The sequence below is a fragment of the Aegilops tauschii genome, chromosome 1 (assembly GCF_002575655.3).
Source record: "Aegilops tauschii subsp. strangulata cultivar AL8/78 chromosome 1, Aet v6.0, whole genome shotgun sequence".
Taxonomy (NCBI): Eukaryota; Viridiplantae; Streptophyta; class Magnoliopsida; order Poales; family Poaceae; genus Aegilops; species Aegilops tauschii.
In genome coordinates, this window is record NC_053035.3 from 369753733 (window position 1) to 369897911 (window position 144179).

A 144179-nucleotide genomic window follows, 5' to 3' on the forward strand; every position below is an offset into this window, starting at 1 on the left:
GAATGCGCCCTTCTTGGTCAGGCCTCAGTGGTATGCCAATAGCGATCCGAGGATTTAAATCAGCGAGGCTCTGGAGATAACCCATTACCCGCTGAGTTAAACGCTCTTGGGCGATGACGTACTGGGCAAGGTTGGCCAGTACTGGATCTCTCTCAATGCGCCCACCGGGGAAAGATGCAACTTCTCCGGGTGCTGCATGGCTCGGAAAATAATAGTACCCTCGCTCACTGGCGTAGGGCACTGCGAATCGAAGGCGGGTGAGCGCCTCGTACGCAGCAGCTTCTATGGCCATCTGTGGAGTCGGCATGGATTTCCCCACGAAGGAGACTTCCGTGGGATCTTGGTTTGGGTAGGCGGGAGGGATGTGCACCACTGCCCAATATTTCGAGGTGGATGGAGTGATCCTCGATTTGAGCAACTCGTACTGGGGTGGACGGGTGGCACTCATAGTACTGCAGGTAAAGTCCCACAGTAATTTGACAAAGCTGCCGGGGGTTGCGTCTGGGGTTCTCAGATAAATGCTGGGGGTCGACATGGCAAGGAATGGCTGTGGGTGCTGCGCACAAAGGTGAGGGGTGCTCGGCAAGGTCATAGAGTGGCCTTTATATAGCACCGGGGCTGGGATATCTACCAGGGTAAAAGGCGACTGGCTGACGATCCTGTACTCGGGTCAAACCCACAGATATACATATCACATAAAGGTGACGCATTACTGTGGGCGTTGACGGGGTTGGTCTAGGTGGCTGCGCCCGAGAAAATAAATAAAAAAATGCAATTGTACGCCAACGTACACATGCATAGCTACTACTCCAAAAATAAGAGCGCTCAAACAGACAGCATGCAACAAAAGCGATACAAGGCCACACATTACAAAGCGTAGGGAAACTAAGGCTCGATATAACTTTGAGCGACTTAGTCTACTTCGTTAATGTCCAAGTGGGCTGGCCTTGCGGACGCCGATGCTTCTCCACGGTTCTCACCGTCGGGATTTGCTGGTTGAGGCTGAGGTGCTGCAGGGTCGGGGAGATGGTGATGACCATCCCGGGGGTTGTTGGCCCAAATCCCGTTGGAATGAGTTTCCAAAAGGCGACGAAGCGCTTCTGGGGTCACCAAAGTGCTCTGGTTGATGGCTGGCGCAGACCTCAAGGGATCGATCGGGTGTCCGAACAGCACGACTAGGTTGTCGGTGTTGGGCTCCGCTTCTCTCCTCGCCGGGGCTCGGCGAACCAGCTCTCCACGAGCTGCGATCAGATCTAGAGTGACCTGGTCGAACAGTTGCTCTAGTGCGCTTACATAGCGCACCAGATGCAACAGCGCAGGATCCGTCTCGTGGTCTCCGTCAGCAACTTGGGGCGGCCTACCATACCCGTCACGACTGGGGTAGTAGTAGAACGAGCGACAGTTAACTCTGGGCGACAAGTGCCGGAGTTGAACTATAGCTTCTCGGGCTGCCAGTTGGATGGCTTGTGGCTCAAAGGAAGTTGTCCTTCCAGTGAACCTGTAGGGGCGTTCTGGCGACAGACCCCTACCGTAGATGTGCACAGTGGCCCAGTACTGACGGCTTTCACCGTACATGGGTCCTTGGTACACAACATACTCAGGAGGTTCTTCTAACGCGTAGGCACGGCGGGTGAGGTTTGCGAGCACGGTCACAAAACCTCCAAGGTTGGTCGCTGTGGTCTCATTGTGAACAATGGGGCCAGGCATCGTGGCTGGGTTTGGGGGAAAGAGGCTGTGCTGTGCCGTGGCTAGCGTGCCCTTTTTATAGGAAAAGGGGACGGAGTCTTCCTCCGCACGCTTGCGATAGAGACGGGTTGGACGTCGGTCACTGGCGCGTGATCGACGGGCTAGGTTGATAGGTTGGGCACCGTCCGCCGAAAAGGCGTCGGGTCACTGTGGAGCTACCTTACGCGGGAAGCTTGACCGGGGTCAGGCTAAGGTATGATGGTTTGGGATAACCTGGGTTTATTGACCTGGCTAAGATAGGATTAGCCAATGGTCAGCCTGGCTCTGATACCAAGTCTGTCACGACCGGATTTTGGGATATAAATTCCCAGAAAAACGGCCTGTGTGCTCACCAGCCCCAGGATTACTGTTAGCTGATGAGGTACCAACTTGATACAAGAATTCCAAGCAAGGAACAAAAATATGTAGTACAAGACCATTTAGGCCTGGGAGTACAACACTTGGTTTCTAATAGTTGAGGGCGGAAGCGGTTGGAAACATCTGTGCCTATGGGACTCCATTTCCCACAAGAACAGCTGACCAGGATAACTCCTATCTTCGCGAGGCTGCAAATGTCAACACGTAGGCTCCGAGGTTGTCACCGCGATGCATACCTCCACGCAAGGCAATCTGGCCAAGACAATAGCCAGGGACAAGCCAGTGAGTACGTTTGAATGTACTCGCAAACATTAAGAACACGAGTATAATATATCCAACATACTCCAGATTTAATAGACGATCATACATCCGTCACGAAAATATACGAGAAACCATGATGCACACATATGGATAAAAATATACCAAAATAAAATACTGGGTGCCAAACGAGTGTCTGAATGACTCCTCGAGCGGAAAATGCAGAATAGTAATGCTGGTGCCAAACGAGTGTCTGAATGACTCCTCGAGCGGAAAATGCAGAATAGTAAACGAGTGTCTGAATGACTCCTCGAGCGGACAATGCAGAAATAATAATACTGGTGCCAAACGAGTGTCTGAATGACTCCTCGAGCGGAAAATGCAGAAATAATAATACTGGTGCCAAACGAGTGTCTGAATGACTCCTCGAGCGGAAAATGCAGAAATAATAATGCCGCAGTCGGGTGTCGGGGCGACACCACCTAAAGGGCTTATAAGAGAATAATCACAGTGAATATCCAGGAGGTGGAACCGTCCCAGGGATACTCAATAATATACATAAAATAAATGGTTAGTCCATAGTAATAAAGATCATAATCCAAAGGTGCCATAGTCATAAACAATATTTAGTACAGTCGTTTCTCCATCCGAAAACCGATAATTCAGTCAAGTCGTATCTCCATCTGAATACCGTTACTGAGCTCTAGTTAAACCGTTCTCCATCCGAATACCGTTACAGAGTTCTAGTTAAATCGTTCTCCATCCGAATACCGTTATCAAGATTTAACCCAGACTGTGGTCCTATACTCAAGAACATGACTATCCAACAGGATGTATCCTATGCAGAGGGAGTACCATTTTCCACGAGTAACGGGATTACTCAGTCCCTCGGGACTAATTCCGTCTACGGTCTTTTGATTGAAAACACGCCTGACCTGCACACACCAGCTTAACTCACCAGTGCCTGGAATCACCCACGACACCTGCCAAGCAAAACTCTAAGTGGGGAGGCTACAACCTCGACGTAGCATGGGATCACAAAATTTATACCGCGCGCAAACTGGGGAAGCTATCCCCTTCGGCTACAACCGAAAACACCCATGCCCCCGGACCGAATGACAGGCTTTAATCCGTGGCCACGGGACCTTCATCACGGCCTCTCTGTACGGTGTGTGCTTTGGAAAGGGGTTGACAACCTACTGAACCATACCCTGTCCCCTGCAGGGACAAGTGGTGGTACCGACAAAAGGAAGCTACTGAACAAGACTCGGTCTACAACCGACTCAAGTGATCCAAGTATCCACGAACAATATTACCACTAGTGAAATAAATCACCACTCCTCGAGCCTCACCATGCTATGCCGGGCATACTCATCACAACGAGGGATTAGGGACAAGCTCGTGTCTACCCAAGACCACGACTTTCCCGCTTCCTACCGGTGTGCAAGAGAAGCTCACGAGGGCGATCCAAATCCTCAGGGTATCCATTGCTGGCCACAAACAACTCCAAAGTGCACTCATGCACGAGACTACATCGATACATAAACTGTCACTTATACTCCAAGACAAAAGGTGCTGTGATCGTATCCAAACACCACAACAAATATTATGCCAGAGTTCAGAAATGCTTGCCTTCAAGAGTATGCAAAGGATGCACTTATTGGAAGCTTTCCTTTTCCTCCAAATATCCTATTTTGCAAAATACACAAATACAAATATTTCAAACACAGTCCCAAAACCTGTCTCAAATATTTTTGAAATAAATCTTAAAATAAACTAGATGAAATTTGAGAGAGGTAGGAAAAAGAATCAAATCATTTGGAGTTTTATTTTAAAAGTTATAGCCAGTCAAAGTTTGGTCAAATCTGTTTTTAAATAAAACCAGAAAAAAGGAAAACGCTTCAGCACTAATACGCTTACGCAGCAGGGAAAACGCACTCGGGGTTTTGCGCCTCCACTTAAACAGAGAGAGGGCGCTGCGCGGGTCGCTGACAGTGGGTCCAGAGGGCCCACTGGTCAGGTTTGACCGTTCCTTCCCTCCTTCTCTTCTCTTCTGCCCGACGGGAGCGGGGCTCCGGCGATCGCCGGCGACGGACGGTGGCTCCTCGAGGGCATCTGCGGGCGGGGATGTAACGGCTAGACCGAGGCGGTCCTTTGGGTGGTTGAAGGGTCGTCGGAGGTGGAAGGAATCGCCGGCGGCGAGCTCCTCGGCGGGTGAAGGCTACGGTGGTGAAGTGACTATTGTGCTCCGGTGGTCTCCGATCGAGTTTGGGCAGCTGGGCAGCTCCGCAAGACTACGGGGAAGCTTCTGGTGGTGCTGGCTGGGCGAGAGGGTGGCCGGTTGCGACGAATCGCACCGGGGCTTGGCGGCGGCCGAGCTGGCCGGAGTTGAGGGAGACGGCCACCACAGGTCGATTCACTACGCGGGAAGCTCTACGAGGAGTGCCTGAAGTTGTGTGAGTGCTCGGAGGGGCTCAGGGACCCTTTATATAGCGCTCGAGGCAGGTTCCCGCGGTGGCAGAGGATAGGATCGCCGGCGACAGCCGTTGCTGTAGGTGCAGGGCATCTTGGTGGCGACGAACGCGTTCCGACAGGCAGGAGGATAGGCACGAGCGATTCCTAGGGGCAGCTGGCGTGCTAGCGCGGTCTGGGCGGTGCCGAACATGGCAGAGGCTGCTGCGGACGCCAGCGTGCCGCCAAGGGCGCGGCCAGCGGCGCAGCCGGGCGCCAGAGGAATCGTGGAGCAGGGGGCGGCTAGTGCGCGGCTCGGCGATGCAGAGGGAGCCAGGGTTGGGTCGCGTCGCGTGCGGCAGTGCGGCGTGTCGGCGTAGTGCGCGCGCGTGCAAAACGTGCGCTCTGGGCGTGCCCAGAGCACGCACGGCAGGTGCTCGACGGAATGCCAGTGTGGTCTAGAGCGCGAGGGTGGAGCTGGCAAAGCACAGATCAAGGGTAGGGGTGGCTAGGAGCTCAGTGGACAAGGTTGTTGGGGCTGGGGTACAAGTCCACAATGCAAACCAGGGAGCTTGCCAAAAATGACTGTGCACACCAGGTGTTCGACAGAATGCCAGATGCACATAGGCAATTCTTGGAGTGGCCAAACTCTCCAGATCAGTGTCTCTTTAGACACAGAAGATGGTGGTGAGATTAGTTTGGCAAACACAGAGGGTTGATAATGCAAGCTTTGCAAAACTCCAGTTTTGGGCAGAAAGAAAAGGGGTTTAGAACATGCACTTCAAAGCCTCCAATGAACCCAATCTCCTGGACTTAAGAGTTTGGTAGGGAGGGCTACAAGTAGGAGAAAGCTCAGGGTCACTAGAGCAAGGAAAAATATGGTTGTAGTACAAATCACCAAATTGGACCAGAATGCAAAAGAGGTTGATCCACTCAAATCTTCCAAAGAACATCATTGGGTTTTTGCTTGAAGATGAATTGTATGCATCCACTGTCATCTCCAAACACTTGGAAGAATTTTTGAAGAAATATTTAAATGGGTTGCAGTGCAAAAGTGCCTACTGGACCAGATTGGAAAAATTGGTGTAGAGCTCAAAGTCTCCAATGGCCAGAAGGTATCTTTGCATAAAAGTGATGTGGAAACATCACATGACATCCCCAAATTTTGGTGGAATTTTTAGGAGCATTTATCAAATGGTTGTAGTGCAAATAGGCCCCAAATGCAAAAGGAAATCATTTTAAAGAAAGAAAGCTTTTTGAATAAATAAATCTTGCAACATTTAAATCCACTGATAAATAATGGTTTTATTATAGAGAGAAATCAAGTCCAACAATACCTTTGAAGGTTTCTCCCACTAGAGGCAAAAATCCAAATCACAAAAGGTAAAACTTGACAATTGGAAAAGTTTTATTTCCTCGCAATATTTTAATAAATAAAACAAGGCCAAAATTTTGGGGTGTCACACGTCTCCAATGTATCCATAATTTTTTATGTATTCATTCCATGTTTATAATATTTTTACATTATTTTGGTATGATTTGGTTAGAACTAACCCGGACTGACGCTGTTTTCAGCAGAACTACCGTGGTGTTGTTTTTGTGCAGAAATAAAAGTTCTCGGAATGCGCTGAAAATCAACGGAGATTTTTTCTGGAAAATATAAAAAATACTGGAACGAAGAGTTACCAGAGGGGAGTCCCGTGGGCCCCACGAGGGTGGAGGGCGCCCCCACCCTCCTGGGGCATGCCCCTGTGCCTTGTGGACTCTCCGTGGAGCCCCCTGACTTGTTCTCGACGCCAACCTCTCCTATGAATCCCCAAACCGCTAGAAAATAACCTAGATCGGGAGTTCCGCTGCCGCAAGCCTCTATAGCCACCAAAAACCAATCAGGACCCTGTTCCGGCACCCTGTCGGAGGGGGGAATCATCACCGGTGGCCATCTTCATCATCCCGGCGCTCTCCATGACAAGGAGGGAGTAGTTCACCCTCGGGGCTGAGGGTTTGTACCAGTAGCTATGTGTTTGATCTCTCTCGCTCTCTCGTGTTCTTGATATGGCACGATCTTGATGTATCGCGAGCTTTGCTATTATAGTTGGATCTTATGATGCTTCTCCCCCTCTATCTTCTTGTAATGGATTGAGTTTTCCCTTTGAAGTTATCTTATCGGATTGAGTCTTTAAGGATTTGAGAACACTTGATGTATGTCTTGCATGGGATACTCGTGGTGACAATGGGGTATTCTATTGATTCACTTGATGTATTTTTTGGTGATCAACTTGCGGGTTCCATGACCTTGGGAATCTATGGATTGGGGTTGGCACACGTTTTCGTCTTGACTCTCCGGTAGAAAACTTGGGGCACTCTTTGAAGTTCTTTGTGTTGGTTGAATAGATGAATTTGAGATTGTGTGATGCATATCGTATAATCATACCCACGGATACTTGAGGTGACATTGGAGTATCTAGGTGACATTAGGGTTTTGGTTGATTTGTGTCTTAAGGTGTTATTTTACTACGAACTCTAGGGCTGTTTGTGACACTTATAGGAATAGCCCATTGGATTGATCGGAAAGAATAACTTTGAGGTGGTTTCGTACCCTACAATAATCTCTTCGTTTGTTCTCCACTATTAGTGACTTTTGAGTGACTCTTTGTTGCACGTTGAGGGATTGTTATATGATCCAATTATGTTATTATTATTGAGAGAACTTGCACTAGTGAAAGTATGAACCCTAGGCCTTGTTTCGAAGCATTGCAATACTGTTTGTGCTCACTTTTATCATTAGTTACCTTGCTGTTTTATATTTTCAGATTACAAAAACCTATATCTACCATCCATATTGCACTTGTATCACCATCTCTTCGCCGAACTAGTGCACCTATACAATTTACCATTGTATTGGGTGTGTTGGGGACACAAGATACTCTTTGTTTTCTGGTTGCAGGGTTGTTTGAGAGAGACCATCTTCATCCTACGCCTCCCACGGATTGATAAACCTTAGGTCATCCACTTGAGGGAAATTTGCTACTGTCCTACAAACCTCTGCACTTGGAGGCCCAACAACGTCTACAAGAAGAAGGTTGTGTAGTAGACATCAAGCTCTTTTCTGGCGCCGTTGCCGGGGAGGTTAGTGCTTGAAGGTATATCTTTAGATCTTGCAATCGAATCTTTTTGTTTCTTGTTTTATCACTAGTTTAGTCTATAAAAGAAAACTACAAAAAAATGGAATTGATGTTACCTCATATGCTTCATCTTTTTAACGTCTTCCATGAAAATAAGGATTCCGATAATTGTGCCAAAGTGTTAGAAGAAGAATGCAATAAAATGTTTGGCATACAATCTTTGAATGATGAGCATGATTGCAATGTTGTTAGTATGAACTCTTTGAATATCCATAGTACTAATGATGATTGCACTTGTAATGATAAAAATGTCTCTTATAAGCATGTCAATTTTTGTGGAGTGCATATAGCTTTCAAGCACACACCAAATAGGGAAGATAGATTTTGCAAGAGGCATAAGTATTTAGAAACGAAATGGTTGCAAGAGATGCTAGATGCTTGTGCTGAAAATTTAAAATTTCTTTGCCATCCTTGTGAACTTTGTGTCGGATTACGGGTTCTGGCAAAACCCTTGAGGTTCGAACACTGGGGTGCGCACGAAGATCTCTCTCCCCCTTGCTCACACTCTCGCCACGATCTCAACACCTAGCTCGCCGAACCCAAGGAACAAGGGACACAAGAGTTTATACTGGTTCGGGCCACCGATGTTGTGAATACCCTACTCAAGTGTGGTGTGGTGGATTGCCTTGTAGGCTGGGGATGAACAAGTACAAGGGAAGAACAACCTCCTGAGGAGAGGCGCTCTCGAGCTCGATGAGCTTGTGTGGTTGGGACTGATCTCTCTCCCTCTCTTCTATGGTGGTGGCTAGTCCTATTTATAGAGGCCCTGGTCGTCTTCCCAAATGTTTAGGTGAGAAGGGATCCCACAACGGTCAATTTGAAGGGGGACAACTAGTACAAGCTATCCTGACAAAAGGTGGTCTTCGCCTGCCAAAAGTTCTGGTGGTGAAGACGTCCTGGGCTCCGCAATGACCTCCGTCCTGCCGTCCTGCTGGTCTTGGTCTCATTGCACCGATATGGAAACCTTTGCCTGATGCCTCGGGACTCCTCGCCTGCACCTGCCCCTTTAGCACCAAAGAGGCTACTGGTACTCTGCGCCAACTGGAGCCCGCCTGGCGCCTGCCTGGCCTTGGTCGTCATGGCATACGCCACGGAAACCTCACAAGGTGCCCCTCGCCTTGATCTCTTCGCTCCTCGCGAGCCAGCCTAGTGAGGCTGCCCCTGAGGAGGTCTTGTGTCGTCCGCCTCGCGAGGCTTGGCCCCTCGCAAGGGTCTTGAGTGTTTGGTGATGAAGATGGGCCATACCAAGCCGCTAGTGGAGCCACGCCGTGGGACGTAGGCAGGCAAGTCTGGGGACCCCCGTTCCCAGAACGCCGATAGTAGCCCCCGGGCCCAAGGCGCGCTGGGACTTGGCTTCGAGGCAAAGCCAAGGGGCAAGTGCGGAGCGCCGCGGGCCCCAACCGCCTGCGGCCTTGATTGACGCGTGGTGATTGACAGGACGTGGGCGTCTCCACTTCCCCACGCAGCCTCGATTTCCACCTGGCTAAGCAGCCACCGTTGCCTACACAACACCACCCCCATTGCAGGCGAGCGCTCCATAGTTCCCTCGTCTTCCAGCAACTAGCGGATCCTTTCCCCCGTTCAATCTGACGCCAACTCCTCCCGCCGCCATGGCGCCAAGCCGGAAGGAGGGTAAGAAGGATTCCCGTACCTTGTTTCCTATGCCGTCGGCCTTCGAACCTGCTGTCGAGCGAACGGTGGTGCTCAACCAGGAGGCGATGGGCAAGGTGCGCCCAGCGCTCGCCGCCGATTCCAATGAATGGGGGGCAACGGTGGCCCCCGCTTCCCATGCTGAAATTGACATGACGGCCACCGAGATCCCCCTCCATCTTCAGGCCCTCTGGGCCGGTCTGATCCCTCCTTTCTCCGATTTCTTCAATGCGGTGCTTTCGCATTATCAGATCAATGCGCTGCACCTTGATCCCCAATCCATCATCCTCCTTGTCGTCTTCGCCTTTATCTGCGAGGCCATGGTGGGCATTGCCCCTTCCGTGGCCTTGCTCCGCCACTTCTTCTCTCTGCATCTGACATACGCTCACCAACGCTCGGGGTGGGTATCTTTCCAGGCTGTGGCCGGTACGGCCGGCTCAGGGATCGACTTCGAGCTTTCGCCAGTAATCGGAGGCTTCCGGAAGCGATGGGTGTACGTGGAGTCGGCGTGCGTAACCCCTTGCTGCTGCTTCCGCGGATTCCGGCCGCCCCAAGCTCCGGCTGGGAGCACGCAAGGCTCGCCGACCAGTGGCTCCCTCATGTCTGGCACCGGCTAGCCAAGCTGGAGGGCCTTGGGGTGACAGCTCCCATGGTGGTGAAGGAGTTCATCTGGTGCCACATTGCTCTGCTTCAGTGTCACTCTCGGCTGATGTGGACCTTCTCCGGTTACGAGGATCGCATGAGGCTTCAAGTGCCGGCTCTTGCGCCTGAGGCGCGGCGCACGGTGCTCGAGCTCCTGACTGCCGACCCAACACCAACCAGCCTGCCAGAAGAAGGTTGACTTCTATACTACTGCTCGAAGAAGGTGGAGTTCATGAAGCAGATGCCCTCCTTTGATGAATGGGGGCCACGCCCGTGTCACAGCCCTAGAAATCTTCTTGTAATTAGTGGCATTGCATCCATGCATCTTTATCAATTTCAATTTAATTTCGAAATGGGGATTAACAAAACCCTAGCACCCCCTCTGGTAATAATAGTTTCAACTGAAAATTGTCTGAATGAACCCAAAATGGCCTTCACAAAATGTTCATCATTTTTGGATTGGTCTTGAACCTCTGCCAAAAATATTGCGCATTTTTCTAGGACAACTTGGATCACTGAATTAAATCATATGGTATTTTCATTTGGGCATTTAAAATGCTATAAAATATTTTAAATGTCCAAATATTCATGAACTGAAATGTTTGCTGTTGGAAATAATCCAAACAGTGGCCTCAAGCAGTTTCGTGATTTTTGAGGTTGTTCTGGTATTATTATTAAAGCCACAAAGTTACAGAATAATAGAAAGATATAAACAGAAGAGAGAGAGAGAGAGAGAGAGAGAGAGAGAGAGAGGGTTTTACCTGGCACTCACCTGGCCTGGCCTAGCACGGCCCAGCCCACTGGCCTGTGCCAGTCGTCGTCGTCCTCCCGCCAGTCGGACAGGGCGCGTGCCCGACGCGCGCGTGCGCTCCGCGCGCCACACGAGCTCCCTGCCTGCCTGCGTCCCCGCCACCCAGGATGCCTCCGCGCACGCCACGCAGCCTCCCCGACCGCCCCTCACTCTCTGTCGAGCTCTTCCCTCTCCTCTGCTCTCTCTCCCTCTCATGCCCGAGCGAAGCCGTCGCCACCGCTTGTCGTTGTCGCGGCCACCGCCTCCCCCTCGCCCCTCTGACGTGGCCGAGAGCTTCGCCTTGACGTCCCCGTCTTCTGCACCGAGCCAGGCGATGCCGGAAGCTCTGGAACGCCGCCATCACCGTCTCCTTCAACCTAGGTCCGCCGAGATCGCCGGCGACCGTGCACCCGCTCTATTGCCTCCCCGAGCTCGCCAAGGCCACCACTGCACCCATTGTGAGCTCCGTCATCTTTTCCCCCTTCTCCCCGAGCTCGTTCTGTCCCCTAGCCGCCTTCTCCTTCGGAGCCTAGATGCTCCGCCGCAGGAGCTCGTCGCCGACGCAATTCCGGCGACCATTCGCTCGCGCCAGTGCGTCCAAACGCTTCGCAGCCACACGTAGAGCCTCGCGGTCGCTTCGGTTCATCCTTCTGCATGCCGTAGCGCCGAACCCAACCCCACCCGAACTCCGACCGCCGCGGATGACCTCGCCGCGGTCGTCTCCAGCCACCCCAGCTCCCACAGTCTGCTCCATCAGCTGCGCGCGAGCAGCAGCTCTTCGTAGAGCATCCCCACGCCCAAAACCATCGCCTGTGGGCGATTTCCGAAGCCCTCCGCCGTCTCTGTCCTCGCCGGTGACGAGCCATGGATCGGGTCCGGCGGGTTTGACCCCACTTGACTGGGGTTTGACTTCCCCCCTGACCCACTGACGTGTGGGCCGCCCATGTTAATTATTAGTTAGGTTTAGTTTAGTCCTAATTAACCTAGATTAGTGCCTAACCTAACACTAACTAACTCTGTTAGTTAGTTGTGTCACTGACGTGCGGGCCCCACTGGTCAGGTTTGACCTGGACCTGCCCCTGTTGACTTGCTGACATCACCCTGATGCAATGCTGACGCAATAAATCATTTACTGGATTTATTCTTATACAGGAAATTCTAGAAAATGTTATAAACTTGAAAAATTCATAGAAATTAATCTGTAACTCCTAATGCAAAGATTTATCTATGAAAATTGATCAGAAAAATCTAATCTTTCCATCTGTAATGGTTTCATGCATGTCAAAACACATTAACCTTGCTGTTTAAGTGAAACAAGCTAATGCATTCATATGACCTCATATCATGGGCTTTCATTTGAATCTTTGATTCAAATGGACTCAAACCAACCTGTTTTAGAATGCATTAGCCAAAACACACCCATATTGCCATGTCATAGCATGCGTCATATTGTTGCATATTGCTATGTGATGATTGTGTTCCGATGTGTCTTTCGTGGTAGGTTCTGCCTCCGAGGATACCCACGAATATCCGACTGAAGGGTAGTATCCTGAAGGAAATATGCCCTAGAGGCAATAATAAAGTATTATATATTTCCTTATATCATGATAAATGTTTATTATTCATGCTAGAATTGTATTAACCGGAAACATAATACATGTGTGAATACATAGACAAACAGAGTGTCACTAGTATGCCCTTACTTGACTAGCTCGTTAATCAAAGATGGTTATGTTTCCTAGCCATAGACATGAGTTGTCATTTGATTAACGGGATCACCTCATTAGGAGAATGACGTGATTGACATGACCCATTATGTTAGCTTAGCACCCGATCGTTTAGTATGCTGTTATTGCTTTCTTCATGACTTATACATGTTCCTATGACTATGAGATTATGCAACTCCCGTTTACCGGAGGAACACTTTGTGTGCTACCAAACGTCACAACGTAACTGGGTGATTATAAAGGTGCTCTACAGGTGTCTCCAAAGGTACTTGTTGGGTTGGCGTATTTCGAGATTAGGATTTGTCACTCTGATTGTCGGAGAGGTATCTATGGGCCCACTCGGTAATGCACATCACTATAAGCCTTGCAAGCATTGTGACTATTAAGTTAGTTGCGGGATGATGTATTACGGAACGATTAAAGAGACTTGCCGGTAACGAGATTGAACTAGGTATCGAGATACCGACGATCGAATCTCGGGCAAGTAACATACCGATGACGAAGGGAACAACGTATGTTGTTATGCGGTCTGACCGATAAAGATCTTCGTAGAATATGTGGGAGCCAATATGGGCATCTAGTTCCCGCTATTGGTTATTGACCGGAGAGGTGTCTCGGTCATGTCTACATAGTTCTCGAACCCAAAGGGTCCGCACGCTTAACGTTACGATGACAGTTTTATTGAGTTTTGATGTACCGAAGGAGTTCGGAGTCCCGGATGGGATCGGGGATATGACGAGGAGTCTCGAAATGGTCGAGACGTAAAAATCGATATATTGGACGACTATATTCGGACTTCGGAAAGGTTCCGAGTGATTCGGGTATTTTTCGAAGTACCGGAGAGTTACGGGAATTCGTATTGGGCCTTAATGGGCCATACGGGAAAGGAGAGAAAGGAGTCAAAAGGTGGCCGCACCCCTCCCCATGGTCTGGTCCGAATTGGACTAGGGAAAGGGGGCGCACCCTTCCTTCTTTCTCCTTCCCCCTTCCCTTCTCCTACTCCCACAAGGAAAGGAGGAGTCCTACTCCCGGTGGGAGTAGGACTCCCCCCTATGGCGCGCCTCTCCCCTTGGCCGGCTGCCTCCCCCTTGCTCCTTTATATACGGGGGCAGGGGGCACCCCAGAGACACAACAATTGATCCTTGAGATCTCTTAGCCGTGTGCGGTGCCCCCCTCCACCATATTACACCTCGATAATACCGTTGCGGAGCTTAGGCGAAGCCCTGTGTCGGTGGAACATCATCATCGTCACCACGCCGTCGTGCTGACAAAACTCTCCCTCAACACTCAGCTGGATCGGAGTTCGAGGGACGTCATCGAGCTGAACGTGTGTAGAACTCGGAGGTGTCGTGCGTTCGGTACTTGATCGGTCAGATCGTGAAGACGTACGACTACATCAACCGCGTTGTGATAATGCTTCCGCTGTCGGTCTACGAGGGTACGTGGACAACACTCTCCCCTCTCGTTGCTATGCATCACCATGATCTTGCGTGTGCGTAGGAATTTTTTGAAATTACTACGTTCCCCAACATATCCTACTACCACTCCACCAGGCAAGCAAACCCCCCCCCCCCCCGCCTTGTTCATTCCGATACAATCCCACTCTCTCGCTCCTGCTCTCTTTTACTGCATTAGGACAACAACGATTCAACTGTTACATGTTGTGGTAGTTGAACCCCTTTCCTCTGCATGACCTGTCATTGCCACAGTAAATAGATGAAACCCACTAGCATGAGTAGGAGTTGTTTGAGCCCTGATGTGCCTACTCATTCATGCTTGTCTGTCATGCCTGCTATTGCTTAGAGTTGAGTCAGGTCTGATTCATCGGGAATGAATTGGAATGGTGATGAACATGTCCTACTATGTGTGAGCTAAGTGTGTGAACACGATTTGGCAAAGGTAGCGGTGAGAGGCCATGTAGGAGTACATGGTGGGTTGTCTCATTGAAACCGTCCTCAGGAACTGAGTTCTGTGTTTGTGATCCATGAACAACTACTACCACACATTGGGATCCTTAATTGACTCTCTCGGCTTCTTAACCACCCTTGTCCTCTGTCCAAGAGTTGCAAGTAGTTTCTGGTGTTTGTAGTATTTTGGAGGCCGTGCGCAGCGCTGACCCGCGGGGTGGGCTGTGATGCGGTAGGCACGTGGCACGGTGTACCGGGCGCCCGTTTGGTGTCTCGGGAACCCTGCTCACATCGTTTGGGGCCGTATGTGGAAACTTCGGCCGGACTCCCTGTGGATGGAACCTGAATAGGTGATAAACCTGGACTAGAGACTTGAGTGTTTAGGTAGGCCATGGCCGACTCCCTCGCCAGGCTTCTGCTTGAAGGTTGCCGAGATACACGACGTGTACATGGTGGTAAGTGGCGAGAGCGTGTGTGAAGAAGTACACCCCTGCAGGGTTATAACTGATATATTCGAATAGCCGCGTCCGCGGTAAAGGACTTCTGGGTTGCCTATAACAGTTCATAGATAACTTGAAGTGGATACCCTAAAATGCGCAAGATAACCGTGAGTGCTATGGATGGCCTTCTCGTAGGGAGACGGGAGCGGATCCATAGTGGTGTATTGATATGGTGAATATGTGGACTCGTGTGCGCCACCTCAAATGACTTACTTGCAGTCGTAGTTCAGGTTAGCCACTGAGTCAAAGCTGTCTTGCTGCAGTTAATGTCCACCACCACCCCTTGTTGATACCGATGCATATGTAGTTAGTTCTGATGTAAGTCTTGCTGGGTACATTTGTACTCACGTTTGCCTATTTTATGTTTTGCAGAGAGACTTCAGTCTCACTTGTAGTTCCGCGTGGACTTCGACGTTTAGCTTGATACCTCAGCTACGATCTTGTGCCCTTGGCAGGATCTGGTAGATAGTCAGGCTTCTCAGCCTTTTTCATTTGTAGATGTCTGTACTCAGACATGTTAAGCTTCCGTATGTGCTTGTTGCTTGTATGCTCTGTATGCTGGGTCATGAGACCCATGTTTGTAATACTTGGCTCCTCGGAGCCTAATGAATAAATACTCTGAGTCGTAGAGTCTTGTTGTGATGCCATGTTGTATTTGCACATATCGAGCATATTGTGTGTATGATTGAAATGCTTGGTATGTGTGGGATCCGACAATCTAGTTGTTTATCCTTGGTAGCCTCTCTTATGGGGAAATGTAGTCTGGTGCTTCCACTGAGCCTTGGTAGTCCGCTACAGCCCGGTTTACCAGAGTCCTGCTAGCCCAGCACTACTGCTCCGGAACACCTAGACTGGCCGGCATGTGATACACTTCGTTCCTGTGTCTGTCCCTTCGGAGAAATGTCACGCGGTGACATCCGGAGTCCTGCTAGCCTGCTACAGCCCGGGTTCCCGGAGTCCTGTTGGCCCAGTTGCTACAGCCCGGATTCACACGCTGCTGACCGACATGCTCGATGTTGTTTCATGTATGCCTGTCCCCGTAAGTTAGTGCAACTTTGGGTTCATGACTAGTCATGTCGGTCTGGGTTATCTGTCATATGGATGCTAGCGGCACTATCATGTACGTGAGCCAAAAGGCGCAAACGGTCCCGGGCCAGGTAAGGCGACACCAGTGCGAATACCATGCGTGAGGCCGCAAAGTGATATGAGGTGTTACATGCTAGATCGGTGTGACTTAGAATTTGGGTCCTGACAGCTTTGGTATCAGAGCCTGACTGCCTGTAGGATTACCAAGCCAAACTGGTCGAAGTTGAGTCTAGAAATTCTTTAGTTATATGTAGGGGAATTGATTGTGGGATGGAACGTAAGGCTCTTTTTACTCCTTATACCTCATACCCTCTGATCCGAGTCATCTTACACTACCAAAAAATACACTTCCGTGATGATACGTGTTTGTCACAGTAGGTCGCGTTTTTTGTCATGCATGTACATCCATGACAAATTTATGACAGAATCAAGATAGTCATACCTATGCTATTGTAGAAGTGTTCCATGACATTACCAAAATTATCATCACGGAAGTGTCCATTTCCATGACGATAAATCGCGCGTCATAGAAGTGCTTTCGTCAAGGGTGACCGACACGTGGCATCCACCGTAACGGAACGCCGTTAAGCTATCGGGTCGGGTTTTGGATCCGATAACCCGTTAACAGCCCCGACCAATGGGGATTTTCCACGTGTAAAATCATCATTGGCTAAAGGAAACACGGGTCGGCTCATCGTTGGGACAGATGTCATCCACTCACCGGACAGAAGGCGCCTAAGATACGTCGACACGTGGCACGGCCCAATAGTGGCCCATTCCTGTGAAAAGGCCGGCCCGTTTGACTTGGTCAAAAACTGGCGGGCCGGCCCATGGAAAGGCGGTTAACGGCCTGTTCGCATATAGCCCATTTACAGCCCGCTAACCCAAGGCCCGTTACGCCCTATCTGAATTAGGCCCAGTAGCGTCATCTGGGCCATCCAATATGATTCCAGCCCATTTTCACTTCTGGCCCATGTATAGCCCATGACGTCTTTCGGCCCATATGAGGCCCTTTGTAACTCTTCGCCCATTAGCGGCCCGTGCTGAAACTGGCCCGTAATGAATAGTGTATTACTGTACACCCATTAACGGCCCGTGGTGAAACTGGCCCATAATGAACAGTGTATCACTTTATACCAATTAACGGCCCGTGGTGAAACTGGCCCATAATGAACAGTGTATCACTTTATACCAATTAACGGCCCGTTATTCCGTTGGGCCGTTTCCAGCCCAAGTTAACTTTCGGCCTTCTGAGGGCCCATTTATTCTTGGGCTCATTTGCAGCATTCGGTTACTTATGGCCCGTTACTGTCATTTTCTGCTTGTGGGCCAAATTCAGCCCGTCGTTACAGTCGGCCCGTTTGTGGACCGTTAGTCTGTTGGGCCATTTTCGTAGCATCACCAAATACGTCCTATTAACGATGGCCCGTTATGGTCGGCCCATGAACAGACGATTCCAACTCTAGCCCATTTACGGCCATAATGCGGTCTGTTTGGCCCATGTTTGGCCAATCGATCATACGGCCCGTATAAGGCCCATTGATGATACGGCCCGCAGAAGGCCCATTGTTTCTACGGCCCGTAGAAGGTCCATTGTTTCTATGGCCCGTAGAAGGCCCACTGTTTCTACGGCCAGTAGGAGGCCCAGTGTCACTACAGTAAATATTAGCCCATGGTTATTGTGGCCTAGTTTTAAAAAATAGGTTATTGCAGCCACTAGCTAACCGCGGAAAAAGAACTGCAATGACTACAAGCAAACAAATAAACAAGACAACAAGGAAATAAATAAGCAAGCAACTAACGCTAGGCTATCATGGCTATTACACATATTACATCCACTGGGCATCAAAGTTCGCCACCAGTGCAAATATAGGGAACAAAGCAGCACATCATATACACTGGTTGTCAAAGTTGGCGAACAGCGCAAATAAACGCCGCAACAAAACAAATCCAGAACTAAAACCACTTCAGAAGATCTCAAGAGACAATATCCTGGGTACCCATAATGCTGGCAAGATGCTTAGCAAGCTTATTAACTTTCTCTTGTTTGGCGCTTAAATCCTCCAGCGCTTGCTGTTGCACCAGAAAATATGCATCTGAATTTTGCAGGGACTTCCTCAGTCCTTCAGCTTCCTGTCGCAGCACATCTGATCGATGTCTTTCAACTTGAAGTTGAGACTCAAGAAGACGAACTAATTCAGGCAGCGAGTTCGAAGAGCTTGTGCCAGCAGTAGTGGCCAGTAACTCGAACACTACATCAAGACAAGACTTTTGGGTTCCCTCACTGTCGTCAAGATAGTTTTTATCAGCTTTCTTGGAGACCAACAGGGATGTCTCACTATCTTGAACCTTATCTGCATTACTTCCTTTACCATTGGATAACGCGGTACTGTTCTCCAATATTTTGTCCGCATTCTAAAAGAGAAACAAGCAGACACATCACATGTTTACCATGTTGTATATGAAACTCATTTTGGTAAATGAGTTCAGTAGTAAACTCGACAGGATAACAGCATGAAACAAACATATATCTATGTACCATGGTCACTTTATGGTCTATATCATTCTAGTTTTTGTTGCCAAATCAAGATAGAGACACAGTTCAAATAATATTTGTTCAAGAGAAAGCAGAATAGACAGAATATAAGTGTGGGTAACTATAGAGCAATAACAACACTTGTAATGTGCATGACATGAGAACATAACTGTTTATTCAATTGAAACTAAAATCAACATAGAGCAGGTTACAACAGCAAACCAGTTAAAGAAACAGGTTTAAAACATACCTATTGCGCCATTGGAGTTTCAATTCCATCCTTCAAATTTGAAAATAGTTGGTATGAGTAAATACAGTAATGCAAGAGCAAAGGAGTATGAACCATAGCTACAGAACCTGACCTGAGAACAAATCTTCTTCTCCTGTAAGCGTTGAGTTGGGATTCGGAGTGGTGGTCCTCGTGCTTTGGGCACTGCAGTTCCCTTACTAACTGCTCGTGTTTGGGTGCTCTGTGGTGGAGACGGTGCTGTGTCAACTGGAACTGGGTTACTATCTGCCGGGGTTTGGGTTAGAAGGGGTGTAGCTGGTTCTCTGTCCAACTGGGTAGGGGTACAATCTGCGAGAGTCTGGGTTATGTGTGGTGGATCTGGTCCTTGGGCAAGTACAACCGTGGTTCTATCTGCATCAACTGGTAGCACTATCTTTTCTGAAGACCATGTTGTTACTCCCTTAGATACTGCCATCACGCTCCCCAATTCAAATGGCCGATAAACAAGAAAAGTAATTGAAAGTATAGACATTGTATGATAGACAGGTGCAATGGATAGTGGGGAATAAAAGAGGTCATGAAATAATTCATATGTATGTTGTCTAACCAAACAGGATAGCATGACACAATTTCACATATATGATGGCTAACTAAACAGGATAGCATGACACAATTTACAAATTATGATGGCTAACTAAAAAAGATGGAATGACATAGTTCAAAATATGAGACTATGTAAACAGGATGACATGACATAACTATATAATGTGTTTATTAAATAGGTTGGCATGCCATAATTCACATACATTCACGGATAGAATGCCATAATTCAAAATATGATGACTGTAAACACTAAACAGGATGAGATGATATAACTATATGATGTCTTTATTAAATGGGTTGCCATGCCATAATTCAGATAGATGATGTGTATGTACTATGTAAACATGATGGCATGATATAATTCAAATATATGATTTATATAGTAAGCAAGTAAGCAGATGGCAATCCATACATGATGTAAAAACTAAGCAATGCAAGACAACATGCATGACATGGGTAATATAACCCTGCCAAGTTTGAGCATAGACCTCGGGGGGGAAATAGGACTGGTCATGAGTCTCTGAATCCTCCTCTGAAGAGCTCTCTGTAACCAGCAAGATGTCTGCTTCAGCAGGTAGCATTGTCTGCTCTGAATACCTTGTTTTCACTCCAGATACTTCCAACACCGCTTCAAATGGCTGATGCACAGGAAGAGTAGTTGAATATACAAACGTTGTCGACAAATGGAACACGTAATACAAAAAATGATAGCATGATATAATTCACATACATGATGATTGGCTAAACAGCATGGCATTGCATAATTCATATATATATATAATGCCTTTGCAACAATATAGCATGGTATAATTCACATATATAATGTCTTGCAACAAGATGGCAATGCATAATTCACATATATGGTAATTAGACACTGAACAGGTGGCATTCACACAAAGCATGTCTAAACTAATCAAATGACATAGCAATGCGAGACACCATACGCACGATATGAGCTACATAACCCTACCAAGTTAGAGCATACACCTCGGGGGGGATAGGACTAGTCATCTGTCTCTGAATCCTCCTCTGAGGAGCTATCCGTAACCAGTGAGATATGCGCTTCGTCAGATAGCATAGTCTGCTCTGAAGACATTGTTTTCACTCCAGAATTTGCCATCACCGTGTCAAATGGTTGATGCACACGAAGAGCAGTTGATGTACTAACATTGTTGACAAATGTAATATGTAACAAAAAAAAGGATGGCCTGATATAATTTACATATAAGATGACTGGCTAAGCAGGATGGCATTGCAAAATTCACATATATGATGCCTGGCTAAACAAGATGGCGTTGCACAATTCACATAAACGATGAATAAACTAAACAGATGGCATTCGGACAAAGGATGTCTAAACTAAGCAGATGACATATTTGATGTATAAAGTAAGCAATGCAAGACACCATATGCATGATATAACCAACATCAGCATGCCAAGTTAGAGCGAAGACCTCAGGGGGTAAATAGGAGTTGTCTTCTCCTTCTGAATCCCCCTCAGAACAGATATCTTCCTCTCGATTACAATCCAAAATGCGTGGAGGGGGGGCTGCCTTTGCGCCTACCATGGAGCGACGTCTGCATGAAATTTTATTGCCACGCAAGGCTCGTCTCTTTTGCTCTACATGTTCAGTTCCATTGTTTACAATAACTGTCATGCATAGGAATAAAACATAGTGAGATTATGTAAGGAGTGCATGCAGAAATCCAGAGTGATGGTAGCAACCTGTGGATAGACCCAAAACCAATAATAGCAGGCAGATAATGGCTTTAGTTAAAAAATACAGATAATGGCTTCTTTACTGTTTGTTTCCCACCCAACATGAAACTCATAGTAGACACCGGAGATTAACCAGATAGTAGATAGATACTATTGATAGCGGCCCCGATATGTACCCCACAACCATTTAAAAACTCAAGTTTGACCATTAGTTTGCAGCTGACTCAGAGTCTAATCGGTGAACAGGACGATAAAGTAGCATGTAATATTAAGCGATGCATAACGTAAGCAAACACGAAAGAGTGCGAACTCTCTTGCGGACCCGTGTAGTCCTCGAGGTCATCTGCTCGATTGATGATGGTAATGCAGTTTTCATGGCTGCCAGCGGCGGGGAAGAACATATGAGGCGGCGAAAGACAGTCTGGAGGCCGGATCCCTGCTGTGCTGGACCCTTCTATCGTTGGAGCAGCTGAGCTGGGGTGGACGACGGCGCAGCAGGAGCGGGACAAACCACGCAAGGTTTTCTTTGACAACTATGTGTAAGAGAAGTAATTCTGTAAGGGCTCATTTGAATTGGAGTATTCCAACAATGCAGGGATAGGAAATAGACAGGAATAGGATAGGAATGCACATGCAAAATAGAGAATTTAAAAACACAGGATTTCTGCCAATCTGGGTGTTTGATTCACAACAATTGGAAGATCACAAGATGCAAAGAAGCATGGTGAGATTAAGTCAAACCACAAGAAAATGTACGGTTATAATGCTATTATGCTACTATCTCTTAGTCTTGTGCTTCATGAATAGGAATTTGAAAAGGAGGACAAGTGAAAATTAAATTCCTACGTTTTTTCTTTCAAGGAGACACTAAAGGAACAAATCCGTGTGCTCAGTGGACAATATATATATAACATGTAGAGTAAAAAAGAGATGCAACAAGTGTACAACCTCTTTGGCGAAGCCATGCCGATCTCAGCGTGATTGGGTTGGCCGGTGAGGATGCTCCGGCTAACTTTGCTGTCGGAGGAGGGGAAGAAGATCTTAGGCGTCTAGAGATGGAGCCCGAGGTACTGCTCCGTTGTGATGGAGGTTTTCGTCGTTGGAGCAGCTCCGGTGAGTTGTACGACGCCGAGGCTGAAGCAGGACAAGAGAGACAACAAACAACGTTAACCTCAGTGGAATTCTAATAGCATCTCCAATACATGACGTAAAATACATAACCACAAAGTGCTAGATGTAAAATACATCAGCCGCTCATCTCTGAACTTAACTGTCGAAACTGAACTTAACTGTCGAAACTGAATTTTGCTGTCGAAACTGAATTTTGCTATTGAAACTAAACGCACTAGCAAGGTGAGGCTACACGTCGGTCGACTGACTTTTTCATCTCTGGTCAGTCAATTTTGCAGCCATTGGATACGAAATCAAGGGCCTGCGGTTCATCTTCAACCTCCACCCCCTGAGCCGCCAGCCACCACTGGCCAAACAGCAGCCCCCGCCGCCCGCGGCCGGCGGTGCGCCGCCCCGCCCGCCCCGAAAACACTCCCCATCGCCGGTCCACCGCCGCCCCGGCCATCCCTCTAGGCCTCCCCCCGTGCCGAGCTTTTTCTCCGGCGATCCCCACGCCACCGCGCCGCCAACGCCCCGCCACCGCCGGCGACCACCGCCCCCATCCTGAACCCTAAGATAGATAGTGGGGTACCTCTCCGGTGAGCCCCCCTCCCCGCTGCGCTGGTTCTTCCTTCATCCCGGCGAGCCCCCCACCCCCTGAAAATCGACTGACCCAAAAGTCGATTCAGTCGACTGAAGTGTAGCTAAATCGGAGCAGCATCGCAAGCAAGAGCAAGAGCGAGAGCAGCAGCGCGAGCAAGAGCAATAGCAAGAGCAGACCATGCAGGGGACCGAGAGCAAGAGCAGAGCAGCAGCGCGAGCGAGAGCTAAAGCAGCAGCAGCTCCTACTGATGTGGAAGTCGCCGCCGAGGGAGCGATGCCGTGGAGGAAGTGGCCGGCGACTCCGCCGTGGATGGAGCCGCGCCGTGTCGGCTCGGGACCGAGCGCCGGCAGCACCGTGAGATCGAATCAAGAAGGAAATGCGGCGATTAGTGTACAACCTCTTTGGTGGCGCCGATTAGGCCGCAGCTTCATCCGAGGAAACGGTGATGATAATGCTCTTCCGGTGGTGCAGGTGAAGATGGCGGTGTGGGTATGGAGGTGGCGCGAAAGACGAGGGGAACGTCGGGGCAGCTCCTTGGAGGTGGAGGACGGGGTGGCTGAATCGGCGGGACGATGAGATCGACGACGGATCCTCATCCGGTACGGTGGATGAGGGACGTCGAGGTGTTGCTGTGGACGACGTCGTCAGGGAAGAGGCTCCGGCTGGGTGGCGGACGGAGCAGGGTGTGGGGTTTCGTCGCGGGTTTTCGCGGCCTTGGTGTACGAATGGGTGGGCGGATGGGATGGCAGTGGGGAACCATGGCTTAGAGACGCGCTTGTCCGAAATGTGGGGTAAGTTACGAAAGTACCCCCACCGATTTGAGGCGGTTCTTTTGGTTCAGGGGTACCACGGGCATTTCGCATGTCGGGATTTCACAGGAGGTGGGAGTTTTCGCGCGCGTTGTAATTTCGGAATAGCAAGGCGCGGGTTGAGATGGAGGGAGTTGTCGGAGCACAACGAGACAAAGATATATCTTAAATATTTCGGGCTAACAAGGCGCGGGTTGAAATTTCCGGACAAGCCTAACGTGTACTGTACCAAATCAATGTGCACTACAAATGTCATTCAAAACTTTGAATTCATGTTATGTTCAATTAAAATATTTCGCTACGTGTATAATGCATGCAACCTACTACTCAAATGAACGTTTTAGTGCATTCCAAACGTATATACTACCGCTTCAATAAGAACTAAATTTGAATTCATTTCTCTATTTGAATAAGATCTACAGTAATGATTGTTCTGAAGTCAAAGCATTTGAATTCGTTTCTCTGTTTTAATAAGATCTACAATCATCATTATTGTCAAGTTATACCATCGTTTGTGTATTATCTTCACAGCACACCACATGATTAGTCTCGAGTTACATATGAACTATGTGTACTATATGAACTCGAACTAGATTTTTTGAATCCACTTTATTTTGATTTCAAATCACATTACATTTCTAGCTCTAGCTAGATCTTTATAATCTAAACCATGTCTCATATGTATAATGTGTTTATCACATTATGTATGGTGCCCCGCCCCCTACGCCTACAAGTATTTAGATGTGAGTTGCAAACACCACACATTACCACAAATTCAAATAAAATGTGAGAATGTTCGATATATAGTATTGTTTAGATTGTTCGATATTTAGTTGTAAGCTGCAAATGCCACACATTATCACAAATTCAAATAAAATGTGACATTGTTTGATGTATAGTATGGTTTAGATTGTTCGGCATTTAGCTGTGACTTGCAAACGCCATGCGTTATCACATTATGGTATAACATGTGCACAACACGTGTATCACCGCTATATTCATGCATGCAATGTTTAAAACACTATGATCTCCTATTCAAATATATGAATCCGCTTTCATATCAAATTATGATCTATGTTAGTCTCTTACACCCACACAATCCTCTAACCTTTGTAGCTACCACTAACTTTCTCTCGTGCATGCAAATGCCCTCCTCGCCCTCCCCCTCCCTCGGCATTCTATCCACCGGGCACATTCATTTTTTTCTTTAGGTCGTTCTCCCAGAGTCTCCACAACTCCTTTCCGACACACACCGATCGATAAACCTCTCCAGCGATGCATGCCTACAACATACACACACACCTTCAATCTCCTCCTTTATGTGTCCTTGCCTCGTGTCTCTCATACGGTCAGACACACGTGTAAACTCTCGCCCCTCTTTTCATCGATCTCACAACCGCACACTCCTCCCCCTATCTAGCTAGTAGTTGGGCCTCTCGCACCACCTCCTAGCTCCATTCTCTCTGTCTATCCGTCTCGATGGGCCTTATTTGCCTCTAACATATGGACCTACACCGACCGATCTCTCGCTATACATATAGCTAGCTAGGTTCTTATAAATCGTTTTAACCCACACGTCAATCGATCTACCTCATTAGTTGTGTCTCTCCCTTCCTCCGACAAACAACAATTGATCTACCGATCTAGTTAGGTTTGCTTACCAAACACATGGTTCCCCTTCATCATCCATGGATGCGTCTCGGCAGATCTATCACGGACAGGCACACACAAAAACACATACCCACTCTTATTGATAACATTGCAGTTCCACCCTCAGTTTGTCTAGTAGGCCTCTCCCATCATCTTCGAGAAGCAACTCCATCACCCATCCAGCACTCTACCCATCTCCCTCCCTCTCCCTCCCTCTCTCTCTCCTCTCTCTCTCTCTCTCTCTATCCCATCATATTTCCCGTCCTTCAGTTATGTATGGATGTCGACCGATCTCCCTCAAGACATAGCTGGGTCTCTCCTTCTCAACACATATACGAGTCGTTCTACCTCTATAGTTAGGCCTCTACCTACCCCTCCCCCCACCCCTCCCCCCACACACACCGATACATCGAGCGATCTAGTCATGTCTCCCTGCCACACACAAACTTGACATGTGCCCTCTAACGTTCCGGTAGGCCAGTCGCCCTATATCTTTGACTTGCACACACACACAATTTCAATGGCTCTCTTCATCGATCTCGCACCCACCCACTTGATCCTCTCTTCGACTCTATCAATAGCTATGACCGCTCCCTCTCTTCTCGTGGATTGCTCGACCCTCTATGTATGATATGGATAGGCCTCCATTTCACACACATTGCATGCAAAATTTTGTTTGAGATGTCATCGACACATATTCCCACAAATAATTCATGAAATCAACCCCCCACCCCACCCCCACCCCAAAACAAAAAACACTCACGAATGCGGTTTGTATCTCTCACACACACCCACGTAGGTGGGGGACGTGCACGAAGAGAAGAGGTGCATGCACGGCGCACGTACTCCCGTCTCTTTCCCAACCACACCCGCGCGGGTACACGGTGGAGCTCATTTCTGTACGAAAAAGGCAGCCCACGTGGTAATTTGGCACGTGTACTGGTTGTCCACTTGGTGGAGGGAGGATCGTCTACCACGGGTGAACAAACAAAATGCGACTTGACGTGTTATGTTAAAAAAAGAGGCAAACCATGTGGGGCCTACCATAGAGGCAAGGCTCTATACACTGGAGTACTTTTGATGTGTCCCGTCAACTCGCAGAACGAGGAGAAGCTTGCTTAGTACGCCGTCTCCCCCGCCCACGGGCGCGGTGGCTCGCAGGATGAGGTGAAGCTTGCTCCGCCTTACGCCCGCTCCCTCACCCATGCGCGCGGTGGCTTGCAGGACTAGGAGAAAAATTTACTACTCCCTCCGTTTACTCCTCGTCCCTACTACCTTGGTTATAGAGATTATATCATATTGTTTGGAATATATATATGTCCTTTAGTAGATTTCAATATGAACTACTAGTACATACTCCAAACACTGATGTATATAGACGTATTTTAGAGTGTAGATTCACTCATTTTGCTCCGTATGTAGCACTCTCCCTCGCCCCTCGACCCTCGCCCACGTGGTGGACGTGCAGCAATTCATTCGGTCTCATATATCCAGAACGATATATACTGCACTACCATTATTGCTTGACTTCCCGAAGAGGCGAAGAGCCAATCGCAAGGTTAATATTTTGGAGATGCCAAGCGCAAGGTTATAGGAGAACGAGTAGTAGGTGCCGCGTCATTTATAAATAAAGTTTTTTTTCTTCAGTGGCACGTACGCAATATGATAGGTTCATATAGAGAGAAAAGGAAACCGCTCCACTATATATATAGTCAGGACGGGCCAGCCTACACGGTTGCTTGCTGGGGTTGCTCTCTTCACACTCTCTCGCACAAAACGACTGTGGCCACATCTGTAACATCCCGGTGGATCATGTCCGCTTGGGGAAGGGGCAGATGCTTAGTGTAGATGCGGTGGCCATCGCCGGCGACGAAAACCCACTGTCGACACGTCCCGATCAGGGGTCCCCGCTGTTCTCTCTCACAAAGCCGGTGAGGTTGCCTTCGTCCCTTGCTCACTGCCGCGACGTGGGCAGTTGCCGCCTCCCGCCTCCCTCCTCAAGGTTGAGCTACGTCCCTCAGGTACAACTCCCTTTACAGCCGGCTTGCACCACTGCTCCAGCTGCCCACATCACTCCCTGTGGATATTTCTCTACTTCTTTACCCCGCATATACCTCTACTGGCTTCTACGTACTGTATTTGTGCTGAGTTTATGTCTCATCAACTAGTCCCAGTAATCTTATTCTAATCACGCTGCTTCAATTTCTTTGCCACAGGGATGCTCATCTCGATTTTGGCGAAACTGCACAAAATGATCCGATGGTCAAAAGGTTGCAAACTTCATTTATTAGGAAGCTCGAACGTTGCCAGCAAATTGAAGCCTAGTCAGGGTTCACGGTTCAAGGGCTAGGGACTGCATGGATCGTTTTTTTCTTTAGCTGCCTCTATTCCAAAAAAAGTGTCAACTTTAGTAGTAGTACAACTTTGTACTAAAGTTTGCACAAAGTTGAGACACTTATTTTGGAACGGAGGGAGTACATATTTGCTATGATCTGTCAATCATTGAGATGCAATAGCATGCATGTTAGTCTCCTTTGTATTTGATGAAATGTTGCAACGGGCAACCTTGGACACAAGATACATGTAACAGAAGCTGGAAGCTTCATAGCATTGTACAAATTTATCTCGCTGATAAATTACAGTACGTACTATACTAGTACTTCCTCCGTTCCTAAATATAAGTCTTTGTAGATATTTCACCATGAACCACATGCGGATGTATATAGATGCATTTTAAGTGTATAATTCATTCATTTTGTTCCGTATGTAGTGGAATCTCTACAAAGACTTATCTACTAGTAATAGCTAGCCCCCACTACTAGGAATTCTCTATCCTCTCCTTGAGCCACATCATCAAAATTGATGTAGCCGTTAGATGAAGTAAATCAGTCCATTATAGCCGTCTGATCTAGACGTTGAGAGGCTCCGCACTAAGCCACATGCAAGCATGCAGAAATACCGTGGCACATGCATGTGAGTGGGTTTTAAATCACATCAACATGTCTGCATGCAAGCATGCACCGGTAGCATGCATGTAAGTGAGCTTTTAAGTCCCATTAACATGTCAAAAAGAAAAATATAATCCCATTATGCAGTAGGATTTGGCTGATGTTTTTTCCTTACGTGGGATGATCTAAATGATGATGGGAGTTTATTTAGTTTGGCTACCACATTTGTCATGCGGTTATAGAGTTTTTTTAGTTCTATGAAATCGATAATTTTGCGGAGAGAGATATACCGCTGTTCCGCGGCAACGCGCGGGGACTCATCTAGTAATATTTAGGAACGGAGGGAGTACTATGTAAAGAGTTAGGTGTCGCACGGTGATAGTGTGAGGTGGGCCATGTAATCACTGAGCCTGCGTGTCTTCACTGCTCTTGCATGCCTCCGCTGTAAGAATGGAGAAAATTGTAATCTAGTAGTAGTACCTCCTTTCGCCGAAAGCGTGGGACATCCAGCAGTCCTACCACCTTAGTAATAAAGACCAATGAGACGTGAAATCACATAGACCAAGCAGTAAGTTGGACGGACGAAGCAACCATCACTCTTGCGCCAGTGAGAGGTCGCGTCCGCTCTGCTCGGGCATGAATGCGGCACCGATTCTTTGGAGCGGCGCTGACCGTTTTGGGCAGGAAGCGCGCGCGGGCTATGGAGGGGCTTTGGGTGGGCCAGGCTGGTCAGGAGCGGGCGTGGCAGCTGTCCGCATGTCCCTACCGGACACGCCCGGAAACGAGAGGATGCACCGACTCTCGCGGCTTAAATCGTACACTACACAACATCTCTATGTAGGAGCAGGTCGATATGTCGCTCTGTTTAACAGACACATGCTGTTAAACACACACACACGCACGCACACGCACACGCACGCACCTTGGTCCCGTTGCACCTTCTAACGTGACTTATTACACCTAGACGGAGGGAGTAGTAAGTATACGAGATACGGTGGCACACTGACTTAAGTCGAATACAAGTGCCCAAAATTTGTGTGCATGTTATAATAAGGATTCACTTAAAATAGTACGTGAGCGAACAGAGGGATCAATTGGACAGTGTTCCCGAGCAGTAGCGAGATGTGTGAGGTAAGATACACTGCTGGCGCTTTTAATTTTTCTTATCAATTTGTTTGTTTCACCCTCTGACTGGTGGGACCCAACGTACTACGTGGAGAGAGGTAAGGTGACTAAGGCTGCATTATTTCTGCACCACTGTGGATAGTCTTACCACCAAAGCCACATGACACGATTATGATTGAAATCCCAATGACTCCCACACACACAAAAAACACGGCATGCTTGTCACACGAATGCAGGAATGTATCAAAGCTTATTTCCCTCTCGTTGAACATAACGGGAGGGTTGTGTAGCTGGTTAGCCTGTTCGCTCATCAAACTTGAGGTCTCGGGTTCGATAACTATACTTGAGCATAATTTGTGCCAGGAGGATTCTTTGACTGGTCAAAATGTTTTCTAGGGTTTGCACGCTTCACACTCTCTCCAGTATATATATACACGCTGGAGCCTCGGCGCTTGTAGTTACTCTCTTCACACTCTCTCGCCCTCTCCCCCTGGAGCCTCAGCGCTTGTAGTTGCTCTCTTCACACTCTCTCGCCCTCTCCAGATCTAAACAAGACTTCGTTGGCCTCTCTCTCCTCTCACTGCTGCTCAAAGATCTGGCAGGATCCGTCCGCCGGGAAGGGAAGGAGGCTTAACGTTGTCGCCGTCGGCGAGGGACTACCAGCGCAGCTGTTCACTTTCCACCCAGCGGCGGCTCGGGAGGGCCTCCGACCCCTTCTTCTTCGCCGACGTCCTGTCGCCCACCAAACCACGCCCCAAGAACCTTAAGGTATAATTTACTTACTCCACATGCATTGCTCTAGCTGCATGTATACCATGAATCTAGGACGTGGTTCAAAGAGGAAAGGAGTGGGGGAAAGTAGTGGGAAAAGTTGTATATAGCATGAATCTAGGATGTGATTCAAAGAGGAAATGAAGGGGGAAAGTTGTATAGCATGAATCTAGGATGTGGTTCAAAGAGGAAAGGAATGGGGGAAAGTTTTCGGGAAAGTTGTATCGCACAAATCTAGGACGTGGTTCAAAGAGGAAAGGAAGGGGCGAAAGTACTAGTTCAAAAAGGAAAGGAAGGGACAAGGCTGTAGAGTTTGAGCAGGACTAGATTTGCTGCGCTCACATAGGGAAAGGTGTCTAAAGATAACAAAACTGAGACCAACACAAATATGCTCCTTGGTTGTTTGTTCTTTGTTGCAACAGACTGTGCATGACCACAGTACATCGGTAGATGCACATGGTGCTGGTGCGTCCACTGTCCCGTGCAACTCATTAGCTGTTGTTAATCTAAGGCCCTGTTTGGTTAAAAACTCCCTAGTCCCTACCTGCTTGGTTCCAGGGACTAAACATGGACTAGAGGTTATTAAATGACATGCTAAAAGACCATGTTACCCCTAGTAATGAACTAATAGAGACAAGGTGCGATGCGTGGCAGGGGCAACTGTTGGAATAAGTCCCAAAAAGACTCCCTCGGGGTCTTCTTTCTTTAGTCCCAAATGCCCACTTTTAGTCCCTAAAAGTCCGTCCTGTTTGGTTTAGATGGGACTAACATGCAGTGTTTTTAGTCCCTACACCAAAATGTCCCTGTAAACAAACACCCTCTAATAATGCCGCTGGAAAATTGATGCAATGCCATAGTTAAAAGCAAATTACATGTTTAACGAATTTTATTGTTAATATAATCTCTATGTTAATATTAATCAATGCCACCGTTTGAGAAATGCTACTGCCTTGCTTTCTTTCCCATTTAGATAAGGTAGATGCTTCTTTTTGTTGGCTTCTGTGTCATCCACCGTTATTGACCACTAATTGTTTCCTTTGCACCTCTGTGTAAACAGTGTTATCTGCTTCACCTTGTTGCCATTGTGACCTTTTGTTGCACTGCACAAAACACTTTTGTTTTAAGAGTGTTTTGTGCAGTTCAACCAAAATGTCACACCGACAACATTGCTTGATTGCTTGATCTTAGTGGAACTGCACAAGAGGAGATCTTACTTCCTATCCGTTAAGGCGAATTTGGTTCAGATCTTCTTCTTGTGAGTTGTTTGAATTCCACATAATGAGAGGTCAGTACTAGCCTTCTTTCACATGATTCTGCAGTGTGCTTTCATATGTTGTGCTACTTGTACGATAATGTTGCTTGATTTTAGTGAACTGCACAAATGGAGACAAGACTTCCAATCTGTATGTCCACCGTAATATCCCATTGAGGTAAGATAAGGATATTTCACAACTGTTGGCCTGTATTTTGCCACTTTCATCAGAAAATTAAGTTTAGTACTATACTTGTGCTCCCTAATTTACATGCCAAATCTTACATTGAAGGCGAAGCTTGTCTGTTATTGAACCAAGTGATGAAGGGGAAGAACAAGCAGAAGAAAAACAAAAATCAACTCCCGGTGCTATAATGAAGCACTGGAACTGTGATGACACAAGTAATGATATAGTTTTGCATCTTAATTTATTGCTATGGCTGGAACGAGCAATTGTTTTGCCACCGATTTGATGCCACTCTTAATGTAATATGTAATTATCTCTACTTGTGCAAACAGGGATCTTCTTTGAAGATACCATATAATTTAGTGGAACTGCACAAGAAGATGTTGGAAACATTAAACTAATCGAGGAGTATATAGTAAGCATGGCCACCACCGTAGATAGCAATAGATGGTTCCGTAGAAATGCTTCATCTGTATGCTCTACACAATAAGCCTCCTAACAAAGGTTGGTACTCGCCCACTGATTTCATCCATATGATTCAGCTTTGTCATCTCTATTGGTGTTGTGCTACTATTTAGATACTGTCATGAAAAAGTGGTATTGTCCTTGAGAAGTGCTTCATCTGTGCTGTTTTAAATATTTCCTTTCCATTTTTTCGAGCAAACAGGGATGCTAGCATTTAGTAGTCCTCTTGTCTTTGCACAATAGGATCATCTTCCTCTGAAGAAGAATATGGAGTACGTGAAGTGACTAGTTCCGATTATGCCAGGATGAAGAAGCCCTGTCTATCTTCTCATCAGAAGGAGCAGTTGAAGGATGGTTACATTACTCCCCACAAGACCAAACTAACTTCAGCTCAGAAGGACTGACAAATCTCCATTTTTTGCTGTGATGTGCGAGTACAATGTTGTTCTAGGATTCTTTCTGGTGAGTTCCATTTTTCTAAAAGTGTGCTCTACATGGACCATGTATGTGCCTGTTGAAACTGTCAATTCATAGTACAGTTTGCTTTATACTAATCACTTTTTTGTATTTGTGCAAACAGGGGTGCTCAGCTTGATTTCAATGGGAACTGCACAAAATGTTCATGAATACATCGAATCATTCATTTCCACCACAAGAAAGGAGGTGCCAATAAGTTCAAGGCGTTGCAACATATAAGGGCGAAATCATACAAGCTACGCGCGAATTTGGTTGATTTTGGTGGAACTGCACAAAAAGAACAACTGGTTTATTTAGCACGAGGTGCCATGTCAATGTCCGAACTGATGGCAAACCCTGCCCATTCCACAATCGTAGGAATTTGATATTTTGAAATGGGACAACCTTGTCAAATTTTGCTCATTGATTTTAGCAAGACATGCATTTGATATTTTCGAATGGGATGCCCTTTGCTGTCAGCAGCGTCGATCAATTTTTTCTTTATTCTTTAGTTGTGAAGTAAATATTGCCTCTGACATGTGAGTCGCTGAGATGCATAATCATCGATTGTTTTGAATGTTCTCTATGAATTGCCAGGCCTGTGTGTTTGATTGCAATGTACAGAAACGCTAAAAAGCTACTCAAACTCTTTGTACTCCTTCTGTTCCTTTTTACTTCGCACATTGTGAAAGTGCATACTTTTTTGTAGAAGATTGGTCAAAGTAGAGATACTTTGACTGCAGACAAAACTTGTATGCACGACTAGAAAGGACCGGAGGGAGTACTTGTGAAACTGCTGCAAACGAGGTGATCACCCTAGGAATAATGCTAGTACGTATTGTTTTGCATGTTCATCCAATGCCAGTGATACAGGAATTCGAACTAATCGAAATAAATTCATTCATACACGGTCGGATTTCATATAAACATGCAGGATTTCATTACATTTCATACATTCTTCAACTAAAAAGGGGTGCGCTGGAGGTATAATTAATTAACCGAAGCTACCCACCTGTGTCCCGCTGAGCCGAACAGAAGCTTCAGTGACTTAACTGCAGGTGCAGTTGCGTAACTGACATGTGGCCTGTTGGGCCCACGTGTCAGTCAGCCAACAGCACTAGCAGTTAAGTAGAAGCAGCGTTCTTCTCCAGCGCAGCTCTCTGACTCCACGTCGCCGCCAAGAAGCTAACCGTCCGTCAATGGTCAACCCGCCTAGCTTGGCTTCAACAGGAGGATAGCAGCGGTGGCCTTACTTGGACCCGAGCGGCGGCGACCTACCGTGTTCTACTCTTCCTCGTTTTCTGTGTGGCGCGACCTCGTTGGCAGCGGGGCGGGGCCTCGGCGGAGCCGGCGATGTCCTCTGTCTCGTTGTCGGCGGGCGGCGCCTCAGCGGAGCGGTGGAAATCCTCCCCCGCGTTGCTGGCAGGGTGGGGCCTCGGCTGAGCCGGCGATGTCCTCTGCCTCATTGCTGGCGGGGCGGGGCCTCGACAGAGCCGGCGGTGTCCTTTGCCTCGTTGTTGGCGCCACGGGGCCTCGGCGGAGCAAGGCCTCGTCGACGCCAGCGGAGCGGGGACTCGTCGGAGCCGGCATTGTCCTCTGCCTCGTCCTCGGTCTCGCCAAACAATGCCTCGCCCGCTTCATCGCCTCTTTGCTAGCCTCTTTGTAGGTGGCCGCAGCCTCTGCCACCCGCTTGCGGTACCGCCAGCGCTCGAGGCGGCCCTTGCGGGCGGAGCGGTACGAGTCGAGCAGCGCCTCCTGCTCCACCCGCTCTGCGGCGATCTGCTCCTCCGCCTGCAGGTGCTCCTGGAGGAGATGGTGGTTGTAGGCGGCGTCGGCCTGCGCCTCCCGGAACTGCTCCTCACGCATCTGCCTCACCCTGTCCATATATTGGGCACGGGCCTCGCTGATGGTCATGGTGCAATGCACCGGCGAGGATGGCGCGGAGGAGGGGGTTGGCGCCGGATCGTTGACTACCATGTTCTCCGTTGGGACGTCGTCGTCCTCCGGCTGCCTGCCGGCCAGCCGGTCGGCAGCAATTGCTGCCATCTCCTTGTGGTCCGTCGTCCGCCCGTCCCGAAGAGTGCTGGAGCACGAGGAAGCCATGGTGGGCATTAGTGTTGTGGACAGGAGAAAGGGAACGGATGCGGATGACTACGGCTATGGCCGGCGCAGCAGTTTATATAGCAATGGTGGGCGGGCGGAGGGACGGACGTGTGGCGCCGGAGTAGCTGCCTCGGCAACCGCGTATCACTAATGTGGGCGGCAATTGGACGGACGGACGACACTTGTGTCGTTTGAAGGCGGAGCAATCGCCTGCACCGGGAAGCGGGGCGGGCGGCGCTGACTGTTTCGGGCGGAAAGCGCGCGCGGGCGAGGAGATGACTTTACTCGGAGAGGATGACAATGGGGACCCACCAGGTCCATAGCCTCACGTACGCAAGTGCCTCCTTATTTTATATATATATATAACTATAATTTATTTTGCTTCCTCCTGGTTTCCTGACATCACGGTCCCACACCATTGTCAACCTATGTAGTAGTCCCGGGCCAGGTAAGGCGACACCCGTGGGAATACCGTGCGTGAGGCCGCAAAGTGATATGAGGTGTTACATGCTAGATCGGTGTGACCTAGAATTGGGGTCCTGATAGCCCGGCTAGCCTTGAAGGGCCTCGCGAGATCCCTGTCTTCGTGGCTCCCTTGCCTGCCGCCGGCGCAGTGATCTCCCCGGAAGTGGGCGCAGGGGGCGACCACCGTGGGCCGCTGGCGACGCGGCTGCTGAGGAACCGGCGCCGCTCGGGGCTCCTGAAGGGTCGTCCCACGGGCCCCTGGAGAGCTGTCCTGAGGAAGCAACGGAGGGGCGATGCAGCCTGACACTCTTGAGGCTGAAACCCCCGAGGCCCCGGCGGGTCGCTACGAGGCGGAGGCTGAGGTCTCCACGCATTCATGCACCCCTGAGGTCTCCTCCTCAAGAGCCACTCCAGCCGCGCTCGGCGCTGGTGACCGCGCCCAGGGCTTCGGCCGGCTCCGACCAAACTTCGACGCGCTCTGGAAGATGAAGGGATCTCCAAGCTGCAGCGATTGTCGGAGTAATTGGCCACGGGTATCCCGAAGACGGCAAGACAATATTTCAAGACATCGGGGCTAGCAAAGCCCCTCAGTCCGACTGCCCGGCTGCTCCTGCCGGCTCCCCGTCCGACTGCTCTGCCTGGCTGGCTGCCGGCTGCCGACTGCACCAACAAGCCGGCTGCCGACTGCAGCCCGACCCGACATCGACAAGACCCCGACGTGGCGGCCATACTGCGGACGAGACGGCTGTACCTCGACGCCATCATGTATAGTGTCACTTCTCCCCTGGCACTATTTATGAAGTGACCCAGGGGACAAGCATGACATGCACCATGCCTTGCTCCCATACCACCACATAGCTTAGATAGTAAGCTAGCTCCACACTATATATAGCCATCCATCCATCCATCCAAGAGGATGGACTCACTCTCACTCACTCTCACACGTGAGCACCCACATGCTACGGCCATGAGCTTGGCCGGCCACTAGCCTGCCACATACGAGGCACATATGAGGCCAGATGCCAGATGCCTATGGCACTGACCTCAGATACAGCTCCAGGAGCATCCTGTACCAGATATACTACAGATACTCAGACATGCAGGAGTAGGGGTGTTATCTCTCCGGAGAGCCCCGAACCTGGGTAAACTAGCGCGTGCTACCCGCATACCCGCTCCCGGGCCTATCAGCAGCAGTCTTACCCTCACACTAAGCCCTTGTGGCATCTGTCGCCTCACACCCCCCCATGAGAATACCACGACAGTTGGCGCCCACCGTGGGGCGGTACTACTACTATGCTACCACGCTGCTGCTGGTTTCGCAGTCCGGGCGGGACCATTTTCGTCTTTGCCGCCGCGGCGTCGCGCCGTCTCTCTAGTAGTGGTCGGGGGCTCGACATCGACACACCCCCGGAATGGCCGCGAGGGGCGGCGCGTCCTCGCCGTCGGTCTCGCCATCTTTATCATCTCTATCGTGACGACCGTCGTCTGTCCGGTCGTGCTCGGGGGTTCGACACCAACTCACCCCCGGGGCAACCGTGCGGAGCGACGCATCCTCGTCGTCGGCGTCGGCCTCTTCGTCACCACCGTTGCGACGCCGGCCATCCAACAGCACGCGCGCCGCGCGCGGGGCGTCGCTTCGGTCGGCCGTGTCCATCCACGCGCCGCTCGCGCCTGCTCCCTTCCGTGTTGCGCCTTGCTCCGGCCGAAACACGCATTCGCTCCTCCATACACCATCTAGGCAAGCTAGCTAGATGCAAGTCAATAGCCAAACCATTCCACGTACGCATCCCAGACACAAGCCAGACAATTGCGAGATATTACTCAGATAGTGGTCAGATATTGGTCGTACATTAGTCAGACCATGGCAATGTAGCATACGTACAATTCCCAGATAATGGAGATAAACTAGCTCGCCTGTGCCCTACTCCACCGGCGCGGTCGTGCTGCCGCCCCGCTTGCCTCCACTCTGCTCCGCCCACGCGTGCGCGCAGCCGTCTCGGCTCGCCTCCGCTCACTAGCAGTCCGCCGCCGCCATCCACAACCAGCGGATGCCCCTGCCACCTGCTCCTCCGTGCTGGGCCTTCTCCGCCCCGAGCGCCTACACCATCGCTCAGCTCCTTCGCGGCCGCACCCGGCGCCCGGCGCCCGCGGCTCTCGCGCACCCGCAGCTGGCCGTCCCGCTCAGGCGGCTCCGTCCGCGCCGCTCCGCCACACCACCGCATGCCCGTGGTTTCGGCCCAGCTCCTCCGCGCCTGCCGGGTCACCGCAGCCGCCTCGCCCCCGGCTCCGACCTTCTCCCACGAGGCCGACTCCCTCATTCCGCCTCCTCGCAGTCTCGCAGCAGGCGACCTCGATAGCCGTGGCAAATCAGCGCCACGCGCGTCCTCTGCCGGGTCCCTGTGGCCCTCGTCCACGCCCGCCTCCTGCGCGCCGACTACGACCACCCGGCCGGCCTGGCCGGCTGGTCTCCTGTGTCGCCCCGCGGCCGCCTCCGACCGCGCCAGCTGCGCCCCGGCATCCGCACCGCCGCCTGTTCCGTCCGCTCCCGGCCCGCGCACGCACCAGGCTCCGGCTTTTCCCCCATGCCGGCTTCGCTCCACCTCGCGGGCGCCCCCCGCGCCGACTCCAAGCCCGGCCTGCCGGCTGCGCGGCCCGGCCGCCTGCTGGCTCCACGCCAGCTCCGAGCCCGGCCTGCCGGCTGCGCGACCCGGCCGCCTGCTAGCTCCACGGCGGCTTGTGCCTGCCACCCGGCCGGCCCTGTCGCCGGCTCCCGCGCCTTGCCGCTTGCTGCTCCGCTCCCGGCACCCCCGCAGCCGGGTCCGCATGCCCGCACGACGGTCCTGCCGGCTCTCTGTTCCATTTGTTCGTGAAGAAAAGAGGTCGGCTGCTCGGGCTAGAAAAGTCAAGGGCTGTGCCCAGCTGGCTGCTAAAAAAGAAAAAATAAAAAGAGAAAAAAAGCGGGGGCCGGCTGCCCGCGCGGAGCCTGTGAGAAAAGTCAGTGGCCGGGTGTTTAAACAGAAAGAAGAAGAAAAATAGTCCGGCTGCTCGCGTGATCCATCCGGCTGTTAAAAACAAAATCGTCTGGCTGCAGATGAGAAATGAAGCAGAAGAAGAAGTGTCCGTCCGGCTGCTCACAGCCGGGCAAAGAGAAGAAGAAAAATGTCCGTCTGCCCGTCCGTCTGCTTCGCCACTCAGACGACAAGACGCAACCCGGCCTGCCTGCGCGCTTCAACGCCTCGCCGGCAGGAGCGCCGGCCCGGGTGCCTGCCCGCCTTGCCGCCCGTTCGGTCGAAGCCGACCGGCCGGGACCCCCTTTCGAGCACCCGGAGGCTCGAAGACCATACCCAGCGGGTGCGCCGGCGCGCTCCGCTAACGCTGCGCAGCGCCGGCTGTCTTCGTCAACATCCGCCTCATCTGCGTCAAAGCAATGTGAGCTCCTCACCCGCATATTTTTGCACCGTGCAAACACGGATAACCCCGAGCGATGATCGGGGGCTATCTCCGCATTTTATTAAGTTGCACTACTGTTCGCCACGGCGCCAGCCAGAGTTGGCCCGGAGGCTGGCCGCTTGGCTTGAGAGGTTTGTTCCCGTAGACGGCTTAATAGCGTGCGCGGTACAAAAGGCTCACTCTTAGTCACAGACCGCAGAGCGGCTGTCCGTCTAGCAAGGGTGAACGCTGGAGGCCACCCACACGAAAAACATCTAGGCAGAAAAATGGTTCAGGCGACCCGGCTGTTTCCTTTATGAGTATCTGCTCAGTTAAATCCACTCCCAGAGTCTGAGTACTGTACACTCCACTCCGCGGCCCACTCTCAGCCACAGACCGCAGAGCGGCTATCCGGCAAGTGAGAGCACAAGCCAAAGAGTGGAGGGAACATGAAAAAGATTGAAGGGGGCTCGGACCAAACCGAGTCGGCACCCTCCGCATAAAACTTGCAATGCTAAAAGCAAACATTTGATATATCTGCGCGGACTGACTTTGTCTTTTGCATGATCATTTTCGTGGGGAACCCCTCTCCTCGCTCGGAGGCTCGGAGGTACACCCAGTGGGCGAGCTGGCGCGCCCCCACTGGAAGCAAGCCGCACCGGCTACAGCCCGCAGCCGGCTATCAGCAACAGCATCAGTCGGCGGACCCCCGCGTCCGCGCCCGACACCATCAGTCGGCGGGTCCCGCGTCCATGCCCGACAGCCTCAGCCGGCGGGTGTCGCGTCCACGCCCGACAGCCTCAGTCGGCGGACCCCGCGTCCGTGCCCGACAGCACCAGCCGGCGGATTTCGTGTCCGCGCCCGGCACCCTCGACGCCATCGTCTGCACCAACAAACGCGAAAAGCCTCCGCCCAACTTTTCCAAGTTGCCCAGAGGCTCAGAGGCTACACCCAGCGGGTGCGCTGACGCGCCCCCGCGAGGAAGAAGACAAAGTAGTCGCCGGGAGATCCGGCCCGACTGCTCAGCAGTCGGCCCGAATCTCGGGGGCTACACCCAGCGGGTGCGCTGACGCGCCCCCGCGAGGAAGAAGACAAAGTAGTCGCCGGGAGATCCGGCCCGACTGCTCAGCAGTCGGCCCGAATCTCGGGGCTACACCCAGCGGGTTCGCTGACGCGCCCCCACGAGGAAGAAGACAAAGTAGTCGCCGGAGATCCGGCCCGACTGCTCAGCAGTCGGCCCGAATCTCGGGGGCTCCACCCAGCGGGTGCGCTGACGCGCCCCCGCGAGGAAAGAAGACAAAGTAGCTGCCGGAAGATCCGGCCCGACTGCTCAGCAGTCGGCCCGAATCTCGGGGGCTACACCTAGTGGGTGCGCTGGCGCGCCCCCACGAAAGATTGCAGACAAGAGAAGAGTTTTGTCCGGCTGCCAGCAGCCGGCAGAAGAAGAAAAAGGGCGCTGCAAGACGCCTGGCCGCCTGGCCGGTCGAGCCTGACCGGCCGGGACCCTCCTTCGAGCGCCCGGGGGCTCGAAGGCTACACCCAGCGGGTGCGCCGGCTCTCTTCGGCAAACTCCGCCTCGGTTACACGAAAATCAATGTGAGCTCCTCACCCGCATATTTTTTCACCGCGAGAGCATAGATAACCCCGAGCGATGCTCGGGAGCTATCTCCGCATTTTATTATAGTTGCAGCACTGTTCGCCCCGGCGCCAGCCAGAGTTGGCCCGGGGGCTGGCCGCTTGGCCTGAGACGTTTGTTCCCGTAGATGGCTTACTAGCGTGCGCGGTACCAAAGGCCCACTCTTAGTCACAGACCGCGGAGCGGCTGTCCGGCTAGCAAGAGTGAATGCTGGAGGCCACCCACGCGAAAAACGTCCGGGAAGAAAAGCGGTTCGGGCGACCCGGCCGTTTTCTTTATGAGTGTCTGCTCGGTTAAATTCGCTCCCAGAATCTGAGTATTGTACACTCCACTCCGCATCCCACTCTCAGCCACAGACCGCAAAGCGTCTGTCCGGCAAGCGAGAGCAAACCAAAGAGTGGAGGGAACATGAAAAAGATTCAAGGGGGCTCGGACAAAACCGAGTCGGCACCCTCTGCATAAAACTTGCAACGCTAAAAGCAATCATTTGATATATCTACGTGTGCTAACTTTGTCTTTTGCATGATCATTTCCATGAACACCCGCCAAAAAACCTCCGCCCAACTTTGCCAAGTTGCCCGGAGGCTTGGGGGCTACTGTCGGAGTAATTGGCCACGGGTATCCCGAAGACGGCAAGACAATATTTCAAGACATCGGGGCTAGCAAAGCCCCTCAGTCCGACTGCCCGGCTGCTCCTGGCGGCTCCCCGTCCGACTGCTCTGCCTGGCCGGCTGGCGGCTGCCGACTGCACCAACTAGCTGGCTGCCGACTGCAGCCCGACCCGACATCGACAAGACCCCGACGTGGCGGCCATACCGCGGACGAGACGGCTGTACCTCGACGCCATCATGTATAGTGTCACTTGTCCACTGGCACTATTTATGAAGTGACCCAAGGGACAAGCATGACATGCACCATGCCTTGCTCCCATACCACCACATAGCTTAGATAGTAAGCTAGCTCCACACTATATATAGCCATCCATCCATCCATCCATCAAAGAGGATGGACTCACTCTCACTCACTCTCACACGTGAGCACCCACATGCTACGGCCATGAGCTTGGCCGGCCACTAGCCTGCCACATACGAGGCACATATGAGGCCAGATGCCAGATGCCTATGGCACTGACCTCAGATACAGCTCCAGGAGCATCCTGTACCAGATATACTACAGATACTCAGACATGCAGGAGTAGGGGTGTTATATCTCCGGAGAGCCCCGAACCTGGGTAAACTAGCGCGTGCTACCCGCATACCCGCTCCCGGGCCTATCAGCAGCAGTCTTACCCTCACACTAAGCCCTTGTGGCATCTGTCGCCTCACACCCCCCCCGTGAGAATACCACGACAGCGATGGTGCCTTCCGGCCATTGAAACAGAGGAAGTATATCGCCATAGATGAGTGAGTACCTTATCTTTGTAATTCCTCGAGTGTTGCTTCCCCTCCTGACTGTGATTCCTCAGGGGCCCTTCTACTAAGGTGGAGAAATCTCCCGAGAAGCAACCTTCTCCTGCCTCGAGTCCTCCGCTGATCCTGAGCACCTCTAGACGGCCTGCCGTACTTGGTGCGAGGTCGGTCGGGGAGGCGCACGCGCCGGCCTGGCGTCTTGACCCGCGTTCTTGTCGTTCCTCCTTCACAGTCCTACCTGGGGTGCTGAAGGTGTGCCAAGGGCTCCTCCTCTGGTTATGGACCGCGGCTGGGTGACCTCAGCCCTGGCATCTTCTTCGCGCAACGAGCCTCCGCCCCTCCGGGCCCCTGCCGAAACCCGAAGGACGACTGGAATGGGGCCGGCCTCCGGCCACCTGCTGGGAGGAGGCATGCCTCTTCGGACTTCTTCAGAGACTTCCGGCGCGGAGGACGGACCTGGTCGTTCATTTGAGCGGGCGCGCAAGAGGGGCGCTGTCCGTCATGAGCTTTTCCGGGAGGCGATGGGTGCACTCGGCCGGCTTGGGGAGGAGCTTGTGGATGTAGACGCCCGCCTCGAAACCGAGGGGCTTCGGCTGGTGGACGAGTGGCATCAACTGAAGGTGGCCATCAACCTCGGGCTCCTCCAGTGCGAGAATGCCAACGCGAAGGCCGAGGCATCCCTCGCAACGTCGCACGAGGCCAGTGCCCGAGCCTTGGAGGAGGCCAGGGAGGCAGACCACCACTGCGAGGTCACCGAGAAGCGCAGGCATGAGCTCCAGGCCCTAAATGCCTCCCTGGAGCAGCAAGTGGAGGCGCATAGGGCTGCCTTGGCATCGATGAAGGGGGCACCGTTCGACGAGGAGGAGATCTTGAGGTGCGAGGAAGCGCTGATGCTGTAGGCCACAGAGCGCAGTCTCGAGCTTGAGCGGTTGGAGACGAGGGAGCGTCAGGTTGCCCAAGCGGAAGATGCTGCCAGCGCGCGCGAGGCCAGGACCCAGGAGGAAGTTGATCGCAGGGTAGCCGAGGCTTGCGCTGGTCTTGCCAATAGGTACGACCTGAAGCTGAAGTTCGTGGAAGCCAAAGCTGAATGCCGGACCGCCGCCCTTAGGTCAAGGTTGGCTGAGGCGGAGCGGCGCCAGAAGGCCGCCGCAGCTGCCTTCATCTCCGTGCAGGCCGAGTTGCCCTCCGCCCGTGCTGAGCTGCTCCCGCTTCAGCAGCGGGTTACCACTGCTGAGTCCATCGCGCAGCAGAGCAGGGAGGAGGTAATCGCCGATAGACGTTGCAGCGCGAGCACACCCCCATGCTTTGGGACCTCAGGACGAGGGCCAACCAGGCGCTGGGCGCCATTTGTGATGAACACGCCCCTCATCCCCACGCAGAAGACTATGCCAGCCACCTCCGCTTCTTTACTGATGTCGTGACGCGCCTGGAGAACTGGGCTGAGAGGGCTCGCGAGCTTGTCGAGGAGAAGAGCCGAGGCCTCCTCGGGCGCGCGTTTTCCTGCGTTTTCAGCCATCTCCAGAACATCAATCCTGACTTTGACTTTGACGCCGCCATTGCCCCGGTGCCCGAGGTCATCCGGGACAACCTAGCATGCTGGGTGGACGACAATGTGTATGCTCTGGTCAGGGCCTTCGCTTCTGATGATGACGTGGTGGTGGTCGTGGCAGATGAGGGCGGCGCGGTTGATGACGGTGAAGATAGAGCAAGCGACAGCGCCAGCAGCATGTCTGGGAGTGATTCGGAAGGCGCAGCGAGCGACCTGTCCAACTGAGCCCGCGCTCCTTTATTTTGAACCTGCATGCAAAAGCTTGGGGACGGCCCCTCATGATGTAAGAGAATTTTGGGGAGGGGGAGCCCCTCATGTAAACGTACTACCATTTTACTTCTTAGGCTAGGCTTGAAACATGCTTTTGTGAGCTCATGAGCCCCTTGCGGGCTTGCTGCCGTAACTTACCTTAGTCCAGGCGGGCTTCAAACTGATTTGGCAGCTGCGGATGTGCATTTCTCCCGAGGGGAGTCCTTTGCGGGCTCTCGAGGTTTTTGTCTCCTGAGGGGCCTGCTAGTCCGCCCGAGAGGGCCTCGCGAGAAGCGAGTGCCAGTCATGGCGGGGTGCGCGCGTAGTGCGTGCATGCCATGCCCAGCCTCCGCTTGCGAGGTGCTCGTAAGGGGGGAGGTAGCAGACGCAAACCTCAAAACAAGGCACGAATCCAAAAACTCACGAAATCAACATGAACGAGAAAAGGCACCCCCCTGCGATTGCCAATGAAAATACGACATCAAATTCAAAATCAAAGGTTGCAAATTTGGGCTACAAAAAAGAGGTCAAAGCAAATGGCAATGTCCGGCACCTAGCTAGTCTTCTTGTCTTCCACCAGCGCGGAGCTAAGTGCTATCACTGGTTGTGAGCATAGTCATTGGGGGACAGCGTCGACGGCCAGCGCGGAGCATGGTGCTTCCACTAGGACGTGGGCGGGATCCCCCGAGGCCCGAGGGCGGCACTCCGGAGACTCCAAGGCGTGTACAGCCCCACTCATTATTACGTGAGAGTGTCACGAGCGGAGACCTTCACAGGCGTGAGCCTTACTTCATATCGCCAGACGAGGGCCCCGCCGTGCGCTACCCCTGGCCACCATTGGGGCGTCCGGAAACCAGGACGAGGCCAAGGGGCAAGGGGGACGCTAGTGGCGCCCCCGGTGACCACGGGCCCTCTGCCGGGAGGGAAGGGCTCACCAGCGCTTCCCTCGGCAGAGGACCTACCTTCGCATGATGCCTTGCTCCCTGCGGCGCGGGGGAGGCCGTGGCTCCGAGCCCCCCGCGCGCAGCCCCCAGCGTTTTGCTCCGGCCAGGGGCAGAACCACCACCCTTGGGTCTCCGACTACCATCGCGGTCTGGTCCACCTGTAGCCCATGGTTAGTGCACGCCTGCTCCCACGATACCTGCTGTACCCCTTCGGGCGACTCGTGGAAAGCTCCTGCTTCAAGTGTTCTGCCATCCCATCCTAGCCCGAGGAACGTGTCGGGGCCCTCCCCGAGCACGTACTCAAGGTGCACCATGCGGGGCACATAGGCATCGACGATCGCCCCACCAGGGCCACCACCTGAGTGCCCCGCGCCTGGAGCTTCCAGCCGTGGCACCCGGCCTTGGCGGCTGCCGGGTTGCACTCCAGCTCGCCCTTGCAGGGGGCCGCCAGCGCTTGCTCCTGCCTGTGATGAAGTTGCAGTGGTTGGAAGGGCGGCGTCAGTGCCCATGTTGGTGTCGTCAGGTTCCTCCATTGCCCCAGGGGGTGCCCGAGCTCGCCGGGGCCTCGCGCGCGCCTCGGCTACAACCTGAGGCGTGGACAAGGAGCAGAAAAGCGGCGCGCCCCTATAGGCACAGTCCAACAGTTCGGCGACGCGTTCCAGCAACGCGTCGCGGCCGCTCTCGGCCAACCTGCACCGTAACAACTCCCGTGCCATGATGAGTGCGGCCCACATGTTCGCCTGCTCCCGTCGGGTGTGCGGTGCCATCGCCGCGGCGTAGCTTGAAGATCGTGCGTCTGCGCGCGTGCGCCTTGTTGCGAGGGCGGAAGTTGCGGGTCCACGCCGCCCGCGGCCGGTGGCGTTAGGTGGTGTGCGGGCCGCCTGGAGCGCGGAGTTGAGGTCTTCTGGAGCGGACGGCAGTGCTCGAGCGGGCCAGGCCGCCCAATGGTCGGCCTGGGTCCTCAAATCATCAGTCATCGGAGCTACGGAACGACAGCGAGTTGGTCCGATGAAGAAGAAGCTTCGGCGCACCCCCTACCTAGCACGCCAAATGTTGGAGTACGGGTCAAGAAAAACCCTTGAGGTTCGAACACTGGGGTGCGCACGAAGATCTCTCTCCCCCTCGCTCACACTCTCGCCACGATCTCAAGGCCTAGCTCGCTGAACCCAAGGAACAAGGGACATAAGAGTTTATGCTGATTCGGGCCACCGATGTGGTGTAATACCCTACTCTAGTGTGGTGTGGTGGATTGCCTTGTAGGCTGGGGATGAACAAGTACAAGGGAAGAACAACCTCCTGAGGAGAGGCGCTCTCGAGCTCGATGAGCTTGTGTGGTTGGGAATGATCTCTCTCCCTCTCTTGTATGGTGATGGCTAGTCCTATTTATAGAGGCCCTGGTCCTCTTCCCAAATGTTTAGGCGGGAAGGGACCCACAACGGCCAATTTGAAGGGCGACAGCTAGTACAAGCTGTCCTGACAAAAGGTGGTCTTTGCCTGCCAAAGGCTCTGGTGGTGACGACGCCGTGGGCTCCGCAATGACCATCGTCCTGTCGTCCTGCTGGTCTTGGTCTCGTTGCACCCACATGGAAACATTTGCCTGATGCCTCGGGACTCCTCGCCTGCACCTGCCCCTTTAGCACCAAAGAGGCAACTGGTACTCTGCGCCCACTGGCGCCCGCCTGGCCTTGGTCGTCATGGCTTACATCACGGAAACCTCACGAGGTGCCCCTCACCTTGATCTCTCCACTCCTCGCGAGCCAGCCTAGTGAGGCTGCCCCTGAGGAGGTCTTGTGTCATCCGCCTTGCGAGGCTTGGCCCCTCGCGAGGGTCTTGAGTGTTTGCTGATGAAGATGGGTCATACCAGGCCGCTAGTGGAGCCACGTCGTGGGCCGCAGGCAGGCAAGTTTGGGGACCCCCGTTCCCAGAATGCCGACACTTTGCAATGAACGTGATCATTTAAATCTCCAATGCAAATTCTTTCATGATCAAATCGTGTCCAAAAATTGTGATGACTTGATTTCCCTTGTGCATCATAATGAACTTAGTTTGCTTATGGGTTATGAAATGAAACGTATAACTAATGATCTTCCAGAATTTTTCCTGGATAAAGTTCTTGATTTTGATCTAGAAGAAATTTTTATGTATTGTGCGGTGAATTGCATTGAAAATCCTTATATTGCCAATTATATAAAGACAAGAAAACAAATAGAAGATGAAGAGACTTCCCAATATCCTCCTATTATTTCTTATGGTGAATCAGGTAACGAGCAGGAGCCTTCTGTTCAACCAATCTGATTAATAAGGAGCTCCAAAAAGCGGATTAAACCCACACATAATGTGAAGAAGAAAAAGAAAAGACGGAGAAGAAAAGGTAAAAAGGTATCCCTCCCAAATGATGTTGCTCCTATTACTCAATGTGCTGATGATAATTGCTATACTATTGGTGCTATCCATACTATTTAATGACGAGAGTGATTATGCTTATGATATGCAGAGGCCCAAGCTTGGGGTCACTATGTTTGATGAAGATGATATTTTTAGTCCCCCAAGTTTTGATGAGAAAATTTATTATGATGATAGCATGCCTCCTATTTATGATGATTATATTTATGAAAGTGGATTTGGAGAGGTCATGACTTTATTTAGTAATGATTCCACTATCTTGGAAGAGGTTCCAATTGATTATGATGAGAACAAAGTTGCTACTTATGATGATTATTGTGATGATACTTATGTTATAAAAAGTAGTGATGATTATATTTACAAAACTTGTCATGATTTTGATTACCCATTTTTCTGAATATTCTTCTTTTAATGTGGAAACAATTTATAGTATTTGAGTTTTTATGATATTCCCACTATTCCGAATAAGAAATTTGATTATGTGGAGAGTAATAAAATTTCTATGCTTGTAGATCATGAAAAGAATGCTTTATGTGATAGTTATACTGTTGAATTCATTCATGATGCTACTGAAATTTATTATGAGGGAGGAATATATGCTTGTAGGAATTGCAATAATATCAAGTTTCCTCTCTATGTGTTGAAAATCTTGAAAATTTGCTTGTTTTACCTTCCTATGTTAGTTGTTTCTTTTCCCATAAGTTGTTTGCTCACAAAATCCCTATGCATAGGAAGTGGGTTAGACTTAAATGTGCTAGTCATATTCTTCATGATGCTCACTTTGTGTTTCAATTCTTATCTTTTATGTGAACATCATTGAAATCATCATGCCTAGCTAAAAAGGCATTAAAGAAAAGCGCTTGTTGGGAGACAACCCAATATTTACCCCTACTGTTTTTGTGTTTTCACATGATTAAGCTACTTTAGTAATCATGCTTTACAACTTTTGTTTCAATAAAGTGCGAAGTAAGAACTTTAGGATAGCTTACGGTGATAGTTGTGTTGATCCTGCTGAAAATGAGAAACTTCTGCGCTCAGTAAATTAGTTTTGATAATTCACAGAAACGTGCTTTTGATCTGATTCTTTTTGCTATGGATTGGTACACAGACTTATCAGGTTTTCCTAATTTGGATGGATTTTTGGAGTTACAAAAGTATTCAAGAGTTACAGATTACTACAGACTGTTTTGTTTTTGACAGATTCTGTTTTCTATGTGTTGTTTGCTTATTTTGATGAATCTATGAGTAGTATCAGAGGGTATGAACCATAGAGAAGTTGGAATACAGTAGATATTACACCAATATAAAAAAGGAATGAGTTCACAACAGAACCAAAAGTGGTGATTTATTTTCTTATACTAACGGAGCTTACGAGTTTTCTGTTGAGTTTTGTGTTGTGAAGTTTTCAAGTTTTGGGTAAAGATTCGATGGACTATGGAATAAGGAGTGGCAAGAGCCTAAGCTTGGTGATGCCCAAGGCACCCCAAGGTAATATTCAAGGACAACTAAGAGCCTAAGCTTGGGGATGCCCCGGATGGCATCCCCTCTTTTGTCTTCGTTCATCGGTAACTTTACTTGGAGCTATATTTTTATTCACCACATGATATGTGTTTTGCTTAGAGAGTCATTTTGTTTTTTGTTTTTGCTTGCTGTTTGAATAATATCCCAATATCTGAAATTCTTAAATGTTAGAGAGTCTTCACATAGTTGCATAATTATTCGACTACTCATTGATCTTCACTTATATCTTTCGGAGTAGTTTGTCATTTGATCTAGTGCTTCACTTATATCCTTTTAGAGCACGACGGTGGTTTTATTTTGAAGAAATAGATGAACTCTCATGCTTCACTTATATTATTTTGAGAGTCTTAAACAACATGGTAATTTGCTTTGGTTATGAATCTAGTCCTAATATGATGGGCATCCAAGAGGGATATAATAAAAACTTTCATATAAAGTGCATTGAATACTATGAGAAGTTTGATTCCTTATGATTGTTTAGAGATATGAAGATGGTGATATTAGAGTCATGCTAGTGGAGTAGTTGTGAATTTGAGAGATACTTGTGTTAAAGTTGTGATTCCCGTAGCATGCACGTATGGTGAACCGTTATGTGATGAAGTCGGAGCATGTTTTATTTTTTTGATTGTGTTCCTTTGTGTGGAGGTTGGGATCGCGCGATGGTTAACTCCTACCAACCCTTCCCCTAGGAGCATGCGTGTAGTACTTTGTTTCGATGACTAATAGATTTTTGCAATAAGTATGTGAGTTCTTTATGACTAATACTGAGTCCATGGATTATACGCACTCTCACCCTTCCACCATTGCTAGCCTCTCTTGTGTCACGCAACTTTCGCCGGTACCATACACCCACCATACCTTCCTCAAAACAGCCACCATACCTACCTATTATGGCTTATTCTATAGCCATTCCGAGATATATTGCCATGCAACTTTCCATCGTTCCGTTTATTATGACACGCTTCATCATTGTCATATTGTTTTGCATGATCATGTAGTTGACATCGTATTTGTGGCAAAGCCACCTTTCATAATTCTTTCATACATGTCACTCTTGATTCATTACACATCCCGGTACACCGCCAGAGGCATTCATATAGAGTCATATTTTGTTCTAAGTATTGAGTTGTAATTCTTGAGTTGTAAGTAAAAAAAGTGTGATGATCTTCATTATTATAGCATTGTCCCACTGAGGAAAGGATGATGGAGACTATGATTCCCCCACAAGTCGGGATGAGACTTCGGACGAAAAATAAAAAAAGAAAAGAAAAAAAGAGGCCATAGAAAAAGAGAAAAGGCCCAAATAAAAAAATGAGAGAAAAAGAGAGAAGGGGCAATGCTACTATCCTTTTACCACACTTGTGCTTCAAAGTAGCACCATGATCTTCACGATAGAGAGTCTCCTATTTTGTCACTTTCATATACTAGTGGGAATATTTCATTACAGAACTTGGCTTGTATATTCCAATGATGGGCTTCCTCAGATGCCCTAGGTCTTCGTGAGCGAGCAAGTTGGATGCACACCCACTTAGTTTCTTTTTGAGCTTTCATACATTTATAGCTCTAGTACATCCATTGCTTGGCAATCCCTACTCACTCACATTGATATCTATTGATGGGCATCTCCATAGCCCGTTAATATGCCTGGTTAATGTGAGACCATGTTCCTCCTTTTTGTCTTCTCCACAACCACCATTCTATTCCACCTATAGTGCTATGTCCATGGCTCACGCTCATGTATCGCGGAAAGTTGAAAAAGTTTGAGAATACTAAAGTATGAAACAATTGCTTGGGTGAAACCAGGGTTGTGCATGATTTAAATATTTTGTGTGAGGAAGATAGAGCACAGCCAGACTATATGATTTTGTACGGATAGCTTTCTTTGGCCATGTTATTTTGGGAAGACATGATTGCTTTGTTAGTATGCTTGAAGTGTTATTGTTTTCATGTCAATATTAAACTTTTGTTTTGAATCTTATGGATCTGAATATTCTTGGCACAATAGAGAAGATTACATTGATAAATATGTTAAGTAGCATTCCACATCAAAAATTCTATTTTTATCATTTACCTACTCGAGGACGAGCAGGAATTAAGCTTGGGTATGCTGATACGTCTGCAACGTATCTATAATTTTTTATGTATTCATGCCATGTTTATAATATTATTACATGATTTTGGTATGATTCGGTTAGAACTAACCCGGACTGACGCTGTTTTCAGCAGAACTACCGTGGTGTTGTTTTTGTGCAGAAATAAAAGTTCTCGGAATGCGCTGAAAATCAACAGAGATTTTTTCTGGAAAATATAAAAAATACTGGAACGAAGAGTTACTAGAGGGGAGTCCCGTGGGCCCCACGAGGGTGGAGGGCGCGCCCACCCCCCAGGGGCGCGCCCCTATGCCTCGTGGACTCTCCGTGGGGCCCACTGACTTGTTCTCGACGCCAATCTCTCCTATAAATCCCCAAACCTCCAGAAAATAACCTAGATTGGGAGTTTCGCTGCTGCAAGCCTCTGTAGCCACCAAAAACCAATCGGGACCCTGTTACGGCACCCTGCCGGAGGGGGGAATCATCACTGGTGGTCATCTTCATCATCCTGACGTTCTACATGACGAGGAGGGAGTAGTTCACAGTCGGGGCTGAGGGTATGTACCAGTAGCTATGTGTTTGATCTCTCTCTCTCTCTTGTGTTCTTGATATGGCACGATCTTGATGTATCGCGAGCTTTGCTATTATAGTTGGATCTTATGATGCTTCTCCCCCTCTATCTTCTTTTAATTGATTGAGTTTTCCCTTTGAAGTTATCTTATCGGATTGAGTCTTTAAGGATTGGAGAACACTTGATGTATGTCTTGCGTGGGATACCCGTGGTGACAATGGGGTATTCTATTGATTCACTTGATGTATGTTTTGGTGATCAACTTGCGGGTTCCGTGACCTTGGGAATCTATGCATAGGGGTTGGCACATGTTTTCTTCTTGACTCTCCGGTAGAAACTTTGGGGCACTCTTTGAAGTTCTTTGTGTTGGTTGAATAGATGAATCTGAGATTGTGTGATGCATATCGTATAATCATGCCCACGGATACTTGAGGTGACATTGGAGTATCTAGGTGACATTAGGGTTTTGGTTGATTTGTGTCTTAAGGTGTTATTTTACTACGAACTCTAGGGTTGTTTGTGACACTTACAGGAATAGCCCAATGGATTGAATGGAAAGAATAACTTTGAGGTGGTTTCGTACCCTACAATAATCTCTTCGTTTGTTCTCCGCTATTAGTGACTTTGGAGTGACTCTTTGTTGCACGTTGAGGGGTTGTTATATGATCCAATTATGTTATTATTTTTTAGAGAACTTCCACTAGTGAAAGTATGAACCCTAGGCCTTGTTTCGAAGCATTGCAATACCGTTTGTGCTCACTTTTATCATTAGTTACCTTGCTGTTTTTATATTTTCAGATTACAAAAACCTATATCTACCATCCATATTGTACTTGTATCACCATCTCCTCGCCGAACTAGTGCACCTATACAATTTACTATTGTATTGGGTGTGTTGGGGACACAAGAGACTCTTTGTTATCTGGTTGCAGGGTTGTTTGAGAGAAACCATCTTCATCCTACGCCTCCCACGGATTGATAAACCTTACTCATCCACTTGAGGGAAATTTGCTATTGTCCTACAAACCTCTGCACTTGGAGGCCCAACAACGTCTACAAGAAGAAGGTTGTGTAGTAGACATCACGCCGCCAGCCGCCCTCGCCCCGCACCATAACCACGCCACCACGCGGTCCTCGAGCTATGCCGTGGCAACGGTGCTGCACACTCACCGGGAGCAGGCGAACATGCGAGCCGCGCTCATCGTAGCGCGGGAGCTGCTGTGTTGCCGGTTGGCGGAGGGCGGCTGCGACGCCCCGCTGGAGCGCGTCGCGGAGCTACTTGATGCCGCCTGTAGGGGCGCGGCACCCTTCTGCACCCTGCCTTCATCACAGGCTGTGGCGGGGCACATGCTGGCACTCGCCGCGCCCGCACTTCTCTTCCTGAACCACCTAGGGGACCCAACGGCGCCAACCCGGCACGCGGCGCCGCTCATCCTACCCCGATTGTGCTACCTCCAGGCGAGAGAAGCTCGGGTGGCCCCTCTTGGGGCCGCGCTGGGACACTACCTTGCGGCCATCAGAACCCTGCACCGAGCCTGGTGGCCGACGACACGGGGCACCCAAGCCGCGACCTTTGTGCAGCGACTTCAGACGCTTATGTACCCTCCATGATGGACCTGCTGTACACGTCAAGCGAAGGCCCCGGCACGTTTCCTTCACCCGGCTATGTATTGGGGGCACGTGAACCCGAGGTTCTTCGCGAGCCGTTCCAGAGCTTCACCGACGCCTTCAACGACAACAGCCGCTGGGTATAGCCGATATCTCAGGAGCACCATTACGCTAACCATGGACCGCAGGTAAACTAGGCCGCACCGGCAACCAGGGACCCCAGGATAATGGCCCCGCCACAGGCAGACGGAGGACACTGGGGGCTGCGTGGGCGGAGCCCGGAGCCAGGGCCTCCCCTGCACCGCATGGAGCAAGGCACTGCACAGAGGTAGGTCCTCTGCCGGGGAAGGCGCCGGCGAGCCCTTCCCCCCGACGAAGGGCCTGCGGTCGCCGAGGGCACCGCTAGCGCCCCCCTTGCCCCTTGGTCCCGTCCTGGTTTCTGGACGCCCCAACGGTGGTTGGAGGAGGCCCAGGGCGGGGCCCTCATCAGGCGACATGAAGCAAGGCCCCGTGCCTGTGAAGGTGTCCGCTCGTGACACTCTCACGTAATAACGAGTGGGGCTGTACACGCCCCGGAGTCTCCTGAGTGCCGCCCCCGGGCCTCACGGGGGCTCCCACCCACATCCAATTGGAAGCACCATGCTCTGCTGGCCGTCGACACTGTCCCCCAATGACTATGCCCACGCCCAGTGGAAGCACTTAGCTCCGCACTGGTGAGAAAAGAAGAAGACTAGCTAGGTGCCGGACGCGGCCATTTGACTCCGCCTTTCTTTCTGTAACCTGTCTGCCACTTTTTGGAATGAGATTTGGAGTTTTGTGTGTTTATGAAAAGAAAAACGGGGGGAGTTTTTCTTGTCTCGTCGTGGTTTCTTGCTTTCTAGCTTCGTGTTTTGGGTGTGAGGCTCGCGCCTGCTACCTCCCCCCCCCCCGCGAGTGCCCCGCAAGCGGGGGCTGGGCCTGGTATACACGCACCAAGACACACTCGGGCTGGCTCCGGAAACGCCAAGGCCCCAAGGGGGCTGGGGGCTGGAGTGCAACCTCTACAGGACTATCGCGCGCACACCTTGTCGTAATCCAACAATCAGCCCCTCGCGAGGCCCTCTTGGGCGGGGCAGCTAGCCCCTCCGGAGACTTAAAGCCTTGACTTGGTAAGGAGGATGATGGATTGGGGATCCTGATGCAGCGCCTGGACTTGGTAATGCAAGAGTATGGCATTGAAGAAATCAGACAAAGGGGGATCAGGCCAGCCAAGAGGGCATGAAGATGGATGGGGATCTCAGTGGCTTCCATGTTGATCATGGCCCGGGAAGCGGGCCAAGCAATCTCGCCTTCCACTCGTTGGAATTAGCGGGGAGGGCTGGACGGACCTTGGCCAACCCCTCTTGATTGACCACCGACGACCGCTCAAGAGCAGGCTCCAAGACCGGCTGGGATTCCGCCGAAGCGCAGGTTTTCCCCTTCCTCTTCGACCGCGGGGCCATGGCGGCAAGAGAGGGCCGGCGCCGGCGTCGAATCTGGGAGAAGAGACACGTCTTCTCAGGAAAGTGGAGGGGTCAAGGGCGAGCACGCCAAGCAATGTAGGCGGAGCTGCGGAAGCAATGGGCAGCCGCCGGGCCTGGCGGATATCAATGCTGCGTGGGGAAGTGGGGGCGCCCACGTCCCATCAAGCGCCACGCATCAACCAAGGCCGCATGCGGTTGGGGCCCGCGGCGCTTTGCACTTGCCCTTTGGCTTTGCCCCGAAGCCAAGTTCGAGCGCGCCTTGGGCCCGGGGGCTATTGTTGGCGTTCTGGGAATGGGGGAACCCAGACTTGCCTGCCTACGGCCCACGGCGTGGCTCACCGATGGCCTGGTATGGCCCAGCTTCGGCATCAATAACCCAAGACCCTTGCAAGGGGCCAAGCCTCGCGAGGCGGACGCCACCAAGACCTCCACAAGGAGCGGCCACCTCAGGCTGGCTCCCGAGGAGCGGAGATTTCTATGCAAGCCTCACCTCGCGAGGTTCGAATGACGTGAGCCATGACGACCAAGGCCAGGCGGGCGCTAGCGGGTGCAGTGTACCAGTTTCCTCTTTGGTGCTAAGGAGGCAAGCGCAGATGTGTCGTCCCGAGGAATCAGCCAAAGGTTTACATTCCGGTGCAACACGACCAAGACCGCCAGGATGGCAGGACGGAGGTCATCGTCGAGCCCACCATGGCATCACGACCATAGGCTTTTGCAGGCGAAGACTACTTTTGTCAGGATAGCATGTACTAGTTGTCCCCCTTCGAATTTGGCCGTTGTGGGATCCCTTCCGGCCTTCATTTTGGAAGAGGACCAAGGCCACTATAAATAGGACCTAGCCACCACCATAGAGGGGATAGGATCCTTTCCACCCTGACCAGCTCACCAGCTCACTTGAGCTCAAGAACACTCCTCCTCCTGAGGTTGTTCTCTCACTATACTAGTTCATCCTCAGCCCTTCGAGGCCAATCCACCACAAAGCAGGAGTAGGGTTTTACACCGCAAGGTGGCCCAAACCTGGGTAAATTGCCGTGTTCCATTTTTCTTTGAGTTCGTCGAGCTAGGCTGTGAGATTGACGAGTAGGCAGACTGGGGAGGGTGAGTTCTTCCCATGCACCCAAGAGTTCAAACCTCTCAAGGGTCTGCGGAACCCAGAATCCGACAGCTTTGGACCTTTGTATCTCTCTTTGTGTGATTGGATCAAGTCAGTTTGAGTGTTCCTCTTGTTTTCCCCCTTTGTGTTCTTCTTGTTCTTGGGGATTTCCCCTCCAATTCATGAAAGATCTCCATCTAGGTTTCCACCCTACAAGAGCACTCCTTATTCCTTCATCTATCGTGATCTCACCCAAAACTTGAAAGCTTCAATCACACAAAACTTAGCAAAACCTTCGTGAGATCCGTTAGAATAATAAAGCAAAATCACTACTTTAAGTATTGTTGCAAACCCATTTGTATTTTGTTTTTGCATTATACCTACTATATTCTAACTTCTTCATGTCTTATACTAACGATAAAATCCAAAGTTCCATCAAAACAAGCGAAACAATGCATCAAAAACAGAATCTGTCAAAACAGGACAGTCTGTAGCAATCTGAACATTGACCATACTTCTGCAACTCCAAAAATTCTGAAAAAATTAGACAAAATAAAAAAAATTAATAGTAGTACTATGTAAAAATTTCAGAAACTTTTGGTGTTCCAGTAAAAAAAATGAAAAATCAAGCACTACAGCCAAAGTTTCTGTTTTTGCACTGCACAAACCAAACAAGCAATCTAATCATCCTAAAGGTGAATTTTGGCACATTATTTTTATAATACAATGGATTTTTACAAGGTGATAATTATTTTTGTTGAAATTTTTTTGTAATTCAAGATTTGCAAAGTTTCCATGGGCATGAACAAAATTCAAGGAGCCCCCCACTTCAATGGTGCTCGTATTTCATACTTTCACTTTTCTTTTTGAAAAGTTTTAGGTTCCCCTCCATATTTTTTATTTTTAAACTTTTTAAGAGCACACAACAGAATAAAATGACTCTCTAACACTTCCGGGTTGTCTCCCTGGCAGCGCATTCTTTAAAGCCATTAAGCTAGGCATAAAGTGCTATGGATCCACCCGGATCCCAAGGTATATCAAAGCCAATATTAATTAGCAATGATTTGTAATTTAGTAGTGAGCACAAAGTAACATATATCATGCAATGATGAAGTCTAACTCTCTTCCTATGCATTAGCATGTCATAAAAGAACAATTCATGCACATCAAGTAAAGGCCAATACATAGCATAAGTAGTTTATTGCACTTTTATCGTATTGGAAACATAGAGAGGCGGAGATGTAGTTCCTCTCGCATAATAATTGCAAGTAGGAGCAGCAAGCACACACATATTATATTCATCATAATCATCACGTGTAGTGGTAAAACGCAACCCATCAATATAAGCCTTAATAAGCGCAAACTTCTCCAATATAGTGTAGTTGGGAGAATTAAAAAAGATAATAGGACTATTATGTGTGGGTGCAATAGCAACAATTTCATTCTTAACATAAGGAACTATAGCAAGTTCATCTCCATAAGCATAATTCATATTGGCATCATGGCCACAAGCATAGCAAGCATCAATTTCATCAAAAAGGGATATTTCAAACGAATCCAAGGGATCATAGCAATTATCATAGCATTCATCCTTCGGTAAGCACGAAGGGAAATTAAACAATGTATGAGTTGAAGAGTTACTCTCATTAGAAGGTGGCAACGGGTAGCTAATCCGGTCTTCCTCATTTTGTTCTTCACTCTCCTCGTCATCTTTTTCATCTAATGAGCTCACATTGTCATCAATTTCTTCGTCCATACTTCCCTGTAGAATATTAGTGTCTTCTTGGACAGCAGAGACTTTCTCAATAAAATCATTAATATCGGCATTATATTCATAATTCTCATAGCAAAATTTAAGTATAGCATGATTTTCAGGTCTGTAAACAACATCGTCATAATTTACACACTTTTCAAACAAAGATACAATTTTGTAAGCACCCTTAAAAGCAACAAATTCTTCTATTCGTTCCACATCATAGTAATCATATATACCACTAGCATAAGAAGCCAAGGTTTTATTATCATTAAACTCATAAGAAAAGGGAAGTGTTTAGCCTTCATCCTAGAGCAACAAGTATAATCATATCTCAAGCCTAAATTCCATGCATACCATTACAACATTTTAATTTGATCCCATAATAGTTTCCGTTTTCGAGTCAAGCGATAATCCCTAAAGTATTCATGTTGATCCGACGTGTCTCCCATTATCAACTTGAATGGGGTTTTCTCAGGATTATCAAAGTAGTGTTTAATATTTTTCACATAACGAGCATTGAGGGTTTTAGGAGGTTCCTCATCTCCATGAGTAGCAAGTACACCTAATTTATTTTTGTATTTTGTGTTCCATATCCATAACTAAAGATAGAGAACAACTTAGAATAGAAAATAAAATCTAGTTAGTGATAAAGCAAACAAGCACATACAAGAATATTCACCCCACGCTATATTGCTCCCCGGCAACGGCGCCAGAAAAAGGTCTTGATAACCCACAAGTATAGGGGATCAATTGTAGACTTTCTCGACAAGTAAGAGTGTCGAGACCAACGAGGAGCTAAAGGTAGAATTTATATTCCCTTCAAGTTCTACTGACCACTGATACAACTCTACGCACGCTTGACGTTCACTTTACCTAGAACAAGTATGAAACTAGAAGTACTTTGTAGGTGTAAAGGGATAGGTTTGCAAGATAATAAAGAACACGTACGTAAAAGATAGGGGGTGTTTAGATAATTTAACAATTAAGTTAGTTTTGGTAGAGATGTTTTTGTCACAAGAAAGTTCTTTGTTGCTAGGCAATAAGTAGACCGGTAATCATTATTGCAATTTTATATGAGGGAGAGGTATGAGCTTACATACTTTCTCTACATGGATCATATGCACTTATGATTGGAACTCTAGCAAGCATCCGCAACTACCAAAGATCATTAAGGTAAAATCCAACCATAGCATTATAAGGTATCAAGTCCTCTTTACACCCATACGCAACAACCCACTTACTCGGGTCTGTGCTTCTATCACTGACGCCACCCACCATAAGCGAATCATGAACATATTGCAACACCCTACATTGGGGATCCCTCACACTTGCGCGGAACGGAGAGCACCATAGGACAGCACCAATAATAAAACATACAACTCAAACCAATCACGATCATCAATCAACCAATAGGACAAAACAGATCTACTCAAACATCATAGGATAGCCATACATCATTTGGAAATAGTATATAGCATTGAGCACCATGTGTAAGTAGAGATTACAACGGGGAAAAGAGGTGTTACACCGCTGCATAGAGGGGGAGAGTTGATGATGATGGCGGTGAAGTTGTTGGTGTAGATCGTCATCACGATGATGGCGCCAGCGGCGATCCGGCGCCATCGGGAGAGAGGGGGAGAGAGAGCCCCCCTCCTTCTTCTTCTTCCTTGGCCTCCCCATAGATGGGAGGAGGGCTTCCCCTCTGGTCCATGGCCTCCATGGCAGGGGAGGGGCGAGAGCCCCTCCGAGATTGGATCTCTCTCTCTGTTTCTCTTCTGTTCCGCGTTCCCTATTTCTGGCCTTTCACCATTTCTTAAATCACCAGAGATCCGTAGCTCCGATTGGGCTGAAATTTTAATAAAATTTTTATCCGGATATTAGCTTCCTTGCGGCCGAAGGACACCTCCAACCAACCTACGGGGTAGCCACAAGCCTGCCTGCCGCGTCCTGGGTAGGGGGGCGCGCCCCTAGGGCTTGTGGGCCCCTCTGGCATCGTCTTGCGTTGATCCAACTTCCCAAAAATCACATGTATTCCAAAATAATTCTCCGTAAATTTTTATCGCATTTGGACTTCGTCTGGTATGGATATTCTGCGAAACAAAAAACATGAAACAAACAGGAACTGGCACTGGATCAATATGTTAGTCCCAAAAATAATACAAAAATTTGCCAAAAGTATATTAAAGTTGTAGAATATTGGCATGAAACAATAAAAAATTATAGATACTGTCGGATTTCGGGTTCCGGCAAAACCCTTAAGGTTCGAACTCTGGGGTGCGCACGCAGATCTCTCCCTTGCCCTATCTCACTCCCTCACCACGATCTCAAAGCTCAGCTCGTCGAACTCGAAGAACAAGGGACACAAGAGTTTATACTGGTTCGGGCCACCGATGTGGTGTAATACCCTACTCCAGTGTGGTGTGGTGGATTGCCTTGTAGGCTGAGGATGAACAAGTACAAGGGAAGAACAGCCTCCTGAGGAGATGTGTTCTTGAGCTCGGTGAGCTTGTGTGGTGGCAATGGATGGATGGGCTCCGATCCAAGATGAGTTGCCCCTATGGTGGTGGCTAGTCCTATTTATAGCGGCCCTAGTCCTCTTCCCAAATACTAGGCGGGAAGGGATCCCACAACGGCCAATTTGAAGGGGGACTGCTAGTACAAGTTATCCTAACAAAAGGTGGTCTTCGCCTGCCAAAGGCTCTGGTGGTGACGCCGTCGTGGGCTCCGTGATGACCTCCGTCCTACCGTCCTGCTGGTCTTGGTCTCGTTGCACCGATATGAAAACCCTTGCCTGAGGCCTCAGGACTCCTCGCCTACGCCTGCTCCTTTAGAACCGAAGAGGAAACCAGTCCTCTGCGCCCGCTGGCGCCCGCCTGGCCTCGGTCGTCATGGCTCACGTCACGGGAACCTCGCGAGGTTCCCTTCTTTACCACGCTCTTCCGTGTGCTCTACGTCCTCGGGTCCCGGCCCTCGAGCGAGCTCAGCTGCCGCTGGTATGCCGGGTCGCGATGCCGTGGTCAAGGCCAGGTGGTGAGGGCTGGAGAGCCAGTAAGAGCTCCTGAGTCGCGATGCTCAGGAGCCCCCCTTTTAACGCGCAAGCGAATTGCATGGGAAAAGAAGGAGCCCGTGGTACCGCCCGCTGTCATCCTCGAGGGGTTCCTGCAGGTTAGCTGGAGAGATAGGATAGCCCGTGATCGTGCTGGTTACCCGGCCACCGATTGTTCCACAAGAAAACGAAGGCACTAAGGATCTAATGAGGTGACGTGTGCGGAGCGGGCCTGTAACACCCCGCATGTAACTTGCCATATTTGTAACTCCGACTCTTGCCATTTTCGGCTATGTGTTATGTTTTTTCCTCCGTTGTCGGGTTTTGTCTTTCGTTTTGTATTTTGTCATGTCATGCATTTTCATATCATGTCATCATGTGCATTGCATTCGCATACGTGTTCGTTTCATGCATCCGAGCATTTTCCCCGTTGTCCGTTTTCCAATCCGGCGCTCCTATCTCCTCCGGTGCACCCCTCTAGTTTTCTTTCGTGTGCGTGTGTCAAACTTTCTCGGAATGGACCGAGGCTTGTCAAGTGGTCTTAATATACCACCCGGAGTCTACCGGTCAAGTTTCGTTCCATTCGGAGGTCGTTTGGTACTCCAATGGTTAACCGGGCATCCGCAAAGTCCATTTGAGTGTCCAGCAAAAACCGCCTCCAAAACCAGCCCAAAACCCACCAAACTCTCTTCCATGCTCTAGGTCGTTCGATCACGATCGTGTGGGCAAAAACCGCACCTCATTTGGAGCATGCTCTACCTATTTATATGTGGGCATCCCAAAAACGAAACTGCAGACGAACCCTAACCCTCTCCCTCCGCGCCGCGCTGGACGCGTCCGCTCCGGCCGGACAACGTCCGCCGCGCGCCCGGCCAATCGCAGGCCGCCATGTCGCTCCGCCGCCGCCGGACCGCGCCGGCCCGCCGGGCCCGTGACCGGCCCCCTCGGCCCACTCCACCGCGCGCGCGCCTCCCGCCGGCCCGCGCCGCCGCCCTCGCCTTCGGCCGCCGCCGGCGTGCTGCGCCCCGCCGCCGGCGACCGCCTCCGTCCTCTCCTCCTCCGGCCTCGCGCCGCCCTCCTTCCTCCCGCCGGCGAGCAGCTCACCGGAGCCATCGGCGAGGCCGAGCTCGAGCTCCTGTAGCCCTCGCGAGATCTCGATCTGTACGTGCCCGTTGACTTCCTCGCGAACCGTTTTTTTTCCTCAGATTTTTCTCAGCAAGTGCTCCTGTTCCCGATGCGATAACTTCTTGCATGTAGCTCCGATTCGCGCGTATAATATGTCAAATTGTTCGTCTCGTGATTATCCTCATTTTGTTCAATTGCACCATGTTCATTAGAAGTTATCTTGATGCCCAAATCTTCGTTAGAAGAGGGCTAGTTGCTGTTATTCTCTAGTTCTTATCAGAACTTGGAGATTTGTCATTTTTGTATCATTTATTGTGTGCATCTTTTGAGCATGAGCTCTACATGTGTTTTGAAGTATGCCATGCCATCTTTCCAGTGGTATAGTAAGGGACTTTTGTCATGTGCATTTAGTAGAACACTACCATGCCTTGTTTTGCTATGTTAAGTTCCTGTAGCATGTTGATTTCGTGCTCTGAACATTTCTACCTGATGCTGATTTCTGCCATGTCCAGTTTTTCACCAAGTCTGTGTACCTGTAATCTTTTGCACTTTTGCCATGCTTGTTTGAGCTTGATATGTTGTGAACTAGCCGTAGCTCAGTGTTCATATTTTGTCAAGCATCTCCTGTAGTTTACCGTCATGTGCTTTGTGGCTATGTTGGAGTGCTGCAGCTTTGTTACTTGTTGCATTTTAGGTGCTATCTTGCTGTTTATCGCAGATTAGTGTCATTCTTGTTTTGCTTGCCATTTGCAAACCGTGCATCCGATTCCGGTGATCTTTATATCGATTTTGACCGAAATCACCTCATCTTTCCAGTGGCATGCTTGGTTTGCCAAGTTACTGCCATGTTCATCTTTTTCCTTCCGGAGCACGCATATGCATCGCATATCATATCTTGCATATCATACATGTTTTGCATCATGTTGCTTGCGCATTTCTCGTTGTTGATTGTGGTTCCGTTTGTTTGTGTTCTTGTCTTGGGTAGAGCCGGGATACGAGTTCGTGAACGAGGAACCCGTCGAGTACGCTTACGAGGATCAAGCTTTCGACAACTCTGAGAATCTTGCAGGCAAGATGACCACCCCTCGAAATCACTTCTATATTTGCGATGTTAGTTGTTCGCTCTATTGCCATGCTCCATACCTATCTTTTGCTATATCATGTCTCCCATTTTAGCCATGTCAGCCTCTAACCATCCTGTCCTAGCAAACCGTTGTTTGGCTAAGTTACCACTTTTGCTCAGCCCCTCTTATAGCGTTGCTAGTTGCAGGTGAAGTTGAAGTTTGTTCCATGTCGGAACATGGATATGTTGGGATATCACAATATCTCTTATTTAATTAATGCATCTATATATATTTGGTAAAGGGTGGAAGGCTCGGCCTTATGCCTGGTGTTTTGTTCCACTCTTGCCGCCCTAGTTACTGTTATACCGGATTATGTTCCTTGAGTTTGCGTTCCTTACGCGGTCGGGTGATTTATGGGACCCCCTTGACAGTTCGCCTTGAATAAAACTCCTCCAGCAAGGCCCAACTTTGGTTTTACCATTTGCCGCCTAAGCCTTTTCCCCCGGGTTTTCGCGAGCCCGAGGGTCATCTTATTTTAACCCCCGAGCCAGTGTTCCTCTGAGTGCTGGTCCAAACTAGAGCACCGTGCGGGACCGTCCCTTGGCAACTTGGGTTATGTTGGTACCTGTACGCTTCGCTTATCTGGTGTGCCCTGAGAACGAGATATGTGCAGCTCCTATCGGGATTTGTCGGCACATTCGGGCGGCTTTGCTGGTCTTGTTTTACCATTGTCGAGATGTCTTGTAAACCGGGATTCCGAGACTGATCGGGTCTTTCCGGGAGAAGGTTTATCCTTCGTTGACCGTGAGAGCTTATGATGGGCTAAGTTGGGACACCCCTGCAGGGTATTATCTTTCGAAAGCCGTGCCCGCGGTTATGAGGCAGATGGGAATTTGTTAATGTCCGGTTGTAGATAACTTGTCACTTGACCCAAGTAAAATACATCAATTGCGTGTGTAGCCGTGATGGTCTCTTCTCGGCGGAGTCCGGAAAGTGAACACGGTCTGAGTTATGTATGACGTAAGTAGGTGTTCAGGATCACTTCTTGGTCATTGCTAGTTGACGTCCGTTCCATTGCTTCTCTTCTCGCTCTCATTTGCGCAAGTTAGCCACCATATATGATTTTGCCGCTGCAGCTCCACCTCTTTGCACCATTCCCCCCTTTAAGCTTAAATAGTCTTGATCTCCCGGGTGTGAGATTGCTGAGTCCCCGTGACTCACAGATTCTACCAAAACAGTTGCAGGTGCCGACGATGCCAGTGTAGATGATGGCGTCGATCTCAAGTGGGAGTTCGACGAGGAACGTGGTCGTTACTATGTGTCTTTTCCTGATGATCAGTAGTGGAGCCCAGTTGGGACGATCGGGGATCTAGCATTTGGGGTTGTCTTATTTTCATCTGGTTTTGACCGTAGTCGGTCTATATGCTTGTATTTTGGATGATGTATGATATTTATTTATGTATTGTGTGAAGTGGCGATTGTAAGCCAACTCTTTATCCCATTCTTGTTCATTACATGGGATTGTGTGAAGATGACCCTTCTTGCGACAAAACCACTATGCGCTTATGCCTCTAAGTCATGCCTCGACACGTGGGAGATATAGCCGCATCGTGGGCGTTACAATTTGGTAATCAGAGCCATCCCCGACTTAGGAGCCCCCTGCTTGATCGAATCGCTGACGTTGTTGAGTCTAGAACAAAAATGTTTTGAGTCTTAGGATTATATATATCGGAGAGTAGGATTCTTTTTACTCCTCAGCCCCTTCGTCGCTCTGGTGAGGTCTCCTGACGTAGAAGTTTTGACTACTCTCCCCTTAAATTTCATTAAAAAAAAATTTAGGATCACGCGGGTATCTTGGAATCGTTCCGATGGATTTGTGACGAGAACATTGTTCTTGGTGCCTCCTGTCATTTAGGGGTTGTAGCAGTGTCCCGGGGAGTTGAGCTCCGAGGTGTTGTCGTCACAATTTTATCGTTGCAGTTCTGGAATACCCGAGTTTCGCCGACATCGAAATCTCTTTTATGCAGTTGTTGGTGAGATCACCTCGACGCCACCCAGTACTGGGGCGGGAGTTCGGGAGTATTGCCATAACTTGTTTAAGGGATGTTTTTCGACGGTTGAGGTAAACGATTTCCGAAGGTTTCTTGGTTATGTGTTGACGGATGGATACAGCTGGATCTAGGGATTGTTAGTTTGGGTGATATATTTTGTGTCCCCTGTATCCCCTACACCAGATTGCATAACCAGAAAGTTTCGGGAGTTTATAAGTGGGAATTCAAGTAGCCTTAGGATATCTTTCCGACAGACGCATGATATGAGATTGGGGTTCGACGTCTAGTGGTCCGCCTGTATACGGTTGATTTTACAGTGGTCTCGTTGTGTCTTAAAGAGTCCATGGCTTTGCCGACTCGGGGACGCTTCGTATGTCATGTGCATAGCCTTGTACATGATGGTGCTGTACGATTGAGCCCGTGTGGGCCCCACCACGAAAACTTCGGACGAAATATCTATCATATGTTTGTTCCGGCTTATTTTGCAAGCCAATACTTTGTTTTATTTTCTATTGTGGTATTCGAGTTGCTTCGAATTCATATGATCATTCCATATCTTTTTCAAGTGGCTTCTCAACTTATGGAAGTGTGATGATTTACTACGGAATTCATTCGTTCATCTTTGTTCGAATGTTTATTGTGAAGACTATATGTTGCAATTTCTATTCGTTGATTCTACTTATCTATTTGTCTATCAAGATGCTAACGGATGTCACCCTCTTCAGGATGGCTCCGCCAACGCGTCAGAATACGGATCGCAATGAAGGGAGTCAAGCGAACCCTCCGCCACCACCTCCACCTCCGGAGGCATGGCAAGCAATCATGGCAGCCACCAACGCCAATGCTCAGATGATTCTGCAACTCTTGCAAGAACGTACTCAAGGGCAAGGCAATCAAGGCAATCAAGGTCAAGGCAACAATCAGTTTCACTTTGCCACTCTCAACCAGTTTCTCGCAAATCAGCCCAAGTCTTTCAGCTACTGTGCCGAGGCCACGGATGCCGATGATTGGCTCGTGGACATCAACAAGCATTTTGAATGTAGCAATGTCAGGCCTGAGGACTTTGTCAAGTTCGCTTCTTTCCAGCTCAAGGACCAAGCTGCTGATTGGTTTCAGCAATACAAAGATTCCAGAGGAGGTCGTGTGATCACTTGGACTGACTTCTGTCGGGACTTCAAAGCGCACCACATTCCACAAAGTGTTGTTGAGAGCAAGTGTGAGGAGTTCCGCAATCTCAAGCAAGGAAACATGTCTGTGTATCAATACAACATTCAGTTTCAGAAACTTGCTCACTTCGCTAAACAAGACGTTCCTGATGAGAAGAGTATGATCTATCACTTCAGAGGTGGCCTTAAAGAGGATCTGCAGTTAGCTCTCGTTCTTGTTGAGCCTACTCACTTTGATCAATTCTACAATATGGCACTGAAGCAAGAGGCTGCTCAGCTCAAGTGTGAGGCTTCTAAGAAAAGAGTCAGAGACGCAGTTCAGTCTTCTTCTTCCTCACTTGTGTCAGCTAAGCAACAGAAGTTCTGGTTGCCTCCTCCTCCTCCGTTTCGTCAGCCTTACCAGCAGAAGAACAAAGGTGGCCATAGTTCTTCCAACTCTGGCTATCAGAACAAGTCTCAGAATCAAGCTCCAAAGTCCAATGCTCCTTATCACCGTCCATTCTCAGAGGTGACTTGCAACAAATGTCAGCAGAAAGGTCACTATGCTAACAAGTGCTTCAACCAAAGGCGTCTTCCTCCTCCTCCTGTCAGATCTTCCAGCAATGCAGTGGTCAAGCATAATCCAAAGTATGCTAAGGTGAACATGATGAATGCATCACAAGCGTAGGAATCTACTGATGTGATAATGGGTAATCTCTCAGTTAATGATATTCCTGACAAAAAGTTCTTTTTGATACTGGTGCATCGCTTTGTTTCATGTCAAGACCGTTTTTGCCAAGCATGAGTTTTCCTGGTCTTATCTGGATAAACCATTGGGTGTTATTTCTCCGGAGAAGGCAATGAGAGCTAACTCGATGGTTCCGAATGTTTCCATCAAGATAGGCGACTATAAATTTCAGTCTTCTCCAATTGTTCTTGGTGACTCGGATATTGATCTTATTCTCGGGATGGACTGGCTTTCTAAGCACAAGGCTCAACTTGATTGTGCTGCCAGGGAAATTCAATTGACACACTCGTCTGAGGATGTGATTATTTATGCCGCTCGTGATGAAACCATTCGGTTTTTATCTCTCAATGAGAAGGGCGAATTGAATGCCATCTCTCAAATTCCAGTCGTTTGCGAGTATCAAGATGTCTTTCCAGAAGAGCTTCCGGGTATGCCTCCTCATCGGCCAGTTGAGTTCGTTATCGAACTGGAGCCTGGCACTGAACCCGTTTGCAAGCGTCCATACAAGCTTGGACCCAACGAGCTGAAGGAATTGAAGAAACAGCTCGATGAACAAGAATGTCTGGGTTTGATCAGACCGAGTTCTTCTCCATGGGGTTGTGGTGTTCTTTTTGTCAAGAAGAAGGATGGCACGGACCGACTTTGTGTCGACTACCGGCCATTGAACAAGAAGACAATCAAGAACAAGTATCCACTTCCCAACATCAATGAGCTTTTTGAGCAACTCAAAGGTGCTTAAGTATTCTCGAAGCTTGACCTTCGTATGGGTTATCATCAGATTCGCATTCGTGAAGAAGATATTCCCAAGACAGCATTCAGAACAAGCTTTGGTTCTTATGAATATACTGTCGTGTCTTTCGGCCTTGTCAATGCTCCTCCGGTGTTCTCTCGGATGATGAATTTCACCTTCAACCCCTATACCAATGAATTTGTTCTGGTGTATCTCGATGATATCTTGGTCTTCTCCAAGAATAAGCAGGATCATGCCAAACATTTGCGATTGGTGCTCGACAAGCTCAGAGAGTATCAATTCTATGCGAAGTTCTCGAAATGTGAGTTTTGGCTCGATGAAGTTCTTTTCCTTGGTCACATCATCTCTGCCAAGGGCATCGCTGTTAACCCCGAGAAGGTGTCCGCAGTTGTGGATTGGGAACCTCCTAAAAATGTCAAGTAGCTTCGAAGTTTTCTGGGTCTTGCAAGCTATTGCCGAAGATTCGTTGAGAATTTCTCCAAGATTGCAAAGCCTCTTTCCAACCTCCTACAGAAGCATGTGAAGTATGTCTGGTCTCCTGAGTGTGACGTTGCTTTCAACACTCTCAAAGAGAAACTAGTCACAGCTCCTGTCTTGACTCCTCCTGATGAATCCAAGCCGTATGAAGTTTTCTGTGATGCTTCTCTCCAAGGTCTCGGTGCTGTGTTAATGCAAGAGAAGAAAGTTTTGGCCTATACCTCTCAGCAGTTGAAGCCCAACGAGAAGAACTACCCCACTCACGATCTTGAGTTGGCGGCAGTTGTCCATGCATTGATTACGTGGAGACATCTCTTGTTGGGAAGACAAGTGGACATTTTCACCGATCACAAGAGTCTCAAGTATATCTTCACTCAGCCCAACCTCAACCTCAGGCAGACTCGATGGGTCGAAATGATTCAAGAGTACAATCCGAGTATTGAATATACTCCAGGCAAAGCAAATGTCATTGCAGATGCTTTAAGCAGGAAAGCTTATTGCAACAGCTTAATTCTCAAGCCTTTCCAACCGGATCTTTGTGAAGCTTTCCGCAAGCTGAATCTCCAAGTTGTTCCTCAAGGCGTTCTTGCCAACCTCATAGTCTCTCCTACTTTGGAAGATCAAATATGTGAGGCACAACTCCTTGATGCCATGGTGAAGAAGGTGAAACGTGGTATCGACAAGGGTCTTTCCAAATACAAGTGCTATCGCATTGATGACAGAGACACTTTGTTCTTCGAGGACCGGATTGTGGTTCCGAAAGGTGATCTAAGGAAAGTCATAATGAACGAAGCGCACAATTCTCTCCTTTCCATTCATCCTGGAAGTACGAAGATGTATCATGACCTCAAGCAGTCGTATTGGTGGACTCGAATGAAGCGAGAAATTGCTCAATTCGTGAATGAATGTGATGTCTGTCGAAGAGTGAAAGCAGAACACCAACGACCAGCTGGTCTCCTCCAACCTCTTGCTATCCCAGAATGGAAGTTTGATCATATCGAAATGGACTTCGTGACTGGTTTTCTCAAGTCCAAGCGCGGAAATGATGCTATCTTCGTTGTCATTGACAAGCTCTCTAAAGTGGCTCATTTCCTTCCAATCAAAGAATCCATCACAACAGCTCAGCTGGCAGAGCTTTACACCTCCAGAATTGTCTCTTTGCACGGCATTCCACAATTGATTTCTTCAGATCGTGGAAGCATCTTCACCTCTAAGTTCTGGGACTCCTTCCAGAAGGCCATGGGCACTAATATTCGCTTCAGCACAGCTTTCCATCCTCAAACTACTGGCCAAGTCGAGCGAGTCATTCAAATTCTTGAAGATATGCTTAGGGCTTGTGTCATTTCCTTTGGCATGAAATGGGAAGATTGTCTTCCTTATGCTGAATTCTCCTACAACAACAGTTTCCAAGCGAGTTCGGGCAAGGCCCCATTCGAGATTCTCTATGGCAGAAAGTGCCGTACCCCTCTCAATTGGTCAGAGACTGGTGAACGCCAACTTCTTGGCAATGACTTAATCACTGAAGCTGAAGAAATGTGTAAAGTCATCCGTGACAATCTCAAAGCCGCGCAATCGTGCCAGAAGAGTTACTATGATAGTAAGCATCGTGACTTGGCTTTCGAGATCGGAGACCATGTCTACCTCCGCGTCTCTCCAATGAAAGGCACTCGTCGCTTCGGTATCAAAGGGAAGCTTGCCCCTAGATACGTGGGTCCTTTCAAGATCATTGGCAAAAGAGGCGACCTCGCCTATCAACTTGAGCTTCCTTCCAACTTTGCGGACGTGCACGATGTGTTCCACGTGTCACAGCTCCGCAAGTGCTTCAAGACGCCTGAGCGCACTATCAACTTCGAAGAGATTGACCTCCAAGAAGATTTGTCTTATCATGAGCACCCAGTTGCTATTCTTGAAAAAACTGAGCGCAAGACTCGCAACAAGTCTATCAAATTCATGAAAGTGAAGTGGTCGCACCATTCCGACCGGGAAGTCACCTGGGAACGCGAGGACCATCTCCGTTCCGAATATCCGGAGTTCTTTCAGTCCTAGATCTCGGGACGAGATCCTCTCGTAGTGGTGGAGTGTTGTAACACCCCGCATGTAACTTGCCATATTTGTAACTCCGACTCTTGCCATTTTCGGCTCTGTGTTATGTTTTTTCCTCCGTTGTCGGGTTTTGTCTTTCGTTTTGTATTTTGTCATGTCATGCATTTTCATATCATGTCATCATGTGCATTGCATTCGCATACATGTTCGTCTCATGCATCCGAGCATTTTCCCCGTTGTCCGTTTTCCAATCCGGCGCTCCTATGTCCTCCGGTGCACCCCTCTAGTTTTCTTTCGTGTGCGTGTGTCAAAATTTCTCGGAATGGACCGAGGCTTGTCAAGTGGTCTTAATATACCACCCGGAGTCTACCGGTCAAGTTTCGTTCCATTCGGAGGTCGTTTGGTACTCCAACGGTTAACCGGGCATCCGCAAAGTCCATTTGAGTGTCCAGCAAAACCCCCTCCAAAACCAGCCCAAAACCCACCAAACTCTCTTCCATGCTCCAGGTCGTTCGATCACGATCGTGTGGGCGAAAACCGCACCTCATTTGGAGCCTCCTAGCTCCCTCTACCTATTTATATGTGGGCATCCCGAAAAACAAAACTGCAGACGAACCCTAACCCTCTCCCTCCGCGCCGCGCTGGCCGCGTCCGCTCCGGCCGGACAACGTCCGCCGCGCGCCCGGCCAATCGCAGGCCGCCACGTCGCTCCGCCGCCGCCGGACCGCGCCGGCCCCGTGACCGGCCCCCTCGGCCCGCTCCACCGCGCGCGCGCCTCCCGCCGGCCCGCGCCGCCGCCCTCGCCTTTGGCCGCCGCTGCCGCCATCGCCGCCGCCGGCGTGCTGCGCCCCGCCGCCGCGGTCGCGCCGCCCCGCCGCCGGCGACCTCGCCCCCGCCGCCGGCGACCGCCTCCGTCCTCTCCTCCTCTGGCCTCGCGCCGCCCTCCTTCCTCCCGCCGGCGAGCAGCTCACCGGAGCCATCGGCGAGGCCGAGCTCGAGCTCCTGTAGCCCTCGCGAGATCTCGATCTGTACGTGCCCGTTAACTTCCTCGCGAACCGTTTTTTTTTCCTCAGATTTTTCTCAGCAAGTGCTCCTGTTCCCGATGCGATAACTTCTTGCATGTAGCTCCGATTCGCGCGTATAATATGTCAAATTGTTCGTCTCGTGATTATCCTCATTTTGTTCAATTGCACCATGTTCATTAGAGGTCATATTGATGCCCAAATCTTCGTTGGAAGAGGGCTAGTTGCTGTTATCCTCTGGTTCTTATCAGAACTTGGAGATTTGTCATTTTTGTATCATTTATTCTGTGCATCTTTTGAGCATGAGCTCTACATGTGTTTTGAAGTATGCCATGCCATCTTTCCAGTTCTTGTCTGCTGTAATTTTGTTGCCATGTAAACTTGATGCTAGAGAGAGATCCATGCATATTTTGGAGATGTTCAGTAAGGATGTTTTGTAGCTATAGTTGTAATTGATCCATTCCTGCAATTGTTTGCAATTATGGAGTGCCATGCATGACTCAATCTTGCTCTACTTATGCTATAAAATATTTCTGGCAGATTCTTAGCATGATATGCATTTTTGCCAAGCTTATTGTAGTTGATCCATACATGCTATGTAATTGTTCTTGCCATGGATAGCTTCATAAACATGCCATCTTGCTGTAGGTATGCTTGGTTTGTCATGCATTGCTCTGTAGTGAGTGCATCAAGCTCACAAAGAGGCCTACTATTAATATTTCTGACATGCTCTGTTTTCTGCAAAGTCTGAAACCTGATAACGAAACTTGCTATGTTTACATGCTTGCCATCATATCTTCTGGTCCTTTTTGGCTTATGGTCAGTAAGGGACTTTTGTCATGTGCATTTAGTAGAACACTACCATGCCTTGTTTTTCTATGTTAAGTTCCTGTAGCATGTTGATTTCGTGCTCTGAACATTGCTACCTGATGCTGATTTCTGCCATGTCCAGTTTTTCACCAAGTCTGTGTACCTGTAATCTTTTGCACTTTTGCCATGCTTGTTTGAGCTTGATATGTTGTGAACTAGCCGTAGCTCAGTGTTCATATTTTGTCAAGCATCTCCTGTAGTTTACTGTCATGTGCTTTGTGGATATGTTGGAGTGCTGCAGCTTTGTTACTTGTTGCATTTTAGGTGCTATCTTGCTGTTTATCGCAGATTAGTGTCATTCTTGTTTTGCTTGCCATTTGCAAACCGTGCATCCGATTCCGGTGATCTTTATATCGATTTTGACCGAAATCACCTCATCTTTCCAGTGGCATGCTTGGTTTGCCAAGTTACTGCCATGTTCATCTTTTTCCTTCCGGAGCACGCATATGCATCGCATATCATATCTTGCATATCATACATGTTTTGCATCATGTTGCTTGCGCATTTCTCGTTGTTGATTGTGGTTCCGTTTGTTTGTGTTCTTGTCTTGGGTAGAGCCGGGAGACGAGTTCGTGAACGAGGAACCCGTCGAGTACGCTTACGAGGATCAAGCTTTCGACAACTCTGAGAATCTTGCAGGCAAGATGACCACCCCTCGAAATCACTTCTATCTTTGCGATGTTAGTTGTTCGCTCTATTGCCATGCTCGCTACCTATCTTTTGCTATATCATGTCTCCCATTTTAGCCATGTCAGCCTCTAACCATCCTGTCCTAGCAAACCGTTGTTTGGCTAAGTTACCACTTTTGCTCAGCCCCTCTTATAGCGTTGCTAGTTGCAGGTGAAGTTGAAGTTTGTTCCATGTCGGAACATGGATATGTTGGGATATCACAATATCTCTTATTTAATTAATGCATCTATATATATTTGGTAAAGGGTGGAAGGCTCGGCCTTATGCCTGGTGTTTTGTTCCACTCTTGCCGCCCTAGTTACTGTTATACCGGGATTATGTTCCTTGAGTTTGCGTTCCTTACGCGGTCGGGTGATTTATGGGACCCCCTTGACAGTTCGCCTTGAATAAAACTCCTCCAGCAAGGCCCAACTTTGGTTTTACCATTTGCCGCCTAAGCCTTTTCCCCCGGGTTTTCGCGAGCCCGAGGGTCATCTTATTTTAACCCCCGGGCCAGTGTTCCTCTGAGTGCCGGTCCAAACTAGAGCACCGTGCGGGACCGTCCCTTGGCAACTTGGGTTATGTTGGTACCTGTACGCTTCGCTTATCCGGTGTGCCCTGAGAACGAGATATGTGCAGCTCCTATCGGGATTTGTCGGCACATTCGGGCGGCTTTGCTGGTCTTGTTTTACCATTGTCGAGATGTCTTGTAAACCGGGATTCCGAGACTGATCGGGTCTTTCCGGGAGAAGGTTTATCCTTCGTTGACCGTGAGAGCTTATGATGGGCTAAGTTGGGACACCCCTGCAGGGTATTATCTTTCGAAAGCCGTGCCCGCGGTTATGAGGCAGATGGGAATTTGTTAATGTCCGGTTGTAGATAACTTGTCACTTGACCCAAGTAAAATACATCAATTGCGTGTGTAGCCGTGATGGTCTCTTCTCGGCGGAGTCCGGAAAATGAACACGGTCTGAGTTATGTATGACGTAAGTAGGTGTTCAGGATCACTTCTTGGTCATTGCTAGTTGACGTCCGTTCCATTGCTTCTCTTCTCGCTCTCATTTGCGCAAGTTAGCCACCATATATGCTTTTGCCGCTGCAGCTCCACCTCTTTGCACCATTCCCCCCTTTAAGCTTAAATAGTCTTGATCTCGCGGGTGTGAGATTGCTGAGTCCCCGTGACTCACAAATTCTACCAAAACAGTTGCAGGTGCCGACGATGCCAGTGCAGATGATGGCGTCGATCTCAAGTGGGAGTTCGACGAGGAACGTGGTCGTTACTATGTGTCTTTTCCTGATGATCAGTAGTGGAACTCAGTTGGGACGATCGGGGATCTAGCATTTGGGGTTGTCTTATTTTCATCTGGTTTTGACCGTAGTCGGTCTATATGCTTGTATTTTGTATGATGTATGATGATATTTATGTATTGTGTGAAGTGGCGATTGTAAGCCAACTCTTTATCCCATTCTTGTTCATTACATGGGATTGTGTGAAGATGACCCGTCTTGCGACAAACCACTATGCGGTTATGCCTCTAAGTCGTGCCTCGACACGTGGGAGATATAGCCGCATCGTGGGCGTTACAGGGCCGCGAGCCAGAGCTCGATCTCTCAGATTTATCAGCATTGCAGGGACGGACCCGAGCGCAAGCGCCGTGCCTGTATGCGGAGTTTTCGCCACGGGGTAAACAGGAGATCGGTTAGCAACGCGGGATGCCGCGAGATGTAATCAAACAAGCGATAGCCGTAAGAAAACCATGCACGGAGATAAGATAGTTCAGATAGATGTAAGAACGATACATGCCACTGGGACGGACCCGAGCGGCCTGGGGATGATGCAGCCCGAGGGGCGCCCCCAACAGAGTAAGATAAATATGCAAAAAGGATGCATGCCGCGGGGACAGGCTCGTGCAACCTGGGAATCATGTATCCCGAGGGGCGCTTCCAGCTGAGTAAACTTGGAAAATGTCACCTGGTACCGTTGTCGAAGGAGGGTTGAGGCAGCCGAAGGCGCGCGATGAAGCAGTCGCTCCTCATGAGCCACCAGGACCCCGAGCCTCGGGAGGCTCTGGGGGCTCGGGTGGTTCCTTGAGGACCGTCGCCATCTCTGCCAGGACTTCGTGATGCCTAGCCTCCTGAGCCGCTAGGATGCTCCGCAGGTGGCGCTGGAAGGCGGCTGCCATGTTCAGCATGCCAAATGGCATGCGAAGATAGCTGTGAGGTGGACCCTCGCACCGCCCAACGCACGAAGGCCAAAAGCGCTCCTGAGATGCGGCCCTGTTAAGCCCTGGAATGTCGATGCAGACACGCAGCCCACCGTCCTCGCCAGGATGGGGGGCTGCGCCAGGTGGTGGGCGGCGGTCGCCGCGCATGGTCCTTGCTTCTTGAAGCTCCTGGGTGGCCTTGATGATGAACTCCTGAGCACCGGGCGCTCCTTGCCCAGTGCCCTCTTGAGGAAACGTGCAGCAAAGCACGCCTCCACGTGGTGCCCGAGCGCCTCCCTCGTGGTGTTGGCTAGGTCTGAGGCCCTCCAGAAGAGAGCCCCCGAGCCTCGCCCGAGGAGGGCGCCGGGCGCGCCTTCCTATGCGAGGGAGGGAGGCGCCCTAGGTGCGGGCGCTGATCCTGAGGCGGCGACGCTGGAGACGCCACCCTCCTGAGGCCCTGTGCGGAGTAGTCGCTTCTTCTTCTTGGGGATGGCCTCAGGAGGGTACAGGGTGCCCTCCCTGTCGGGGTCTTCGATTGCTGCGGCTTGGAAGGCGCACTCCAAGGAGCACACCGCATCTCTTTCTTCGCAGGGGACTGTGATGATTCCGCCGCTCCCTGGAATTTTGAGGATGTTGTAGCCGTGGTGGGTCACTTCCATGAACTTGACCAATGCTGGATACCCAAGGATGGCATTGTAGGGCAGACGGATGTGGGCGACGTCGAAGTCGATGAGCTCGGTGCGGTAGTTGTTGCACTGGCCGAAGGTGACAGGGAGACGGACCTGCCCTATCGGGGTGGTAGAGCCGTCGGTCACTCCTGAGAAGGGTTTGATAGGCTGCAGCTGATCGTATGGCACTTGGAGGCTATCGAACGTCTCGACGGACAGGACATTGAGCCCTGCGCCATCGTTGATGAGGGTCTTGGTGACTTGGACGTTGCTGATGACGGGCGAGAAAAGCATCGGGAGGGCGTTGGCAGTCGCCGCGCATTTGAGCTGGTCCGATGAGCTGAAGGTGATGGCGCACTTGGACCACCTGAGCGGGCGCGTGACCTCGAGCCTGGGAAGGGTTGCGTTCACCACTCGAGCAAACTGCTTGAAGATGTGTTGGGAAGCTGGGGCCTGAGCGCCGCCCAAGAGGCAAGCGATAGCGTGCGGCTCCTGGAAGCCCCCAGCCCCCTCGTCCTGATGGTGGTCGTCGTTCCCTCTTGGTGGTGATGACAGTGGAGGGAGACCGGCATTGCCCTGAGGGCGGTCCTCACACGGCTGGTCCCTCCAGGCGCCCTCACGAGGCTGGTCCTGCCAGCGGTCCTCACGAGGCCGGTCGCGCCACTCTTGGCGGGGGCCGCGGTCGTCCCAGCGTCCCCCACTTCGTCCTCCTCCTCGGCCATAGCCCCGGTCATTGCGCTCGGGGCGTCGACCGAAGCGTCCATCTCGAATGGCCCTGAGCTCTTGGCAGCCATTGGTGTTGTGGATGTGTATGTTGTGGAAAGGCACGGAATGGACGGCTGCCCTTGGACGACTCGGGGTGGTCCCGGCCGCGCTTCGTGTCCGGCTCCGCCGCGAGCACGGCCACCCCCTTGCACTTCACGTCCTTGGCCTTGGCTTTTTTCTCCTCCGGGTCGGCAGCAGGGAGCTCGAGGAGGGAAAGGCGCCCTTCCTCAGCTCTTGCGCACTTGGTCACCATGTTGAACATCTCCAGAGCTGTACATAGCTCCTCGTGGATGGCGAGCTCCTCCTTCATATTGACGTTGCGGACGCCATCGGAAAACACTGAGATGATGGCCTCGTCCGTCACCTTGGGGATCTTGAGGCGAACGTTGTTGAAGCGCTGGATGTACTTCTGCAGGGTCTCTCCATGCTGCTGCTTGATGCGGCGCAGGGCACCCGCGGCCGGAGGGTGTAAGTGCATCTAGTGCCCCTTAGTGATTTTGGCGTATTGAAGACTTATAGGTTAAGGGACTAATGTGTTAATGAGTGTACACAGGTCTATAAGTCCATGAGGAGTTTGATATTTACAGAGAAAGTCGACACCTAAAAATGAAGTTCTTCGACTGAAGACTTTGGATTTCTGAAGACTTTCTGAAGACTTTGAAAGTGAAGAAATTGGTGTGACCTTGAAGACTTAGTATTCATTTGAGGAACATGAAGCGTGAAGACTTTTGTTTTCGTAGTTTCATTTTCTCTTTCTTGAGTCATAGGAAAGACCGTACTGTTAAAGGGGGTCGAGGAAATACTAACGAAAAATTTCCATGTGATGCTCAACTCAAAATCCTACACCTACCAATCCCTTCGAGTGAAGCCATTGGAAATCTCATACAGTTCAGTCAATTTCTTCAGTGACAGAGACGAAGTTCTTCTGGTCTTTGAGGAATTTGTTCTGACTGAGGAGTTAGGAATTCGCCAGTGCGGATTGCCTACACAGTGAGGAACATGATAGCCCTGAGGAATTTGAACCTCAAATTTGCGACCGTTGCTGTGCTGCGCGCCAGCTGTACCAAAATATCTTATCCACCTAACGGTCATATCATTGAAGGCCATTTATGTCCTATCATGTCGGGTTGCTCCCTAGGCTATAAATAGCCACCCCCTACAACCACTAGCTGGTTGGCTGCTCCGAGAGAAACTGACACTTGTCATTTGAGAGCATCCCATCCTCCGAGGACTTTGAGCGAAAATCATCAAGTGAGGAAAACCCAAACCCAAACACCCACAAAACCAAAGTGATTGAGCATCACTGAAAAGATTGATCCTGTGTGGATCCGATGCTTGTTACCTTTGAAGACTGCTTCTTCCAGACGGTTAGGCGTCATGGTCTAGAGCATCCAAGAGGAAATTGTGGATCGCCGAGTGACCGAGTCTGTGAAGGTTTGGAAGTCACCTGAAGACTTACCATGAGTGATTGGGCGAGGTCTGTGTGACCTTAGCTCAAGGAGAATACGGTGAGGACTGTGTGTCCTCAGGTTTAAATACCTAGCCGCTCCAACCAGACGTACAACTGAGACAGCAGTTGGAACTGGTCTAGCAAATCATTATCTTCACCAAGCCTACTGGTTCTATTTCCTCAATTCTTTCATTTCCTCATAACTGTGTTGTGCACTTGTTCATATCTGTGTTTGAAGACTTTGACTGAAGACTTTCTCAATTTCCTCAGTTCAATTTCTTCAGTCTATTTGTCATCATCCTGTGCTATCCTGTGTTTACGCTTTCTGTACTCTGTGCTTGTCCTCATTTCATCATGATGACTATGCTTGTGTTCTGCTATGCATACTTTTGAGTACTTATTCCGCTGCAAGTAGTTCTTCGCTAAGGAATTTCCTCAGCCACAAATTCCTCAGTGAAGAATTCATAAAAATCGCCTATTCACCCCCCTCTAGTCGATATAACGCACTTTCAATTGGTATCAGAGCAAGGTACTCCCTTGTTCTGTGTGATTTTGGTTTAACCGCCTGGAGTTTAGTTATGTAGACCGCAAGTATGAAGAAAGTGACATCCCCATCTTTGACGGTCATGAGTATCCCAAGTGGAAGGCCATGATGAAGAAGCGCCTCATGGCGATGAACAGTGAACTGTGGACCGTCACTGAGATTGGTCTTACCGATATGTGCAAGACGGCGGAAGCTGATGACATTCGCAAGTACACTCTTCTCAACCTCACGGCGAAGGACGTCATCTGCTCCTGTCTGTCTCAAAATCAGTTCAGGAACATTATGCATCTCGATCAGGCGAAGCTTATCTGGGACCGTCTCTCTAAGGTCTATGAAGGTCTTCGAACCTGTCATGATCCTTGGTTTGAGGACTTCAAGGAATCTCTCAAATCAATGACTTTCGAACCAGAATCATCATCCTCCTCACCTTGCCTTATGGCAGATGGTGAAAAGGTAACAGAATGCTATCTGTCTAAATCGAGTGATGATGAATCTGATGATGAATTTGGACCCAGTTATGTCAAACTTGCTTCCCTTGCCGCTAAATAACAAAGAGCTTTGGAAAAGGTTCAAAACATGCTTAGTAAGAGCGATGATATGTTGAGTGAAGAAATGGATTAGTCAAAAGCTTTGGCTGAAAGTCTTCAGAGACTTCATACTAAGTATGACACCCTTCAAGATCAACATAACACTCTCTTGTGTGATCATGAGAAGCTTTCTTATGAATTTCTTCAAAGAAAGCAAGATCTTGAGAAGCTAAGAGTGAGTTATGAAGATCTTCAGAAGGAGCGCGATTCATTACTTGCTCAACAAATCAGCGCTGCTCAGGAAGAATTTGTTCCTCCATGTTTGAAATGCATTGAACATGAATCTGCTAATTCTTCACCTGAATGTTCAAATGCTTCTAATGCTACAAATTCTTCAACTGTCTCTGCTATCACTAATTCCTCATCTGAGGACATTGCTAGTATCACTGACGATGCAGGGCTGAAGGAATTGTACATGACAGGCATGTACAAAAGCCTCAAAGGGCATCAGACTCTTTGTGATGTGCTTAAAAAGCATATCCTCAACAGGAACCCGAGGAAAGAGGGTATTGCCTTTGAGAGGAAACTCAATGCTGATGGTACATATTAGAAGCCAGAGCAGTACCCCAAAACCTCATCGGTTGCTGCAAAGGGACCTCCAGTTGATCCATCTAACTTGTCACGCCCAAGATGCGACCCTATCCTAAAGGAACTCGACGGTCCCACCAAGGATAGAAGCGCATCTTGAAGACGTTTTTGTAAAGTGGATATCATTACATCAACATTACATAATATTTGGGGATACATACAAAGCATACAAATGCCGCAAGAATACAACAATACAACATACATGAGATCAACATCCGACTACGGATGAAACATAAACAGAAACTCAAACGACATCCACCCTGCTAGCCCAGGCTGCCGACCTGGAACCTATCCCCTGATCGAAGAAGAAGTAGAAGAAGAACTCCAAACATGTAAACATCTCTCTCGCGTCATGATCATCGCAAAACCTGTACCTGCAACTGGTGTTGTAGTAATCTGTGAGCCACGAGGACTCAGCAATCCCATTACCATGGGTATCAAGACTAGCAAAGCTTAATGGGAAAGGAAAGGATAAGGTGGTGAGGTTGCAGCAGCGACTAAGCATGTATGGTGGCTAACTTATGCAAATGAGAGCGAGAAGAGAAGCAAAGGAACGGTCGTGAACTAGCAATGATCAAGAAGTGATCCTGAACTCCTACTTACGTCAAACATAACCCAGAAACCGTGTTCACTTCCCGGACTCCGCCGAGAAGAGACCATCACGGCTACACACGCGGTTGATGCGTTTTAATTAAGGTCAAGTGTCAAGTTCTCTACAACCGGATATTAACAAATTCCCATCTGCCACATAACCGCGGGCACGGCTTTTGAAAGATAATACCCTGCAGGGGTGTCCCAACTTAGCCCATTATAAGCTCTCACGGCCAACGAAGGATATTCCTTCTCCCGGGAAGACCCGATCAGTCTCGGAATCCCGGTTACAAGACATTTCGACAATGGTAAAACAAAACCAGCAAAGCCGCCCGGATGTGCCGACAAATCCCGATAGGAGCTGCACATATCTCATTCTCAGGGCACACCGGATGAGCCAGACGTCGGGTTGGCATAGACCCTGGTTGCCCAGGGGGCGCCGGACATCGCTCGGTTTGGACCAGCACTTGGAGAAGCACTGGCCCGGGGGGGTAAAATAAGATGACCCTCGAGAGAGTGACTCCCTAGGGAAAAGAAATAGGCTAGGCAAATGGTAAAACCAAGGTTGGGCCTTGCTGGAAGAGTTTTATTCAAGGCGAACTGTCAAGGGGGTCCCATAAATCACCCAACCGTGTAAGGAACGCAAAATCCGGGAACATAACACCGGTATGACGGAAACTAGGGCGGCAAGAGTGGAACAAAACACCAGGCATAAGGCCGAGCCTTCCACCCTTTACCAAATATATAGATGCATTAAAAATAATATATAAGAGATATTGTGATATCCCAACATAAACATAATCCAACATGGAGCAATCTTCATCTTCACCTGAAGCTAGCAACGCTATAAGAGGGGCCGAGCAAGCGGTAACATAGCCAAACAACGGTTTGCTAGGAAGGGTGACAAAGGTTAGAGGTTCATGGCAAAATGGGAGGCTTGAGGAACAAGTGAATAGGTAGCGCAGCAAAGCGATAGAACGAAGCAACTAGCATAGCAATGATAGTAATGAGATCCAAGGTGACGGTCATCTTGCCTGAAATCCCGCTAGGAAGAAGAACGAATCCATGAAGAAGATGAAGCCACGAAGACGAACGAATCCTCACGATCGCAACGACACGGGAACTATCGAGAAGAAGCACACAACAAGGTAAACACACCACACATGAACACGACATGATGCTCAATCAAGAATTATGCATGCCGAGGCTATATGAAGCTACTCATGGCAAGAGAGGAAGCATACAAGAGCAACACATCAAGGCAAGTTTAAATGAGGCCGGAATCAACATATAACAAATCCGGTAGGTCCTCATATGCAAATTTCGAAATTGGTCCAGAACTGAATAAGCTTTATATTCAAGTTGTTAAACAGCAAGTTAAAGAGCACCATGATGATCTACACGAAATTCTAGTCAAGTTACATATAAAATTCATTAGATTCGGAGCTACGGCCTAGAAGATATGAGCAAAACAAGTTAAACATGGCATTGATGCAAAATGCATACCAACATCAAGCAAACACCTCCAAACAAGGATGCATCATGATAATATGATACTACATGAAAAACTAAGCAAGTTTCATAAGGAGCACGCTCAAAACGGAGCAACGGTGCAACACATACACTCCAAACAAGGCATAGCAACAATCTGCCAAAACAGCAACTAGGCATAATGCAAGCATCAAAACAATATGCTACAACAACTCAACATGAAAACAAAAGGCATGGGCATGATGTACAGGTAAAGCACAACAAAACATGAACACCGAGCTATCTCCAGAAATCACTAGAACATGCTCAAAATGACATGGCAAGATTGCAAAATAATAACAGGTTCACAGACTTGGAGAAATTACTGGACATGACAGAAATAACATCAGGTTGCAATGTTCAGAGCACAATATCAACATGCTACAGGAACTTAACATGGCAAAACAAGGCATGGCATGAATCTACTCAAAGCATATGACAAAAGTCCCTTACTGACGATAAGCCAAAAAGGACCAGAAGATATGATGGCAAGCATGTAAACATAGCAAGTTCCGTTATCAGGTTTCAGACTTAGCAGAAAACAGAGCATGGCAGAAATATTAATGTGTAGGCCTCTTTGTGAGCTTGATGCACTCACTATAGAGCAATGCATGACAAACCAAGCATACCTACAGCAAGATGGAATGTTTATGAAGCTAACCATGGCAAGAACAAAAGAATAGCATGTATGGATCAACTACAATAAGCTTGGCAAAAATGAATATCATATTAAGAATCTGCCAGAAATATTTTATAGCAAAGGTAGAGCAATATTGAGTCATGCTATGGCACCCTATAATTGCAAACAATTTCAAGAATGGATCAATTACAACAATAGCTACAAAACATCCTTACTGAACATCTCCAAAATATGCATAGATCTCTCTGTAGCATCAAGTTTACATGGCAACTAAATTACAGCAGACAAGGACTTAGAGAAATCACCAAGTCTCTGAAATCAGAAATATTACGGAGCCTACTTTGCATGCTTGTGCTAGTCACCACAGAGATCACAAAAATACATAGACTCCATCACTGGGAAGATGGCATGGCATACTTCAAAACACATGTAGAGCTCATGCTCAAAAGATGTACAGATTAAATTATACAAAAATGACAAATCTCCAAGTTCTGTTAAGAACCAGAGAATAACAGCAACTAGCCCTCTTCCAACAGATATTTGGGCATCAATATGACCTCTAATGAACATGGTGCAATTTAACAAAATGAAGAGCATCATGAGGCGAACAATTTGACATATTACACGCGCGAATCAGAACTACATGCAAGAAGTTACACCCAGTTGAACATGCACACATATTATAAAAAATCTGGGACTTAGCAATATTTTCGGGGCTAAGGGAAAAAGTCAACCTCGGCGGGCTCGTTCTGGATCGGGCGCCGGCTCGCCGGATCCGAAGCGGCGGCGGCCGGAGTGGAGGGGAGGCGAGGCCAGGCGGCGGCGGGGCGATGACCGGCGGCGGGGACGGGCTCCGCGTTGGCGGCGGCCGAGGAGGCGAAGGCGGCGGGGCGGGCGGCGAGCCGCGGGCTCGGGCGCTGGCGGCGAGCTCGGAGCATGGCGGCGGCGGCAGAGGGACGGCGCGCCGGCGGGGCGGCGGCGGAGCGCGCCGGGCGGCGGCGGCGCTGGGAGGCCGGAGGCGGCGCGTGGCATCTCGGGCGGCGGCGGGGCGACTCTGGCCCGCGCGGGCCCCGGATGGGCTCCGCGGGCCGCGGCGGCGGGAGGAGAGAGAGAGGGCCGGCGGGCTGACGTGGCGCGATGCCACTGGCTGGGAGCGGCGGCGGGATCTCGTCCGGTCCGGGACGAACATGTCCGGCGGGCGAGAGGGGAAAACTAGGGTTTGGACTGCGGGATTTCGGGGAAGAGGCATATTTATAGGTAGAGGGAGCTAGGAGAGTCCAAACGAGGTGCGGTTTTTGCCCACGCGATCGTGATCGAACGACCGAGAGCATGGCGGAGACTTAGAGGGGTTTTGGGGCTGTTGGAAGGGGGGTTTAGCTGCAATACCAAAACGGACTTCGCGGTTACCCGGTTAACCGTTGGAGTACCAAACGACCTCCAAATGGAACGAAACATGACCGGTGGTCTAACGGCAGTATACCAAGGCCACTTGACAAGCCTCGGCCCATTCCGAGAAGGTTTGACACCCGCACACGAGAAGAAGACAAAAGGGGCCGCCGGGTGACAACGGAGTGCCGGATTGCAAAACGGACAACGGGGAAAATGCTCGGATGCAAGAGACGAACACGTATGCAAATGCAATGCACATGATGACATGATATGAAATGCAGATGATGACATGGCAAAATGCAACACGCAAGCAAATGACATGGCAACGACAACGAATAACTGGCAGACACCTGGCGCATCGGATCCGGGGCGTCACAGCGAGGCCCTGCGTCAGTAACTTCATCATCACGATCAACACGCCGTTGTTCTGACGAAGCTCTCCCTCGACCTCAGCTGGATCTAGAAGTTCTAGGGACGTCACCGAGTTGAACGTGTGCAGATCGCAGACGTGCCGTGCGTTCGGTACTTCGATCGGTTGGATCGCGAAGACGTTCGACTACACCAACCGCGTTACTAAACGCTTCCGCTTTCGGTCTACGAGGGTACATAGATACACTCTCCCTGCTCGTTGCTATGCATATCCTAGTTAGATCTTGCGTGATCGTAGGTAAAAAAAATTGAAATAATGCATTCCCCAACATGAATATGGTACGCTCGGACTGACCATCAGTCAGAGGTGAAAAGTTGTGTTGAACCGAATCTCAGTACCCAAGGCATTTTGTAAGCCCTCCCAGAATTTGGAGGTGAACTTTGCATCACAATCAGAGATGATCGTTTTAGGCACACCATGGAGACGAATGATCTCACGTGTATATATTGGAGCTAATTGACTAGCTGAGTTTGTGGTACGAATTGGAATGAAGTGTGTCGACTTGCTGAGACGATCCACCACAACCCAAATGGCATCCTTACCTCTTGGGGTGCGTGGAAAGCCAATGACAAATCCATGGTGATATCTTCACATGGCCATTGCAGGACCTCCAAAGGTTGAAGCTTCCCACCAGGGCTTTTGTGTTCGGCTTTGACTCGTTGGCAAACGCAACATGAAGCCACATACTTAGACACGTCTACTTTCATCCGCTTCCACCAGAAGTTTTGCTTTAGATCATGGTACATCTTGGTCTCACCAGGATGAACTGTGTAAGGGGTGCGATGAGCATCATCTTTCACCCGAGACCTCTGCGGAATGCAAAGGCGACCTTGAAATCGCACAACTCCAGTTCCATCAATGGTGAATGGACCTACCCTTCCTTCACGGACGTGCTTAGCGGCTTGCATTAGTAAATGATCTTGTTCTTGTGCTCGTCTAATGCGCTCCACAATGTCAGACTCAATGGATAATTGGATTTCCATTTGTGTTGCGCCCGCATAACAAAAAGAAATATCCATTCTCTCCAGCTTGGATGAGAGGGTCGCCACAGTAGGAGCAACTACCTTGCAGCTTAGGGCATCAGCCACCACATTAGCTCGGCTAGGTTTGTAGTGGATGGTGAGATCATAATCCTTTATCAGTTCCAACCACCTTCTCTGTCTTAGATTCAACTCTTTCTGAGTAAAGATGTACTTCAGACTTTTGTGATCCGTATACATGTCACAACCCTCTCCATAGAGAAGATTTCTCCAGATTTTGAGAGCATGAACGATTGCTGCCAATTCGACATCATGGGTTGGGTAATTCTGCTCATGTGGCTTCAACTGCCGCGATGCATGGGCAATAACCTTGCTGTCCTGCATGAGCACACATCCGAGTCCAAGTTGGGATGCATCTGAATATACCGCAAAACACTTACCTGGTTCAGGTAGAGACAAGATCGAGGCAGTCACCAATTGCTCCTTGAGATGACAGAAACTCTTCTCGCAATCCTCATCCCAATGGAATTTGGAGTTGACTTGTGTCAGCTTGGTCATTGGCTTGGCAATGGCAGAAAAGTTCTTTACAAACCGCCAATAATACCCGTCGAAGCCCAGGAAACTCCTTACTTCCATAACATTGGTTGGCCTTGCCCAATTAACAACGGTGGAGATCTTGCTCGGGTCAACGGATATGCCATGTTGGTTGATTACGTGGCCTAGAAAGCCAACTACTGAAAGCCAGAGCTCACACTTCTTCAACTTGGCATAGAATTGGTGTTGCCGCAAGGTTTCAAGCACTATTCTGAGATGTCGAGCATGATCTTCCTCTGTCTTGGAATAATTAAGAATGTCATCAATGAATACGACCACAAAGTTGTCCAGATAAGGGTGAAGCATGCAATTCATTGTCTCCATGAAACAGGCCGGGGCATTTGTCAGACCAAAGGACATGACCTTAAACTCATAATGCCCATACCTAGTGGAGAAAGCAGTCTTCTTGATATCTTGCTCTCGAACTCGAATTTGATTATACCTAGATTGCAGGTCGATCTTAGAGAAAACCTTCGGTCCCTTCAATTGATCAAAAAGGTCCTCGATACGAGGAAGTGGATACTTGTTCTTTATAGTCACCCGATTGAGGGCACGGTAATCAATACACATGCGCCAGCTGCCATCTTTCTTAGCAACGAAGAGTACGGGTGCACCCCATTCAGAAACACTCTTCCGAATAAGTCCTTTAGAGAGAAGGTCATCTATTTGCTTCTTGAGCTCTTCCTGGAAGAGTCGATCCAAACGATATGGTGCAATAGAAATAGGTTGAGTGCCAGGAATCAATTCAATGCAGAACTCAGTGTCTCGCTCTAGAGGCATGCCCGGGAGCTCATTCGGGAAGACATCAGGATAGCCGCACACTACTGGTATATTTTGGAGGCACAGTGGCGTACTTGGTTTTCCAAGAAGAGTCCACAATATCCCACTCTTCGGAGATGGCTGGCCTGGAAAGAGACTGGCCAATATTGACAAAGATGGTGGAGGTGCACTAGCTTGGTAGACACACTCCTTCCCTGAGGGGGAGTCAAGGGTAGCTAATTGTGGTTCCGGTCGAGGTGAAGATACCCTGAACAAACCCCTCAAAGTATTGTTTTCCATAGTAACAAGTAACAATAAATTTCAGCACACTATATAAATGTTTCCTTACCAAATTCCACTTACCAAAGGTGCTTCACTCCCCGGCAATGGTGCCAGAAAATAGCCTTGATGACCCACAAGTATAGGGGATCAATTGTAACTCTTTTCGATAAGTAAGAGTGTCGAACCCAACGAGGAGCAGAAGGAAATGACAAGTGGCTTTCAGCAAGGTAATGTGTGCAAGTGCTGAAATTATAAGTAGCAGAGTAGTTTGATAGCAAGGTAATTTGTAATGAGCAAGTAACGATAGTAGTAACAAAAGTGCAGCAAGGTAGCCAAATCCTTTTGAGGCAAAGGACAGGCCAAAATGGTCTCTTATGATAAGCAGAGCGTTCCTGAGGGTACACGGGATTTTCATCTAGTCACTTTCACCATGTTGGTTTGATTTGTGTTCAGTAATTTGGTAATTTGATATGTGGGTGGACCGGTGCTTAGGTGCTGTTCTTACTTGAACAAACCTCCTACTTATGATTAACCCTCCCGCAAGCATCCACAACTACGAGAAAAGTATTAAGAATAAATTCTAACCATAGCATTAAACTTTTGGATCAAATCGGTCCCTTATGGAATAGCGCATAAACTGGGGTTTAAGCTTCTGTCACTCTCGCAACCCATCATCTAATTGCTATCCACAATGCATTCCCTTAGGCCCAAATATGGTGAAGTGTCATGTAGTCGACGTTCACATGACACCACTAAGGGAATCACAACATAGATACTATCAAAATATCGAACACATATCAAGTTCACATGATTACTTGCAACATGATTTTTCTCGTGACCTCAAGAACGAAAGTAACTACTCACAAATGATAATCATGCTCAAGATCAGAGGGGTATTAAATAGCATATTCACTACTGCAGGATGCTGCTAACGCAACACTACGATCAGAGACCCTTCAACGAAACTGTGTGCGATGCAATAATCACAAACGATGGTGTAAAATAACCGTCAAAAAAGGTGCAAACCATTTACGATGGAGGATGCATCAAACACAGTTCAGATTTTAGTTGCGTGTGCGATGCAGGGCATACGGTTGATCCATACGAACTCTTTGCGATTAGACAGAACAACAGAAACGGGCAGCCAATATCAATGTGTGTGTGATATATAGCATACAGTTCGCTCCGATGAACTGTTTGCGATGATCGAGGTGAACACAAACGATTTGGCGTAACAAGATGTGTGTGATACCCGGCAAACAGATCGGTAATCAGTATTGTGTGCGATCATTATAGACAGCTCATACGGACTTTTTTGTGAATTGTGTGCTCGTCAGGGCACACAGTTCAACAAACCAACGTGTGGGCGATAATGTAGAAGATCTCTGTCGAATACTTATTACTAACCGTCTACGATGAGATTGTCAGGATAAACAGACATAACAAATTAATATGAGCAAGCAGAAACAGAGATATGTACATTCTGCTTAATTTAGTCCTTCTTGTTGTTGTTGTTGTTGTTGTTGGATGTCCCCGCGACATCGTCTTGGTGAGGACGCTTCTTGCCGCTGACGGTTGGCTTTTCATCGTCGCCGCTGTCGTCATTGTCGTTGCTGTCGTCGTCATCCTCCTCCTTGTTTGACCATTCCTCCTCATCATCATCGTCATCCTCTTCTGCGTCCTCCGACGGCTCCTCGTCCGACTGGTTGTCGTCTGATGACTCCGGAGGCGGCGTCCCTTCCATGAACCGGATATAATCGAGGTCTGGGCTCGACGCCGGACTCGTGGAAGACGAGCGGGATGATTCCGATGTTGACCTATCATCGGGCGCCAGAATGCTGGCCGAACTGTCATGCTCGTCGTCGCTCGACATGGCTGCAGAGTGTGTGGCAGTGTGTAGCGCGGCCTGCTAGGGACAATGAAGATGGTGGACACTTAAGCGGGGTATGCAGAGAAGAGAAAACGCCAATTGAAGCGGGGGTTGACGTATTATCTAACCGCTGATATAATCAACCGCAATTATTTGTACCCAGTCGCTCCAAATTCCAGGGGTTGCGCAGGACTCCTATTGGCTGGTTTATTTTTTCATGACAAAAAGAAGGAACGAGTTTTGGGATTATGCACCGGTACTGGTACGAACGGAGTAGGATAGTTGGCAAGCAATACATTGAGCTCTTCTTATTGATAAAGCCAGTAATAATCAAACTACAAAGGAAAAGAAAAAAAGACAAAGGAAAATATCTTCACGAATCTTCGCGTAACATCAATGGCATAGGACCTAGATGTGCATTACTTAGAGCACATTTAGATGTGCTTTAGCAATACTGTCAAACAAAACCCCTAATCATCATTGCACACAATGCATAGAACACGGCTAATGCGACAACCAGAACTACACATGCTAGTTCGTTCTTGTCTCTTTCTTTCATCTGTTGCATGTGATTCTTTCTTGCTTCATCGTACTGATTGTACATTCCAGATCAGCCAGTTTCTTATTTAGCTTTACGTTATCTTCTGCGAGCTTGGTGATAACACTCCGAGCCCTGCCATGCCATTCTTCATCCAGCCAGTTAACAAAGGCACAAGCCTCATATCCCTGCCAGTGTTAAATAGTATTCAGGATGAGCGGTGGTATTAACTGAAGTAAAATGATGAACTTAGCACTAACCTCTAAGGGGCAACTGAGAAACCGCCTGCCAATGTCGAATCCCTCCACACATACACATCGAGCGGGAGTGTGCCCGTGCACACAACTCAGCTTTTGGTACTTCTCGGTGGCGCAAAACTCGGAGTCAAACTCGTGTTGCGGGAGTCTGGAGTCATGCTCCGGATCCGGCGGCAGATCGCTTTCCTGTGGGGGAGGGGGTGTCTTTCAGGACGGATTCAGCAAAGAGCTATACTTTGGACATGCTAAAAAAGATCAGGATAGATTGGAACCTGACAGGATGATTCGGATCTATAGTACACCCGCCTTCTGATGACCTTTGGCAAGTGCTCGGCGGCGATACGAGCAGGAGCAGCCGCACCAAAACCATCAGCACCACTCGTTTCCATTCCCCCAATGTCAGTGCCATGCACGGGAATTTGGAGGCTATGTAGGGATTTGGGGGAAATGGGGAAACTGTGGGGATAAGCTAATGGTCGGGAACTACTTATGGCACTATATGTTGTATACGGCACACTATTTATACATGTTGTTTGTGTTAGGTATTACAACATCACACACGATTTCCGCACCAAACCGTGTGAGAAGACAACGTAGGTTAGACACGGTTGCCGTTACATAACCGTATGTGATGTACTACCCTATCCATATAATTGAGTTACACTGATACCATGTAAACATCCGCTATGTGGATATCCGTAAAAAAAGCCGCTCTGCATATAGAGATGGCGGCGGCGGCGTCATAGGAGGTCAATCCTCGGTCTGCGGTGGGAGATAGGAGGAGCTCAACCATCGAGGTCGGCGGTGGCGTGATTCGAGCACATCCATCGCGGTCGATGGCGGGATAGTGGAGGTCGAACTTCAGGCGGCAGCCGCACTAAGCTTTGCTCCTCGACCATGCTGTCTCGGCGTGCCGCCGCATCGCGCTTCTCAGTCTGCTAGGTGGAGGTCGCCGCACGGCTAATTAATTAAGGTATTCTTTTCATGACTGGCTTAATAAAGGTATTCAATTCCTAAGGGTAGTGTTGTACTAGTACTCTGCGTGTAAATTGACTGGCCATGAATTTTTGTCATTGCACGTCTGGATAACAACATGGAGCGCCCTTAGTAATTATGAAAATAAAACCTTGTGATTTATGAACCCATCTTTGGGCAGCAGTTAATCCGTGTATTAATGTTATTGTTTTGTTTTTAATCACCATTCGTGTGGTGCAGATGGAACGATCTCGATGGATGAAGAATCGGAAAACCGCAAATTTTATCAGTGGCGTGACAAAGTTCATGAATTTGGCTGAAAGTACAAAGAGGAGAATTGGTGATGCGGATTACATCCTGTGTCCATGTACTGATTGTGCCAATATAGAGTCACATGAAGTTGCAGATGTCTAGTTGCACTTAGTATGTAGGGGATTCATGGATGGATATACACGTTGGACCAGACACAGTGAAGAGGAGGTCATGGATGAAGATACCCAGGGCAGCGAGATGCCAAACCCCGATCAGTGTCACATGGATATTGAATCTAACATCGGGGCAGAGGCGTTAGGCTACCAGTGTAACACCGGAAAGCCGAAGCGCCCACTGGAAAACCAAGACGTCGACGCAGATGACAACGATCTTGATATGCTAGATTTTGCTGCTATGATTGTAGATTTCGAGGGCCCAAAAAAGGATATGATTGGGTACAAGGATCTGCCAACCATTGATGCGGACTCCAAGAAAGAATTGTATCCAGGTTGCAAAAAGAAATATTCCAAGTTGAGTGCTACCCTGGTGCTTCTCAGATTTAAAGCAGCAAATGGTCTATCAAACAAGGGCTCCACAGAGATGCTAGGTCTTTCCAAAGAAATTCTTCCGGAAGATAATGTGCTCCCCAGAAGCATGAATGAAGCGAAGAAAATTGTTTGCCCATTGGAACTTGAAGTACAGAAGGTACAGGCTTGTGTGAATGATTGTATATTGTATCGTGGTGAGTACAAAGATTTGCGTGCATGTCCCACATGCAAGCATGCACGATACAAGCGCAGGAGAGCAAAGGACAATTAGAAATTGGACGACAAGATCAAGATAGGAATCCCGTTCAAGGTTGTTTGGTACTTGCCTTTAGTTCCAAGGTTGAGGCGTTTGTTTGCAAACCCTAGAGAGGCAAATAGGTTGCGGTGGCATGATGATGAACGAATTGCGGATAGGTTTATGAGGCACCCGAAAGATGGGGCTCAGTGGGAATTAATCGACAACAAGTTTGAAAAATTCGCAAAGGATCCTAGAAGTATAAGGCTCGGGGAGTCTACTGACAGGATGAATCCTTTTGGCGATATGAGCACCAATCACAGCACATGGGCGGTGCTTCTATGCATATATAACCTAGCTCCTTGGTTGTGTATGAAGAAAAAATACATTATGATGTCAATGATTATCCAAGGCCCGAAGCAACCTGGAAATGACATCGATATTTACTTTCAACTACTGGTAGAAGAACTGCTGATAGTGTGGATAGATGCGCCTATTATAAAATGTTATGATGCTTACAGAAAGGAGATTTTCGATCTACATGCGATGCTGGTGCACACCATTCAAGATATGACGGCATTAGGCAAGACATCCGGGCAGAAAACAAAGGGAGATGTAGGGTGTGTCACATGCATGGATAGGACATCTAGCAGAAGACTTCCCAACTCGCACAAAACCATGTATTTGCGCCATCGTAGGTTCTTACGAAAAACTCACCCATACCGAAAGATGAGAGCTGAATTTGATGGTACGGTAGAGGCAGGTGCGGGCCCAAGACCCTATGAAGGGGAGGTGGTCCACAACATGGCTAAAAAAATAATGTTGTGCTTGGCAAGAACCACCCTTTGACGGTGAAACAAACACCCAAGGGTCAATTGTTTAAGAAGAAATGGGTGTTCTGGAAATTACCTTACTGAGAGATTCTACGTGTACGTCACTGCATCGATGTCATGCACGTAGAGAAGAACGTATGTGAAAGCATCCTTGGTACTTATCTCAAGATTAAAGGTAAAAGAAAGGATGGTGACGGTTCATGGCTAGATATGCTTGCTGATCAATCAAAACGCAAGAGTCAGTTCTTCACCTATTTGTTGTCAGTAAAGGCACCCTCTTCCTACTACGCAAACATCAGAAGTATCATGTATGTGAGCTTGATGACCCACAAGTGTAGGGGATCTATCGTAGTCCTTTCGATAAGTAAGAGTGTCAAACCCAACGAGGAGCAGAAGGAAATGATAAGCAGTTTTCTGCAAGGTATTCTCTGCAAGCACTAAAATTATCGGTAACAGATAGTTTTGTGATAAGGTAATTTGTAACGAGTAACAAGTAATAAAAGTAAATAAGGTGCAAAAAGATGGCCCAATCCTTTTTGTAGCAAAGGACAAGCCTGGACAAACTCTTATATAAAGGAAAGCGCTCCCGAGGACACATGGGAATTATCGTGAAGCTAATTTTCATCACGCTCATATGATTCACGTTCGTTACTTTGAAAATTTGATATGTGGGTGGACAGGTGCTTGGGTACTGCCCTTCCTTGGACAAGCATCCCACTTATGACTAACCCCTCTTGCAAGCATCCGCAACTACAAAAGAAGTATTAAGGTAAACCTAACCATAGCATGAAACATATGGATCCAAATCAGCCCCTTACGAAGCAACGCATAAACAAGGGTTTGAGCTTCTGTCACTCTAGCAACCCATCATCTACTTATTACTTCCCAATGCCTTCCTCTAGGCCCAAACAATGGTGAAGTGTCATGTAGTCGACGTTCACATAACACTACTAGAGGAAAGACAACATACATCTCATCAAAATATCGAACGAATACCAAATTCACATGACTACTGATACGTTTCCAACGTATCTATAATTTTTGATTGTTCCATGATATTATATATTCTTTTTTGGATGTTTGATGGGCTTTATATAACACCTTTATATTATTATTGGGACTAACCTACTAACCTAAGGCCCAGTGCAAATTGTTGTTTTTTTGCCTATTTCATTGTTTCGCAGAAAAGGAATATCAAACGGAGTCCAAACGGAATGAAACCTTCGGGAGAGTTATTTTTGGAACAAACGTGATCCAGAGGACTTGGAGTGGACGTCAAGAAATCAACGAGGAGGGCACGAGGCAGGGAGGCGCGCCCCCACCCTCGTGGGCCCCTCATGGCTCCACCGACCTACTTCTTCCTCCTATATTTACCTACGTACCCCGAAACCATCCAGGAGCACAACGAAACCCTATTTCCACCGCCGCAACCTTCTGTACCCGTGAGATCCCATCTTGGGGCCTTTTCCGGCGCTCCATCGGAGGGGGCATCGATCACGGAGGGCTTCTACATCAACACCATAGCCTCTCTGATGATGTGTGAGTAGTTTACCTTAGACCTTCGGGTCCATAGTTATTAGCTAGATGGCTTCTTCTCTCTCTGGATCTCAATACAAAGTTCTCCTCTATTCTCTTGGATATATATTCGATGTAACTCTTTTTGCGGTGTGTTTGTCGAGATCCGATGAATTGTGGGTTTACGATCAAGATTATCTATGAACAATATTTGAATCTCCTCTGAATTCTTTTATGTATGATTGGTTATCTTTGCAAGTCTCTTCGAATTATCAGTTTGGTTTGGCCTACTAGATTGATCTTTCTTGCAATGGGAGAAGTGCTTAGCTTTGGGTTCAATCATGCGGTGCTCGATCCCAGTGACAGTAGGGGAAACGACACGTATTGTATTGTTGCCATCGAGGATAAAAAGATGGGGTTTATATCATATTGCTTGAGTTTATCCCTCTACATAATGTCATCTTGCTTAATGTGTTACTCTGTTCTTTTGAACTTAATACTCTAGATGCACGTTGGATAGCGGTTGATGTGTGGAGTAATAGTAGTAGATGCAGGCAGGAGTCGGTCTACTTGTCGCGGACGTGATGCCTATATACATGATCATGCCTAGATATTCTCATAACTATGCTCAATTCTATCAATTGCTCGACAGTAATTTGTTCACCCACCGTAATACTTATTGTAGCAACCCGACCCGAATGGATCAAGTCTCTATGCTTAAGTGTCATCCCTAGATCGGTATGCTGACACACACAATACTCGAGGAGTTATAACAGAGGTAAATCACATGTATAAAGTAATGTAAATACTATTACCTCAATACAAATAGCGGAAGTAACAACAACGTTGTGGATTCCCATCAACACCAACGACAAAGTTGAGTGTAGAAATCATAACCCTAACCTATCACTTAGTCGTCGTAAGATTCCTGCAACATGAGACGTTGCAGCCACAAAGGGTCAGTACATTGAATGTACTGGCAAATTCACACCATAGGATAATGATGAATAAAGGCTATCACTACATGCATATATGGCTGGTGGAGGCTCTATGGCTACAATGTTTTTGTGAAAAGCCAAATTTTCCCTACTACAAAAGGAATACATTTTATTTAACTACAAAGTTTGTTGAAAAATATTGAGAAGGTTCCTCCAACTCAATCCCAAAATAATAATTATCAACCCAACGAATTAATTAAGTAAAGTGATGAGATCAATATGATAATTCAGGAACCAGATACTCAAGATGCCAACAAATTAATTAAGGCTCAGCATATTGCATTCAAGTTTAACCGGACTATATTGAACTTGAACAACTGTTGGCTGAGTCATGGTCCACCATATCGAAACTGACCAGTGCAACCACGCTTACCTTATGGGAAGGTCCTAACTGGGACTATTGTCGTGCCTCTCGCCGGTGCCTCCAACTAGGGAAGGTTATGGGCGTGCTTACCCTGATCAGGTAGGCGGACATAACCTTGTGTGCCCGTAGGTTGGATGATAAGCGCTTTTGTCCCTGTTTGGGACGGACCACGACGGTGGTCGTTGTGTCTTTGGTAGACATGGGGCCACCCAGGACTAGCCCAATGGGGAGTGAGTCGGAGTGGCCGGGAGAGCGTCATGGCAGTAGATCGGTTTTGTCGGAACGCCGTTGGTCCACCCGAATGGGAGTGCGAGGCCATGGGTTCCGTAGTATGGGTACAGTGTACTAACCTCTACAGAGTGTATATTAAATCTATCGATAGCTGTGCCCACGGATAAGGGCCCAGTTCGTGTCGGTCCCACTGTGAGTCAACAATATTAATAATAACTTGATTAATGACAACCCCGGTTCGACGATGAGATAAGTTGGTTGTGATCGCCGAAAAGATCACCGTTTGAGACTAAGTGTTGGTCATGGTTGTGATCGCCGGAATGATCACCGTGGTATCAAGGATACCGAGTTGTTGGATATTCGTGATATTGTGCGAGAATCATGGGTAAAGATCAAGCTCCTTGTGGTCATTTAATGACTGCTATGGTATTGTTTACACCAAGCTTGATTTGATCCTGAGATGATCGTGTGATGTCCGAGGTTGGTAAGTGATGCATGTGATGGTTACGAGGTAACCCGAGCAGAATAAATGGTGCATGTAGTGTCATCATGTTGCATGCTAGTATCATCAGATTTACATGTTCATGCCATGATCATATATTGTCCTAGCGGTATTATGTTCATATTGTTCATGCCATGTTATCCTGATGATCTCATGATAATCCCTGATTAACCTGTAATTGCCATGTTGTTGTTTGTCTTGAATGCTTCTGGTTAATTGTGAGCTTGCAAGTACATTCAATGTACTGACCTGGCGTGTCATACCAGCTTGCAGGTCGTGCCTAGATTGCATGCTTGTTTGCCGTGGATTGTTTGTTTGCGAGATAGGATAAGCGTTCCAGCCAGAGTCCCTGCAGAGTGGAGTTCACCACCGTTGTCGTTGTTCCGCTGCCAGTAGTTTTTCCGCCGCTTCGAGTTGTTCGGCTGCTTGCATAGAGCAACTGAGGATGGCGTAGTGTCGCCATGCCGATGTTATTCATTGTAATATCAGAGACCTTGTATTCATATCCGTGTAATAATAGAAAGCTGGTTTATTCTATGCTAAGCATTGCCGTATTCCAGAAGACTTCTCCTCGATCTCTGGGCTGGAATACGGGGCGTTCTGGTTTTCTCTGAGCCGGGGTGCCACATCCCTTCACACAAGAAACAAGTGATCTGCCTAGTTGGGCATTCTTCAGCTGGGTGACTTCCTTCACAATTAGGGCATTCATCCTTGTGTTCTATATGGGTGTGTCCTATTTCTCCACAAATCTTGCATGCACAAGGTTTCTTCATATCCTTTCCATAAGGCTTCAATTTCTGGGACACAAGACGAGACTTTAGTAAAGGCAACTTAAATTCTTTCCAAGTGGTTACCCCTTGCCATCCATTGATGGTTTGGTACATCCTCCACCAAGTAGCAACACCTCTTTCAAAGCACTGAAGAGCATGCTGGGTCATATTCTTTCCGGCTATAGTGTTATTCTCCATATGATCTTCCATGTTCTGAATTCCATCGGTCTGTCTCCAATTGACTCATCGGTCCAGGAAACATGAGTTCCTCTCCATTCAGCCTATATTGGGTCCATGGGTTTGGGGTAAGATAAGAGAGAGAGAGAGAGGGATACACACAATACAAACAATAGTTTTGAAAAGACAGATTTTATTTTGTGGCTGTCGGAAAAGCATCAAGCAAATGACAACTCACAATCGTCGCATCTAACATGGGTATATAACAGGGCTTTGGTCTTCTAAAGGTTAACAAATCTTCAAGATCGACAAACTCTTCAAGTCTTGTTCATGTCTCCAATGGATTCTTCCGACCGTGCTTGTCTTTCTCAAGTTCTTTTGCCAGATCATCTCATGTTGACACGAAGTCTCTCATGACGTCCTCCAATAATTCTGGAGTTGCGTTCCAAACTTCTGGGTTTCAACATCCTTGGCATGAACCACGGTCCTACCGTCCTTTAGTTCCTGATGAATCTCTGGTATCTCGAGGTTTTTCTCCTCCAGCTTGGCTACTTTTAGCTTCTGGGTCCTGAGTTCTTCACGAAATGCTTCCTTGTCAAAAATACAGCTTCCTGAAGATCTACACTAAACTTCTTGATGTAATACTCCAGATCCTGGCGATACACCAACTAAGGTTAAAACTTCATCTTACTGATAGGTGCTCCATCAACCTTGTACCATCCAATCCTTCCAAAGAAATGCATGCTTAACTCAGCACAGTGGCAACAACATATGCGGGCGATAACTTCATGGATAGCTGTGTTTCTGCTCTTGTCATTTCCATGAGCTATCATTCCATAGTTGATATCTTCTTGACAGAAACTTTGAGTTGAAATGCTCCATGTTCCGGTCTTTTTCCGACACACCTTGATCTCAGGTATTTACAGCTTCAATAGTCTGACAAGTTCCATATGGGTAGCCTTCCTAGGTCATACCAATCTGGAAATTCTTCAGAGCCTTCAAATTCTCCTAGTCTTCGGTGTCTTCAACCGTTGCAGTTTCCATTACTATAATGCACGGTAAAATCCTCTTCATTCCGAAGTGGTCTTAGTTGTCTGATAACTTGTACTTCTTGGAGTGGTCTCATCAGTCGAATCTTCGTGTGGTCAAAAGGGGAAAAGGGTATAGTCTCACTAAAAGGGAATATTTGAATAAGCCCAGAAGAGAAGAGAGGTAAAAAATCTTTTGAAATTGAAGTTTGTAGAGAAAATATTTCCTATGGGCTTGCCAGTTCCTAGGGGTCACGTCCTACAGTCAACATGTGCTCTGATACCATTATGTAGCGACCCGACCCGAATGTATCAAGTCTCTGTGCTTAAGTGTCATCCCTGAATCGGTATGCTGACCCACACAGTACTCGAGGATTTATAACAGAGGTAAATCACATGTATAAAGTGTTGGAAATATGCCCTAGAGGCAATAATAAAATGGTTATTATTGTATTTCCTTGTTCATGATAATTGTCTATTGTTCATGCTATAATTGTATTAACTGGAAACCGTAATAAATGTGTGAATACATAGACCACAACATGTCCCTAGTAAGCCTCTAGTTGACTAGCTCGTTGATCAATAGATGGTTATGGTTTCCTGACCATGGACATTGGATGTCATTGATAACGGGATCACATCATTAGGAGAATGATGTGATGGACAAGACCCAATCCTAAGCATAGCACAAGATCGTGTAGTTCATTTGCTAAGAGCTTTTCTAATGTCAAGTATCGTTTCCTTAGACCATGAGATTGTGCAACTCCCGAATACCATAGGAATGCTTTGGGTGTACCAAACGTCACAACGTAACTGGGTGGCTATAAAGGTGCACTACAGGTATCTCCGAAAGTGTCTGTTGGGTTGGCACGAATCGAGACTGGGATTTGTCACTCCGTATGACGGAGAGGTATCTCTGGGCCCACTCGGTAATGCATCATCATAATGAGCTCAATGTGACTAAGGAGTTAGCCACGGGATCATGCGTTACGGAATGAGTAAAGAGACTTGTCGGTAACAAGATTGAACGAGGTATTGGGATACCGACGATCGAATCTCGGGCAAGCAACATGCCGATAGACAAAGGGAATTGTATACGGGATTGATTGAATCCCCGACATCGTGGTTCATCCGATGAGATCATCGTGGAACATGTGGTAGCCAATATGGGTATCCAGATCCCTCTATTGGTTATTGGCCGGAGAGGTGTCTCGGTCATGTCTGCATGGTTCCCGAACCCGTAGGGTCTACACACTTAAGGTTCGATGACGCTAGAGTTGTTATGGGAAACAGTATGTGGTTACCGAAGGTTGTTCGGAGTCCCGAATGAGATCCCGGACATCACGAGGAGTTCCGGAATGGTCCGGCGATGAAGATCGATATATTGGACGAAGGGTATTGGAGTCCGGAAGTGTTCCGGGGGTACCAGGCTATGGCCAGCATGACCGAAAGGTGTTTCGGGATCCCCGGCAAGTGTTGGAGGGCCTCATGGGCCAAAGGGGAAGGTCAAAACCAGCCCACTAATGGGTGGTGTGCCCCCCACACCCTTTCCCATGTTACTTGGGGAGGTGGGGCGCCTCCACCTGGCTTGGGAGGCAAGCCTCCACCTGCTTGGCTTGGGGGCAAGTCTCCCTAGGATTTTCCCTAGGGAGATCCAATCTGCTTGGCCGCCGCCCCCTAGGGGAAACCCTAGGGCGCCTCCCCCTCTCCCCTTGCCCCTATATATAGTGGAGGGGTGGGAGGGCAGCCGCACCTCTTCCCTGGCGCAGCCCTCCCTCCTGATACACCTCCTCCTCCTCCTCCGTAGTGCTTAGCGAAGCTCTCCCGGAGAACCACGAGCTCCATTGCCACCACGCCGTCGTGCTGCTGGAGTTCTCCCTCAACTTCTCCTCTCCCCTTGCTGGATCAAGAAGGAGGAGACATCCCCGGGCTGTACGTGTGTTGAACATGGAGGCGCCGTCCGTTCGGCGCTAGATCGGATCTTCCGCGATTTGAATCGCTGCGAGTACGACTCCACCAACCGCGTTCTTGTAACGCTTCCGCTTAGCAATCTTCAAGGGTATGAAGATGCACTCCCTCTCTCTCGTTGCTAGCATCTCCTAGATTGATCTTGGTGACACGTAGGAAAATTTCGAATTATTGCTACGTTCCCCAACAGTGGCATCATGAGCCAGGTTTATGCGTAGATTCTATGCACGAGTAGAACACAAAGTAGTTGTGGGCGATGATTTGTTCAATTTGCTTGCCGTTACTAGTCTTATCTTGATTCGGCGGCATTGTGGGATGAAGCGGCCCGGAGCGACCTTACACGTACTCTTACGTGAGACAGATTCCACCGACTGACATGCACTTGATGCATAAGGTGGCTAGCGGGTGTCTGTCTCTCCCACTTTAGTCGGATCGGATTCGATGAAGAGGGTCCTTATGAAGGGTAAATAGCAATTGGCATATCACCGTTGTGGCTTTTGCGTAGGTAAGAAACGTTCTTGCTAGAAACCCATAGCAGCCACGTAAAACATGCAACAACAATTAGAGGACGTCTAACTTGTTTTTGCAGGGTATGCTATGTGATGTGATATGGCCAAAAGGATGTGATGAATTATATATGTGATGTATGAGATTGATCATGTTCTTGTAATAGGAATCACGACTTGCATGTCGATGAGTATGACAACCGGCAGGAGCCATATGAGTTGTCTTAATTTATTGTATGACCTGCGTGTCAATGAAAACGCCATGTAATTACTTTACTTTATTGCTAACCGTTAGCCATAGTAGTAGAAGTAATAGTTGGCGAGACAACTTCATGAAGACAAGATGATGGAGATCATGATGATGGAGATCATGGTGTCGGTGACGAAGGTGATCATGCCGCGCCTCGAAGATGGAGATCAAAGGCGCAAGATGATATTGGCCATATCATGTCACTTTATGATTTGCTTGTGATGTTTGTCATGTTTACATCTTATTTGCTTAGAACGACGGTAGCATAAATAAGATGATCCCTCACTAAAATTTCAAGAGACGTGTTCCCCCTAACTGTGCACCGTTGCGAAGGTTTGTTGTTTCGAAGCACCACGTGATGATCGGGTGTGATAGATTCTAACGTTCGCATACAACGGGTGTAAGCCAGATTTACACATGCGAAACACTTAGGTTGACTTGACGAGCCTAGCATGTACAAACATGGCCTCGGAACACAAGAGACCGAAAGGTCGAACATGAGTCGTATAGTAGATACGATCAACATGGAGATGTTCACCGATGATGACTAGTCCGTCTCACGTGATGATCGGACACGGCCTAGTTGACTCGGATCATGTATCACTTAGATGACTAGAGGCATGTCTATCTGAGTGGGAGTTCATTAAATAATTTGATTAGATGAACTTAATTATCATGAACATAGTCAAAAGGTCTTTGCAAATTATGTCGTAGCTTACGCTTTAGTTCTACTAAGATATGTTCCTAGAGAAAATTTAGGTGAAAGTTGATAGTAGCAATTATGCGGACTGGGTCCGTAAACAGAGGATTGTCCTCATTGCTGCACAGAACATCTATCATACACGTTTTCATGACTACATGATAGTTCAGTGCGTAATGTTGAACGGTTTAGAATTGAGGCACCGAAGACATTTTGAAACGTCGCGGAACATATGAGATGTTACAAGAGCTGAAATTGGGATTTTAGGCTCGTGCCCACGTCAAGAGGTATGAGACCTCTGACAAGTTTCTTAAGCCTGCAAACTAAGGGAGAAAAGCTCAACCGTTGAGCATGTGCTCAGATTGTCTGAGTACTACAATCGCTTGAATCGAGTGGGAGTTAATCTTCCAGATGAGATAGTGATGGTTCTCCAAAGTCACTGCCACCAAGCTACTAGAGCTTCGTGATGAACTATAACAAATCAGGGATAGATATGATGGTCCTTGAGCTATTCGCGATGTTTGACACCACGAAAGTAGAAATCAAGTAGGAGCATCAATTGTTGATGGTTAGTAAAACCACTAGTTTCAAGAAGGGCAAGGGAAAGAAGGGATACTTCATGAAATGGCAAATCAGTTGCTGCTCTAGTGAAGAAACCCAAGGTTGAACCCAAACCCGAGACTAAGTGCTTCTGTAATGAGGGGAACGGTCACTGAAGCAAAACTACCCTAGATACTTGGTAGATGAGAAGGTAGGCAAGGTCGACAGAAGTATATTGGATATACATTATATTAATGTGTACTTTACTAGTACTCCTAGTAGCACCAGGGTATTAGATACCGGTTCGGTTGCTAAGTGTTGGTAACTCGAAATAAAAGGCTACGGAATAAACGGAGACTAGCTAAAGGTGAGATGACGATATGTGTTGGAAGTGTTTCCAAGGTTGATGTGATCAAGCATCGCATGCTCCCTCTACCATCGAGATTGGTGTTAAACCTAAATAATTGTTATTTGGTGTTTGCGTTGAGCATAGACATGATTGGATTATGTTTATCGCAATACGGTTATTCATTTAAGGAGAATAATGGTTACTCTGTCTATTTGAATAATACCTTTAATGGTCTTGCACCTAAAATGAATGGTTTATTGAATCTCGATCGTAGTGATCCACATGTTCATGCCAAAAGATATAAGATAGTAATGATAGTACCACATACTTGTGGCACTGCCACTTGAGTCATATTGGTATAAAACGCATGAAGAAGCTCCATGTTGATGGATCTTTGGACTCACTCGTTTTTGAAAAGATTGAGACATGCGAACCATGTCTATTAGTATATATGCATGAAGAAAGTCCATACAGATGGATCGTTTGGACTCACTTGATTTTGAATCACTTGAGACATGCAAATCATACCACATGGGCAAGATGACTGAAAGGCCTCGTTTTCAGTAAGATGGAACAAGAAAGCAACTTGTTGGAAGTAATACATTTTGATGTGTGCAGTCCAATGAGTGCTGAGGCATGCAGTGGATATCGTTATGTTCTTGCTTCACAGATGATTTGAGTAGATGATGAGTATATTTACTTGATGAAACACAAGTCTGAATTATTGAAAGGTTCAAGTAATTTCAGAGTGAAGTTGAAGATCGTCGTGACAAGAGGATAAAATGTCTGTGATATGATCATAGAGATGGATATCTGAGTTACGAGTTTGGCACACAATTAAGAAATTGTGGAAATTGTTTCATGACTAATACTGCCTGGAACACCATAGTGTGATGGTGTGTCCGAACATCATAACTGCACCCTATTGGATATGGTGCATACCATGATGTCTCTTATCGAATTACACTATCGTTTATGGGTTAGGCATTAGAGACAACCGCATTCACTTTAAATAGGGCACCACGCAATTCCGTTGAGACGACACCGTATGAACTATGGTTTAGAGAAACCTAAGCTGTCGTTTCTTAAAAGTTTGGGGCTGCGACGCTTATGTGGAAAAGTTTCAGGCTGATAAGCTCGAACCCAAAGCGGATAAATGCATCTTCACAGAATACCCAAAACAGTTGGGTATACCTCCTATTTCAGATCCGGAAGCAAAGTGATTGTTTCTAGAAACAGGTCCTTTCTCGAGGAAAAGTTTCTCTCGAAAGAATTGAGTGGGAGGATGGTGGAGACTTGATGAAGTTATTGAACCATGACTTCAACTAGTGTGTAGCAGGGCAGAGGAAGTTGTTTCTGTGGCACCTACACCAATTGAAGTGGAAGCTTATGATAGTGATCATGAAACTTCGGATCAAGTCACTACCAAACCTCGTAGGACGACAAGGATGCATGGTACTTCAGAGTGGTACGTAATCCTATCTTGGAAGTCATGTTGCTAGACAACAATGAACATACGAGCTATGGAGAAGCGATGATGGGCCCGGATTCCGACGAATGGCTCGAGGCCATAAAATCCGAGAGAGGATCCATGTATAAAAACAAAGTGTAGACTTTGGAAGAACTACTTGATGGTCGTAAGGCTGTTGGGTGCAGATGGATTTTAAATGGAAGACAGACAATGATGGTAAGTGTCACCATTAAGAAAGCTCGACTTGTCGTTAAGATGTTTTCCGGCAAGTTCAAGGAGTTGACTGCGATGAGACTTTCTCACTCGTAGCGATGCTAAGAGTCTGTTGGAATTATATTAGCAGTTACTGCATTATTTATGAAATATTGCAGATAGGATGTCAAAACATTGTTTCCTCGACGATTTTCTTGAGGAAAGGTTGTATGTGATACAACCAGAAGGTTTTGTCAATCCTGAAAGATGCTAACAAGTATGCAAAGCTCCAGCAATCCTTCTAAGGATTGGAGTAAGCATCTCGGAGTTGGAATGTACGCTTTGATGAGATGATCAAAGATTTTGGGTTTATACAAAGTTTATGAGAAACTTGTATTTCCAAAGAAGTGAGTGGGAGCACTATAGAATTTCTGATGAGTATATGTTGTTGACATATTGTTGATCAGAAATGATGTAGAATTTCTGGAAAACATACAGGGTTATTTGAAAAGTGTTTTTCAATGCAAAACCTGGATTAAGCTACTTGAACATTGAGCATCAAGATCTATAAGGATAGATCGAAAACGCTTAATAGTACTTTCAAATGAATGCATACCGTGACAGGATTTTGAACGAGTTCAAAATAGATCAGCAAAGAAGGAGTTCTTGGCTATGTTACAAGGTGTGAGTATTGAGTAAGACTCAAGACCTGACCACGGCAGAAGAGAGAGAAAGGACGAAGGTCGTCCCCTATGCTTTAGACGTAGGCTCTACAGTATGCTATGTTGTGTACCGCACCTGAAGTGTGCCTTGCCATGAGTCAGTCAAGCGGTACAAGAGTGATCCAGGAATGGATCACATGATAGCGGTTGAACTTATCCTTAGTAACTAGTGGACTAAGGAATTTTTTCGATTATGGAGGTGGTGAAAGAGTTCGTCGTAAAGGGTTGCGTCGATGCAAACTTTGACACTATCCGGATGACTCTGAGTAGTAAACCGGATTCGTATAGTAGAGCAGTTATTTGGAATAGCTCCAAGTAGCGTGTGGTAGCTGCATCTACAAGATGACATAGAGATTTGTAAAGCACACATGAATCTGAAAGGTTCAGACCCGTTGACTAGTAACCTCTCTCACAAGCGAGATATGAAAAAACCCCATGGGTATTGGATTCATTACAATCACATAGTGATGTGAACTAGATTATTAACTCTAGTGCAAGTGGGAGACTGTTGGAAATATGCCCTAGAGGCAATAATAAAATGGTTATTATTGTATTTCCTTGTTCATGATAATTGTCTATTGTTCATGCTATAATTGTATTAACTGGAAACCGTAATACATGTGTGAATACATAGACCACAACATGTCCTTAGTAAGCCTCTAGTTGACTAGCTCGTTGATCAACAGATGGTTATGGTTTCCTGACCATGGACATTGGATGTCATTAATAACGGGATCACATCATTAGGAGAATGATGTGATAGACAAGACCCAATCCTAAGCATAGCACAAGATCGTGTAGTTCGTTTGCTAAGAGCTTTTCTAATGTCAAGTATCGTTTCCTTAGACCATGAGATTGTGCAACTCCCGGATACCGTAGGAATGCTTTGGCTGTACCAAACGTCACAACGTAACTGGGTGGCTATAAAGGTGCACTATAGGTATCTCCGAAAGTGTCTGTTGGGTTGGCACGAATCGAGACTGGGATTTGTCACTCCGTCTGACGGAGAGGTATCTCTGGGCCCACTCGGTAATGCATCATCATAATGAGCTCAATGTGACTAAGGAGTTAGCCACGGGATCATGCGTTACGGAACGAGTAAAGAGACTTGTCGGTAACAAGATTGAACGAGGTATTGGGATACCGACGATCGAATCTCGGGCAAGCAACATGCCGATAGACAAAGGGAATTGTATACGGGATTGATTGAATCCCCGACATCGTGGTTCATCCGATGAGATCATCGTGGAACATGTGGTAGCCAATATGGGTATCCAGATCCCTCTATTGGTTATTGGCCGGAGAGGTGTCTCGGTCATGTCTGCATGGTTCCCGAACCCGTAGGGTCTACACACTTAAGGTTCGATGACGCTAGAGTTGTTATGGGAAATAGTATGTGGTTACCGAAGGTTGTTCGGAGTCCCGGATGAGATCCCGGACATCACGAGGAGTTCCGGAATGGTCCGGCGGTGAAGATCGATATATTGGACGAAGGGTATTGGAGTCCGGAAGTGTTCCGGGGGTACCAGGCTATGGCCAGCTTGACCGAAAGGTATTTCGGGAGCCCCGGCAAGTGTTGGAGGGCCTCATGGGCCAAAGGGGAAGGGGAAAACCAGCCCACTAATGGGTGGTGCGCCCCCCACACCCTTTCCCACGTTACTTGGGGAGGTGGGGCGCCTCCACCTGGCTTGGGAGGCAAGCCTCCACCTGCTTGGCTTGGGGGGCAAGTCTCCCTAGGATTTTCCCTAGGGAGATCCAATCTGCTTGGCCGCCGCCCCCTAGGGCGCCTCCCCATCTCCCCTTGCCCCTATATATAGCGGAGGGGTGGGAGGGCAGCCGCACCTCTTCCCTGGCGCAACCCTCCCTCCTCATACACCTCCTCCTCCTCCTCCGTAGTGCTTAGCGAAGCTCTGCCGGAGAACCACGAGCTCCATTGCCACCACGTCGTCGTGCTGCTGGAGTTCTCCCTCAACTTCTCCTCTCACCTTGCTGGATCAAGAAGGAGGAGACGTCCCCGGGCTGTATGTGTGTTGAACGTGGAGGCGCCGTCCGTTCGGCGCTAGATCGGATCTTCCGCGATTTGAATCGCTTCGAGTACGACTCCATCAACCGCGTTCTTGTAACGCTTCCGCTTAGCGATCTTCAAGGGTATGAAGATGCACTCCCTCTCTCTCGTTGCTAGCATCTCCTAGATTGATCTTGGTGACACGTAGGAAAATTTTGAATTATTGCTACGTTCCCCAACATAAAGTAACGTAAATAATATTACCTCAATCCAAATAGCGGAAGTAACAACGAGGTTGTGGATTGCCATCAACACCAACGACAAAGTTGAGTGTAGAAATCGTAACCCTAATGTATCACTTACTCATCGTAAGATTCCTGCAACATGAGACGTTGCAGCCACAAAGGTCAGTACATTGAATGTACTGGCAAATTCACACCATAGGATAATGATGAATAAAGGCTATCACTACATGCATATATGGCTGGTGGAGGCTCTATGGCTACAATGTTAGTGCGAAAAGCCAATTTTTTCCCTACTGCAAAAGGAATACATTTTATTTAACTACAAAGTTTGTTGAAAAAATATTGAGAAGGTTCCTCCAACTCAATCCCAAAATAATAATTATCAACCCAACAAATTAATTAAGTAAAGTGATGAGATCAATATGATAATTCAAGAACCAGATACTCAAGATGTCAATAACCGGGGACACGGCTAATCATGATTAGTTTGTACACACTGCAGAGGTTTGCGCACTTTTCCCCACAAGACTCGATCTCCTCCGTTGGATTTCTCACACTACATGGTGTTTGAGAAACGGATGACCGAGACACAGTCTTTCAGGAGCATTTACTCTCTACTCCGGGCAGACGGGTACACCTACAATCCCCCTACATCTGCTAGTCCACCTCTTCAAGAGCTCACGCAACTTACTCAACTATGCCAGAGCCTATAATGGCTTGTGGCTGCACACGGAAGTTTCTAGCATGCATAATCTTATGATCCCTTTGAGCCTGGGTGGCATTCCATAGGGTGATCACACGGGTCCTCCGGGATCCCCTTGGGCAAGCACTGGGTTCTCTAGGTGCCCGGGCAAACCACTGGGTACTCCAGGGTGGCCCAACCAATCCACCCAGATGTGTATTAAAGTAGCCACCTTAAGTTAACCATTAATTATCAACTCTCACGTCTGTCATGAATACACTCAACCAATCCACGTCTACGAGCATACCAGAGCAGTATGAGCATAACGCACTACTAGGAAAAGGCTAATTAGTGGCGCACCTGTTTTGGCCATTAATGGCACACTACAGGTGCACCACTATCATCACGCCACTAGTAGCTAGTACTAATGGCGCACCCTTGGTGCGCCATTAGTATACCAGACAATAGTGGTGCACCTGGGAGTGCTCCATTACTATGTCAAACGGTGCGCCATTACTATGCCTCCAAGGGGGGCATATTTACCTTGTGCTCTAGGTTACTAATGGCGCACTTCTAGATAATGCGCCACTAGTGTGTTTATTGCAGTGCGCCACTAAAGTGCAGTGTGGTGCGCCACTAGTATGAATATTAGGATTTTTTTTCTTTTCTGATATTTGCATAGGTTACAAAATATATTACTGCACAGAATATAGACATCACAACATATAAACAGCAGATTTATCGAATACAATAGAAGATTAGTCTCCGAATACAATTCATCATATTAGTCTCCGAATTCAAAAGACCGAACAAAGTTAGAACATTACAAGTCTCGAGCCGCGAGTAGCGAGTTTGTCATCACATTACAAGTCGATATCGATCATCTAAACTACCATCACATAGAAGAGAGCTGCGGTCATCACGATGAGCATCACCGCGATGAAACTAGTCTTCATTCGGTTCCTCCTCCGCTCCCCCCTCTCTCCCGCTAGATAACGCATGTATCTAGCTTCCGCCTCCGCCCTAGTGGTGTACCCTTTGTAACTGTTACCGCTGAAACAGTGAACCTGTCTCCGACACTCCTCCCAGTCGTCGTAGACTCCAGAAACCTTACCCTTGTACATGACATACGACGACATCTCTATGCACTAGACAAACAAAACGTTAGTAGCAATTCACAGACAATACATAAGCAATATATAAGTATGCAACAAAAGGATCGGAAGAGAAAAGCAACACATTAATAGCACGATTCATGGTCCTACTAATAAATAGCATCGATTACATATAAGTTGAATAACTGTCCAAACCAAAGAGACATACAAGTTCATTAAAGTTTAATTACAACATGAGCTAATCGATATTTCAGAACTACATAGCATCACTACTTTCGACTCGACTCAGGGACCAGAGTGTGGATGAAGCCGCCGTCTGTCGTGATGGTCATGAAATCGCAGGCGTTGTCAGCCTGCATTTGTAGCGTTGTTTCTATCTCACTGTTGGACGGTTGATATCTGAGGTAGAACTGCCCCGAGGTACGAAGGACATCTTGATGGATGATTTCCGCAAACTCCGACTGGATGCGAAAGAATTCTTGTCTGATGTCCGCGTCCTGGATTGCCGACAAGCGTGCGGCCCAATCTTTGAGATTATTTGGTAGCAGAAGGTGATTATGGTCCCGTACGATCGCCCGCATGTGATGGAGGGTGTAGTAGGTATCCTTCTGACCGCCAGGCGGCTGCTTGACACAGGGGAACGTCGTATTGTGGGTGAACATGTGCTTGCCGTACCTACGAATTGGCATGCAGAAGGTGCCTCTAGATCTGGCGTAGCCGGGGAGAACATCATCAAGAACTTTCTTGATATTTGTGTAGTCTTTCTTCGACTGACGGTCTGAGTCAAAATACGTGGCCATGGAATATGTCGGGCTTAAGAGGATGAGTGTGCAATGTGTGGCACTGCACAAAACACGGAATGTTAGAAAAAAAGAACGATCGAAATCTAAGAAATCATATGTTACGGGGCGGTGAGCGGATGACTTACTCGGGAAAGTAAGGCACGAGGAAGTTATCCTTATCTGGGTTTGCCAGAATGATGCCTTCGAGGTATGAACTCGCGACTTGCCGGTCCCCAGCGCTGCCCAAGATCTTGGCACGCATGTAGAAGGGGTCGACTATCACGATGTCCGGGGTCTTGTCTCTAATGATCCACATCTCCATACTCAGCAAAAATAGCCGAACGAAGGTGTAGTGCAGAGGATGAAGGTTAAACATAGCGAAGATGTCATCAAACCGCACGACGATCATACCCCCGATAGAGCTATCCACAAAGCCCTTGCCCTCTGGCACCTTGGCCACGAAAACTGGGTATGCGACATCATTCTCGGAGAGACGCCGCTTCTCCAAAGAAAGAACACTGTCATGCAGACTCCGCATAGCACCGGTTGCAGCATTGAGCAGATTAGTCAGTAGCATCGGCCTACCCGCCACATGCACCCTCCTCGAGATATCCTTAGGTGAAGGTGGCCCGTCCTGAGCACGGATCGTACTCGGTGCCGGCTGGCTCGCACCCTTGTTATTCTTTCTTTTCTGTCCCTTCTTCTTCTGCTGTAATGGGATCGAGTTCTGCTCAGAGACCCCCTTCTTGAGTGTGTTGGGGCTGATAATATTTCGCACCTCGGCTATCTGAGGCTCAGTGAAGGTGGCAGCTGGAGGCATCTCCTGAGAACTGAATGCCAGACGACGCCTGTTGCAATTGGGTTTCTCCGCGGTACCAGCTAGATCGCGATCGTCTTTTGCAGGGTTGGGTTCTTGAGAAGGAGGCCCCAAGAATTCGTCACCGTACCCATGTTCGTTAAAGTTCTTATCGACGTTGGTAAATGTACCATCGTCGTCGTCGTCCGGATCCTGTGCCATATGCATGTCCGGATCCTGTGCCATATGCATGTCTGGCACGTCTGGTAGCGTTGCGGCGGTCTTGCCATGGCTTGGCGCCGGCACGACTGCGGTGTTGTCTGTGGGGTGGTGTCCCCCGCTCCCAAACGAATCTGGCTCTTCGGCCAAAGCAGGGGCCAGCTTAAGCAGGCGTTGAGGGTCATCACATCATCTTCGTCGGCCCTAGGGGGTCGAAACGGAGGTAACAAGTCGTCGCAGCCCCGCAGCACTCGAACCAGTTGAACCCTATACACGTTGGGTGGCATCAAATTACCGTGGAACAGGCGGTTGCCCGGTTGAACGATTCTGGCCTTGGCAACATCGATCAACTCGCCGTCCATGAAGTGCAGGAGAGTGCATGGAACGTCGGCGGCGCCCTGCGGAAACATGTAGGGCGTCAGGGATGCCCAGTGAAAGGCAAGGAGATGAAGTCATCGGCCGAGAGGCTTAATTAGTTACCGCGATGGCGTCGAGCTCGGCTAATGTCGAGGCACCGCCAACGGCGGGCGTGCAAGTGACGGAGGGGCCGCTTGCTGCCGAGGTTCCAGCCGGCGTATTCTTCCCAACCCCGGGTGCATTAAGATGCAATGCCGGCGCCACCGCGGGAGACACCAATGCCGCCTCCGCCAGAGACACCAATGGCGCCGCCGGCGCGTTGCGCGAGTTGCTGCCCGTGAAGCTGGGAATCGGGGGCGGCCCCTGTTGGCCGCCCGCCATCCACGCCTGCAGCCCCTCAATCAAGGTAGGCACAATGGCGGTGATCGTCGCTCCTAGTTGGTCTCGCACTTGCTCTTCGACTATCTCCGGAATCCGCGCCACTTGTGCCTTGAGTTCTTGAACCTCGCGCTCCTGGCTTTCCGAGCTGGTATTTCTCTCCTTTCGCCCAGCGGTATAGTATTCCGACCATTTCGTGGACAAGCCTTTGCCAGCCACACGACCAGCTGACGACGGCTTACTGAGCTTATCCTTGTTTTTCATTACTTTCAACGCCCTATTTAAAGTGGTGTCCCAAGGGGAGCTCTTAGACGACCCCGCGCTACTGCTTTCAGTTTCCTACGGAAGGAACATGAACAATTTAGAAATTTAGCTTCATTAATTAGAATGCAACTATATGGAGCTAATTACGCGGGGGTGTATTCCTTACCAGAAAAAACTCAAGCGCCTTGGTCTTCGGATCCGTGGTAAGCTCCTTTGTTACCGGGTCAATCTTGTACCGGGCCCTGACATAGTTCCTTGTCTGCTTGTCACCGTATTTATCGAAGAGGGGCGGTAGGCCTTGCTCGGCACGCTCCGCGTCCTCCTTGTCCCATATAGGTTCCGCCACTCTGTACCCGCCGGGACCGAGTTTGTGGACCCCTAAGTTCAAGTCCCGCATATCTTTCCCCCACTGACTTGATTCCGCGGTTGCGTTGCTCTGGCACTTGATCTTGAACTCCGGGTAGTCAGCTTTGCTGATCGAAGGATTTTTCTCCTTGATCTTCTCATAACTATCACCTTTTTCAATCCTACTCTTCACCGCGTCTCTCCAAGTAGCCAGGGCCGTGCTCATCTTCGTGAGGGCGGCACTGTTCACTTTATTCCCTGAGAGGCGTGTGTTTGCGAAGTCACCGAGGAACTTGTATCGTTCGTGCAGCTTCGTCAAGAGGAGGTTGCACAAATTCCCTCGGTCATGATGCCTTAGGTTCTCAGTGTTGATCGAGACGGTGCTCCGGAGAATGCACCCGAGCTGTCCCGCGTACCCCTTGAGTAATTCTTTGGGCGCCATTGGATGCCCCTTGGAGGACACTTCAGTAAATTCCTCCGTGACGGTGCCGAGCACGTTCAGGCACCGGTCCTTCCATTGCCTCTTTGGTTGGCTGCCATCTGTGCGTGCGCTGCCATCATCAGTGGTGGCATCCTCGGCGGCACCAATAGTGGTGTCATCCCCGACGCCACTAGGTGTTGTGTAGTCAGGATTGGTGTCTTCCGCGGCATCCTCATAGCAGTGAGGTTCTTCCTCCATCTCTTGGGACAACTCCCAGAATGCCTTGCCCGAACCGCCGGCCTCATCGTTGTGGGCCATGTTTCGCTCTAAATAGGAAAAAAGTTTGGTCAAAAAGTTGGTTATTGTCAAGGAACAAGATCTCTAAGTTGACGAAATAACCTAATTCTTGAGGAATGTCGCCAAAAAGTTGGTTATTGTCAAGGAACAATTGAGAGATGTTTGTGATATTGCCTAGGTGTTTTGGGATGGAACCTATTAGTGTGTTGTTGCTAAGGTCCAAGTCCCTTCCTAACCCCATTCTTCTTGTCTCCTCTCACTGTCTCTCTCACACACATGGCAAGCAAGGTACAAAACTGAATTTTGGAAATCTACAGAATGAACAAGCTAAGGGCTGCAAATGCCCGCAAGGCTTCAAGGGTGACGGCATAATGGCTCAGTGTTATTTAAGGGTTGGTTTGTGAGGAATTATCATGGTCTCATCATTTAGGGTGTGTCGACACCGAGGCATCCTAAAAGCTAAGTTTTCAACTAGAAAGTGCACAAAGTGCAACAAACAGATTATTTCAACCCCCCAAACAATAATGATAACATTCTTTTCCTGAACTAACGACTCATGGTTTCGTCTGTCCACACATGAATTCAGCATATGTGTTTAATGCAGCAAGAATAAAGGGGCAGTTGATCCTACTTAACTAAGTACTAAGATACCCGTGCCCATGCATTAGTCGCAAGTACCCCATATGTCGTATTTTTAGCAAAGTCATGCTAAAATTCACGGAAAATTTCAGCATGATCTTTGCTGAAAATAGGACATATGGAGTACCCGAATTTGCCGGAACGGAAGTTAATCGACGTTCCGGCAAACTAAAGGGCCTGTCGGTGTACCTGCAAAATCATCATGACATGATGGTCGGAGATAAAACCCAGCAAACTAGCAAAGTTACTGACGTGTTTACATAAATTGTTTTCTGTAAAAGATGATCATCATCTTTACAAGTCTTTCTCAATGTCTACAACTATCAGACCATCACAAGTATCAACAGAACATGTCTACAACTATCAGACCATCACAAGTACCATCATTCAGGCCATCACAAGCATAACAGAGCAATGGTGTTTTCTTCAGTTACCTTTGATCTGGCTGCTCGGAATCCACTGACCTTCAGATCCGCTGACCAATCCACTAACCTGCTATAAACTATACATCATTGTAAAAACACAGTTCATTTCATTTTATTTATAAATAAATGCAATTTGTAACAAATTGATGTACATCAATATATCTTCTAGCCATGAAACCCTACCCTGATTCTCCTTTCTTCCTCTTGCCGAAGAGAAGTTGGCTGCAGAGGATGGTCCAACTCAGATCAGCCTGCAGAAGTTCATTGTATAATTCTGTTTAGTTCCAAGCATATACGAATACTCTTCAGAGTGGGAACAAAGATGGAAGCAAACTAATAGCACACCTCGATTCTCACTATTTTTCTGCCCAACATAAGTCTAAATAACATAGATACTGTAAACATTTACTATTAGAATGTGAGGGTTGCCTACTTCTCTCTGTGGTGCGTGCTCATCTCTGGTGGCCAAACAGGGGAGCCTCGACATGGGCTCATCGGGAACATAGCACATGACCCTTCTGTTACAGTCCAATTAGATATCAAAACGTGCAAGCACTCAAATTTCCATTCAATAAGACCACTTTAAAATAGTTTCAACTCTTGACATTAAAATTTCAACCCGAAAGAAGCAAAATAGAACAGGCACTCACTCTTAGTGTGAAACCAAAGGTTGTGCCTAGTTATGGCTATTGGCTAAGAACATGGCGACTTGCTCCTCAATGGATAATCAAATGTGTAGTGTCAACAGTTCTCTCAAATTTCATCGTTTAAATAGTCAGTGCTCTTACTACCCCACTCCACAACCGTGGCCTAGGAACTCGTACCCTCATTTTCTTATTCTAGACCGGATCGACAGGCATGCAAAGCATCCAATGTAGTAGCCCAAAAAATAGCATAATTAATTACTATTTTCCTTCCTACAATCATCCTATGGTCATCTACAACTAGTGGCACTAGACAAAATTGCACCGACAACTAGTGGCACTAGACAATGCCAAAATCCGCAGTGTTCTCAGTCACTGCAGATTTGGTGTTTTGAGGGATTCTGCAATCTGCAATGTGTTTTCAGTTAGAATCAGTCAATCATCAAGGAGAGGAGAGGAGGTGCCTGGATTTATACTGCTTGGCCCTAATTAATTGACAAAATATACGCCATACAAGCAGGCAGGGACACCAAAAGCATCTGCTTGCATGGACTGATGAGATATTGTTAAGTAGCAAAAGACATTATTTTCTCATCTTTGGTATGGATATCTAGCTGTCTATACAAATCAAAGGCAGCAGCATAGTAGTTAACAATAGAGGCTCTGCTGTCAGCGAATCCATGCTATAAAACAGGAGTATGAAAACCAACAACCTAGCTAGAACCTATTGTAGCAGCACCAGCGTTAACTGAAGTATCGCAGTGTTGCAGGAAGGGATGGTGGCCAAACTTGTATCATGAGCAAGGACTGATGACGAAACCCTAAAATCTTGCTGTACGAAACCCTAGAAATCGTCATGGCGCGATGGCCAGCAGTAGATCTACCACGGCTCGATGGCCACGGGCAAACAGAGCAAGGAAAAGAAGCGGGGCAGAGGAAGCAGGGCGGACCTGCGCCGGAGTAGAAGAAGCCACCGGAGGCCAACGAAGTCGCTGCTGGTGTTGGGCGCGCGCACACCAAAATGGCTGTCTATTGTGCAGCTGCTCTGCTTTGCGTGAGGAAACCTACCGCATCCGTCAGGGAGGGGAAGAGGAGCGAATGGGATTGAAACAAGGCAGAGAGGAGAAGAGGGTCGAGAGAGGGGACCTTGGCGGCGATCTCGCGGCCGACGGAGTAGCGGCGGCGTTGTTGGGCGGGGGCGGCTGCTCCGGGGACGGGGAGGGAGGCGCTGTGGTACCGGAGGCGGGGCCGCGGAGGCTGGGTGCGTGTGGCTGCCCGGCTCGAGGAGGCAGGGCGGCGGCGGTGGAGTGGGTGCGCACGGACGACGGCGGTGGAGCGGGCTCTGGCGGACGGCGGCAGTGGAGCGGGCGTGGGCGGACGGCGTCGGGTTAGGTGTGGGGCGAGGTGGATTTGGCAAGGGAGCGAGAGAGGCCAGAGGGAGAGGGGAACAAGTGGAGTGGGGGAGGGTTAGCAATGGCGCACCTCTTAGGGGTGCGCCATAAACATACGTATACCAATGGCGCACCACCCAGGGGTGTGCCATTACTAACTCTTTTTTGGATTTTTAGTTGCGTCTAATAATTTATTAGAAAATGACGATCAAATTTGAAAACATTTATGAATGTGAAAAATATCATCAAATTTGTTATTTGGAAATATTTATGAATATGAAAAAATATCATCAAATTTGTTATTTGAAAATATTTTTTTGATTTTTAGTTGCATAATAATGTTTTAGAAAACATTTATGAATATGAAAAAATATCATCAAATTTGAAAAATATGCATGAATTCAAAAAGTGCCCATGAAATTTAAAAATATTCATGAGTTCAAAAAATATTAACAAATTCAATACTTTTTGTGAGTTAGAAATTCAATACCAGAATAAACACATAAATAAATATTCATGAGGACTAGAACAGACGAAATATCATTTCAATACAATCAAGAAATGAAGACTACAATTTAAATACAATCGATCTTAGCTAGCTATCTTTTCACAATCTTCTTGCCCTTCTTTTTCGCAAATGGAGTTCTTGTGTTGAACGAACGTCCTTTAGGTACGGTGGTCCTGCTTCTTCTTGTGGTGTATGGCACTTCATCGTCGTCGTCATGTTCCATCTTCGGGTCGCCGTTGTCGAAGTCTTGCTCATTGGCGACTCCATCCATTCCGATGATCTTCCTTTTGCCTCTCCTCACGAAAACAAGACTGGGCTTTGACGGGTCGGTAATGAAGAAGCATTGGTCCACTTGGGAAGCCAGTACCCATGGCTCATTTTTCGCAGTGACGTTTGCGCCCGCGGTCTTGGATTTGGCTTCGGGTATAACCATAGTGGTGAAATACTGGTCTTCTTTTAGGACGCTCTTGTCCCATCTGACACGGAACATCGGGACCTTCTCTCCAGCGTAGCTCAGCTCCCAGATCTCCTCGATCCTTCCGTAGTATCTGTCCTTGTCGTTATCGGTGTAGGATTCCATCGTTACCCCGGAGTTCTGATAACCATCGCTCTTCATGTCCTTTCCCTCGGTATAGAATGTGTAGCCGTTGATATCGTACGCCTCATAGGTCATCAGGTTGTGCTCGGCGCCCTGTGACAAGGCGAATATGAGTTTTTCTTCCGCGGAAGAATCCTCATGTAAAGGGTGTGACAGAAGCTTCTCCTTGAACCAATGCGTGAAACATGAGTTGTTCTCTTTGATTATATCTCTGTCCGTCCTCTGTTGGCCTCGGTCATTGTACGTCTTCTCAATAAAGGTTTTGTGCTCTACCACCCAAGGATCAACCACGTTTATGTGTTGTAGCGCGACTAGGTTTGCTCTATCAAAGTCGGCGAGTCGACCCTCTAAGTCGGCATGCATTTCGCGACGACCATCGCGGTGACCGCATCCAGCGAGCCTGCCGAGGTGCCTGTTGATGGGCAGACCAACGGGGTTCTCGATGACTAGATAATTCGTGTAGTAGGAGATGCACTCTTCGGTCAGAAAGCCCCTGGCTATGCTTCCCTCTGGACATGACATGTTGCGAACGTATCCTTTGATGACACCATTCATCCTTTCGAATGGCATCATGCTGTGCAGGAATGTCGGCCCGAGTTGGATGATATCCTCCACGATATGGACTAGCAGATGCACCATAACAACGAAGAATGCGGGCGGGAAGTACATCTCCAGCTCGCATAGTATCACCATGATCTCTTCCTGTAGCCTTCTGAGTTGCCTCACGCCAACCGACTTCCAAGAGATGACGTAGAAAAAGTTGCATAGGCCAAATAGCGTTTCACGGACGTGCGCGTCCATGATCCCACGGATTGCAACTGTAAGTATCTGCGTCATCAGCATGTGACAGTTGTGAGACTTCATCCCGCTGAAATTCTGCTTCGCTGAGTCTAGGTATTTGCTTATCTTCCCCGCGTAACCATAAGGAAGTTTTACTCCTACGAGGCAGGTGAAAAACTGCTCGATCTCCTCCTGACTTAGAGTGAAGCACAAGGGAGGGTAGTCATTTCTGGTCTTCTTGGCCTTTTTGCCTTTGCGACGACTTTCCGTGTCCTGCTTCGCCTCATCATCATCATCATTAGCGTGAAGCTCCTCCCTGATGCCCATTGATTTCAAGTCTGCCCTTGCTTTCGGCCCATCTTTGGTCCTCTCTGGCATGTTGAGTAGGGTACCAAGCAGACTCTCGCACACGTTCTTCGTGATATGCATGACATCAAGGTTGTGGGCACACGGAGGATCTTCTAGTACGGCAAGTCCTAGAAAACAGACCTCGTTTTCCATACCTTCAGCAGCGGCTCTGGCGCCTTTCGCTTCTTTCCCGGCTCTGCCGCCTTTTGCTTCTTTCCCGGCAGTGGGCAATCTTTCCAATTTTTCAATAGCTCGTCTATTTCCTCGCCACTCCTCGTACGCGGGCGTCTTCGGGGTTCGGTTTCACCATCGAACAGATGCTTGCGTTTTCTCCATGAGTCATCATCGCGAAGCCACCTTCGATGTCCCATGAACATGGTTTTCGAAGACCCGGGATCTCTATCTAGCTGGCGATACGTTGTGTCATCCATGCACCTGACGCATCCAGAAAATCCGTGGACAACCTGCCCCGTGACATATCCGTAACCGAGATAGTCGTGCACCATCATGAGCAGTGCGACTCTCATAGGGAAATATTCTTTCTCTGCGGCGTCCCACGTATTGGCTGGTGTTTTCCACAGCGTGTCTAGCTCCTCTTTCAGCAGCCCCAGATACAGATTGATGTTGTTCCCTGGTTGTTTCGGCCCTTCAGTTAGCATACTCATGTGAATGTACTTCCTCTTCATGCACAACTAGGGGGGAAGGTTGTACATCCACACAAACACAGGCCAGGTGCTATGTGTGCTTCTTTGGTTGCCAAACGGATTGACTCCATCGGTGCTCGCGCCCAGCACGATGTTCCTTGGATCGTCCCCAAATTCTGGGTGTTCGAAGTTCAACGCTTGCCACTGGCTCGCATCCTTAGGGTGACTCAGCATCTTGTCTTTTTTATTTATCTCCGGATCATTTCCGTCATCTTCTCGCTTCTTCTCCTCCCTATCCGCGTGCCAACGCAGGAGCTTTGCTAGCTTAGGGTCCATGAAATACCGCTGCAGACGAGGAGTGATCGGAAAGTACCACACCACTTTTTGAGGAGCTTTCTTCCTCTTCTTGTATCGAGTGACGCCGCACACCGGACATATGGTAGACTCCGCGTGCTTGTCCCGATAAATGATGCAATTGTTCATGCACACATGGTATTTCACCTGCGGTAAATCCAGAGGACACACGATTTTCTTTGCCTCCTCAAAACTGGTCAGGCACTTGTTCCCCTTGGGAAGACATTCATGCCAGAATGACATGTTCTCGTCGAAGCATGCGTCGGTCATTTTGTGTTTTACCTTCATCTCCAGAGCCATGAGCGTTACTTTCAGGCGGGTATCCTCGGGCCTGCATCCTTCATACAATGGAGTAACCGCGTCTATCTCCAGTTGATCCAGCTTGGCTTTCTCTCGGGCGGCAACTCTTGCGTTCTCCGTCTGCTTGAGAAGCAGCTCTTGAATATGAGGGTCCTGCACCCAGCCCATCGATGGTCCATCATCGTCTGCTCCGGCATCTTCATCTTCATGATCATGCCCTTCGTCTTGATCTTCCTCATCATCATGTCCAGCATCTTCTACATGATGACTGTGTACTGCATCACCGTCGTGATCATGTCCTGGAGATTCTTCGTCTTCTCGCCCGCCCTTGCCACGGTGGTTGTCTTTCTTTCCTTCCTCATTTCTTGCCCGACCCCCATGGACGACTTCATAGTCATCTTCATCACCTTGCCGCCGATAGCCATCCATGAAACCACGCAAGAGCAGGTGGTCCCACACCTGTCCGGAATCCGTAATAAGGCACTTCAGCTTGCATCTTCGACACGGACATCTTATCTCCGTCTCGTTCTTTTGAACCATCTCGTCCTTCGCGGAGCTCAAAAACCTATTCACGATGCCTTCGGTCATCGTGCGGACCATGGTCGCCTGCGGGGTAGAGAAAAACAATATTTTAGAACCAAAAAAAATTTGGCTTGACTTTGCCTAAAAATAGGACCAAAAATAATGCATAGTGCCAAATTCTTGCCGAAACGGAAATGAATCAACATTCCGGCAAAATATTGGCAACTATCGCATTTCAAATACCGGTACCTGCAAACACAAACATATGCAACACCACAAACATACGTAGAGCTAGGCCATAAAAAGTGCATGTGCACGTTGTTGGAGGGAGAAAAAAGTAGATCTACAACATAAAGAAAGCTTTCCCCTTACTTACCTATCAAAAAAAGGTAATTTAACCACTTAATTTGGGTGAATCTATGGTGCAAATGAGGTGAGGAGGAGGAGGCAGCCGAGACAAGCTTGGAGGAGGTGGTGGAGAGAATGAAGTGGGGAAAGTGAGTGTGGTAGGTGGCTGTCCAAAATATCTAGCTGCTCTCTGGTTACCAATGGCGCACCACCTAATAATGCACCATTAGTAACACTGGTTACTAATGGCGCACCTGTTACGTGGTGCGCCATTACTAGTTTTGCAAAAAAAACTTGTTAGTAGTGGCGCACCATGGTTGTGGTGCGCCATTACTAGTTTGAACTAGTAATGGCGCACTATACCCTGGTGCGCCATTATTAGTTTTGAAAAAAAGTAAAAAAAATTTGTTAGTAGTGGCGCACAGAGTGTGTGGTGCGCCATTACTAGTTAAAACTAGTAATGGTGCACTGTGCCTTGGTGCGCCATTACTAGTTTTGGAAAAAAAAATATTAGTAGTGGCGCACCATGTTTGTGGTGCACCATTAGTAATGAGGACACTAATGGCGCACCTGTATCTGGTGCGCCACTGCTATATAGCAGTGGCGCACCACATACATGGTGCATCATTAATGTCCATATTAGCTATAGCCCTTTTCCTAGTAGTGACGTATAAGTAACTCCCAGGGTTTGATACAGGATAATAGGTTGTACCTCATCATCTACTTCCCAAACCCACTTGTTAAGAGATCCTACTCATGCAATGTGTGAGGGTTGATCTAATGCATAAAAACTGGGTAATAAAAGGTTATGATCAAAGTGTGAACTTGCCTGTATTGTTGATGACGATGATTCGCACTCATAACTCCTGATAGTTCTACTCATCACACTCCGGTCAATCTATCGTAAGCAATCAATAGTAACCACACATAAGCAATCACTCAAAAGATCAGAAAGAACGAAGAAGACAATTTGGAAAACATCAAAACCAAGCAAATAACTCTTGCAACTTAAAACAATTTCTAACAGTACCAAAATTGGGTAGATTTGGCCTTATCAGAAATTTTAAGTCAATAGCTTCGATTTGCAAAAAGAATCAACTCAAACGGAGTTATAAAACTCAAGTTACGATCAAACGAAGTCCAAATACAAATCTGATCTAATTCTAATTTTAAAATTTTCAAAAACATGTTTAAGTTGATTACTGGATAGAGGGGATCATAATTAACGAAGAAGTGGGTGTTGGTTTCATCTAATTCTGACTAACGAGCAAAAAGTAGTGACCGTTTTAATATTAGGGACTAAACTATAAATAAAATATTCACAGATGGGTCCCTTGCCAAAAAATAAAATAAAACGAAAAATCCTATCGAACGAACGTTTGCTACAGAACCCTACAGAACGAAAACGTTCGCCACCAGAAGCTAACGAGCGAACGCTCGCTAAATAACTTATCCGATCGATTTTTTAAAAGAATAACCTAAACTAATAAAAAAAGGAAAAACCGGGGGGGTTTTATTGGTTTTACCGGCTCGGGCGAATAAACCAGCGGCGGCGGCGGTTCCCGGCGACGGGCGTCGGCGGCAGTGTGAGGCGAGGCGAGGCGGCGCGCGTGCGGCGGCGGCGGCGGCAACAGCGGCAGCAGCAGGCGGCGGTGGCGGCAGCGCGGAGCGGCGTGGGTGGCGGAAGGCGGCAACGGCAAAGTGCAGCGGCGGCGCGAGATGCGAGGGTGCGGCACTAGCGGCACGAGGCATGGAGGCAGCAGAGGCGCGAGGCCCGAGGCCCGGCTATATATAGCCTCGGGGGGGGGGGGGGGCGGCGGCACGGCTTCGCCGGCGCCGTGCGGGACGAGGAATCCCGCGAGAGGCGGTTGCGGCTAGGCTGGGCCGGCTAGCTGGGCTTCGGCCTAGTTGGCCCGGTCCGGTGGAGAAAGTTAAAAAAACACAGACAAACGAAAATAATAAACTAAAAGAAATACAAATATAATATAGGCATATAATATACCAAACTTTTCAGAAAAATATTTTCTACAGTCTGAACATTTTACTAACGTTAAATAAAATCCACAAAAATTCAAATAAAGCAAAGAGTGCTGCTGCTCTATTAAAATGCAATAAAAATCATTTTAATAATACCAAAATGATTTCAATTTTATTTCTCTCCAATTTTCTGATGTAGGGAATCATTTTACCCTAATTTCTGTATATTGTTTTTTGGAGAAAATAATTGAAAAACCCAAATAACTCCAAATTGAAAATAATTTCAAAGGGATTTAAAATTTGATTCTTTGAAACTCCCAACTCATATTTCATATGTTTTGAAGAAGTCATTTTATCTTCTCTCATGAAAATCATTGAGTTGCTTGAATTGGAAATATTTTCGAATGAAATTCAAATATTTTGAAATACCCTTTTCATTTAATTAAATGGAAGAAGTCATGTCATCTTCTCTCTAGGGTTTTGTATCTGAAAAGGATTTGAATTCACAGAGATTAGAAAGCAAAGGTGAAAGTTTGGGAAAGTCATTTCATTCCCTCTCATTTAACTTTCAAAAGTTTTCGAATTTCACTCAAATTCAGTCAATCAATCACACCACAATCAAACAATCAATCAAAACTATCTATTTATTATAACATTCCAAAATTTAGAATTTTGGGATGTTACACTTATGCTCTCTATTAATCTCCGGGTCTATTTTCCATCATATTAATCTCCCGTCAACTAGCTATTTCTTGCGCTGTTTATTTTACTTTGCAATCTTTTAGTCTTTATCATAAAAATACCAAAAATATTATCTTATCATCTCTATCAGATCTCACTTTCGCAAGTGGCCGTGAAGGGATTGACAACCCCTTTATCGCGTTGGTTGCAAGGTTCTTATTTGTTTGTGTAGGTACAAGGGATTTGCGTGTGGTCTCCTACTGGATTGATACCTTGGTTCTCAAAAACCGAGGGAAATACTTACGCTACTTTACTGCATCACCCTTTCCTCTTCAAGGGAAAATCAACGCAATGCTTAAGAGGTAGCAAGAAGGATTTCTGGCGCCGTTGCCGGGGAGTCTACACACAAGTCAGATACCAAGTACCCATCACAAACTCTTATCCCTAGAATTACATTATTTGCCATTTGCCTCTCGTTTTCCTCTCCCTCCACCCTTGCCGTTTTTTTCGCCCTCTTTTTCCGTTTGCTTTTTCTTTCGCTTGCTTCTTGTGTGCTTGTGTGTTGGATTGTTTGCTTGTCACGATGGCTCAAGATAATACTAAATTGTGTGACTTTGCCAATACCAACAATAATGATTTTCTTAGCACTCCGATTGCTCCTCTTACCAATGCTGAATCTTGTGAAATTAATGCTACTTTGCTGAATCTTGTCATGAAAGATCAATTCACCGGCCTTCCTAATGAAGATGCCGCTACTCATCTTAATAGCTTTGTTGATTTGTGCGATATGCAAAAGAAGAAAGATGTGGACAATGATATTGTTAAATTGAAGCTATTTCCTTTTTCGCTTAGAGATCGTGCTAAAACTTGGTTTTCGTCTTTGCCTAAAAATAGTATTGATTCATGGAATAAGTGCAAAGATGCTTTTATCTCTAAGTATTTTCCTCCCGCTAAGATCATCTCTCTTAGAAACGATATTATGAATTTTAAGCAACTTGATCATGAACATGTTGCACAATCTTGGGAGAGGATGAAATTAATGATACGTAATTGCCCTACACATGGTTTGAATCTATGGATGATTTTTTTTGACTGTACACAGTAGGGCAAAACCCCACTGCAATTTTTTGTTTGTATTAATCTAAAAAAAGGAAAGTCCCAGAAAGGAACCAAAGTACAAAAGGCTTGAGATAAGCCAAGAAGGAAGACAAAAGAAAGAGGAAAGAAAAAGACACTAACAACTAAGATACTAGGATTACAGGACAAGATTATCCAGCCAAAAATAATATGCTCCAGCATAGCTCTTCTTAATGCTGAATGTATGGATGATTATACAAAACTTTTATGCCGGATTGAATTTTGCTTCTAGAAATGTTTTAGATTCGGCCGCGGGAGGCACTTTCATGGAAATCACTTTAGGAGAAGCTACTAAACTCCTAGATAATAATATGGTTAATTATTCTCAATGGCACACCAAAAGATCTACTAGTAAAAAGGTTCTTGCAATTGAAGATATTAATGTTTTGAGTGGAAAGATGGATGAACTTATGAAATTGTTTGCTAATAAGAGTTCTTCTTCTGATCCTAATGATATGCCTTTGTCCACTTTGATTGAGAATAATAATGAACTTTGGATGTGAATTTTGTTGGTAGGAATAATTTTGGTAACAACGCGTATAGAGGAAACTTTAATCCTAGGCCGTTCCCTAGTAATTCCTCTAATAATTATGGCAATTCCTACAACAATTCTTATGGAAATTTTAATGAGTTCCCCTCTGATTTTGAGACTAGTGTTTAAGAGTTTATGAATTCGCAAAAGAATTTCAATGATTTGCTTGAATAAAAACTACTTAAGGTTGATGAATTGGCTAGGAACTTGGATAGAATTTCTCTTGATGTTGATTCTTTGAAACTTATATCTATTCCACCTAAGCATGATATCAATGAGTCTCTCAAAGCCATGAGAATTTCCATTGATGAGTGCAAAGAATGAACCGCTAGGATGCGTGCTAAGAAAGATTGTTTTGTGATAGCGTGTTCTAGTTTCCATGATAATAATGATGAAGATCTAAAAGTGATTGATGTATATCCTATTAAATCTTTGTTTTTCAATATGAATCTTGATAATGATGGGACTCGAGATGAGTCAACTTTAGTTAAAAGGTGTCCCAATAATTTGGAGTTTTTAGATCTTGATGCAAAAATTTGTAAAAGTGGGATTGAAAAGGTCAAAACTTTAGATAGCAATGAACCCACTATTTTGGATTTCAAGGAAATTAATTATGATAATTGCTCTTTAATAGATTGTATTTCCTTGTTGCAATCCGTGCTAAATTCTCCTCATGCTTATAGTCAAAATAAGGCTTTTACTAAACATATCGTTGATGCTTTAATGCAATCTTATGAAGAAAAGCTTGAGTTAGAAGTTTCTATTCCTAGAAAACTTTATGATGAGTGGGAACCTACTATTAAAATTAAAATTAAAGATCATGAATGCTATGCTTTGTGTGATTTGGGTGCTAGTGTTTCCACGATTCCCAAAACTTTGTGTGATTTGCTAGGTTTCCGTGAATTTGATGATTGTTCTCTAAACTTGCATCTTGCAGATTCCACTATTAAGAAACCTATGGGAAGAATTAATGATGTTCTTATTGTTGCAAATAGGAACTATGTGCCCGTATATTTCATTGTTCTTGATATAGATTGCAATCCTTCATGTCCTATTATTCTTGGTAGACCTTTCCCTAGAACGATTGGTGCAATTATTGATATGAAGGAAGGGAACATTAGATTCCAATTTCCATTAAGGAAAGGCATGGAACACTTCCCTAGAAAAAGATTAAATTACCTTATGAATCTATTATGAGAGTCACTTATGGATTGCATACCAAAGATGATAATACCTAGATCTATCCTTGCTTTTATGCCTAGCTAGGGGCGTTAAACGATAGCGCTTGTTGGTAGGCAACTCAATTTTATTTTTGTGCCTTGATTTTTGTTCCTGTTTAGCACTAAATATTTGATCAAGCCTCTGGTTAGATTTTTTATGTTTTAATTAGTGTTTGTGCCAAGTTAAACCTATAGGATCTTCTTGGATAAGAGTTATTAAACTTGCTGAAAAAGTCAGAAACTTTCTATTCACGAAAACAATTGTTAAACATCACCAGAACGTGATAAAATACTGATTCTAATTGCAGTAGATTAATAAAAAAATTATCTAGGTCTTCCCATTTTGGTAGATTTTTCTGAGTTACAGAAGTTTGCGTTAGATACAGGTTACTACAGACTGTTCTGTTTTTGACAGATTCTGTTTTTCGTGTGTTGTTTGCTTATTTTGATGAATCTATGGCTAGTAACGGAGCTTATGAACCATAGAGAAGTTGGAATACAGTGGGTTTAAGACCAATATAAATAAAGAATGAGTTCATTACAGTACCTTAAAGTGGTGGTTTGTTTTATTTTGCTAACGGAGCTCATGAGATTTTCTGTTGAGTTTTGTGTTGTGAAGTTTTCAAGTTTTGGGTAAAGATTTGATGGATTATGGAACAAGGAGTGGCAATATCCTAAGCTTGGGGATGCCCAAGGCACCCCAAGGTAAAATCCAAGGACAACCAAAAGCCTATGCTTGGGGATGCCCCGGAAGGCATCCCCTCTTTCGTCTTCATCCATCGGTAACTTTACTTGATGCTATATTTTTGTTCACCACATGATATGTGTTTTGCTTGGAGCGTCTTGTATGATTTGAGTCTTTGATTTTTAGTTTGACACAATCATCCTTGCTGTACACACCTTTTGACAGAGACACACATGATTCGGAATTTATTAGAATACTCTCTGTGCTTCACTTATATCTTTTGAGCTATATAGTTTTTGCTCTAGTGCTTCACTTATATCTTTTAGAGCATGGTGGTGCTTTATTTTATAGAAATTATTGATCTCTCATGCTTCACTTATATTAGTTTGAGAGTCCTTTAGAACAGCATGGTAATTTACTTTGGTTGAAATTTTAGTCTTAGAAGTGATGAACATCCAAAAGGGATATAATAAAAACTATCATAGGAAGTGCATTGAATACTATGAGAAGTTTGATACTTGATAAAAGTTTTGAGATATGAAGATGGTGATATTAGAGTCATGCTAGTTATGTGGTTATGAATTTGAGAAATACTTGCGTTAAAGTTTGTGATTCCCGTAGCATGCACGTATGGTGAACCGTTAGGTGATGAAGTCGGAGCATGATTTATTTATTGATTGTCTTCCTTATGAGTGGCGGACGGGAACGAGCGATGGTCTTTTCCTACCAATCTACCCCCCCTAGGAGCATGCGCGTAATACTTTGTTTCGATAAATAATAGATTTTTGCAACAAGTATATGAGTTCTTTATGACTAATTTTGAGTCCATGGATTATACGCACTCTCACCCTTCCTTAAAACAGCCACCATACCTACCTATCATGGCATTTCCATAGCCATTCTGAGTTATATTGCCATGCAACTTTCCACCGTTCCGTTTATTATGACACGCTCCATCATTGTCATATTGCTTTGCATGATCATGTAGTTGACATCGTATTTGTGGCAAAGCCACCGTTCATTATTTTCATACATGTCACTCTTGATTCATTGCATATCCCGGTACACCGCCGGAGGCATTCACATAAAGTCATATTTTGTTCTAAGTATCGAGTTGTAATGATTGAGTTGTAAGTGAATAAAAGTGTGATGATCATCATTATTAGAGAATTGTCCCAAGTGAGGAAAGGATGATGGAGACTATGATTCCCCCATAAGTCGGGATGAGACTCCGGACTAAAAAAAGAGGCCATAATAAAAAAAGAGAGAAAAATCCCAACAAAAAATGAGAGAAAAGAGAGAAGGGACAATGCTACTATCCTTTTACCACACTTGTGCTTCAAAGTAGCACCATGATCTTCATGATAGAGAGTCTCCTATGTTGTCACTTTCATATACTAGTGGGAATTTTTCATTATAGAACTTGGCTTGTATATTTCAATGATGGGCTTCCTCAAATTGCCCTAGGTCTTCGTGAGCAAGTGAGTTGGATGCACACCCACTTAGTTTCTTTTGTTGAGCTTTCACATATTTATAGCTCTAGTGCATCCGTTGCATGGCAATCCCTACTCACTCACATTGATATCTATGAATGGGCATCTCCATAGCCCGTTTATACGCCTAGTTGATGTCAGACTTTCTTCTCCTTTTTGTCTTCTCCACAACCACCATTCTATTCCACCTATAGTGCTATGTCCATGGCCCACGCTCATGTATTGCGTGAAGATTGAAAAGTTTGAGAACATCAAAAGTATGAAACAATTGCTTGGCTTGTCATCGGGGTTGTGCATGATTTAAATATTTTGTGTGGTGAAGATAGAGCATAGCCAGACTATATATTTTGAGAAGACATGATTGCTTTGTTAGTATGCTTGAAGTATTATTATTTTTATGTCAATATTAAACTTTTATCTTGAATCTTTCGGATCTAAACATTCATGCCACAATAAATAAAATTACATTGAGAATTATGCTAGGTAGCATTCCACATCAAAAATTCTGTTTTTATCATTTACCTACTTGAGGACGAGCAGGAATTAAGCTTGGGGATGCTTGATACGTCTCCAACGTATCTAAATTTTTTGATTGTTCCATGCTATTATATATTCTGTTTTGGATGTTTAATGGGCTTTATATTACACTTCTATATTATTTTTAGGACTAACCTACTAACCCAAGGCCCAGTGCAAATTGCTATTTTTTTGCCTATTTCAGTGTTTCACAGAAAGGAATATCAAATGGAGTCCAAACGGAATGAGTTATTTTTGGAACAAATGTGATCCAGAGGACTTGGAGTGGACGTCAAGAAATCAACGAGGAGGCCATGAGGCAGGGAGGCGCGCCTGCCCCCCCAGGCGCGCCCCTACCCTCGTGGGCCCCTCGTGGCTCCACCGACCTACTTCTTCCTCCTATATATACGTACGTACCCCGAAACCATCCAGGAGCACCACGAAACCCAATTTCCACCGCCGCAACCTTCTGTACCCGTGAGATCCCATCTTGGGGCCTTTTCCGGTGCTCCGCCGGAGGGGGCATCGATCACGGAGGGCTTCTACACCAACACCATAGCCTCTCCGATGATGTGTGAGTAGTTTACCTCAGAACTTCGGGTCCATAGTTATTAGCTAGATGGCTTCTTCTCTCTCCTTGGATATCAATAGAAAGTTCTCCTTGATTCTCTTGGAGATCTATTTGATGTAACTCTTTTTGCGGTGTGTTTGTCGAGATCCGATGAATTGTGGGTTTATGATCAAGATTATCTATGAACAATATTTGAATCTCCTCTGAATTCTTTATGTATGATTGGTTATCTTTGCAAGTCTCTTCAAATTATCAGTTTGGTTTGGCCTACTAGATTGATCTTTCTTGCAATGGGAGAAGTGCTTAGCTTTGGGTTCAATCATGCGGTGCTCGATCCCAGTGACAGTAGGGGAAACGACACGTATTGTATTGTTGCCATCGAGGATAAAAAGATGGGGTTTATATCATATTGCTTGAGTTTATCCCTCTACATCATGTCATCTTGCTTAATGTGTTACTCTGTTCTTATGAACTTAATACTCTAGATGGATGCTGGATAGCGGTCGATGTGTGGAGTAATAGTAGTAGATGCAGGCAGGAGATGGTCTACTTGTCGCGGACATGATGCCTATATACATGATCGTGCCTAGATATTCTCATAACTATGCTCAATTCTATCAATTCCTCGACAGTAATTTGTTCACCCACCATAATACTTATGCTCTTGAGAGAAGCCACTAGTGAAACCTATGACCCCGGGTCTATTTTCCATCATATTAATCTCCCGTCAACTAGCTATTTCTTGCGCTGTTTATCTTACTTTGCAATCTTTTAGTCTTTATCATAAAAATACCAAAAATATTATCTTATCATCTCTATCAGATTGGTTGTGGCCATGAAGGGATTGACAACCCCTTTATCGCATTGGTTGCAAGGTTCTTCTTTGTTTGTGTAGGTACGAGGGACTTGCGTGTGGTCTCCTACTGGATTGATACCTTGGTTCTCAAAAACTGAGGGAAATACTTACGCTACTTTACTGCATCACCCTTTCCTCTTCAAGGGAAAACCAACGTAGTGCTCAAGAGGTAGCAACTACTTATAGCAAGACTTCTCCCATGTCCTTAGGAACAAACATAACTACTCACAAATCATATTCATGTTCATAATCAGAGGGGTATTAATATGTATAAAGGATCTGAACATTTGATCTTCTACCAAATAAACCAACTAGCATCAACTACAAGGAGTAATCAACACTACTAGCAACCCACAGGTACCAATATGAGGTTTTGAGACAAAGATCGGATACAAGAGATGAACTAGGGTTTGAGAGGAGATGGTGCTGGTGAAGATGTTGATGGAGATTGACCCCCTCCCGATGAGAGGATCCATGGTGATGACGATGGTGATGATTTCCCCCTCCCGCAGGGATGTTTCCCCGGCAGAACAGCTTCGCTGGAGCCCTAGATTGGTTTCGCCAGGTTCCGCCTCGAGACGGGGGCGCTTCATCCCGAAAGCTTCCTTCTGATTTTTTCCAGGGCGAAAGACTTCATATAGCCAAAGATGGGCGCCGGAGGCCTGCGAGGGGGCTTACAAGGAAGGGGGCGCGCCTAGGGGGGTAGGGCGCGCCCCCACCCACGTGGACGGTGGGTGGCCCCCTTTGGTGCTTTCTTTGCCCAATATTTTTAATATATTCCAAAACTAACTTTTGTGGAGTTTCAGGACTTTTGGAGTTGTGCAGGATAGGTCTCTAATATTTGCTCCTTTTCCAGCCCAGAATTCCAGCTGCTGGCATTCTCCCTCTTCATGTAAACCTTGTAAAATAAGAGAGAAAAGGCAGAAGTATTCTGACATAATGTGTAATAACATCCCATAATGCAATAAATATCAATATAAAATCATGATGCAAAATGGACGTATCAACTCCCCCAAGCTTAGACCTCGCTTGTCCTCAAGCGGAAGCCGATAACGAAAAATATGTCCACATGTTTAGAGATAGAGGTGTCGATAAAATAAAATACGGACATGAGGGCATCATGATCATTCTTATAACAGCAACATATATATGTTGTCATATGATTTCTTATGCTTAAGTAACAATCTATTCACAATGTAAAGTATGAATCAAAAACTTCATTGAAAACTAACAAACTAACAAACTATGCTTAAGCAATTGCAATTTATCATAACATCGGAAAGAGTCAATGTAAGAGCTTTTCAGCAAGTCCACATACTCAACTATCATTTAGTCTTTCACAATTTCTAACACTCACGCAATACTTATGGGTATGAAGTTTTAATCGGACACAGAGAAAGATAGGGGCTTATAGTTTTGCCTCCCAACCTTTTACCTCAAGGGTAATGTCAACAATAATAGTTTATGATAACTTACATCCAATTGGCTATATATATTAGGATCTTTCCAACACACAGTGCTTGCCAAAGGATAAAATGTAAAAAGGAAAGGTGAAGATCACCATGACCCTTCGTTGTCATATGTTTTTATGGTTGGATGCACGAAATCTTAATGCAAAAGAACGTCACTTTATATTGCCACCTGTGATATGGACCTTTATTATGCAGTCCGTCGCTTTTATTGCTTCCACATCACAAGATCGTATAAAGATTATTTTCTCCACACTAATAGATCATACATATTTAGAGGGCAATTTTTATTACTTGCAACAATGATAACTTACTTGAATGATCTTACTCAATCCATAGGTAGATATGGTCGACTCTCATGGCAAAACTGGGTTTAAGGATATTTGGAAGCACATGTAGTATCTCTACTTGGTGCAAAGAATTTGGCTAGCATGAGGGGGAAAGGCAAGCTCAACATGTTGGATGATTGTCGGTGGAGACGACACCTATGGGATCATGGGGAATCCCTTCTACGGTCGGCGGGCGCGAGGCTGTGGAAAGAGCGAGTTTAAGAGATCAACACGAGAAATTTATCCAGGTTCGGGCCGCGAGTGATGCGTAATACCCTACTCCTGCTGGCTTGTGTTTATCTGGTGTTCTTGGACTAGCTACAAAGCGTGCAGAGTCCAAAAACTCTGAGTCCTCTCTCAGTATGCCGCGGGCCTCCTTTTGTAGTCAAAGGGGCTGCCACAGTGGCACACAAGATGTGGAAAGTTGTATAGTAGTCGAGTATATCTCTGGCACCGTAGGACAAACACATTAAATGCGCTACTTAGGTGTCCTCTTACTTTATCCAGGACAGCAATGAGGCCCGTCCCGTCCGTCGCCGCTTCGCTTTGCTCCGACACGCGTCCATGCCAACAAGGCATGCAGCGCCATGTCGGCTGGCAGGCTGCTGAGCTGGTGTGGTGGCAGGGTCTTCACGAAGATCTGCATGCCACCATGCAGGTGCTTGAATAGTTGGCTTAGGAGCCATGTACCGCCACGTGGGTACCTGCTTAGTTGGTGGGTCGGCCGCTGAGCTGGGGCGGCAAGGCCTTGCCGCGGTCTTGTTGATATTCCCGGCAAGGGTCTTGTCAGGGCCTTGCGGGTGCCCTCGGCAAGAGTCTTGCCGAGGGCTCGTGGGTATCTTCGGCAGGAGCCTTGCCGGGGCCTCGTGGGCATCCTCGGCAAGGAGCTTCACCGTTGTCTTGTTTCCTGGTTCCTATCTAGGCCTCGCAGGCCCTTTGTCTTCACAAAGATCTAGATGCAACCATGGAGGCGCCTCCCGAGCCTTGTTCCAGTGTGGTTGATGGCATCAGAACTTTTAGACTCAAGGGTGGCAGCCCCGTTGGTGTTGGGAAAGTTGCCCCGGCAAGGCTCTTTCCGGGGCCATGAAGGCCGCCCCGGCAAGGGCCTTGCCGGGGGAGTTTCACCTCACCCCTCTGCTCTTCATGCTTCTGGTCTTGAGCACGGCTCTTGTAATCTTGTGACTTTGCTTCCTCTTCTGCCCCGCTAAGTCTGGCCGTAGGTGCGGCTCTAACTGCCCGTGCACAAGTAAAGGGGTACAAAGAAGGGCCCCTACTTTTGTACACTGACTGGAGCCCCCGGGCCTGGGCCACACATAAGCGTGACGCGTTGTTAGGCTAGGCCCAAAACGATGTGTGCGCACACGGGGCTGAGTTTTACCGCAGTAACTTCCCACGCCAGTTGCGCTTCCCCACGATCTGCGTTCAATGCGTGACGTGGGGGTGGTGCGTGGGTCGGTTGCAGCACGCCTGCGTCACATCATGGTAAATGGTAAAGACGCGGCCCGCGCCTTCCCCATAAAAAAGGAGAAACTGCAGGCGTGCTGCTCATTTACCCCCTATGCCTTCTGCAATCTCGAAACCACCGCTCCCTTCTTCCTCCTCAAGCTCTTGCCTTTGCTTGCCGCTGCTGTGCCCTCACTGCCCTTAATCCTCCATCCCCTCTCAGTCGCCATGGCGCCCAAGACATGCAAAGGCAAAGGGGTGGCCAAGGACATTGGGGAGAAAGAAGCGCCGGAGAGCGAGTTGGCAGTGCTGCGGACGCAGCACGCCTATTTCCCCTCGAAGGTCGATGCGGTCCATCTCAGGGACTACTTCAAGCCCCTGTGGGGGAGGGATATGGCGGGGCACCCTGCCACGCACATCAACCCTGCCGATTTCGCCAAGGCCGGCCCAAATCGGTACCCCTTCTTCGTCGATTACTTTTCTTGCGGGCTCTACCCCCTTTCACTGATTTCTTCAACAACATCATGCACACCTACGGCTTTCACCTCCTCGACTTTACACCGAATGTCGTGGCGTGCATGGCCTTCTTCGCCCATCTCTGCGAGGGCTTCGCCAGAGTGCTCCGCAGCACGGCCCTCTTCCGCCACTACTTCTATCCTCGCATCCAACCAGGGGACGCCATTTCTGGGTGCATCACCTGGATCCCGAGGTCCCAGGAGAAGGGCACGTACCCGGAGGGTGCTCAGAAGGAGAGGTGGGACGAGTGGCAGGGCCAGTGGCTCTAGATCAGGAAGGAGGATCCGCAGGAATTCTGTCGAGTTCGTTAGAGCCCGCCGACCCATCGCAAGGACTAGAGCGACCTCGACGCCAATGACAAGAAGCTCATGGTCGCCACCACCAGGATCCATCGCCTCACCATGGCCGGGCTCACCCTCGAGATGATTGGGGCCGATTTCATCCGTCGCCGAATCGCCCCGCTGCACAACAAGGAGAGGCCGCCCTGGGACTTCAGGAATGCGGCTGATGTCATGAGGCTCCGCCCTGGCCTGAAGCATAACTTCAGGGTGCTGGGGCATGCCCATTTTTGCCAGAGGCTCTTCCAGCTCAATGTGGGCGACGACGGCTGGGCTGAGAGTGTCACACCCACGATGCGACTATATCTCCCACATGTCGAGGCACGACTTAGAGGCATAAACGCATTGTGGTTTTGTCGCAAGAAGGGTCATCTTCACACAATCCCATGTAATGAACAAGAATGGGATAAAGAGTTGGCCTACAATCGCCACTTCACACAATACATAAATAAATTCATACATCAATCAGAGTACACACATAGGTCCGACTACGGAACCAAAAGAAAAGAAGACAACCCAACTGCTAGATCCCCGATCGTCCCAACTGGGCTCCACTACTGATCAACAGAAAAAAGAAACATAGTAACGACCAAGGTCCTCGTCGAACTCCCACTTGAGTTCGGTAGCATCGCCTGCACTGGTATCCTCGGCACCTGTAACAATTTTGGAAGTATCTGTGAGTCACGAGGACTCAGCAATCTCACACCCGCGAGATCAAGACTATTTAAGCTTATAGAAAAGGATGGGGTAATGAGGTGGAGCTGCAGCAAGCACTAGCATATATGGTGGCTAACATACGCAAATAAGAGCAAGAAGAGAAGCAACGGAACGGTCGTCAACTAGTAATGATCAAGAAGTGATCCTGAACTCCTACTTACGTCAAACATAACCCAAAAGCCGTGTTCACTTCCCGGACTCCGCCGAAAAGAGACCATCACGGCTACACACACGGTTTATGCATTTTAATTAAGTCGAGTGTCAAGTTCTCTACAACCGGATATTAACAAATTCCCATCTGCCACATAACCACGGGCACGGCTTTCGAAAGATAATACCCTGCAAGGGTGTCCCAACTTAGCCCATTATAAGCTCTCACGGTCAACGAAGGATAAACCTTCTCCCGGGAAGACCCGATCAGTCTCGGAATCCCGGTCTACAAGACATTTCGACAATGGTAAAACAAGACCAGCAAAGCCACCCGGATGTGCCGACAAATCCCGATAGGAGCTGCACATATCTCGTGCTCAGGGCACACCGGATAAGCTAAGCGTACAGGTACCGACATAACCCAAGTTGCCAAGGGATGGTCCCGCACGGTGCTCTAGTTTGGACCAACACTCAGGGGAGCACTGGCCCGGGGGGGTTAAAATAAAGATGACCCTTGAGTCTGCAGAACCCAAGGGGAAAAGGCTTAGGTGGCAAATGTTAAAACCAAGGTTGAGGAGTTTTATACAAGGCGAACTATCAAGGGGGTCCCATAAATCACCCAACCGCGTAAGGAACGCAAAAATCAAGGAACATAACTGTCAGGGTATTCTCACGGGGGGCTTGCGAGTCGACAGATGCCACAAGGGCTTAGTGTGAGGGTAAGACTGCTGCTGATAGGACCGGGAGCAGGTATGCGAGTAGCACGCGCTAGTTTACCCAGGTTCGGGGCTCTCCGGAGAGATAATACCCCTACTCCTGCATGTCTGAGTATATATATCTGGGGTGTACATCGGGCAGTACAAAGTGCTCCTAGAGCTGTATCTGGGGCAGTGCCATGGGCATCTGGCTCCATATATGCATGCACGAGGCATGCTTTAGTGGCCGGCCATGCTCATGGCCGTATGTGTGTGCTTGGGCATGCTTGCCCGTCGGAATGGATGGCTAGCTAGCTCTCTTGCTAGCTAGCTTGCTTGTGGGTGTTTGCGTGAGTCCATCCCCTGGATGGATGGATGTGTGTCTCCTTTTATAGTGTGAGGTAGCTTAGTATGTAAGCTAGCTAGTGGCATGGGGGGCACGGGTGAGTGTCATGCTTGTCTCCTAGGTCACTTCATGAATAGTGCCCAGGGACAAGTGACACTGTACATGATGGCATCGTGGTACAGTTGTCTTGTCCGCGGTATGGCCGTCTCGTCGGGGTCTTGTCGGTGTCGGGTCGGGCTGCAGTCGGCAGCCGGCTGGTCGGCGCAGTCGGTCAGCTGGCAGCCGGCCGGGCAGCCGGCCGGGTGGAGCAGTCGGACGGGGAGCCGGCAGGAGCGGCCGGACAGTGGGACTGAGGGGCTTTGCTAGCCCCGATGTCTTGAAATATTGTCTTGCCGTCTTCGGGATACCCGTGTCCAATTACTCCGACAGTAGCCCCCAAGCCTCCGGGCAACTTGGCAAAGTTGGGCGGAGGTTTTTTTCACGAGTGTTCATGGAAATGATCATAAAAAGGACGAAGTTAGTCCACGCAGATATATCAAATGTTTGCTTTTAGCATTGCAAGTTTTATGCGGAGGGTGCCGACTTGGTTTCGTCCGAGCCCCCTTCAATCTTTTTCATGTTCCCTCCGCTCTTTGGCTTGTGCTCCCGCTTGCCGGACAGCCGCTCAGCGGTCTGTGGCTGAGAGTGGGCCGCGGAGTGGAGTGTACAATACTCAGACTCTGGGAGCGAATTTAACCGAGTAGATACTCATAAAGAAAACGGTCGGGTCGCCCGAAGCGTTTTTCTTCCCGGACGTTTTTCGTGTGGGTGGCCTCCAGCGTTCACTCTTGCCAGTCGGACAGCCGCTCTGCGGTCTGTGACTAAGAGTGGGCTTTTCATACCGAACACGCTACTAAGCCGTCTGCGGGAACTAACGTCTCAGGCCAAGCGGCCAGCCCCCGGGCCAACTCTGGCTGGCGCCGGGGCGAACAGTGATGCAACTGTAATAAAATGCGAAGATAGCCCCCGAGCATCGCTCGAGGTTATCCGTGCTCTCGCGGTGAAAAAATATGCAGGTGAGGAGCTCACATTGATTTTCATGTAGTCGCGGCGGAGGTTATCAAAGATAGCCGGCGCGGCACAGCACGCGCGGAGCGCGCCGGCGCACCCGCTGGTTGTGGCCTTCGAGCCCCCGGGTGCTCGAAGGGGTCCCGGCCGGCCAGGCTCGACCGGCCAGGCGGCGAGGTAACTTGCAGCGCTCGTTTCTTCTTTCTTCTCTTCTGCCGGCTGCTGGCAGCCGGACAAAACTCTTCTTTTGTCTGCAATCTTCGCGGGGGCGCGCCAGCGCACCAGCTGGGTGTAGCCCCCGAGATTCGGGCCGACTGCTGAGCAGTCGGGCCGGATCTTCCGGCAACGACTTTGTCTTCTTTCGTCGCGGGGGCGCGTCAGCGCACCCGCTGGGTGTAGCCTCTGAGATTCAGGCCGACTGCTGAGCAGTCGGGCCGGATCTCCCAGCAACTACTTTGTCTTCTTTCCTCGCGGGGCGCGTCAGCGCACCCGCTGGGTGTAGCCCCCGAGATTCGGGCCAACTGCTGAGCAGTCGGGCCGGATCTCCCAGCAACTACTTTGTCTTCCTCGTGGGGGCGCGTCAGCGCACCCGCCGGGTGTAGCCCCCGAGCCTCCAGGCGCTCGAGGGGGTCTAGCCGGTCGGGCTTGACCGGCCAGGGGGCGAGCGGGACGTGGCTGAGCCGGCGCTCTTGCCGGCCAAACATTGAAGCTGGCAGTGTCGCGTCTAGCCGTCCGAGTGGTGAAGCAGGCGGACGTTTTTTCTTCGGATACATTTTTTTCTTAGTCGACTTGAGCAGTCGGCCACATTTCTTTTTCTCTCAATGCCGGATGGGCAGTCGGCCCTTCTTTTGCACGAGCAGCCGGCTGGATGCCTCTTCCTTTTTTTAGCCATGGGCAGTCGGGCCTTGACTTTTCCTCCCCGCACCCATCTGGTTGAGCAGTCGGCTTCCTTTTGTTCAAGAGCAGCCGGCCAGAGGATGCGCTGGTCGCAGCGGGCAGGCTGGGAAGCGGGGAAGCCGGCGCAGCCGCCGTGGCCAGGGGCGGATCCGCCAGAGCCAGCGCGCGGCCGCGGCAGGGGCATGAGCCGACGAGGCGCGGGCGGCCAGCCGACATGCCAGGCGGAGGCGCGAGGTTGGGGGTGGCCGGGACGGAGGAGCCGGCCTGCGCAGGGTGCGGAAGAGGCGGCCAGCCGGCCCAGGCCGGGTGCGCGGGGGCGCTGGAAGCCGGCACGGCCGCGAGGAGGCAGCCCGGGACGGGGGCCGGGTCGGCGCGAAGGCGGCCGAGGCGAGGTGAAGCCGGCCCGTGGAAGCCGGTGGGCGGGCGAGGCGTCTCGGCAGGGGCGGAGCCGGCGCGGAAGTGGCGGTGCTCGGGAGCCGGCCGAGCTGGGGGGAGCCGGCAAGGAGCGACGTAGGCCGGAGAGGGACAAAGCCGGAGGCGGGGGCGCCAGTGACCCGGCGGCCGGGTGTTGCAGGAGTCGGCCGGGCGCGGCGGCAAGGCGGAGTCGGCCGGAGGCACGGCAGCGGCCGGGTGAGCGGAAGCCGGCAAGCCCGGAAGGAGCCGGCCTGAGGCGGGACGCGGCTGCGCGCGGGGCGGCCACCCGAAGCCGGCGCGGGACACAGAGAAGCCGGCGCCATGGCCGAGCGCGTGGGCGGAGCCGGCAAACGGCGAGCTCACCCAGCCTGCGGGCGGGGGGCGGAGCCGGCCCGCGCAGTTGGTGGAGCGGCGACAGAGGACCCGGGAACGCACGAAGGTCGGACGTCGGGCGCGGGAGGCGGCAGCGAGCCGCAGCCGGCGCAGCGGGCGACGCGACAGCGTGGTTGGGGGAGGCGGCGACGGGCGGAGCCGGCCTGTGGTAGCCGGCGACGGGCGGAGGGGCATCTGGCGCGTGGGAGGCCGGCATACGGGAGGTCAGCTCCCGGTGACCCCGCGGACAGGCGCTGGACCGGCGCGGGCGGAGTGCAGGCGTCCTGCAGCAACGCGGGTGCGCGCCTGCGCGGCGGGCTGGATGCGAGCGGGGCCGGGGGAGCCGGTCGGCCTGCAGGGCGAGGCAGACGCCGGCGCAGCAGTGCGGGGCGGACCCGGCGGAGCTGCGGCAGGCAACGGCCACGAGCGGGCAAAGAGCAGCGCCAGCGCGAGGAGCGCGACGACGGCCACGCGTGGAGGGGCGCTTTATCTCGGGATCATCGGGGATTATCTGAGTGATGCACATGCAATATCCGTCTTTGCCTCTGGCCAGTATACGAGTTGTGTTTGACCACGCTTTGACTAGCGTCTAGCTAGCTTTTATGGGCGAAATATGGAGGATCAAAAGCGCATTCCGGCAAAAGAAAGGCGCAGCACGGAGAGGAGCAAACGCGAGCGCTGCGTGGATGGACACGGCCGACCGAGGCGAGGCACCGCACGCGGCGTGCGCGGACGGATGGCCGGTGCCGTAACGGTGGCGGTGAAGAAGGTGCAACCGATGGCGAGGACGCGCCGACCCTCACGGCCATTCCAGGGGCATGTCGATGTCGAGCCCCCGACCGCTACCGGAGGGACGGCGTGACGCCGCGGTGGTGAAGACGAAGAGGATGACGGGGAGGGCGCGCCGTCTCAGGCGGCCGCTCCGGGGGCGGGTTGAAGTCGAGCCCCCGAGCGCTACCTGAGAGACGGCGCGACGCCGCGGCGGAGATGACGAAGATGGTCCCGCCCGGACAGCGAAACCAGCAGCAGCGCGGTAGCATAGTACCGCCCCACGGTGGGCGCCAACTGTCGGGGTATTCTCACGGGGGGCTTGCGAGTCGACAGATGCCACAAGGGCTTAGTGTAAGGGTAAGACTGCTGCTGATAGGACCGGGAGCGGGTATGCGAGTAGCACGCGCTAGTTTACCCAGGTTCGGGGCTCTCCGGAGAGATAATACCCCTACTCCTGCATGTCTGAGTATATATATATCTAGGGTGTACATCGGGCAGTACAAAGTGCTCCTAGAGCTGTATTTGGGGGCAGTGCCATGGGCATCTAGCTCCATATATGCATGCACGAGGCATGCTTTAGTGGCCGGCCATGCTCATGGCCGTATGTGTGTGCTTGGGCATGCTTGCCCGTCGGAATGGATGGAATGGATGGCTAGCTAGCTCTCTTGCTAGCTAGCTTGCTTGTGGGTGTGTGCGTGAGTCCATCCCCTGGATGGATGGATGTGTGTCTCCTTTTATAGTGTGAGGTAGCTTAGTATGTAAGCTAGCTAGTGGCATGGGGGGCACGGGTGAGTGTCATGCTTGTCTCCTAGGTCACTTCATGAATAGTGCCCAGGGACAAGTGACACTGTACATGATGGCGTCGTGGTACAGTTGTCTTGTCTGCGGTATGGCCGTCTCGTCGGTGTCGGTGTCGGGTCGGGCTGCAGTCGGCAGCCGGCTGGTCGGCGCAGTCGGTCAGCTGGCAGCCGGCCGGCCAGCCGGCCGAGTGGAGCAGTCGGACGGGGAGCCGGCAGGAGCGGCCGGACAGTCGGACTGAGGGGCTTTGCTAGCCCCGATGTCTTGAAATATTGTCTTGCCGTCTTCGGGATACCCGTGTCCAATTACTCCGATAATAAAACTGGTATGACGGAAACTAGGGCGGCAAGAGTGGAACAATACACCAGGCATAAGGCCGAGCCTTCCACCCTTTACCAAGTATATAGATGCATTAATTAAATAAGAGATATTGTGATATCCCAACATAATTATGTTCCAACAAGGAGCAATCTTCAACTTCACCTGCAACTAACAACGCTATAAGAGGGGCTGAGCAAAAGCGGTAACATAGCCAAACAACGGTTTGCTAGGAAGGGTGACAATGGTTAGAGGTTCATGGCAATTTGGGAGGCTTGATAAGCAAGTGGTAAGTAGCGCGGCATAGCAATAGAGCGAACAACTAGCATGCAAAGATAGAAGTGATTTCGAAGGTATGGTCATCTTGCCTGAAATCCCGCAAGGAAGAAGAACGAGTCCATGAAGAAGACAAACGGACGTAGTCGAACGAATCCTCACAACTCCAGAATGAAACCGAAGCTAACGAGAGAAGCAACCCAGAAACAAACAAACAACATAGTAAACAACCACCACATACACATGGCATGATGCACAAACAAGTATGATGCATGTCCGATTTAATGAGCATGGCATGGCAAAGTGCAACAAACAACACTACAAATTAAATGGAGCTCAATATGCAACGAGTTGCATATTGACGAACCACCATATTTAATTATTTAGTTCTCTCTTGTTTATGTACCCAACAATATTAAATGTTGTTAAACATGGCAAGAGGTGAAGCATAAGTTAACTAACTATTTAGGCAAGTTTAAATGAGGCCGGAAACAATAAACAACAATTCCGGAAAATCCCCATATGCATATTTCGAATTTTCTACTGTTCTGCCCTAAACACAATTCTAATTTTGTTAACCAGCAAAATAAAGTGCACCATGTAAAACTAGGCATTTTTCTACCCCATTTACATATAAAGTTTATTAAATTCCGAGTTACGGTTAATTAGTTATGGAATAAATCATTTTAACATGGCATTTTATCCAATTTAATCAAACAGCATGTTTAAGCATTTTAAACATGGATGAGAGTGGCATATTGTGAAACTAGATAAAATTCTAAGCACTTTACATATATAAATTATTTACAAAAGATGCACGGTTAATTAATTATTAATGCATGAACACGAGGGGTTTTTCTGTAAAAATGCAATTCTCTGGATAAAGGACAAAATCGCAGATCTGGGAAAAAAACTACACGGGACGAAACTGGCTGGGCCAGCGGTGCACAGGAGGGGTTTAGGCGACTGCTCACATCGGGCCACTGGGCTGGAAGCGAAGAAGCGGCTGGGCTTCGGGAGGCTGGGCCGGTTCACTGGATCCTGGGCCGCGGCAAGCGAGGCAGCGGCTCGGGCGGAGTCTACGGGCACGCAGAGGCGCAGCACCGCGATGCAGAGGATGCAGGCACGCGCTCGTCTCCCTTGCTCGAACAGAAGGAGAGGCCGCGCTGCTCCTGCAGCTGACGACGAGGGGATGGCGGCGCTTGCAGGCAGGGAGGCTAGAGAGCGACGGAGATAGCGGGCCCCGGCGCTAGGGCTTTGGATCTGCACGGGGTCGGAGGGGGACGGCGCCACAGTGGCTGCTCCAAGGTGCGGCGGCGCTGGTGGCAGGGGACTTGCGACGGCGCCATGGTTCCTGTGAGAGAAAAACGAGAGAGGGGAATGGTCAGGCAGGAGCCGCGTGAGGAGGAAACGAAAGAGAAGGTGGAGTGGGACGGCGCCGTGACCTGGGCATCTCGCCGGCTCTATACGAACGAGAAGACGGAAACCGGCCAGCTCGGAGAGGTAGGGGGAAGATGGCGAGGTCGGGCAGGCGGTTGACGATACAGGAGCTCCCGGCTGCTGTTGCGTACGGGAAGCAGAGGTGGCCGCAGGGGTTGGTGCTGGTTGCTGCTGTTCCGGCGGGCAGCGGCTTGGGGTCGACGGTGGGAGCGGGGATGAGGCAGCGCGGGCGGAAGGAGGAGGCTGCGGCTTGCTGGGGATTTGGGTGGCGCGGAGATCATGGGAGCTGGTCGGAGGCTGCGGTTGGAGTGGGCTGGAGGAGAGCCGAGGAGAAGGGGATCTGGGAGGATCCCGAGGTGGGGTTTGAGTGTGGCGGCGGCAAGGAGGAAAGATGGGACAAGGGGCTAGATTTTAGGGATTGGTCTAGGGTTGGACTAATATATATAGCAGATGAATTTAGGTTAGGGGATATTTGGTCCCTTCGATTTAAATTGGACGGTCAAGAAAAATAAGCTAGGAGAGTCCAACAAAGAAAAGGGTGATGTTTTGTAGATGTTTGGGGATGATCCGAATCCAACGGTGACAACAACCCGGGTCGGGTTCGGGGAAGTTCCGGTCGCGCGAGAGAGGTCTATGCACTACGTAAGGAGGGGTTAGACGGTCACGGTCAAGAGGGAAGCGAAAATTCGATAGGTCTGAAACGGTCAACGCAGGCAAGGCCATCCGAGGGAAGGTGATGAAGGCAAAGGGAGAAACGTCAACGACGAGCGAATGCATGTTTTTAAAACATGACGGCAACGAAGTGCTGATGCAATGCAAATGATGCGATGATGAATGCAACACACAAATAAAACACACGCCGAACATGAAATATATGGAAGGCGTCTGGAGCGTCGGTCTCGGGGCGTTACAACACTCCACCACTACAAGGGGATCTCGTCCCGAGATCTAGGATGGCACCGGAGAGAAATGGAAGAGGAAGAGGTAAAACAAAGTTGCTTCTTTGACAAACAAGTGAAACCACAAACCTTGAGAGGTCGCAAAGCTTGAAGAAATGACACGACAGAGGTGACCAAAATTTAAAACACCCCGTTATCAAAGAGGAACAAGGAACATTGCGAGAACCTTTTGTAAGTTGAAGAATATGAAACAAGAGCTTAACGGATCAAACGGAATATGAAAGCACACCGGTAGAAAAGAGAAACAAGGAACTCCATGTGAACCATGGAGTTTGCAAGGCTATGAATGACGAGAACAATGGACGAGAAGTACATGCGAGCACTCCGGTTGAAACGAGATGTACAAGGAACGATAAGGATCAATTACGACAACACTCCGGTTGGAAAATGGGAGGGGTAGAATATGAACTTGGCAAAATGAAAGCACTTGGATGAGACTCCGGTTAAAAGAGGAATGATAGACACAACACTCCGGTTAAAACAAGATAAAGAAAGGAATAAGAATGATATAATTTGGACAGCACTCCGACTGTAAATGGAAGGAATTGAACATGATCTTGACAAGATGAGAGGATACTCGATGAAATTAACAGCACACTGCCTCCGGAACTAATGAAAGAGTGGCACAAGGGGTAAGAAAGATTTCAGACAGCACTCCGGTTGAGAAGGGAGGCAAAACTTGACAGAATGGGAAGAACTTGAAAAGAGAGCACGACACTCCGGCTAAACGGATAAGAAATGAAAAATTACATGATCTTGACAAAACAAGATGATTGGTCGAAGAGAGCAACATCACAATGCCTCCGGGACGAACGAATAGGAGATAGATCGTCGGAATAAGAGAACGGAGAAGGAAATGATAACTTCCACCACAATTGAATTTGGGAAGCATCCTTCCAAGAAGGTTAGAACGGAATTGTTGGAAAACCAACAACGAAAAAAATAAGCTTGTAGTGGGTTTATGGAAAACTTCTCAAAATTATGAGGTGAAAATTTTGCCACTAACGAAAACAATTGCTTGCTTGAGATCACCGAAGAGATGAAATCTTCTCTCACCGAGAGGATAGGAGAAAACTTGGATCATTGTTAGGCACCACAATTAGCAACATTCCTTAGGGAAGGCTTTAGGTGAAACATGACACAAGATAAATCCAACGAAGAGATTGGTGGATTTAAAATATCTCATTCTTGACAACATGTGAATCATGAAACGCGAACTCAAATTGTCAAGACTGACATAACACCACCTCGAATGATAAGGTAGAACGAATTGCACTTTAGAATGCAAGATGAAGAATGCTTGGACTCCACAAAACAAAACATGTGTTGAACATCATGTTTATTTTAGAGTATAGCTTGACTGATCTTGACTCCGAGAGAAATCTTGAAGAACAATTGAAGAATGAAAGGAATCCTTGACAAAGCACCATGTAGAACCTGCATGAAGAACTCCGATAATAAAAGAATGATCAAACAAAAGGGAAAGTTGAAAAGAACTCTGGGAGAAGCCTTGCAATGATTAGATGAAGCTTTGAAATGATATAATCGATAAAACTTGGAACTCCGGAAAGAAAAGATGAACAACTTGGAACCGAGAATTTGATATCATGAACGAACTCCGGAACAAGGAATTAATCACTTGGATGAAACAAGAACAAGAATTATGTTATGCGTATCCTTCACCAATATAAATTGATGACAAGCAACGGATTTGCCATACTACTTATTCTCGTAGAAACGATTAAGATAGATATAGCGCAAACTTGAATAAGGTCTTCCACAAATCGTTGGTAGGATTTGAAAGAACGAATGAGTTGATACGATAGCGAAGGAAGAGAAATCTTGAACGAACCATCGTAAGAATTGGAAATGAAAGTAGCAAAGGCGCAATTCACCGGGAAGAATTATAAAACGAAT